Source organism: Nycticebus coucang, chromosome 14 (genome assembly GCF_027406575.1).
Source record: "Nycticebus coucang isolate mNycCou1 chromosome 14, mNycCou1.pri, whole genome shotgun sequence".
Lineage (NCBI taxonomy): Eukaryota > Metazoa > Chordata > Mammalia > Primates > Lorisidae > Nycticebus > Nycticebus coucang.
In genome coordinates, this window is record NC_069793.1 from 26,989,047 (window position 1) to 27,133,225 (window position 144,179).

The 144,179-nt window shown below is 35.2% G+C and overlaps 1 pseudogene; it reads right to left on the bottom strand.

The window, feature by feature from the left end:
- Nucleotides 1-5,149: 5,149 nt before the first annotated feature.
- LOC128564360 (coiled-coil domain-containing protein 122-like) lies at nt 5,150-116,824 on the bottom strand (annotated as a pseudogene).
- Nucleotides 116,825-144,179: the final 27,355 nt, after the last annotated feature.

A 144,179-nucleotide genomic window follows, 5' to 3' on the forward strand; every position in this document is an offset into this window, starting at 1 on the left:
CAAAAAACCAACCTTTCAATTTATTGATCTGTTGTATAATTCTTTTGTTTTCAATTTCATTTAATTCTGCTCTAATTTTGGTTATTTCTTTTCTTCTACTGGGTTTGGGGTTGGAATGTTCTTCCTTTTCCAGTTGCTTGAGATGTCCCATTAAGTTGTTAACATCCTCTCTTTCCATTCTCTTGAGGAATGGTGGCAGTGCTATAAATTTCCCTCTTAGGATTGCCTTTACAGTATCCCAGAGGTACTGATAATTCGTGTCTTCATTGTCGTTTTGTTCCAAAAATTTGGCAATTTTCTTCTTAATCTCAACTCTGACCCAGCTATCATTCAGCATAAGGTTATTTAACTTCCAAGTTTTTGTATGAGTATGCAGATTCCTGTTATTACTGAGTTGAACTTTTATTCCATGGTGGTCTGAGTAGATGGAAGAAATAATTTCTATTCTTTTAAATTTATTGAGGTTAGACTTGTGACCTTAGATATGATCGATTTTGGAGTATATTCCATGGACTGATGAGAAGTATGTTTATTCAGTTTTTTGGGGGATGAAATGTTCTGTAGATGTCTGATAAATTCAAATGTTGGATGGTTAGGTTTAAATCTAAAATTTCTTTGGTCATCTTCTTATTGGAGGATCGATCCAACACTGCCAAAGGAGTGTTAAAATCTCCAACTATTATGGAGCTGGAGGAAATCAAGTTGCTCATGTCTGTTAGAGTTTCTCTTATAAATTGAGGTGCATTCTGGTTGGGTGTATAGATATTAATAATCAAAATCTCATCATATTGAGTATTACCCTTAACAAATATGAAGTGACTATTCTTATCCTTCCTTACTTTTGTTGGTTTAAAGCCTATCGTATCTGCAAATAGAATTGCAACACCTGCTTTTTTCTGATTACCATTTGCCTGAAATATGGATGACCATCCTTTCACCTTGAGTCTATATTTATCTTTTAAGTTAAGATGTGACTCTTGTATGCAGCAAATATCTGGCCTGAGTTTTTGTATCCAGTAGGCTAAGCTGTGCCTCTTTAGAGGACAGGTTAAGTGGTTCACATTAATGGAGAATATTGATAAGTCTGGTAAAATTTTGGGTATCGAGTTTTTCGAAAGTCCAGTGGACATTTTTAATCCTTTTGCCACTGTGGAAGTTGGAGTTTGATCAAAAGTTTCTGAGTGAGTTTATTTTTGTGGTAGAGGATTGGGGTGTTCATTATGGAGGATAGGTCTGAGAATATCCTGAAGAACTGGCTTGGTTATGGCAAATTTCTTCAACATATGAATGTCATTAAAGTATTTAATTTCTCCATCATAAATGAAACTCAGTTTAGCTGGATACAGGATTTGGGGTTGAAAGTTAATTTGCTTTAGGAGGTTAAAAGTGGATGAGCATCCTCTTCTGGCTTGAAAAGATTCAGCAGAGAGATCTGCAGTCATTCTAATATTCTTCCCTTTGTAGGTAATAGATTTCTTACATCTGGATGCTTTTAGAATTTTCTCTTTCATATTAACTTTAGTGAAGTTAATTATGACATGCCTGGGGACTGTCTTATTCTGACTGAGTCTTGCTGGGGTTCTGAAACTGTCTGTTATCTGAATTTCAGAATCTCTTGGCATGTCTGGAAAATTCTCTTTCATAATTTTATGGAGAAGGACCTCTGTGCCTTGTGAGACCACTTCATCACTTTCAGGGATTCCAATGAGGCAGATATTAACCTTCTTCATATTAACTCAGACCTCTCTGAGAGAATGATCCATTTTTGCTCTCCATTTCTCTCCCTCTTTGAGAATTCAAAAGCTTTGTCTTCAATGTCAGAAATCCTTTCTTCTGTTTGCTCCACTCTGTTACTGAAGGATTCTATTGTATTTTTCAGATCTTTGAGTGCTGCAAATTCTTGCTTCAGTGCATCAAAATCTTTGGTGGTTTTGTCTTTAAATTCATTAAATTCTTGAGACCACTTTTGAATTTCTCCTCGAATTTCTAATTCCAACTTTTGAATTGCTCCTTGAATTTCCAATTCCAAATTTTCCTCCATTCTATTAATCTTGTTTGCAATCCCAATTCTGAATTTGATTTCTGACATCTCTGCCAGTTGTTTATGAGTGGGATCTTCATTTACATCTGCCATATCCTTCCTTGGCGCGGGGCGGGGGGTTGACCTATTCTGGTTTTTCATGTTACCAGTGTTTTTCTGCTGATTCTGCCCCATGATTATTTTACTCCATTTGATTTTTCCCCTGGAGCTTTGTCGAGGACTGGTACTGTGCTTTGGCCTGAAAAATTGGGGACCTGTTTTGTGTGGTGGGTCTAAGTGGTACTGTCTTGTTTTCAGCTGGTCTCTGTCCGTCCCTAGTGAAACAGTTACTCTGAGTTGAAGTCTCAGCTGTGGAGAAATACCAGCAATTAAGTCGCCCCGCCTCCCACAGGCAACAATTGGAAAAGGAAAATCAAACCTTCCTACAGCCACACACCCAGGGCATCACTTGAATAGTCCTTGGGCGATTGGCTCAGTTCAAAAGGTCCAAATCAATTGTCTCAATCACCACCTGTCTCAGGTGGGAGATTTTAAAAGGTCTCTGGCAATTGGATCGCAGGTGTCTGGTGACATCTCAGGTATGACTTGCTCTGGTGCTCCGTGAAGTCAGGAGGACCCACCCAGCAAATAGATTATTCTGGGAAGGTTGATGCCTCCTTCCCCACCTTGCACATCTGTCACACCCAGTCACTGATAGTCCCGCAAGGCTGTGCCCCAGTTGCCTCTATTGAACAGGTATTCCAGGTGTTTGCACCTGCCTGAATCACAAGGAAATTTATATCTGCTCAGTCAGGCAGCTGCGCTCTGCCTCTATCCAGCAGGGAGAGGTGAGGACTGAACACCTCGGGCACTTGATGGAGGCTGGGGGATGTTCATTCAGTTCTAGCCCCGCCCCTGATTGATGTTACTGACAGAACAGAACAGAACAACTTTGTGGGAATTTGTTTCTGTCCCTGCTAAATTCCCCTGCAGAATAGAAGCTGTTTTGAGTTCCCAGAGACTGTGCCTCAGGTCCTGTCTTTGCTCCTACTGGTTTGTATTCGGTTAGCTGTCAGTTCTAGCCTCCTGCCTTCCTTTGTCTATAGGTTGACAATCACCTGAGGGCCGCGTGCATCTTAGGCTCAGTAAAGTGGTCCTCTGGTCAACCCCACCCTGGGAATTTCCCAGCTCTGCTCATGGGTTTTCTAGTCCCTGCACTCCACCCAGGCCGGTACTGCCTCCAGCCAACCCTTTACTCATGGGGCCTGTATTTCCATCCCAGATCCATTCTGCGGTGGTTGCCATATGAGAAGATGCCTGGCCTCCTCTCGTTGCCCAGGGAGACAGGGGATGTGGCTTCCATATATCTAGGAGTGAGTCCTATTGTTGCCTGAACCGGCTGCTGCTCTGCACGTCGGGGCACCACCACTGCTGTGTGGTTCTCTCTCAGCTGACCATCCTCTCCTCACTCCCATGCCCCAGAATCAGCACTGACCAGCTGCAGTCTAGGCCCTGTCCACATCCTCGAGAAATCACCCAAGAATCTGGACTCCTGGGGGACAGGCTTCCAGACCTCAGAGTGAGAGTGGAGGGGAGTGCTGGGAGCTCAGAATTGCAGGTAGAGAATATACACAGTTTTATACAGTTTTATGCCTGGCAGGAGAACGCTGTGGCACCCTATTAGGGGAGGTAGGTCCAGTTTTTAGAGGGTCTCTCCCATGGAGTGTAGTGGGAGGACCTTTGAACTCTGTTTGTTTGTTTGTGGGGCACTCTGATCCATTCTCATGGGGGAAGGGACTCCTGTCCGCTTGGTGATGGATTTTTTTACCTTTTGTTTATATCCTTGGTGTCGCAGCTCGCCTCAGCGGGTTTGATGTGCATTCTTCAACCTTCTGTCTTAGTGCAGCTCTAATCCACCAGGTTACTTGCTAAATGTCTGTCTTTTAACTCTCCTTCTGGATGGGAGCTTCTGTCGAAAGCTGGCTTCAGTCAGCCATCTTATCTCTGCCCCCCTCATTGTCAACTTTTATCTCACATTTTTGAATGTAAGAACTTTTGATATGCTTGATGATGGGCAGATTGGGCAGGAAGGGCATCATGGATATAAGAATTTGGATATCTTACCATCTACTTGTATTTTTTTTTCTTTTTTTACTTATCTGTGGCCCCAGGAAGTGACATATCATTACAATTGAATTCTGGAATATTGTTGGTTATAAATTCAGTGGTTTACTTTTATTTATTTATTAGTGCTTTACTTTTTATTTTATTTTTTTCTTCATGTTCTTTTGAGAGACATTAAGCCAGCTTGTATCTATGCCACCATTTAAGGACCCTAAGACCCTGGTGCTCTGATGTTTCCTACGATACCAACAATTTTGCCACATTTACTTTTGAAATATCAGTGTAAACACAATGAAAAAAAGGCAATTAATCTTTTGTTTTTTCATTTCCATGGACATAGAATTTACTTTCCAATGAGAAAAAAAAAATGTCAGTCTATAATAATTAAAACTCTTCAGAGTTTACCTTATATAATATGACTTTAATCACAACAGGCAAAAAGAATTTATAGACAGAAAAGTGAATGAAAAGTTTTATGCATTGCAACACTTTAAAATATGTCATTTAAAAACAAAGAAAAATGATTTTTTGCTTTCTGAGTAGAATATCTGAAGCATTGAACATATAAAAACATTATTGGAAATATGAGTATTTATGGGCTACTGTAAAGGCAGCTATTAAAAAAACAAATTAAAATAAAAAGTTTGAAATAGATACCATTTTAAAATTATCTTAATTTTAATCATTGAAAATTCAAGTATTTCTTTTCTTCTAAAGTTTTACTTCATAGGGTTGTGAATGCAAAGTTATAAACATGCTTTCATGAGCATAGAAAATCTTAACGTTCTCAAAATATTCATAGACTCTTCCACTAGCCACCAGTAAGCCTTCCTTTCTCTATCTAGAGCTATCAAGTATAGGGTTGGAAGGCACTTTACCAAATGGATGACAGGCCTTTGATATGTGTAGCGGAAGTCTGTTATTAAGAACTCAAAAGATTTTCTCAGCCTTCTGTGCCATAATTTCTATTGGCATGGTCTATGTTTCACACTACCCTATGACATGTTATTCCTGCATTCCAATACATTTTCTTAGTTCAGCTGCAGTTTTTTCCAGTTGGTGAATGTTCCATTGCCATTGTCTTCTGTTTGACTAAAGCTTGTTCAGTTGACAATGCAAACGCTTAAGAATTGCATCATATCTCTCATGTCGAACCTCTATTTCTTTCTGAGTATTTCATGTGTCTTTTTTTTCTTCCTCAAGAAAACAAGTTTTATCATTGATAATTTCTTTTACAGCTGTAATTTTATCATTTAACTTTGTAATGTCTTCCTGTACTTGTGTTATTCGGTTTCCTCCTGGATTTTGGAGATCTTGCATGAGTTCTTTCATTGTTTTTAGTTTTTTAACTAGATCTTGTTTTTCATGGAGTTCAGTCATAAATGGCCATTTACTCTCTACCTCCTTTATATGATCTTTATGTGCTTTTATTTTTACATAATATGCATTATATTTTATCACGTGTCCCTCAAAATCCTCTTGGGCCATTTCTATGTCAAATTTAAGGTTTACATTTTCTGAATGTAAGGATTTGATTTGCGTTTCCAGGTTATAGCACTGAAGTTTGATATTCTCTATGGTAGCATCTTGCTGATCAATTTGTCTTTCTGTTTCTTGGGTTTCTGCAGAGACAACTGCTATTTGTTTTTCAAGCTCATGGAGTTCATTCTTCTTTGGGAAGTCCTTGACTCCTCCTTTCTTTGTTTTCTGAAATTCTCCACACCTGTAATCTCCTCTTTGCTTCTTTTTCGTTTACCTTCTTTACTTCGATATAATAATCTATATTGATAATCTTTCACTTTTGTTTTTTCCTGTCATATACTGATGATCCAGTGTCTTAGAATCCTCTAAAACTGGGGATTTCTCCCTTCTTTGGACAGGCAATGAGAATGAAGTTCTAGGACACCGCCTGGCTGTGGTCAGACTGTCCTTGAGTGACTGTGGTTCCGGTTCCTCATCCCTCGGCCTCACCCAGATCTGGAACTGCTCAGGCAGCGGCGGGCGAGCTGCGCTTGGCTCATCCTGGGCTTCCAATTAATGTTTTAGGACTGTTAGGAAAATATTTCTACTTTTCAGATCATCTGAAAGCATATTAATTACACTTAAGCTTCCTGGACCACATTTGAGAACCACAGTACTAAAGTGTAGTGCATATATAACTTGCCAGGAGTGTGCAGTATGCTATGAGTATCAGTCAGTTCCTTTTCATAAGGGAGACCTCTTATTTTCCTAACTAGGTGAATACTTAGAATTTAGTTAAGAAAGCCTCTGCCATTTGAATGAGCCCCATACAAAACCGTATCAATTTCTTGTTATTTCTGAGGTCCTTATTAATTTCTCAAGCATTTGCATAATATTTTAAAGACTGTGTATTTTTAGCCATAGTTTATAGATAAATAAATTGAGAGTACTATCTTATGAGGCCAATATTAGTCTTTTGTGCATAGGACTGGGATTTTTGTTCAAAAGTGTCTTAAATTCACATGGGAATCTGAATTCAGGAAATACATTATCTCATGTTTAGTTTCACTGAGAAATATAATATTTTAAATTTTAAACTCATTATTCCACACTAATCAACATTAAGGACAGAAAATATCTATGAGACCTGAGTTTAAATAAATAACTGTATTTAACGTAACAAGGTCATTGTTAACCCTACTCAATGAAGTAACTAATAGATAATCCCTTTTTTAAGGTACTTGCTCAAATTCAGTCTTTAAGTAGCATTTTTCTCTGACGATCTATAAAGATCAAAGAAGCCTTTTTAAAGATAGTTTTTTGTCTTTTTAAACTTAAAGAAACCAATTCTGTTATTCAAAGTTTCTCTAATGTTGTTTGCTCCAATACAATACATTACTTCATTAATCTCATTGTTCAATATTCTAAACCAATATTCTATTATTAGGTTTGTTTGTTTGCTGTGGTGCCTGCTCTAGGTAGAAAATTACTTTTTGAACAAATTCAATATATCTGGAAAAAAATTAAATGTCCTGACTTACCATTGTGCTGTTCTTACAGAAATTTATTTTAAGAAAACTTTTTAAGTGGCCAATGTCTTCAACTTACAAAGGTGAATCACAGCCTCTTCTTCATCTGGAAAATGACAGTTCATAGAAATGTGAGCATTCCAATTAGTTAGAATTTTGACCTTTTGTTCTGTTGTGTTACATTGTGTGATACAATATGCAGCTAAACATTTGCTTCTTCAAGAGAACTTCTGCATTATCTTCAGGATGCTGAAATCATAGATCCAGAGAATCAAATAGGGTTTTCAGTAGCCAGTCTGTTTATTTCAACTTCTCAATTCATAACTGTGGTTCTGGCAGTGCACAGCAGTAGCCCACACACTTTAAACATGGACTCAAAAGTGATGGGAACCCTAGTGTTTCAGTGAACATTAAGTTATTCTAAAATCAAAAAGCTTTCCATAACTTTGGAGGCGATAAATTGTTCTTTATTGCATGGAAAATATTTTATGTTCCATTGTATAAATGATGCTACATGGTTTAAAAATGTTTTCAGTTCATCGTCTTGTCTCATTTCTAACATCCATCAAGGTCTACGTAAGCTTTTTCATTGTCTTTTACATAACAATCTTTTTTTTTTTTTAAGAGAAGAAAGGTTTCCTTACTTTGCTCTATTTCCTTTGTTTACACAATAGAATTGCCTCCTTCACTGAGGTCTTGAAAGCCACAACCTACAGGCAGTAGGAATGAAGTTTTAAGATCTCACTATGGATCAAATGTAAAATCCTGTCCTATGAACTGAGAGCAGCAAAGTCACAAAATAGTAACTGCAAATTTCACCAGATAAGTGGGAATTGCCTTGATCATATATTATGTGCTTTGGTAATGTGCAGCAGCCATTTAAGACACACCAACCAGGCCCAAAGTAAAATATTACAATCAACAGTAGGTTAACTGCTGTCTCTCTCTGTGCTGTCCATCTACAACATCATCCTCATCAAAATGTGGTGGCATTTCACGAAGAAATTATGTTAACAATGAGGTGAATTGTTCAATAACTCAATTTTTTACCAGGCCATCATTTCTTTACATTCTTTTTAGATTCACACTGCTATTATTTTTGAGGTTAATTTGGTTTTGGTTCATTTTAAAAATCCATTTGCTCATTTATTTCTTACTTTCAAAATGTCTCGAACACTAAAATCTATGCTATGAAAACTAGGAGAATCAGGCAGCTGCCTCAAAGAGTTTTAATCTTCTTAGATAAGTCACATACACTGTAAGTGCTAAATGAAGATGCAGCTGTGAAAAAATAGTATCTTACTGATGATTTTTGTCAGATGTGACCCTTCATACATCATCTTTATAAATTTACCTAATTAGCGTGTGTGAGATGAAGAAAAGAAATAGTTCTTTCTAAAGAATAATTGTCAATATAGTCATAATTGTGAAAATAGCTTCCCAGTAGCGTCTTAGATGTTAGCAAACTTTCTGAAATGTGACCTTTTATTAAGTCATTCTATAGCCCCCAGTCCTATACACCACCTGAAAAAATACAAGGAGGACATTGTTGAACAATATCCTTGACAGTTTTGTGTGTTCCTGATGAATGGATGTTTCCAAGCCCTCATTGTTTGCCATCTTCACAGACAGGATTCAGTTAATGAAATGGCTAATTAGATTTCTGTAATCCTGTACTTATTGTTTTTGAGGTGACATTTTGTCAGCATGTCTCTTGTGACTTCTTTGGTGTTACAGGAAACATTTTCCCTTGGCAAACTTGGCTTTGTTATTTTGCTGGAAAGGCAGTTTCCTCTGTTGGGAGAATGAAATCATTGCCCTCCCAAATACAGCTCTATCACTCAGCATTTAAATAGAGAAGAATAGGAAAAGGATCATCTGATTAGACAAACAGGCTTGTGTTCAAAATCAAATAACAGAATTGGATTGAGTTCAGAGTGGAAGAATGACTTAGGTATGATTACATACTCTAGTACATAATCCTTGGCCAGCAGAATGAGGAAGGACTTAAAAGTTTTATATTATTAGTCTTATGCTTAATAAAAATGACATTCTTAAATAAAAATGGAGACGGTCACATGTCAGGCAGCATTGTTAGACCCTGACAGTTATAATCAAGAAGTGAAAAATCAGGACCAAAGTTAAAATTCAATTATACATAAATCACTTAAAACATGAGGGTGATAAGTGGCATTATAATTTAGAATTTGATAATTATTAAGTACAAAATAATAGTAATATTTGAATATGAAGGAACTTGATTCTATTGCTATAAATTCTAATTTACATTTTAAGTCACTGTTCTAGCAAAATGAAAGAAATTTGCATTAGTCATTTTGAGATGAATTCCCACACTTTTCTATGAGATTATGTCTAGGTTTATGATACTTTTTAAGTTCAGGGATGGAGGTTGGATATATTTTTCAAAGACAATGATTTGCACTTCCAGTGATGTGTTTGTTTCCCTTAGGACCTCAGTCCTAAGTGCACATAAGCCATGTTCCCTCAGTTTGAAGAATGTTCCCTGCTCTTTCTGTGCTATTCACCTGCATCAAATCCATTTCTTTCTTTTTTGATGGGGTATAAGAAATATCTTTGATTTTAAGACATTGTAACCAGCAACATTCACCATATAGTGATTTCCCATCCCAGATGTCTCAATTCATCTGTATGACATTATCTTAAATTAGGGATGGAACTTCCTTTTCTTGTTGAATCTCATGGACTTCTGTGGGGTTAGGCCAGATCTCCAGTTCTCTATGAAGCACCCTTTTGCACTGTTATCACTTTGTTTGTACACTCATTATTTCCTTTTACCCTAATCCCATCCCTAGCCTATCTTCAACAAAATAGTCATCTTGCAATCAAAAGATAAAAATAAAGAGTAATAAAACCTTGTGATTGCTTATGACATTGTCTCCAACATCATTTATGACTGCTCTAATCCTTTTGGTTCTCCATGGGTTTAGGCTTTTGAGAAACAACAGCTACAACAAAAATCCAGAAAGAAAGCACTTCGCTCTCATATTCTACTAGACCACATTCATTCCCTGATGTAGTAAGTAAAGAGTGCCAATAGTTATGAGAGATGAAGGAAGGGAGGGGATTAGAAAAAGAAAGGAGTGGAAAAGATCAGGTAAAATTATAAAAGTTCCTAGAAACGTATGAACAGATTGACTTTTACTGTGGACATAGCAAAGCAAACTTGTGTAACAACTTTATCTTATCATTTGGGGCAAATTAAATTTTGTTCTGCAGAATTCCCTTCCTCCAATGTTTCTGGACAGTGTAGACTACAAACTATATTGTCTTAACACAAGTTCAAAGAAGGAAGGGAAAACATAGCCATTTTGTAACATACATACAACCTTTTTGCCCTTATCCTATCAGGCACTAATCTAGATGTTGCTGTGAAGAGTTATTGCATATTTTATAAAAATCCATACTAAATGAGTGTTAATTAAGCAATATTATCGAGGTGGGCGTTACTTACTCCATTGTAAAGCCTTACAAGAGGTCACAGACTTTCCCTGGGGAGAAAGGGAGAGACTCCCACCTAGAACAATAGCGTGGCCCATGCTTGTGGGTGTCCTGCTTACTCTTGATTCTGCTTTTCTGACAGCCTCTCCTATAAAACTTTGTGTCTGCATATATATCTGTATGAATTCTGCTTTTGTCTTTGAGCCCTGACACAGAAAACCTATTCGGTGGAAATAAACACATTTGCATTCAACCAAATTGTTTCAGCGCCTTGTTTCTGAAAGTCAGCCAGTCAATGAACGATCTCTAAGAAGCATGCCTTGGAATGCTAACCAGTCAATAACAGTCTCATTCCAGTATCTACATTTCTACAAATGATGGAAGCCTACTTTTACCTCTGGAAGGAAAATATTCCAGTCCCTGAACTCCATTTATTCTTGAATCACTATATAAGTCTTTTTTCTGATCAAAAAGTTCTCTATTATATATCATAGTAAACAATAAAATCAAATACAATAAAATATTTTAGATATTGGGAGGTAGTCTCAATATTCTTAAAATCCTACTACATACATAATATAAAAATATTATTCAAAATCCAGCTAGGTCTCATCATCTGCATTACTAATCCCAGCTACTACCATGTCATCTAGATTATATCCCATTTAAAGTTCATTATTTAAACACAGAGTTTCCTTTTCAACCTTATTACATTTTTGACTTTATTTTAATATTGTTTAAAGATATACTTGAATAAAATGTAGTATACATTGAATTATGTTGATTCTCATTAATATTTGATCATTATTGTTTCTTTATTTTTATTTTTATTTTTTGGCCGGGGCCAGGTTTGAACCCACCACCCACGGTAGGCCAGCACCCTACTCCTTGAGCCACAGGCACCACCCTGTTATTTCTTTATATAGTAGCTATTTACATGGGTGTATTCTTGGAAGGATGACTTAGAAAATTGTAGAACCAACCATGTAAAGGGGCTTAAGAAAATTCCTAAAACCAAATAATCACCAATAAATTATTTTTACTGTGATGATCATTACACTTAATTAGGATGGTTTTAATAAAGATAACTGACTTAATTTTGATACATAAAATTTATTGAGAAATTTTCCCCTTTACATTGACAGAATGAAATGAGAAGGAAAGGAATAAGCATTTTACCTTTAATGAATGGCTATATATTTTAAGCAGTCCATTAAAATTGTTTTAAATTCCAAATGGAATTTTTATTACTGAGAATGAGGGAAAAGTATCCATTTATTTCAGGAGAAGTGAATATAATGTGGGAGACACTTGAGAAATCACTTCAAAATTCTAGTACATTATTTTACAATCACTTTTCAATCTATAATCATACTTATGGAGACTAAAATTTGAATAAAGTACCTCAATCAATATTCATTAATAGTCTATTCAAGTTCAGTAGTCAACAATCATTTTTATGTTGATGTATTTAGTCCTTGATTCACTTCTCTTCCTTCTGAGTATGCTGAAAAAGGCTAGCAAATAACACAGAAGAATAAAGCTATTTTTGGCATCTACTGGGAAAGGAAAATTTTAAAATGCCCAATTAAGTAGTTATTAAATGGTTTAATTTCTCTGCAATCATTATAGTCTCCAGTTTACCATGAGTAATAAAATCAGCTTACTATTTTGACATTATTTTTTAAGTCATGAACACCCTTTTTTTTCCTATTGATTGAAGAAAATACTATTTGCAAATAAATAGCATGTTCTTTAAACCTCTACTGCATGCAATTTACGATAAGGAAATAAAGAACTTTATCTCAAAATATATTAATGGGTCTCTACTAGATCTTATTTCAGATAAGTTCACATTACTTGCAAAGTTTTCAGATTTCTCTTAGGCTTCTTTTTAAAGACGCGATTATCTTCTTTCTAGTGACAGATTCATCTGTCAGGCGGTTTCCCCAATGATGGTATGGATACTGAATACCTTTAAAAATAGATCAGAAGTAAAAGCATATGTGATGCCTTCCCCCTCCCCCCCCAACTGGATTCCATTTAAGTAACATCTCTTCCTCCCCTGGCACTGTGAATTATGAAGAGCTTTATAAAAACAAATAATTGGTCTTGTGATTTTTGAATGTTCTTATGAGCATTAGCATCTTCTTATCCAGTATTATACACAGCAACAGTGTGGAAAAGTCTGCCAGTATGCAAATTTGTCGTGTTATTCATAGTACGTTTGCCCCAAATATGGAGCAATTTCAGAAGTGACTGTATTTGTGATTTAAAGATTCAGAATAGCCATTAATATTCTTAACCTTCATTCATCCAGACACAGATGAAAATTGAAAAAAAATAAAGGAAGGCCGCTGCCTTTTGGATCAAGTAGTGTTGAACTCATTTATGTGTGTTTGCATGGATGAGCCCCCTGCCCCTCAATTCCTCTGGTTTAGTAGAATAAGCAAATGCTTTGAAGAATGCAGCACTGCATTTGAACATAGTGTGATCAGATACCGGATAAAGTAATTATCTTCCCCAAATCTAAGTTTTCTCATCCACAAAATGAATGTAATATTATCTTCTATATTTGGCATTGCATGAAATAAACATAAAAATCCCTGTGAAAAGATCGTGGAACAGAATAGGAAGCCCTGAAATAGACTCACATAGTCAACTGTTCTTTGATAAAGCATCTTTGGTAATACAATAGGGAAAGATAATTTTTTCAACAGGTGGTATTACAATGATTGGACATCCATACGCAAAATGAACAATAAGTGGCAGGCCCATTACCGTGCGTGGAAACTTATCTAAGAATGTGGGAATCTACACATTACTAGTGTGAGAATAACTACCAGGCAAGGAAATAGGACAGGACAGAGAAGAGAGTTCCCACAACCTAACCAGCTTTGTACCGAGTTGAGCCTAATGTCAAAAACTTGTTATGGAAACATCGATAAGAAACTACTTCTTAAAGAGCAGCCCTGGACATGGATGGGAATTCCAATTTCAGAACTTACTACTTATGTCTTCATTTACTAATTTGTTCAAAATAAACATGTTTGATGCTCTATGTACTAGATTATATGGCTTAGATCTAATCATCTTTCTAATTCTCACTTTCTTCATAGATAAGATGTTAATAATGATCCCCTGCCCAACTCAGTATAATTTTTAAAAATCTCCTGAGTACTATGTTGGAAACACTATATATGAAACACATACACAATACTATGGACACAATAGTTAGGAAGAGTTATCTAATGATAACACTATCTAGTCTTTCTTTGGGAGTGACTCAAACACAATTCACATTTAATCTTTGCCTTTTCTACCTTGGGCAGCACACATAGAAGCCACATTTTTCTTTCCATGGTCTTGGAAACCCATACTCCTACAACTACTTGGAAGTGAAGAATTTTACTTCCATTTTGAAACTCAAAGTTTAGCAAAAGTTCTTTTAATTTGGCATAGGGGTGAGATGTAGTTGGATGTTTGTTTTACTTGTACTAAACATTACCATATTCTGTCTTACCTATGCCAGGGTTGGAAAGTGAAGTCCCAAATCTAGGCTAATGGGAAACCCAAAAGGAAGTGAAATCAGGGATGAAGGTTTCCCTCTTCCTAAGCTGCAGAGCATTTATGGTACTAGAGATGAATGATTCAATTTCATTCCAATGCAGAATGCTGTGAGAATGAAACTGGTAGGAGAGCAAATGGAAACAGCTGTGTTTTACTGCAACACAGACAGTCGGCACATTTTGCTACTGATTTGTAATGAAAACGGAAATTGTAAGTGACAGGCTGAGGGTAGTTTATAAAGCAAACATTTGGAAGCCACTGGAGGTGCTTTTGCTTTATGAAAGGCAACCATCTGACCCACCTCTGTTGTGCATGGTTGCTGAAGACAACATTTTCACATCAAAAGGAAAGTGCCCTGGGAAAGCAAATTCTCTAGAAACCAGAGCATAGGTGATGATTATCCAAATTCTAATCTAAAACCAATTATTAACTGAGCACCCTTAGAATTGAGGCCTGGGGCACTGGACCCCTGGACAACATAGTCTCTTCCATCTACATGGCGAGGGGTCCAAAAGTAGGCAGAGTAAGGTGGGTGTTCGAGTTCCGTGATCTGGATCGTAATCCAGGGTCCTTTGATTTTGTCTTCCACCTGTGTGGATTTTATCCCTATGCTTCCCTTTTTGCTGCTGTGCCACAAAGGACTGCACCTGTATCAAGATGACTAGAAATAAAGAGATGACTTTGGGATGAATCTGGCATCAAACAGGAGCCAAGTTACTATTAGTAGAAGTAACAGTCTTTTCTCTATTTCCAGAGCCATTATCTAGATGACTAAGTAACATCAGCATATCAATATGTTTTGTCCTCATTTCAGTCTGGTAATAAAGTATTTACCATTTTCCATTGGTCCTTTTATTCTTAAGTACAAAGGAAGTTTGGATCAAAAGTTGGTCAAATACAACCCTGCACTGTAATTGCCAATCACTTTTTCTAATAATCAACTCGCAGCTGGAAGATGGATGTATTCTTTCATATTTCTATCACTCTATATGATTTATTTTATAGAGATCTGTTTATCCTATCCTGCAATGTTAAGACAGATAAAAGGCTTTTCCAAGCCTGCTCACCTGCTCACACACGCAAGCTTTAATTTGGAGCAGTGATATCTATTTCTATGATAATATAATCATAACCAAACTTAGGACACCATAAGAAAGATTATTTTCTGAAAAATTTAGAGGTCTTTTTTTTGGGGGGGATGCATGTTTAAAGGATGTATTCCCTTGGTTTTATATTAAGTTCAGCCTGGATTATTGCAAGGATCTACAATGGGCCTCCCTTTAATACTAAAATAATGAGCCCAGGTGGGAGGGACAGTTGATGAGAGAGAGAGAGAAAGAGAAAACAAATGAAAAACTCTATGCCATGATAGACATTGCAAGAAAAAATATATCTAAATTCCTTAAGCAGGCTCCAAGGAGTCTTCAAAGGTCCCAATGCCCTGAGAGTATTTCTAGGGAAGTTCTGTCATATCTTGGCCTTCTGAAGAAGATCCTCTGAGCTGAGATTTTCTAGACAGATTATTTATTGAACACCCCTGTGTGCCAGACCCTGTGTTGACTACTTTGAGAAATGTCCCTATTTCAGTCTCATTTGTGCTCATGACAGCTTTGAGCAGGCAGACAAAATGTGTGACATACACACATTGGATATCACAATAATTGTGACACTGGGTGACATTAGTTTACATCAGCATCATGGACAGGCTGATGAAAAAGAAGGCTGAGAAGATGTAACAAATATGCCCAGGAGAGCACAGGGATACTTGATGGTAGAGAAGGCGCCCAAACTGAATCTTGCAAGATAAATACGATAGAATCTAACCAATTACAAGGAAGATGTAGGGGTAGTTCTGAAATACAGGGCAGCAGGAAAGGACATGGGGTTTTGAAAGATAGAAAAGTCTGTGTGACTGCAGCAAAAAGTTTTGGAAAACAGTGACTAGGAGGAGTAAGGGAAGGAAATTTAAAACATGCAAAAATAAATCAGGACAAAAAAAGTGAGGGGGGTGCCTGATGATAATGTAATTTTCATGCCATACTTAAGCATTTTAATATCATACCTCTCCCTCAGACAAATGGAAAAACTTGTATGCATTTATCAGTTATAAGATGGATTACAATGGCTTGATGGTCTAGAATTGTGTATATGTTCCCAAAAAGTAAAAAGTATGCCTCTGGTTCAAACCCATGGAAATAGAAGTAAGGGGATATTTTTCCTTAGGAAAAAGCAAGTAAATCAAAATAATGATAATAAAAAAAAAGATAGTAATAGAAAAAATGGAGAGTAAATGTTTTGATGGGGAAATGTTTTGAAGTTTCTTTTTATTTTCTTGGTGATGATGAAAAATAATCCACATTCAGAAGATTTTTAAAACTTTTTAAAATATGAGAATATTACAGGGATACACAGGGTTTGGGTATATAATTTTCCCTTTGTACATTGCAGGTCATAGGTCAAAGTTATAAGTGTGCCCAGCATCCAGAATGTGTGCATTGGACCCACTGGGTATGAATTATCTCAACCCCTCCCCCCCACCAACTTGATTCCCGTTGATTTTTTCTTTCATATGTGTGCATAAGTGTTGATCAACTAGTTCCAATTTAGTACTGAATACATGTGGTGCTTGTTTTGCCACTCTTGTAATACTTCACTTAGAAAAAGGTCTCCAGGGCAACCCCTATGGCTTAAAGGGGTAGGGCACTTGTCCCATATGCCCAAAGGTGGTGGGTTCAAACCCAGCCCCGGCCAAAAACTGCAATTAAAAAAAAGAAAGATAGAAAAAGAAAAAGAAAAAAGAAAAAGGTCTCCAGTTCCATCCATGTTGTTATGATACCAGCTCACACTTTTTTTATGTCTGGGTAGTAATCTATGGTGTACATAGGCCATATTTTATTATTCACTCAGGTACTGATGGATGCTTGGGGTGTTTCCACCTTTTGAGATTGTAAATTGTGTATCTCTAAACATTCGTGTGCAAGTATCTTTATATAAAATGTCTTTGTAGTCTTTGGGAAAATACCTAGTAGTGTGATTGCTGGAGCAAATGATAGGTCTACTTTTAATTCTTTTTTTTTTTTTTCTGTTTTTATGTTCTGTTTATTTGAATTAAAAGAAAGAACATAATAGTTTCTGTAACTTGGTATTACATTATGGAGGTATTATTATTACAATATTACACTATACTATTATTACCACCTATGAGCTATTATAGTATTGTTACTAGGTATGTGCTGTTCATCAAGAATCCGAGTTACATACAAATCTGACCTAAAGACATTCTCAGGAACATATCTCACCTGTAACCTAGGGACCCCCCTGTATTTATTGTAAGGTAAGCTAAGTAGTGATTTGATTAATTTTCTTCTTCTATTACTTTTCCCCTTCCACTGAAATAATTGTCCATTATTTTTTAACTGATCACCAATTCTTCTCAAACATCTGTAAAATGTCTCTCAACATAATTTCAATATAATTTTCTATAGGGCCCCAAACTATCAAGTAATTTTCTGTTTAAATTATTTTGTGTGTGTGTGTGTGTTAAACCACTGTATTACCTATTCTTCTCAGTCTTACTAAATTAGCAGCAACCTGATCCCATCTACTTTTAATTCTTTTAGATAATAAGATTTTAATTGGCTAGGTAACATAATTGAACTTGGATTTTGAATGCCATCTTCTAAAGCTATGTGGAAGATGGCCTGGAATGGGTCTGGTGTTTGCCTGTTGGAATACTATTAATTTATTTTACATAGTAGCCTACCCTAGAAATGATTTTTTCACAGTAGCCTACCCTAGCTATGTCTAGCTCCTGGGCCTATAGTTTTGGAAAAGTTATGGACTCTTGCTTTTAAATGTGCCTGGTTTAAAATCGTTCTTCAGAAGCCTGGTAATCTAATCTAGGCTAATTATATTAACTGTGTATTAGTTATCTATTCCCCCACAACAAATGCAATAACCCATCCCTGAAAAAAAAAAAAAGAGAGAGAGAGAGAGAGAGATTACTGGGTATAAAATATTTATTATTCTCCTGGTTCTATTTGTCATAAATGTTAGAATGGCTTAGCTGGGAGATAGTGACCTAGATACTTATGAAGGTGCAATCAAAATCCAATCCAGATGACAAGAGGTCTAAGTTACCATTGGCCAGGGGTCTCAGTTCCTTGTGGCTTCCACTCCATAAGGTTGCTTGAGTATACTTCCAATATGGCTACGGGCTTCCCCCCTGGTAAGAAGTCTTAGGACAGCAAGGAAGAAGCCACAATTTTGATTATATAATGACCTACTGTTGGGAGTGATACACCATCCCTTCCATCATATTTTGTTTATTAGAAGAGAGTAATTAAGTTCACCTCAAATTCAAGAGACGGAAAATTAAATATCACCTTTGAGAGAAAGGAGTATGCAAAGGATTTTTGGGATATTTTAAAACCACTACATTCTCAAGGTTTGAACGCCCTCATTTGTAAAATGGAAATAGAAATATGTTGCATAAAAAGGATGATGTAATTGTTCTCAATCCTTTGAGATTGAGCTTGAAAAAAGCCTCGTTTCCCCTTCCCTCCTGTCTTCCCCCCCATCTTCATCTTCCACTTCCTTCTTTTTATTCTCTTCATTATTATCTTGTCATGATCACCATAATCACTATTATATCCTGGTCTTTATTAGAAGAAATGACTTAATGTGGAAATGGTAAGCAGAATTTTCTCAGATTTCAGGTTGACCAGAGCTAATTTACTGAATAGTTCTCTGGGGAAAACACTGTTCATGTACCATAAATAAATAAATATTTTCATCTACCATACTCAAAGTATATGAGTAGGCAATATCATTGATTTTTTAAAATATAAAGTAACATAATGGCACAATTTCACGGAATGGCCTCAAATGGACATCCAGGAAGTAGTAAAGTCAGAATTAAAACTCAAGCAATGTGATGTCAATGTCAAGGTCTTAACTGTCTATGCTGACAGCTTCCTCAATGCACATGCATTTTGGGAAAATGCACAAACCAAATCAGAGAAATATGATAAAGAAGTTATAAAACCTCAGAACATTTTATGGTCATCTTTTAGATTCTCTTTAATTGACAAGAAAAAAGCAATTGGGTTAAAACAAACAAGTTGAAGATGAGAAACCAAAACAAATAGGGATTTGTGCCATCTTCACAGATTTGGAGATATTGATACTGCTCTGAAAAGGAAACATTTATAAAACTTTCATCCTCATGCAATTTAAACAAAGACCCATGTAGTTAGTAATCTAATTCTAGAGGACTAGTTTCTCAGAGGGAATTTTTTGAAAATTCTAGTTTTCAACTCAGGTATCCTCAATATCTTCTGTACATTAAATGAAACCGACTATTTATGTTACAATATCTCCCCATCTTCAGTATATAATTATTTCACCAATATTTCTTTGTGAAATAGTGTAAACACCCTCACATTTAAGAATTGTGTTAATTACAAGACATTGTTTTTTTCTAGCAAATTAAATTTTAGTCTCCACAATATTTCAGTAAATTATGAGGATTCACAATGAAAGTGTAAGGCTATCTTCTAGAGGAGAAGATGTCAAACAAACCCACTCTGTCTCATAAATCTAGAGAGATAATGTTATATCATAAATTAAATAGTGTTACTTAGGGAGCTAGGGAAGCTAAGTTTCAGTAAAAGCACTGTTCCCAACTAGCTGTGAGACTTCGGAAGACTCATTTAAACGCCATGGACCATCAACTACTCCACTTTAGAGCAAATGGACTGTAACTTTACAATATCATTTTTCACTGTGAAAATACTTGCTGTGAATTCTTGGATTTTACAATGTAACTAATTAGTCATTTTAGCACATGGGTATTACTAACAAGTTAAAAAGACAATATCAGCACTGTCCGCCATTTGGCATCTTATGGATTGCAGCTCTACTCTGGTGTGTGTGTGTGTTTTAGCTTTGTACTGAAGTCTCCCCTCCAACAAAAGAAAAGATATTCAGCATACTCATTGAGTATAGCACCAAGCTTTCTAAAACTTTTATATTAAACATAATGCTAGCAGCATAAAGATGAAATGATTCACAAGGCAGACAATTGATTATAAATTTACTGAGTCTTTTTTTCACTATACATATATATAGTCTTATGACATGAGGCCAAACCTATCATCTTTGATCAAATATTTTTTGTTTGTCTATTTTTTGCATAACAATTAAGGAATTAATATCCCCATTATTCTTGGGTAGACCTAACCCACTAAACACACCCATAGTCAATGGATTAGGCTGATGAGAGCAGCTGTAAGAAATCACTGTATTTCTTTCTCATTTTAAATTTCCTGACTCAGCCAACTGCACTGTATGATTTAGACAAGAAGAAATACCCTGTGATGGGTCTAAGAGTACTTAACAAACATCATTGCAATTCTGAAAATGCTTTTACTGCCTGTTTCATGCCAGCCTCTGTCAAGAATACCCATGGAGCAACTTTTATATGTTGTGGTATACTCTTAAACCTTGACACAATGGGACAGACACTGTGGCTTAATATTGAATGAAGCAATATTGGATTCTTGTGTCTATTACTATATACTTTTCTACTGATGTATGTCTCATAAATTTTATTTCATATTGTTAGCCTTTAACAAAAAGGGAAAGAAAGGCTTTTGATCCTCTACCTTCTTCAGGTGCAGCTGTATTTTCATCTCTTCTAGCAAGTGATTCAAAATATTCTTTCAAAAGAATTAACCTTTCAGGGGAAGAAATGGGAAATATATATTAAAAAAAAAGAGTAATGATAACTGAGTTTAAGCACATCTTCAATTAAACAATAACACTCAGTTGTGTGCTTTATTTACAATCCCTGCTCATCAACATATTTAGTTGATACATTTTTTATCTAAAAAAAAGTGACATTTAGAAGATTGACTGTTTCTGCAAATTACGATATTAAATGGTAATGTTATAATGATACAAATATGAAAGTGATACAAATTAAGTTATCATTGCATCTACGTAAATTCCCTTGTAGAATATCTTTTTGTTTATTCATACATTTATTTATTTGTTACTTATGTGTGCTAGATACTATACAAGACCCTGAGTTTACACATTAAGCAAAAAAAGGAAACATTGTTTTCTGCAGTTGTATTCTCTATAGTTATATTCTTTTGTAAGTTACACAAAATTAGTCTAGTAAGTACAAATCGTAAACTATTTTATGAAGAAAAGTAATCAGTTTCATGGGAGCTTATCTAAAAATAGCCTCCTATGACAAGAGAAAATTTAACAAAACAAGATAAAGGGTAATGACAATGAGATACGGTTGCACTACTATTAAATCATGGCAGAAATTGAAAGCACTGATAACATTTATCCACGGTTCTGGTAGGAATGCTGAATGGTACAGCCACTATGCAAGAGAGTTTGGTAGTTTCCTACAAAATTATACATACTCTTAGCAAGTGATCCAGGGACAATACTCCTTGATATTTATCCAAACATGCAAATGAGGTGAAAAAGCTCATCTACACAAAGGAGAAGCTTTACACTGATAGAAGCTTCTATGCTGATAGAAGCTTTATAATCAATTGTCCAGAATTGCAAACAACCAAGATGCCCTTCAGTGGGTCATTTAAAAAGGAAAATTGCCATTTATTCCCCCCTTAAAGTGTAACGGGAACTAAATCTCTTTGATTTTGAAAGAGATCGGCAAATGTCTAAAATCTCACCTGTGTACTCAATTAATACGCAAATAGCATGCCAGATGAAAAACATCAACATCACACTTGAAATTAAATTGGTTAAAGAGACTATCACTTTCTTTAAAATATATAAAATGTATATATATTTTCTCAGATAAGAGTAAAGATGTTTTTATTGTGTAAATGTGTTATGTAATGTCCTACTATTTATGTCATTTTCCTGAGGACATTATAATACCTACTTCTTAAAGTCGTTTAATGAGTAAAAGGGAAACAATGCATAAAGAATTTACATGATAAGTCTTGTTTTCTGTCACTGTTCCAATTTACATTCACACACACACACACACACACACACACACATTCCCAAATGCACATTTATATTTTGTACAGCTTCAAAGTCTGCCTAGGTAAAAGCACAGCCTTTACCTGATGTGAAGATGAGCTAAATATGGATTGGTTGGTAGCCAGATGGCACACCCTCGGTCCTTAGACAATTAACTGTGGATGGAGGTGGCACCAGACACTCTGCAAATGTAGAAATCTCACAGTTCCAGACTGTGTGCAAACATCCTGACATGCTTTTATTCATGAAGGCATCAGAGAATTGCAGGTGTGAGGGCTAAGGAGGCTGCAGGAGAGAGGCTGAGATCTACACAGGGAGTGGTCAAATGCTTTCATTTCCTGGGAACGTTATAAAAGATTTTGCAATCGAGATAAGCCTCTTTTCAAAGATTGAATCCTCTCCAAAGGGCACATGACTGTTGATAGCCATCAACTCCTTGAGCCAGTTTATTTTTTAAATCCCAATGCTTTGTGTGTCTGATATCCACTTTCATTTTCTCCTCTTAGAGGAAATAATGTTGACATTGTTCTGCTGTCAGTGAAAATGTGCGAATGGAACGCTATGAGGAAATTTGTTCTGACACCACAAACAGTAAATAATGTTAGTCTGTTTATACTGATGAGGAAACTGATGTGTCTTCTTTGTAATTCCCTTCTCTCTGATGTTATTACTGGCATTTAAATTTGAAAGCACAGTCTATGAAAAATGATAGCAGTTGCCAGTGTGTTTTTAGCCAAGATGGTTTCTTGTTTTAACTATTGCATGGCCACAGGTCTTGTGGACAGCATGATGGTCTTCTAAGTTACCAACTATCCCTTTGCCTTCTGGAACATTAAGCAGCAGCCCTTGGGGTGACACATAAAATTGTTTATTTTATTTTGCAAACTATCTTGTATGGGCCCCTCTTCTCATTGTCCCTGAATTCCAAACAGTCAGACAAAAACATCACAAGTAATTCACTTCAGAATGAATCCTTTATAACATTTACTAGATTTATTTTATTTCTTTTATTCCATAATCGAAAGATGTTTATTGTGCACCTTACGACCAGCCAGGCAATTGGTTTAGCCTCGGCGTTACAACAACAAATATGATAGGTATAATCTAATGGTTTGGAGTTTACATTCTAGAGACAAAAACAGATGATAAATGACTGAATCATTAATATGATGATTATACGTTTTATGAGTGTTATCCAGGAGGATGCAAAGTGCTGGAGTAGAATATAAATAACAGGAGATGACAAAGATTTACTTTAGGACAGGGTTCAATAAAGCTCTGTTAAAAGTAAGGTTTAAGGTGAAATATGACAAGAGTAATCATTAGAGTGAAAAAACAATCTACAGAATGGGAGAAAATATTTGTTTGCTATGCAGTGACAAGTAGTTGATAACCAAAATCTTTGATGAACTCTAATAAATCAGGAAGAAGAAAATCAAACAACTCCATTAAAAAGCAGAGAAATGATGTGACTAGAAGCCTTTCAAAAGAAGATAGGACCATTGGCCAAGAAGTGTCTGAAAAAAATGCTCAACATTTCTAATCATCAGGGAAGTGCAAATCAAAACCACCTTGAGAAATCACCCAACTCTAGTGAGAATGGTGTTTATTTGTTTATGGGTCATAACCAGAAGATGAACTCTACCTAACTAAATCAAGTATTTTGACCCGGTTTCTTATACTCCCACACTAACCTGAAATAAATTTACTTAAAAACAATCCCCAGACAACAGATACTGGCATGGATGTGTAGAGGTAGGACTACTTACACCCTACTGGTGAGACTGCAGACTAACGTAACTTCTACATAAAGTCATATTGAGGTAGATCAAAGTACTAAAAGTAGACCAACAACTTAATGCAAAAATCCCCTTACTGGGGCAGCGCCTGTGGCTCAACGGAGTAGGGCGCTGGCCCCATATGCCGGAGGTGGCGGGTTCAAACCCAGCCCTGGCCAAAAACTGCAAAAAAAAAAAAAAAAAAAATCCCCTTACTGGGTATTTATCCAAGGGAAAAAAATTCTTTTATAAAAAGACATATGCACTTAAATGTTTATTTCAGCACAATTTACAATTGCAAAAATGTCGAATTAATCCAAGTGCCCATCGGTATATGAGTGGATTAATAAATGTGGCTTATGTATACCAAAGAGTACTACTCAGCCATAAAAAATGATGAACTAATACGTTTTGTTACAACTTGATAAACATTAGCCTGTTCTTCTATGCAACATTGGAGTGAAGAAAGAAGCATCACATATACTCACTATTTAATTGGAACTAATCAACACACTTGTGCACAACACGCTTGTGGTCCAGGGAAAACAAGCAGGTGGCAGGGGAAAAGAAAAGGGGTAAATTCACACCTAACAGGTACAATTCGTGCCATCTTGGTAATGGGCACACATATAACTTTATTGCAAACTGCAAAAGAGCAATCCATATAACCAAAATGTTTCCACCCCTGTAATATTTTGAAATTGAAACAAAAAAGAAATGGACAAAGAGGGGGAATTTCCAAACAGAAGTAATACACGTACCAGCTAAGCAACGTCAGCTAAACAAATGTCAACTAAACAAATTCAGAGTCTGAGCTGAGCCAGGAAAGAGACTAGTATACTCAGAAAAATGCTAATGCTCTTAAGGCTAGTATAGTCCATGACTGAAGGTGACAATTATGTGACTTGAGATTGAACAAATTGCAGATCATTTCACCAAGAGCTGGGATAGTCGAAGTTTTAGGAATGATGTTTTATGCTTATTTTATGCCTTGGCCAAACATTGACATATCTGAACAGAAAACAATAGATTTACCTTTGTATTTTAAAGAAATTAATTCCTACTTCTGAATTGTAAATGGATTAGAGTGGAATTTGTGTAGGAGCAGTGCGAGTATGAGAAAAAGCTGGCTGACATCATGATGAGACGGGGGAGTACAGAGAACAGTGCCCAATCAAGACCTATTGGGAAATTGGATAAGATTTGATGGTGAGCTGGATGGAGCTGTGTGAAAAAGTCCATAATTGACATTGACATCTAGGTTTCTGGTTTATTTGGGCCATGGTGGTACCTTTTCCTAAAATAGGAATGTGTAAAGCAGAGACAATGGGAAGCATGTCGTTTCATAGTCACTTAATGTGAGATCTCTCAGAATCTTCAATTAAAACATCCAAGTGAAGATGCGTTTCTTGGTCTGTTGTTCAGATGTGAGTGGCGCAGTGTAAGATAAAGAGATAATTGACCTCAGGAATGAATGAGATCCCCTGCAGAGAAAGAGAGAAGCACATACATGATGATTCTATGAGCAACTCAATGTTGAGTGTTTGACAGCTTAAATCTTACGCTTTCTGGGTCCACCAAGGTACGTATGACAGACTATGTTGTTTTTCTGTATATATATCTACATATGTATGTATGTACACATATATACATATCTATCATACATATCGCGTTTCCCCGAAAATAAAACATCCTCTGAAAATAAGACCTACTTACAAGTTTCCTTCCGGGTGAAATATAAGGCATCCCCCCGAAAATAAGCCCCCCCCCAGGCTCTGCCTCGGAATGAAAATTAATTTATTGTAAACTGGTTGCTAGGGCCGCCCTGACTGGCGTCTAGCAACCAGTGACATACGCGGAGTCCTGACGTCACTGCTGAGTGGAGGCGGAGCAGAGGTTGGAGTCAGCGGTGAGCGTGGGATGGGAGAGAGGAGGAGACTTTCGCAGATGCGTGTAGAACAACAGGAGGATCAGAGCAGACGGGAAGCTGCGAAGGTGGTGAGTTGCTGGTCTGTCTCTGGTGACACTGCCTGATGCTTGGGGCCACCCTCATGATGACTGAAGTTAGGATTCACAGTTTGTCTGGTTTGTGTTGACAACTACCATACTACCGTACAGTATACAGGTAATAAATTTCCTTTATTTTCATTTAGCAATAAATGTGTACCGTATTCTTCTTCATGGAAAAATAAGACATCCCCTTAGATAAGACCTAGCTCATCTTTGGGAGCAAAAATTAATATAAGACACTGTCTTATTTTCGGGGAAACAGGGTATGTATATTATAAAACATCCTTTAATTTAGCTACTTGTCTGTGATTGCTGTTGAAATGCTGTCTGTAGCATCCTAAGTTTAAAGCCACATTTCTTTAAGAAAAATAATAAAAAACCTCATATTTTACAAAATCTTGGAACTGTCCAGATTTTTCTACTCAGCAGTTGCATTTTCACTGAATAATTGCACAGCATTTAGTTTCCTTTGGCCAGTGAAGGCAAAAATTGAAAATTTAAAAGCTAGGACACAGAGGAAGAGAGGTGTTCTGTCTCCAGCAAATATGCATAAACCTAATTTTGATTTGCAATTTCTATTTGCCTCTGCCAAAGGCACACTTCTCAGGAATAATACTGTGTATAAATCCTTTTGTATGATGGTACTTGAAGTAAGGATGTTCCAGCCAGATAAGTAGCAAGTGCCAACCTTGTTAGGATATCAATGTGTTATAACAGATTTTGACTGAATATATGGTAGTTGTGTTTTGGGGAAAAAATAGTATCAGAGTGTTTTTAGAGATAAAAACAAGTCTACAGTCAATCCGTTCTCAATTTTACAGAAGAAAAAACTGGAGTTTACAGAGGTTAAGTTGAATTCTCAAGGTCACACAGCTTATTAGTGGCAGATGTGCAACTTGAATTCCAGTCTCCAGACTGGGGCCACTATATCATACAATCTGTTGACCTAAAATGCTTATGTGTCTGACAGACCAGCTATTCTGTCAATGAGTTCCTATGGAATCTGTTCTACTTTTGGCAAAGTAGTTGTTTAATTGGAGTCATTATCCTTTCTATAAGGCAAAATATAACTCGAAGAGTATTGGAAGCCTCTTCAGTGTTTAATAATATGAGATCGTTTGGGGGGAAGGGGACGATCCAAATACACTTTCACTTTCATCTCCTGTAGTAGATAGATGTCATTCCCTGTAGGTTTTGAACAACTACCTTTTTGACACTGTAACTCCAAGGTAGAGAATATCAGCATTTAGAGAAGAATAAAAATAAATTATCTCCACCTCAAATATTGTCATCGGATTTTATAAATTGCAGATATTAGGAGCAACTTTGGACAAAATCATAGTACATAAATTCCTATGTACAAAAAATACATTTTTTCCATTATCAATTGCAATTTTTATTAAGAGCCAATTCTGGCAGCTAAAACCCAGTCTTGGTTAACTGAATGTTTTTACCAGTTCCCTGAATCACATACGGGTTACGGTGGCTTACTCCATAATTCTGGGTAGGGCCAGGGTAGAACTGTGAAGGTGAAAGCATGGATGGGCTGGAGGAAGGAAAGAACTAAAATTAGCCAAGACATTCTTATTGTCTCTGTCTTCACTAATTGGCCCATGCAAGACCTCTCCTGGATCCTGCTCCCTTAACTGCCACCAATTACTTAAATGCTATTGAAGATCCCCTGACCTGAGCCACAATACGGAGTCCCTCACTGATGAATGTAATTTATAGAAACACTCCCAACACTTCTTAAACTGCTCATCAGACAGTCATTTCTACCCCAGGGTCACATGGTTTTTCCAAGCTTTGCCGTGTGTTCTTGTTGGCCCAGATCCGCTCTGCTCTCAAATTCCCAATCCTACTCCTGGTTTCTTCTCCCCACCATCTCTAAGGCTTCCTACGAGGTAAAGCCTGGTGAACCACCAGCCTCTGAGCTGTCCTTAGTTCTCTCCCTAACACTTCTTTACCCCTGAGATTGTAACTGAGCCGGAGCCTCTCATAATCTGGCTCCTCATACTGAATTTTTCCAAATCTGTTTTTGAAACTCACATTACATTAGGATATAAGGTTTTCTTTTTTTTTTTCTTTCTTTTTTTTTATTAAATCATGGCTGTGTACATCAATATGATCATGGGGCACCATACACTTGGTTCATAGAATATTTGACATATTTTCATCTCATTAGTTGACATAGCCCTCCTGGCATTTTCTTAGTTACTTTGCCAAGACATTTACATTCCACATTTGCCAAGGCTCACATGTACCCTTGTAGGATATAAGGTTTTAAAATTCCAAAATCACTTCTTTTGTTTCCTACCGAAGCAACCATTTGAGAAATAATGGTAAAGGCTACATAAGAACTGAGATTGTGTGTTTGTCCGTGTGATTTTTTCTTATTTTGTTTTTCCAGATGTACTCAGTTTTTTTATTTGCCATGAATATTCGATGGACTACTTCTGATTTGTAGTGTAAGAAGCATTTTAATTTGCCTGAAGACGATTCTTTTCCCACAAGCGTCAGTTGGTTGGCCCTGCTGTGCTACTGATCATTTCTTAATAAACTTTTTATTTTATAAAAAATAAAATTAAATAAAAATGTGCACACTTCATAGTATTCACACACAGCCCATGCCTGGTTTCTTCTTTTGTGAACGTCTTATATTACTATGGTACATCTCTCACAACAGGAGAACAAGTACTGGCGTGTTATTATTAACTAACCTCCATGTGTTATTCAGTTTTCCTTAGTTTATCCTGTTTTTTTCTTTCTTTCTTTCTTTCTTTTTTGTATGTGACATTTCTTTTTAGTCACTGTGCCTCCTTAGGTTATTCTTGACTATGATAATTTATCAGATTTACCTTGCTTTAGATGACTTTGATAGTTGTGGATGAAACTAGTCAGGTGTTTCCGTTTTGTTTGTTTTACAATACCCATCAACTGAGATTTGTTTGGTGCTCTTCTCATCACTAGACTGGGTTATGAGTTTTGGGAAGGATGACCATGGAGGTCAAGTGCTACAGCACAACATAGAATCCTTTCATTAACTTGATGTAACACCGATGATGTTGACTTTGATCACCTGGCAAAGACAATGATCAGTTTTGTCTGCTGCAATTCACTTTCCCCCTTTTTGCACTACACATTTTGGCAGGAAGTCAGTATGTATATATTAGCTCACACTGAAGGGGTTAGAAGTTATGCTCTACCTCCTTGAGAACGGACTATCTATGTGAATCATTTAGAATTTTTCTATATGGAAGGTTTATGTCACCTCCCATTTATTTTTTTACTGTGTTAAGACATTTATACTTTACACGTAGTAGATTTGACATGTACCCTTGTAAAATGCATCTATTCACTTATGTCAATGACAAAGTCATTGACAGTGCTTATTCTGTACTGCAGGTTATAATTTAATATTGCATTATTCATTTTATTATTCACAAAGTTCTAAATTTGACAATGGGGATTTTTCTCTATGCCTGCATCACAGCCTCACTGATTTTTGCTTGTTGGACACTTCCTTATTTTCTAGAACTATAAGATGTTCCAAGTTCTTGGATATTCCCTTACCAAGTCCTAGAACCAGACATTTTTCTAAGAAGCTCTGGTTTCTAAGAAGCTCCTGGGACTAGCTAAAAATATTAGAAGTCAAGATCTGAATCCAAAGTGTGTCAATGCTAAATGAACGTGATCTCAGTAGGCAGAGCTAGGAAATACATTTATGCACAAATAATTATCCCTGTATGTTTTTCTATATATTTCTGTCAATGTCTATTAATATAAACATAAGTTGATACTGGCATCTCTAATTCTAAACCAGTACTATGCGGTCCATTTAATAAAAGCTTGGTGTTAGTATTTGAAGGGCCACTCTGCAAAGTAAGTATGGGAAAACACTTGTTAATTTATACAATGTTAAAATTCCTTAACATTATGTATGTGTGGAGATAGTATCACACTATTTGTATGAGTCAGCATCACCTTGTGGTTAAAAGAAGAGTCTCTGAAGTTGCTGCTGTGCCTGTGTTTGGATGCTAGGTTGGCCAACTTTGCAAATTGCTTAATCTCTTTGTACTTCAGTTTTCTCACTTGTTCAAGGAGAATGATAATATTTATTTTTCAGAGATAAGGGTGAGGGTTATATCACTCTACCATGGTGAAAGTGCTTAACATATGGCCTTCTGATCTACTCCTCCTAATTCTTAATATATTAAAACTTTATTAGGTTAAAACATGATATTACATAATCATTGCATCAAAACACATTCGAAATGCATATACATGAAAGTTAGCTACATATTTTATGAGATGAAAGCCACTATTCAATTTGCATGGGCTTAGCCTCATTTTAGTAATCAGTGACAGCTAATGGAAAAGAAGGAAATTTTGATTAATGAATGCATTTATATTTTATAAAAATTTGGAAAAAGTTTTTAAGGACAATTACTTTAATTCTCTAACCTGGTATACTTTTTCTGAAGAAAAGACCTCAAAAATAATCATCTAAGAGGATTGTCAAAAGCATTCCCGAGACTACCTCGTAAAACTAGGGGAATAGGACTTTCACTTAATATGATCTTTATTCTAATGTATGCGGTCTGTTCCTGAGACTGGGGTGATACAGTCACAGGGTTTCTCTACAGGGCTTTTATTCTGATAAATGTCTGGACATTCCTATTTGCTCCTTGTTTCCTCTTTGTTTATTTCTCCATTTCCTGTGAAGTCTGTTGGGCAGGATGAGCTCCCCACACAACCTGTTTGAGGCCAATGATGAGTAAGATCTACATCTAAGTTGTACATTTCACTATATGCAAATTCTTTTGATATCATCAATTGTTAGACAAAGTCTATGCCTGAATTCTTAACCACACATGATGTTCTTACCCTCTGATCCAGGATTTGTAATCTCTTGGTCAGACGCTGACAAGCTCCTTTTAAGCGGGGTGGTACTAGTTTGTAAGGCTGGAGTCCAGTGTGGGCTTTGGCTTGCCCAGTTGTGAAAGCTCTAAACTAATGTGAGGGAAATTCTAGAATAGACTTAATTTTCTCTTAGCTTAGGCCAAAGCCTTCATTGAATACATCTTTTAACTACTGCTCTTGTCTGTTAGGATATATCTAGAAGATTCTCTGCTACAAAGAACTTTACAGAGTCGTATTTTGTTTCTTAGTTCACCCCAAATATATAGATTTCTTAATTTCTTGAGCATTTCATTCAATCATTCACTAATGTTTTAGGTTCCTTCAATAAATATTGTTAAGCACTAATATCGTGGTAAACATGAGACTGAAGAGAGTTTAATAATATAGAAAGAAACAAGCAGACTCCCCCACCCCCGAGTCTTTTAATATATAAGAGGAAGGAGAAACAGACAGTTAAGAATATAGGTGTAAGTTCATAATTACAAATTGTAATACATGTTATTTTAGATGATTTGTGTGTTATGAAGAAGAATAGCATGGAATATTATATTTAGTTTTTAGGTTAGGGCCAGTCTATATAAAACAGCACTATGAAAATAAAACAGAAGGAAGACAGCTAAATTGAAGACTGGGCAAGTCATAGTTTTATAGATGGAGGAACACAGATACTCAAGTGAGATGGAAAAGTTTGGTATTTTTCATGATTAAAAGAAACCCAGTGTGGTGAGTATCAAATGATCATACAACACAAAATTTGGAATATATTTTTCTGCTTGGGCTGTCATAATGAAATATCACTGAAATTTATTTTCCCACAATCTTAGTGAATTGAAGTCCAAGAATAAGGTCTGGCATATTTGGTTTCTGGTGAGGAGTCTCTTCCTGGCTTGCAGAAAGACCCATTCTAGACATGTCTTCATGTAACCTTCCATTGTGCACAGAGAGAGAGGATAAAAGGGTATATATAGAGAGAAGGGTAGAAGTGTGTATATATATATATATATATATATATATATATATATACATACACACACACTCTCTCTGTATATATATATATATATATATAGAGAGAGAGAGAGAGAGAGAGAGAGAGAGAGAGAAGGGGGCGGTGGGGACACAGAGACATCTATCTCATCTCTCTTTCTTCTTAAAAGAACATCAGTAATACAGGATTAGAGCCCAATCTTTATGACTTCATTTAACTTTAACTCCTTAAGGGTCCTATCCCAAATACAGTTACCTTGGAAGTTAAGATTTGAACATATAATTTGAGGGAGGCACAATTCCACTCATAACAGGGAAATAGGATCATCCACAATTCATGAACCATAAAAACAATTTCTTATTTAAGCCATCAGATATATTAATGAATGGTCAATTCTACAGGTGTAACACTGTTGCAAGTATTTACATGTTCATATAATTCCAGTTGTCAAAACTTCAGTGATATTTTTAGAAAGGTTGTTTTGTTTGTTTGTTTGATTTTTTTTTAATCCGCATATTCTATGCTTTTTGAATCATGAATAATGACTTTCCTAAATACTCAGACTGGTACAGTAGAGAGAAATAGGCACTAATCACAATTCTAACTATAATTATTTGTGTCAACTTTGTCAAGATATTTAACCTCTTTCAGCCTAAGTGTTCTCATATTTATTATGCAAAAATTTTCATCTATTTTATAAGTTCAGGAAATAATTGTTTGCTTTCAAATAAAGTAGCAAGAATTTACATTTAGTGTAAACTATTAAACATGTTCCTGCTTTCTTAGAGTACATTGAACTTAATGAATCTCCTTATCGATTTTTCCAGTTTTGGGGAAGATCTTTTTCTTTCATAACAGGCTGAATATTTCCATGTTCACTGTGTCAGATTCCTTGTACCTATGTTTTGATTTTCCCTTTCCGATCACTACATGTTATTACTTCCTGCTTTACTGATGCACTTAACTATTTTAGTCTTTCATTTTCAATTGTTTCCTTTAATCTGCCTTGTACAAACAAATCAGATTATCAATCTTAAAATATTGTCTGTCGTATGCTATACAGATACTGAGTTTAATTATTCATATATGTGCCAAGAGGATGCGGTGTTTTGAGGCATCTAATTTGGCAATTAAAATGACTTTGATAATGTTTTATCTATTATTCACAGTTGTTGCAGAAATACCACTTAGTTTGAAAGGTTAGTATAGTAGACATGAGAAATTTATTCTTATGTCAAAATGGTTGTAAAATGGATGTATTTACTTCACAGACTATCAAATATAATGATACTAGAAAATATCTGAAATATTATGTCACCCAACTTCTTCCTTTTAGGTATGTTAATTGTGCAAAGACATACAACTAGTTATAAGCATAAACAAAAACTCAATTAATAGGTTTTCATTTATTTTAGATAATTTTGTTGTTATCTTATGTATCATAACTTAATTGATCAAGAGACAGAACCTCTATGTGACCACAATTTTTCATTTCATATGATGGTCATTAAAACATATTTCTCAAATATGATAGCTATCAAAATAAATATGAAGGTTGATTTTTTTAATCTTATTTTATTATTTTTTATTGTATAGACAGGTCAGTCACTATTTTCTTACAATAAACTGGTCTTTTCCTTTCTAATTTTGAAGAAGATAAGGATGGCCTGATGCTTTCCTGTTCCTAAACCAACAAAACTGTGAGTTAGAAAGAAAAATCAGAAAAATGTCTATTGTATTTTGGACCCAGGGACTTAGTTCTTCAAGCCAAAGTTCACAGAACATTTAAAATATACTTAGTGGTGGTGGGAACGGAATTAACTTACTGAAATTTCAAGTTGCTCCATTGTGGTATCCTATTACTGTCAAATGCCAGGACAAAATCACTGATGAGTAATTGGAACCAACCAGAATTATGAAAACAAAATAATTCATGGAAAATCATGTCCTGCTAATTATTCTGAATAGTACCTAAGGTGTGGTACTTCATTGTATGAAATTTTTATGTGAGCTGTAGTTAGTAATGTGTGAGATTTAAAGTTTGCACTTATCAATACCCTGCTTTCATTTAAGTTTTGATAGGGTGAGGGGTATGAAATAGGCTTGAAAATCTCCATCAGAAAACCAAATTATTGATTACCGAATCCCATTTCCTATCAAGACAGTTGATTACTTCAGAGACAGAGGGAAGAATTGTTTGGAAGTTACAGTGAAGCACATCCTTATAAGTTCTTTATGGCAATTTTAGGTGGTTTAATATTTAATTAAAAAATACTCCATATTTGGGGTTACTATCTTAGAAAAGCTTTCCAGAGACCCAAGATAATAGTAATCGTTTGCAAATTACAAACAAGTGACCCAAATATATTAGCATAGCAAATCATTGTTATTGAAAGGAAGGAAAAAGGTAAGCAACATGTCATTAACAGTACCATATTACTCTGAAAGAAAATAGCTTTAAGAATTAGGTAACATAGAATTAATAGTTTTATTTGAATAAGGGACAATCTGGACATCACTTATATAGCAACATCAATGGACTTAATCAAAAGAGAGTGGATGTAAAGATAATGATTACCACTGAAAATTAACATTTGCATATTTTAAATTTTATAATTTTTGTAAGAAAAATAATTCATAGTAATTTTTACAAAAGAAAATCTCCATTCTTACTTTCAATCCACACAACAATGTCATGTTTTTAGTGACAGTTTGGCAGGCTCCTGTCACCATTTTCAGCTGAATGATCTTATATGTAGCTAGTCAGTGACAGAATTTGAAGCTGAACCTGGGTCCATTGAATTCAAAGCTCATACTATTGCATTCATTTCTCTATTTCAAGAGAGACTTCTCTTCAGCGAAATTGAACTCCTCATTGATTTGTAATATTTGTGTATCCATGTAAAACGGATATTGATTTTTTTGAACAAATTAAATTTTGAAATAAGAAAATATTTGAAAATCAAGCTTAAAAATATCACAGAACCCAAAATTCAACAAATGAAAGACCAGAGTTTCTTCATTCCTTCATGTAATGTTGTTCCTTAAAGGCAAACATTTTTAACCATTTTAGTTCACTTTATTATTCTCCACCCTCTTTGCAGGTGCTTTCAGGTTATCTTCACGGACATTTGACTTGATGAACTGCCTTGTATATTTCTTCTTTCCAGCTTTTCAGCTCACAGTCCACTAATATTCTAAGTTATTCTCTGACTTAGGGCACCAAGAGCCCAAATCCAAACTCTACCTATTAATGGCCTCAGTATTTCAAATTTCTTATTTTATTAAATAAAAATGTAGGAGTTTGCTTGGTATGATGGCTCATGCTTGTAATCCTAGCACTCTGGGAGGCTGAGGCTGGTGTATTGCATGAGCTCAGAAGTTTGAGACCAGCCTAAGCAAGAGCAAGACCCCATATCTACTAAAAATAGAAAAACTAGCCCACTGTTGTGGTGGACGCCTGCAGTCGCAGTTACTCAGGAGGCTGAGGCAAGAGGATTACATGAGACCAAGAGTTTGATGTTGCTGTGAAATATGATCTCAGGGCAATTTAACTAGGGCAACAGAGCCAGACTTTGTCTCCAAATAATGAATGAATGAATACATAAATAAATAGTTTAAATGTTTCCATCACTTTTAAATCTTTGACTACATACAGAAGATTGATAAAGCATGGGGGAGTTCTTTTCTACAAATTCTTTAAGGCGTGGTGGCACACATATCTCAGTGGGTAGGGCACCGGCCACATACGCCCAGGCTGGTAGGTTCGAACCTGGCCTGGGCCAGCTAAACAAGAAAAAGGATCACAACAAAAAATAATAGCCGGGCGTTTTGGTGGGCCCCTGTAGGCCCAGCTACTCAGGAGGTGGAGACAAGAGGATTGCTTAAACCCAAGAGTTTGAGGTTGCTATGAGCTGTGATGCCACAGCACTCTACCAAGGGTGATAGAATGAGACTCTGTCTCAAATAAATAAATTAATTAATTAAAAAAATTCTTTAAGCCTCACTTGAATTAATTTACCATTAAATACAATTCAATCTAGATTTCTTGTTTTAGTTTGGAAAAAAAAAGGGCCATGATTCTGAGATGGAGTAGAATTCAAATGCATATGAAGGTGAGTTTACACTGCCCTCTACCCATGTATTTTTTATTTTCTGTAGATTCAAGCTTTTGTTAGAAAATGTTGCATGCTAATAAGAATTAAGAAGATTAGAGCAGAAAAAGAAAGTTAGTCTTTTATTCAACCCTTTACTCTCTTTTCTTACTTTTCTAAAGCCGCTCCATAGAGACCCACAGATATTCAAGGGGAAAATTTTGTCATCTAGTATCTTCAGCACCCATTAAACCTAACAATTTATTACATATTTTTACCACAAAAATTATTTATTTCCCCTAGATCCCAAGAGGCTTTAAAATGAAGTTAAATTACTTTGTATCACATACATATTTTAGAAATAGATATTTCTTCCTTTTAAAAATAGGAAGGAAGCTTACTTCCTTCCTTTCTTCCTTCATGTGCCCTTTGACCACGAAACTACTCAAGATACAATCAAGACTAGTTGTTCACATTCTTCTATTTTGGTATCTCATAGAGGTTAGAATTCCTTTCTCATACTTTGAAAACTATAATTTGATGTTGTAAAGAGTTTATCAGCAAGCATCACAATCTAAAAACAGGCATGTTCAAATGAAGCACAATTTCATGAAAATGATCATCCGCCGAGATAGCAGGTGTCAACAAATAAAGATGTGGGCGCTACAACAAAGGATACACGGTTTCTTCTTGGGCATACATATAGTAATGTGTCGTGGAATTCTCTGGGATATTAATGAATCCTTTTGTGGTAATTTACTTCACATATTTTTCATTACTCCAGTGGAGTTCACCCCATAAAAGTAACAGTCAGTCTGAAAATGAAAGCACCATCTTTCAAATTCATAGTCTGGTAAAAACAGGAATATATGAGGTATGGTGTATTTTCATTAAAAAGAAAGGAAAAACTAACCCATATTCTTCTTGTTTCTTTTTAATCTCACTAAATTTCTTTTTTATCTCACTAAAAATTTCATCATATTGAGGGAGATTCAAAATCACCATCAGATAAACACCACAGTAATAATTTTTGCAGGGAGGATTAATCAATGAATATTCAAACTAATGGGGTATTAGTGAGTATTAGAGTTCTCTTGGAACTCTCAATATATACTAAATTACCTTTATTATCATCACTATACTCTTATTTATTAATATACAGGCTTATTTATTATAACATAATAAATATATTAACATATAGCCTTATTTATTAATATATATGATCTTTTAATTTTGGAAATAATTTTATATTTAACAGAATATGTTAAATATAAATATTTTTTATGAATGTTAAGTGTAGTAAAACTACACTTTCCTGCTCTTAGAGTATTTCCTGTAAAATACATATTAATTACAAAGAGAAAAACATCAACTTTACAGTAGAGAAGGCCAATAGTCACCATTTTTACCAATTGATCTTAGTTAACATCAGCATGAGAAAGGTATGTAGAGATTAGGCACCCCCTGATATTATGAACTAGGAAAGACATATAAATTCATGGCACTTAATGTAACTATGAATGAAAATCATATTTTATATAATCACTGAGAAGTAATATTCCTAAATGTGAAGGGAGTGAAAGACAATAAAGAGCTTGGAACCTTTCATAGATTATAGATGACAGAGGAGAAATGACAAACACAACGGAAGGTTCTGAGATAAATCCTTGAAACAAAAAAAAAGGCCATTTGTAGAAAAAATAGTGAAATATGAATATTAATAAATACTGTAGTTTAATAAAAACTACTGTACACATCCTGATGTTATTTTATGTTATTAATAATCATACAATGACTATGTACACATACATTAGGAGTGCTGGAAAAATGGTATGTAGAAACTCTCTGTATGATTTTGCAATTATTAATATCTATAAGATTCTCTTAAATGTAAAATTATTCACAAAAAAGTTCGTGTATATGAATAAATAAGGTAATATGTTAATATATTTATTATGTTAATAATAAATTAGGTGTATGTTAATGCATAAGGGCATAGTGATGATAATAAAGGTAATTTTAGTATGCTTTGCTATGGAGCTCCATCACTCATTCAAGGAATTATAGAAATTATAAATATAGATCTCAATAAATTACTGAAAAATGAACACAATCATTCAACTAACCCTCAGGTAGAAATATGGATGATTAGCCAAGAAGTATGCTTTAAATCTCTTCCCAATAACTATGAGGACTGACAATTAAGTCCACAAACTCATCCTAGAAAAAGTGCTACATACTTTCTGGCTGAATATCATTACAGTGAGCTTTGGAGTATACCCCTTAGGAAGCCATGAACTGACAAAGCACCTAGTCTACCCCTCAAAGCAATTTCGGAACTCTCTTGAATGACCATCAGAGCTGTCATTGTACAACATACAAAAACATGCAGCAATAATAATGAAAACCACTCAGCAAGACACCACCAAACGTTGACATGAACACAGCTGTGAGACACTGATATACTAATGTTATAAAGCCTTATTGAGTTGTTTGTACAGTGCTAAATGCACTGTTGAATAGAAGTGACAGTGGGCATCCTTGTCTGGTTCTGATTCTACAAGAGAATGCTTTCAATATTTTCCCATTCAGTATGATGTTGGCAGTGGGGCTTCCACATATGGCTTTTATTATTTGGAGATATATTCCTTCTATGGTTAGTTTGTTAGAGGTTTTTTACTGTGAAGGGTGAAAGATATTATATACTATTTCTCTGCATTCTTTAATATGATCATATTTTTATGTTTTTTAAATTTGTTTATGTGGCAAATCACATTTATTTATTTGTGTATGTTGAATCATTCTTGCATCCTTGGGATGAAACACACTTGATTATGGTAAATTATCTTCTGTGTTGTTAGATTCAGTTTGTTAGTATTTTGTGGAGGATTTTTGCATCTATGTTCATGAGGGATATTTGTCTGTAGTTTTTATTATTGTGTTCTTTCTAGCTTTGCTGTCAGTGTTTTCCCAGCTTCCCATAATGAGCTGAGAAACATCCACTCCTTCTCAGTGCTATGGAATAGTATCAAAGATAGCTGCCAGTTCTTCTTTCTATGTCTGGTAGAATTTGGCTGTGAATCCATCTGGTTCTGGGTTGTATAGGGAGAAGGGTTTTGATTACTCTTTCAGTCTCAATATTTGTTACAGGTATGTTTGGAATTTCTATTTTTTTTTCTGATTCATGCTTGAAAGGTTGTATTTTTCCAAAAATTTATGCATTTCCTATATATTTTCTTGTTTGTTTGAGTAGAAGTTTTCATAGTAATCTCAGATGGTATTCTATATCTCTTGTGGGTTTAGTTGTAAGGTTTCCTTTTTAATTTCTGGTTTAATCATTTCTCTCCTACTTCTATTTGGTCTAGCTAGTGATCTATTGGTTTTGTTTACCTTTTCAAAGAACCAACTCTTGTTTAGTGGACACTTTCTATCATTTTTTTTAAATTACCATTTAATTTAATCCTACCCTGATCTTTTTTTATTTTTTGTCTTTTACTATCTTTGGATTTGTTTGGTTCTTTATTGACTTCTGTGAAGTGTTACATGGGGATAATAATTTGTCATATTTCTATATTTTTGACATAGGCATTTAGTGCTATGAATTTCCCTCTTAGCACTGCTTTCACTATATCCACGAGGTTCTGGGAGGTTGTAGTTTGTAGTTTAGTTAAGGATTGTTGGGCTTTTTTTTCATATACTTATTAATTTTTTCATTGACCCAAAGATAATTCAGCAGCAGGTGTTTAATTTCCATGATTTTGTGTTGTTTTGAGAGTCATTCTTGTAATTGATCTCTAGTTTTATTCCACTGTGTTCTCAGGATATACATAGTATGATTTTAATTTCTCTAATTTTTCTGAGATTTTATTTGTGGCCTAATGTACGGTCTATATTGGAAAATGATTCATGTGATGATAAGAAGAATGTATATTCTGCAGTTTGGGGGTAGAATGTTCTGTAGATGTCTGTTAATTCCATTAGTTCTAGGTATCCATTTAAGTGTACTACTTCTTTGTTGGTATTCTGCATCATGATCTGTCTAAGTAGAGTGTTGAAATTCCTGGATATTATAATGTTTCTGTTTATTTCTTTAAAAAAATAACTAGTAGAATTTCTTTTATGAATCTGGGATTTCCTTCGTTAAGTGTCTATATATTAAGGATTATTACATCTTCTGGTTGAATTGATCCCTTTTATCATCATATTATGGCCATCATTGTCTTTTTTTAACTCACTGATTTAAAGTCTATTTGATATAATTATAGCTACTTTTACTCACTTTTGCTTTCCATTTCAGTGTAATCTCAGGGGAACTTTTGAAGAATGGCTCTCAGAATAATGTTCTGCTTAATTTTACATTTTACGTGGTGACAAGCTTAAAGGCTAATCATACATCTGAATTATGAAACTGTATATGTAACTGTGACATTATTATGCATTTCAGAGGTAATGGAAATTCCTTTCTTTAAAGTTTTATTGAGGTGTCATTGATATGCAAAAAATTGCACACATTAATGTGTACATCTTGATAAGTTAAAAATGTATTCATTGTTAAATTTTTGAAAAAATATAATTACCCTAAATCAGGATAAAATTTAAAATGTATTTTATTTTTCTTTTCTGGCCTCTGAGCCTTCATGGTGAAGAATTGCATTGGAATTTGTGTGAAGATGTTGCTGAGAATGAAGGAGGGAAGAGAGAAGGTAATGACTTCAGGATTTGCCTCATCTTTATTAACTCTGCTATGCCAACTGCAAGGAAAAATAAAGCACAACAGCATGTTTGTGCTGGTAAAGTCAGCAGATGTGACTTGAAGATAAATATGGAGCAGATGTGATGACTTAGATAGTTTGCTTTTACATAGACAAATGTGACTATAGCCATCATAATTGGGAAATGCTTTAACTGCAGAATCCACTCTGTCTCACAAGTGCCAAGCTTATATTTCTTATGCTCTTGAAAGTTCTAGCAGCACTTTCAAGAGAGCACCCTCAAACCCTCTCTAAAGTATCACCTGGAAATGTAGAATGTTAATTTAAATAAAACTAATAAAAGTGATATAAAAGGCAGATGTTGCTTTTTACACAGAATATAGCGAAATAACCTATTCTATAATTTCTATTGTTAAAAATAAGGAAAAGAAAGAAGAAAAATGAAATAAAAGGAAGATGTTTGGCAGATCTGGCATGGAAAATCATCAGGAATGCACCAGTTATAGTGACAGAATTGAGAGATAAAGACAATGTGGGGGAAAAAATCATTAGACTTGGCATGCCATTTCTGACAGTGATATTTATTTCCTTGGAGACATACAATATGCTCAGCTATTGGATTTCTGATTCTTCTTTCCAAAAACTGCAGGAAGCTGCAGATTGGCTGTCCCTCTGCTGCACTGGATGCCTGCTTGTATTCTTTTAAGGCAAAGAAAAGGGGGCAAACTATTCCCATTTTATTTGATGAAATATTTTACCTGAAATCCAAGAATCAAAGGGAAAAATGGCATAAATACTGAAAACCTAGTCTTTTATTAACTTTAACCTCAATATTTTATTTTTCTGAGTGATATAGCAGGCATATAATACAGCTAATATCAGAATTGAGTTATTTCTTACCTTTTCCTTCTTTTAAAAGCATATGCTAAATAAACCTAGACATAATTAAAACACTAAGGATTTCATTTTCATTTTTGAACTCTGCGTATTTTTTTTTTTTTATTCTGCATGTGATGAGAATCCTGCTGTTTGATGATCTGCTATCCTGGCATTCCACTTTCTTTTACATGCTTCATGATAATATAATCCCTACAGATCATTTACCTAACAACAGCTTCAATGTACAATGTCAAACTAAATGTAAGAACGTAGCATCCAGAACACTGTCCAGAAATCTGATCAGAGCTGACAGCACTATTTCATATTGGAAATTGTATTGTATGCAAGAAGAATGTCATAAACTATTCTCCTGATGCATGAATGCCTTCAATTTCCTGGACTGAAGACAAAATTAAATGAATCATGATATCTTTAGTCCATAAAAAGGGGACAAATGATACTTTATAATTGTCTTTAATTCTGTTTGTTTGTGTGTGTTTGTGTGTTTTAAGACAGAGTCTTGCTCTGTTGCCCTGTCTAGAGTACTGTGGCATCATAGCTCCAGAAACCTAAAACTCTTGGGATCAAGTGACCCTCTTACCTCAACCTCCCAAGTAGCTGGGACTATAGACACCTGCCACATCTACTAGTTTTTCTAATTTTAGTAGAGATGGGGTCTCACTCTTGCTCAGGCAGGTCTTGAACTCCTGGGTTCTGGAAGTTGGCCACTCCTTGGCTTTCCAGAGTGCTAAGATTACAGACATGAGACACCACGCCTCGCTGTCTTTAATTCTTATTCAACCTGTGGTCAGTTTTGTGGGCCTCCATTTCTCCAAATACAAATTGAAGATTATAATATCTAGCTTATAGGGAGTTAAAGAGAATGAAATTATGTCAGATTTTATGTAAACTATCTAGTACATAGGAGAACTAAGTATACAGAGATGAAGTCTGATGGCCTGATTCTCTCTTATTTACTATATGTTTGGAGTAAACTCCTTAACTTTGTAAGCTTCAGTGTCCTTACATGTGGAATAAAAACTACATAGTATATTGGCTGGGCATTAAACAAGACAAAAACTGACAAAGTGGTTTGAATGGTTCCTAATATATTAAGATGTAAAGGCTTGATATATTTTAGCTGTTCTGGTTGTCAATATAACATAATTCTCTACAACTTTAATTCAATCTCTTATTTTCTGTTAAACTCTTATAGAATTTGTAGTGTATAAAATAATATTAAATTGATCACTATAGTCTGAGATCTTTTTTGACATCTATGTGTAGATCCTCAATGCCTGAAAGGCTCCCCTGGGTGTCTACATTTGCAAAATTTGTTGTAAGTTTTTGTGGGTATGTTTCATACACACTTTTAATGCTCGGTGTCCCCTACAAGGCAGGCACATTCTTTGGGCTTACATCATGTCCTCATGCTATCATCCTATAACTTTGGACCTCTATGCGTTCCAGGAGAGATTATATTGTAATATTAAGTAGACCTTATTAATTAGTCAATACAATGGAAATGCATTCCTTTATAAAGTTTACTTTAAATTCATTCTTATATTTTATGGGGGAGGCATATGAAGAGCCAAAGCTAAGCTAATATTCTATATTTATGGTTGAAATAATTTAACCCAATGTATTTTTACCCAACACAATGCATATGAAACACAGATGAGTTCCTACCTCCTCTTGTAACTCTGCTTATCTTTAAGAAGGAGGATGCCTGTATGACTGTGATTAAACATGCGCCCTTGTGATGAAACCAGTTTAAATTGATGAAATCCAAGATGGCAGATGACATGATATCAGAGGACCCTCTAACCTCATTATAATCTAATTTCCATGTTATTCTGATTTCTCATCATTGCTATCATAGTTGACAATCACCATCATGATGACTAGAAGAGACCATAAAAAGACAAAGAGGAAATATTGTTCTAGTTCTGAGATATTTTCCACCCATTCTCAAAAAAGTCATGAATATTCCACTCTCTGCTTTTGATATACAACCCTTCATTAAAATAAATCCTATATTTTAACTTTCTCCTCTCACACAACTAGAAATTAATTTGCCTGTGGATCTGCCTCTCCGATCCTTGGCCAATTGAATAAAGTCTGACCTGCTTAACACTCACTTCTCATTTCCTCTATTGGGTTTACAACATGAAATAGGAAAGAATCCCATCTTTTAGGGAAACACCAACTCTATGGGTAACAGAAGCACTCTAAGTGTGTCTCAGGCCTTGTAGTTCACATGCATAATTAACTTAAGTATATAAAGAACTGTTCACAAGATAATAGTGACAAGTATAAGAAAATATTAAAATTCTAAGCTTCCTGGATATGATATATGCAATAGTAAAAGTTAGAAAATAAGGACTAAGATAAAGTGTAAATCAACAGGAAACTCAACTTTCTTTTTGGCAAATTAGGGATGACAATACATACAATACGTTCTATAACTTCTTCACAGTAGACTCCGTATTGAAGATTTAACCACCTATTCAATTTCTTTCTACACCAAGTCCTTCCCTCATCCTCAGTGACTCCATCCTCTGACACAGACATCTCACACTGCTTCTGACTTCTCAGTTCCACATCATAAGCAATCCTCTTCTTTGTCACCACAGATACATTTTATCCTAATCCTAACCCTTGTCGCCATCTAATTTTTTTTTAACTGCCATAATCACTAATTAAGTAATCCAACTTTCTGACCATAAACTGTTCCTCTGTTTATTCATCTACAGAATTCACAGTCGGTTGCTGTCTCTACTTCCTTATGTTCCAAGATCCTTTTATCACCTACTTTGTTTCCTTAATATTTTAGCTAACATCTTATAGCATATTATTTTTAAGACTTCTCCCAATTCTATAAATCATGGTGATGTTTTTTTCTCCTTCTTGTACCATCCAGTAAAATATAAAACCAACATTCAACTATTTTATGTATATACATCAGTAGCAAGGTGTACTAGAAATGTCACAAATCATGGTGTACTAGTGTAACTATAAATTCATAATTACCAATATCAAATATGCTCTAAAATTACCTGCAAACTGTATTGCATTATTTACAAATTCTAATCATAAATGAAAATAACTACTATTTGACAGTAATTACTTCCCTGTGGGTCTATGATGTAGGTAGACTGATACATACATATATACCCATATGAAATATACATTTTATGCATATATACATTGATATCCCAAAGTAATTTTTTATAGAAAATATTAAATTTGAATGTACATTAATTTAACCAAAGCTAAAGACAATCGTATGAAATTGAATGAGATCTAAGCCTCTTATAAATTTGCCTTAAGTTATGATTTTCATCATGGATTTTAAATTGTAGGTTTTAAGTTTAGATACTACCAATCTTTAAAAAATTAAAACATGCTTTTTCATACCCCAATCTTCCAAGCTATCCACTTTATGTCAATAACATTAATATGTTCTGTTCGCTTATGTAATCATAATTTCTAGCTATTTTATTTCACTTCTACATTTATATGGATAAAATACTCAACAGTTATCCTTTGCTCTTGATGATTTATCTCTGATATCTTTGTTGTTTATATATACTTTTGCCTGGATTTTGTTTTTGAGAGCTAATTTGTTTGGTATCTATTTTTAAAATGTGTGTGTAAGTGTGTATAAGTGCTATAATAACTGCACTCTTACATTCTCTAACATTTCTTTCAGTAATCGTCATACATCACTCATATTCATATCTTGGAACTTAGAATGACAGTTCCAAAAAGATAAGGAAATTTTGGTTCAATGCTCAGATTTTAGCGCCCATAACAAAACTTGTGCACATTAGAAGCCTCATAAGTATTTACTGAATGAATGAAAAAATAGTGTATATAACAAAACCAAAGTTAAGTCTTGGAATGATACCAGAGGAATTTCCCAAAATTTTCATAATAACTTAAGTCACGTAAGATAATTACTTATTGAATTTATATATTAAATAAGAAAAACTTTGGTAGTTTTGTATAAAATTTAAGTGGTCCATTGTTAAGAAAGAAGACATTTTAGACAGTTGCTGCATTAGAAATTTCCACCATTTAGAGAAAACAATTTCTAGTTCAATGCATAAGAATACTAAAAGTGCAAGAAACTAGCAAGCAAAGTCTTGGGGACATCTTAGACAGATGAGGTGACTGCAGAAGTCCCACATATAACAACATTTTATATTTTCTATAATTTTACAACAGCTAATTGAAGTAACTTCAGACAAACCACCGGTGGTATTTTTCTATGCAGTTAAGAGAAACTATAATAATAGCTTCCAAGGGTAGTGACTTATTCTAAAAGAAAAACCCACTTAGAGATAGATTTACCATAACCTCTATATGCCCATGGAATAAGAGAAGAAATACCTTGCACTTGCTCTATGGTAATAGAACTTACATTTTTGTGCCTTTTTTTTTTTTTATGAGTTAAGGGGATATTTATAGACATTGTCTTTTTTTTTTATTGTTGGAGATTCATTGAGGGTACAAGAAACCAGGTTACACTGATTGCATTTATTAGGTAAAGTCCCTCTTACAATTGTGCCTTGCCCCAAAAAGGTGTGTCACACACAGAGACCCCACTCCCCTCCCTCTTTCCCTCTCTCTGCTCTTCCTTTCCCCCACCTTGCTTTCCCCTTTCCCCCCCACCATGTCGTTAATTGTCATTTATTGTCCTCACATCAAAATTGAATACATGAGATTCATGCTTCTTCATTCTTGTGATGCTTTACTAAGAATAATGTGTTCCACTTCCATCCAGGTTAAAACAAAGGCTGTAAAGTCTCCATTTTGTTAATGACTGAATAGTATTCCATGGTATATATATACCACAGCTTGTTAATTCATTCCTGGGTTGAGGGGCATTTAGGCTGATTTTGGCGATTGTAAATTGAGCTGCAATAAACAGTCTAGTGCAAGTGTCCTTATGATAAAAGGATTTTGTGTGTGTGTAGAGACAGTCTTACTTTGTCAGAGTGCCGTGGAGTCATAGTGCATAGCAGCCTCAAACTCTTGGGCTCAATTGATTCTCTGGCCTCAGCTTCCAGAATGGCTGGAATTACTGGTACCTGCCACAACACACGGCTATTTTTTAGAGATGGGGTCTCCCTCTTGCTCATCCTGGTCTCAAACTCCTGAGCTCAAATGATCTACTCGCCTTGGCCTCCCAGAGTGCTAGGATTACAGTGTGAACCACTGTGCCCAGTCCAGAGACATCATCTTTATTATAAACATTCCTGGTAGAAGAGTTACTCACATTTCATAAGCAAAGTTATTGACAAGGAAACTTTATGTCCTTTTATCAAGAAAATATGCCAAATTCATATCATAAGTGGATTTTTTTTTTTTTTTTTTTTTACTGGTGAACCATCTAGTATTTATTTATTTTTTTTTTAATTTTTTTTATTAAATCATAACTGTATACAATGATATGATTGTGGGGCATCATACACTCACTTCATAAACCATAAGTGGATTTTTGCTCTTCTTCTGACTGTAGTGTCAGTTACACTATACTTCTTACACTGCTGAGAATTTTGTCTTCCCATTTCCAAATAATTCATGCCCCTAATATGCATTTATAATGGTACAGATTATGCAAATTAAGATTTTCCTGGAATACAAATTCCATAAATTTGTGGGAAACACTGAGGACACTTAAGCAGCCCTAAAACAAATGAAATTGTAGTATACATTAGACGACCAGTGGAATTTACTCATAGTCATTTCAAAATAATCTGGAAATAATTCATTGTAAATATGTGCTTTGAAATTATGTACTTATTGGTATTTTACCATACATTTGCATTAATATCAGTATTTATTTAATATATATTATATTATACATGTTGTTGGAAACCATCCAAATACAGGTATTCTAGAACATCTACACTACGAGACTTATTCACCCAGGGCACTTGGAGATCTATCTGCTGGATCTCTAATCGTAGGCACATCCAGATACAAAACCTGATAATCCAAAGGATATTCCAAGAATATTCTGGCCTAAAATGACTGTTCATACATGTGAAAACATCTTAAAGTAAATTATTTCTTAGTTGGACATGTTAGAAATGGGTCAAAGAAACAGGGTTAACTGCAAAACAAAATGTGGTACCTTTTGTGGTCCCCCAAGTACCTTTATTTAGAAAGTCCATTAAGTGCCTTGCCAGAGGAAAAGAGCAATGCACTTTTAATTAAGAAAATTAGCATCTTATGAGAGTCTAGAACTTTTTGAGATAATTAACATATCAAAGGGAACTAAAGTGACTGTTTTTATTCATTGTATTTCATGCTATCTCCACTCTCTTAAACATATTTTAATACCTGCAGGAAATATTAGCTTTTAGTTTAAGTGACTTTCCCACAATAAATAATAAACTCAGATTATAACCACCTGGTCTGAGACACCAGCTCTTTATTTTATTTTTCTTAGAGCAGTATTTTGTTAAGGGTATCAGTAAAGTCTAGAAATGAAGTTTTCTTTTTCCTAGAGGCAGCAGCATGTGGAATGATTCCAATAACGTAGAAAAAAAGGCATCCATGTCAATGACTTCATCAAGGCTTATTTTTTGTTTCTTTCACAGTCATGCCACTGAAACGGAGTCTGCTGTTTTGCCATTTCCTGGGGAAAGCTGCAGCAGACTGTGATTCAAAACAAGCAGTTTCATGGTCTCACGGACCGAAAAGTTAAAGAAAATTATCCTTCAAGTTGTTTATGCTTTTAAATAGCAAACACCAGTTTCAAATGCTGATAAAAGTAATCTATTAGTATATTGACAAATACATTCCTTATTAATATTTACTGGGAAAAAAGTAGTAAATATTGGGGTCAAACTTCGTCTCTAGCAATCTGGACTTTATCTTCCCTAAATATAGAAAATGGGGGTCCAATCTCTAGATTCGCTGGGCTAACATGCTAAGCCTCTATATGAATATTTTTCTTTTAAAAAATTTTTACTTAAATACCAAGTTATTCTTAATTCTAAACCAATATATTCCTATTTAGTAAATAAAGTGGATATCTTAGCCATATCAAAAAGTCTACTTTTAGGGCTGGGCACGATGGCTCATGTCTGTAATCAGAGCACTTTGAGAGGCCAAGGCAAGTAGATTCCTTGAGCTCAGGAGTTCAAAACCAGCCTGAGCTAGAGTGAGACCCTGGGTCTAAAAAAAATAGCTGGGCATTGTGGCAAGCACCTATAGTCCCAGTGACTCAGGAGGCTGAGGGAAGAGAATCTCTTGAGCCCAAAAATTTGAGGTTTCTGTGATGCCACAGCATTCTATCATGGGTGACAAAGTGAGACACTGTCTCAAAAAAAAAAAAAAAACAAAAAAAACCTTTCTTTTTAAATTATCATTAATTGTGATAAAGTACACAAAACATAACAGTTACCATCTGAACCATGCTGCAGTGTACAGTTCAGTAGTGTTAACTGTACTCACATTATCGTTCAACCACTGAGCAAAAACTCCCCTTTTTCTGCACTTTTCTCCCAGCCCCTGGAAACAATAATTCTACTTTTTGTTTCTATGAGTTTGACTACTTTAAATGTCACAATCATGTAGTTATTTGTCCTTTAGTGACTGGGTTCTTTTCCTTAGCCTTTGATATTCACCCTGTTATTTTATATCTATTAAACAGGATAAGATAATCTATTAATGAACTAAAGAAACAAAAGAAACATCCTGAACATAGTGGTATACAACAATAGCAGCTTGTCATTTTTTACCTTGAAATTTATGAAACTATTCATTGGGCACTAGGCATGAAGAATGGTGAGAGGAAAAGAATGAGACTCCCTGTGCAGAAGGAAAAGAATCAGAATGAAGAAGGAAAGGAATCAGGCAAACACTCAAAGGGGAGACTGTCAAAGGCATTGAAAACATGTCTTACAACCACCACAAACAGGGTCACAAATGATAGAATCTTGCTTTGTTATCTTCATTTATAACACCATCCCTCTTAATTGTGCTATTAGATTTGTATAATTTATAAACGTTTGTCTAACTTTCTGATAACAATCATTAGAGAATATCAAAATGGAAAAACATCACTTAAAATGTCCCTAGACAGCAAAAGCTCACCATGACAGCATAACAATAATAATCCCAACTACATACTTCTGACTTGGGATAAGAGGGCCCTTCATTGGCTAATCCTTTCATGATAACCACAAATTATCATGGCAGCAGAGGGTAGGATGATGCTATCTGGTAATGGTACAAAATCTCGAAAAGCTGGGTGGCCAGTACTATGACATCAAACAGGTACTTGAAGAGCATGGGGTTGCATTTTAATCTACATGTACCACGAAGGTTGATGGGTTTTGAAAAGGCCCCAGATATCTGTTAGTTCTTAGTATTAATTAACTCTTGCCATTCAGACATAACAAAAAATGCTCAAGTGTAGAACCCATACTGCAAATATAACACATTACTTATGATAGAAAGGAATTCTAAGCAGGTTAGGTATCTCCCTAATACTAACTTTGCAAACTGCTTATTTGAATAGTTTCTTCTACAATTTATGTTTTATAAAATACTTGCAGATAATTAAGAAGGCATATTTTCTTTGTAAATAAACAATTCCTTTTATTATTGAACAGATACAATTTAATTAAGAATCATTTATCCATGCATAATATGTAAGTAAAAATTAGTCCATTATTGTTGATTATTGATTCTCTTTATACGTTAAAAATTTTTATAAGTGTATATGTAATTATATTTGCATATATGTGTATGAATATATATATATATATTCACCATATGACTTAGAGGAACAAGATTTTTTTATTAATTATGAAGAAAATATTTTCATTTTTATAGATATTCATAAAAACATTCTAAGTTATAAAAGTGAATTAAAAATTAATATTCACCTAAACAACTTCACTTTTATAATATTAAACAAGCTTTAGATGGGTTTAAAATTGTGATTGCTGAGGTCCCTTTTTTCATATTTTGTACAGCATGAATTTGGTATTGTGAACTTGGAGACAACACTTTAATGAAATTTAAATCATAGATTAAAGTCATGATGATAGCATCCAATTAAAAGAAATCAGGGTATAAAAATAGGAAATCAGTCAAATAATGAGTAGAATGTGCTGATTATTTACCTTGTGCTAGGAACAAATACATATTACCTGTGCTTCCCAGTTGGGAAAACTAGATTTGGATCTTATAAAGGTTGTCATCATTCAAGATTCAAACACAATTGCCTAAAACTGATGCTTCATTAAGTCTTTCTACCCAAATTCTGTAGGACTTATTTTTTAAAGGAAATTTATGTAAGAGCCTCATTTCACTCTTTATTCTAAAGTTGGAGTCATATTCCTGTATCTGTTCTAAAACTTCTGATAACCATTGGTTTGATGCTCCGTATTTCTCTCCCTCAGCAGCAGCACTCACACCACCCTTACGATGTTGCTAACTGGACACTCCACTCCTCATCACAACTCCTCTCCCAGGCCCAGCCATTTTAGGTTGCTCCTGGTCACAGTGAGTCATTTTTAAGAAGGTGCAGTTGTTTAATAGGGAGGCAGAATGGGATGAAAGCTGTGATAAAGAGACAATAATGTGGAGTGTGCCTATCATTACATTATATTACTCAGTAAATGGTAATGTGTCACAGACCAGCCATGACACGCAGTGGGTTTACCTCCTTGTGGCTTGTGGTATGAGGACACCAAAGAAAATTATTAGTAGGAGTTATATAATATTAATAGAGAGAAATAATTGAGACAAACAGATAGTTTTAAGAGCAGCAGAGCTTGGGAGGAGGCACACACTTCTTGGTGAGGCTTCCAGTAGGCCGCTGGCTCTGTTCTTATTTCATTCGTCAGTGTTACGGTCATAAATCCCACGAAAGCAAGGCAAACAATCCTGCCAAGGTTCTTGCTGCGCTTGCATTCCTACAAACAACTAACTCTACAGCTGATTAAATTAATTGCATGAGTTTACTTATCACTTTTTACTGCTTCAGAGTATAATGGTCTTAATGTAAACAAAGTCTTGATAAAAAAGCCAATCAGAGGTTGACTCAAGGACCAAGTCCTAGCTGACTCACAGTCACCCACCACAGATATGATGTTTTCACACTTTGACATCCCTGTGTCTACACAGATAGACTCCTCTGGCCCCATCAAGGTGACAGAAGAAAGGAGATCCTTCTCCTTATCTGGTCCAGAGCAAGTCTTTCTGAATCAGACAAAGTTTAAAGAATTCAAATACTTAACTCCCCAAAACCATTCCCTCAGAGCACTCAGCCTTGCCCTGGCAGAAAGCAGCTTCAAGGTCTCCAGACAGTTGTTGCCCTGAAGCTGGAAAGGGAGGGGGGATATACAACCTGCCAGGATGCAGCAATATTAAAGTGATAGGATCTCGCACTTTGTGCTCCGAGCCCCGAAAATCTGTGCAGATCTAAATTCCCATAACTGTCTCCCTTGGTCTAAACTTTGTTTCCTGTTCCTAATAATGTTTCTAATCTACTAATAATTCACAATTGAGTATTAGTTTCAAACTTGTAAAATCATTATGACTAACAATGTAAGCACATCAAGATCTGACTCCTCCTTTAGGTCTCCCCACGTGCACCCTTCAGTAATGTATCTCCTCAATTGGTCTTTTCATCCTATTTAGAAATAACTGGAAGAAATAATACAGGAATTTGCAAAACTGATCAATCCTGTTCTCTTGCAAGTACTTGTCTGTTAATAAGAGCATTACCATGAGCTTTCGAAGAGTTCTGCCAATTCAGAGAGCCTTGATTAAAGGTGGTTTCAAAAAAAGATAAATCAAAAATAGCCAGGAATTCATTACTCAATATGAGATTAGTTCTTAACATGAGATTAGTTCTCATTGTAGTTGAGAAATTTTGAAGGTACTTGATTCTCCAGATGCCAATTTGCCCTGAAGCCTTAGTTTTCTGTGGGGTTCAAGAAAAGTCTTCAGTTTCTAGTTTTTTGTTTGTTTTTTGTTTTTCATCTTTTCGTGCATGGATAGAAATGATAACTTCCAAGTTCTATTCAAGTAGTAGCTGAAACGAGAAGTCTGTCCCTAAACTTTGGAAGTCCTAAATTTTTCTCAGTTGTTCTCAGTGGCCATTCGAAACCAATAAAATGATTTTTCAATATGCAATATTTTGACCAATTATTAAGTATGTTCGTGGAATTTTTGCTGTGATATTCTCACCAAATTTTCTATGTGATGTTGTATGCAAATGCAAAATTAGCTTCATATTAATTAGGAAGACATAAAATGTATTATGTGTATGAATATATGTATTCACCATGTGACTTAACATGAGATTAGTTCATGACACCAAAAATAATTTGTGAGAGGATTTGATATTTTAAAAATAAGCATTAATGGCATGGATGTGGAGAGAAGGGAACACTTCTGCACTGCTGGTGGGAATGCAAGCTAATACGTCCTTTTTGGAAAGAAGTTTGGAGAACACTCAAGGAACTAAAAGTAGACTTACAATTTGTTCCTACAATTCCTCTACTAGGTATATACCCAGAAGACCAAAAATCACTTTACAAACAAGACATTTGCACCAGAATGTTTATTGCAGCCCAATTCATAATTGCCAAGTCATGGAAGCAGCCCACCTGCCCATTGCCCATGTATGGATTAACAAATTGTGGCATATGTACACATCATGGAAGACGAGGCAGCCACAAAAAGATGGAGACTTTACATCTTTTATGTTTATCTAGATGGAGCTAGAACACATTCTCCTTAGTAAAGTATCTCAAGAATGGAAGAAAAAAAAGTATCCAGTGTACTCAATACTACTATGAAATCAATATATAATCACCTCCACATTCATATGAATGGTAAAACATAATTATAGTGCAGAAAATAGAAGGTAGAAGGAGAGAGAAGAGAGGGTACAGGGAGGGTATTTGGGGGGACCTCACCTAATGTGCATGATGCACTGGTATATTTCAAACCTATTAAGAGTAAAATTGTGATGGATGTGTTAATCAGTTCAATGTAAGCATTTCACAAGTATATCAAAACATTACCCTGAACCCTATAAATGCATCAATGTACACAGTTTTGATTTAATAAAAACAAAACAAAAAGCTATTGAAACCTATAATTGGTTTTTTTTATTAAATTATAAAGGCATTTTAAAATAATATAGTAATCTCTTTAATAAACGTGTATCTCAGGAAAAAAAATAAAAAGTAAGCATTAAAAAATTCAAACATTATTTCCCATGTAGACATTCTCCAGGAAGCAGTACAGAATGTTCTCCACCACCACCACCCCCAAAAAATAATAAGGCGAGTGGTCTTGTGTGACCAAGAACAGAAACATCTAATATAATAAGGAAGTACAGTATTTTCTAGAATACAGATAGCTTCAATAATGTGGCTGCAAGAAAGGCCGACAAACTATCGGAAAAATATAGGAAATGTAGCTCTGTCAGGGAAGGGAATTTAAATGTATAACATAGTATTATGACAGGCTTGACAGTGTGGAAAACAAATTGAGATGCATTTGACAGGACTCTCAAAGACTCACACAGGGAAGCTCAGTGCACACATTTCACTTCAAGAAAATGTCCCTCCCTCCCTCCATTCCTCTTTTTTTCTCTCTCTCTTTCTCACTCTTTTCCTTATTCTCTCTCTTTTTTAATATATTGTGGTGAACACTATAAAATAAAAATACTGTGAATTTGAAACTGAGGCAAATTAACCGAAGATATATGTACCTGCTTGATTACCAGAACAAATTTATACTGTAGCTGTACATTAATTTTGTAGACTACCGAAATATTATCTTTTGTGATTTACCACCATTTTACTTGTTTTAGTAAATTTTTCTATGTGGATATTTCAGTCTGATAATTTACATTTTCTCAAAGCATTTTACAATTTTCATGTTTTACGAGGCTTTGGCTATGTCAATAAATATAATATTACGTAAGATGCTTTATATTTTGTTTGATTGATCATATTTTATTATTACCAATGTAATTGAAAATTACTTATTATGGTATAAGTGGCATTCTACTCCAGTTTTATAGCCATGTTGTACTTACAGACTTAGACTCGTATTTCTCATTATGTGGATGTAACCCATCATATATAGATAAGCCTTATGGCATTCATCTTACTTCAGCATAGTTTTATCCTCATGCATTTTGTTGAAGTCTATTCTGCCCTTGGTTGTGCATGCAGATTCCTGCATTGGTCCACTGCCCAGTTTACTTTGCTTCTGTGTCTTGATCTTAGTGAATATTATTTTGATTCACTTGTGCCAGTGCAGCATCTTTTTATATTATCTTTCACTTCCTTTTGGTCATTATGGTTGATATTTTCTTCATGTCGAATCCAAGTCAGATCATTTTGAAGCAGGCACTTGTCATTGTGTGTCCAATTGTAATTGACTTCTTTTATTTCCTGCTACCTTGAATTCAATTATCCCTGTTGTTCCCTATTTACAACGTTTTCAATTTGATTTTCTAAGGCTCTGGTTCTGCTATTATTACTTTACCGTGTTGATTTCATGTACTTGGTTTTCATTTATGTGTGTTTAGTTTTCATTTATATAAATAAAATCTTCATTTCATTCCTTTGGCATTTATAGATCCCTGTTTGAATGAAGCCATATTTTTTTAAGGATTTGCTCTTATCTTCACTAGCTTTGTCACAATGATTTGCATGAGTTATTGTCATTAAATTTTTCTAACATTAGTCGTAAGTTAAATTGTCACTGGATTTGTATAAATATCCTTCCTATTCATTCACATGTTTGAGTTGATTTTACTCTATTCATGTTATCTTTTAAGCTAGAATATTTGGGTAAATATTACAACAGTTAATTTTTGGTAAAGGTACTATAATACTTTCAATTTAATAACAAATTTTCCATTTACATTATTAAAAAGAAGCCTAATAGTATTCTCAAATTCCAGTTTAAGTCTCTCAGTTTCAATCAGGTAAGTAAAATGATCGCCTTTTACTTTATTATCCAGAGTAGGAAATTTTAATCACACCTGACTTTCATAGCCCTTTACCTGATGTTAATCATTTTACCTCAGAAATCAAAAAGAAAGTATTAAATTTGTATGATTATTAAAATGGTAAGCATGATCTCTGAAATATTGATGAGAGAAAAATTAATTGAAAAGTTGAGGCATACAGAACCGTGTCTTTATTAATGTCATTTTCTGTGGGTTTCTTAAATCTCCCTGCAGAAAGTCCTAGAGATTCCTACAGTATTTAAAATACTTTGTACTTATTGATCTCTGGTACAAGGCATAAAAATAAATAAAATAAAATATTTTGTACTATGGCTAAAAAATATCATGTTTCTATTTATAAATGAAGTAGTTGATATTATTATGTGTATTTTGTATGTTTGTGATACATGTATATCTAATAAGACTCAGGGCTAATCTATAATGTTACTTAATTTTAAGTTATTTAAATACATGTATACACACATGCACACACACAGCTAATGGCTTCCATAGTTAACAGAATTATGCTAAGGAAATGCACATTATTCTATGACTTGAGATAATTATTATGTTTTAATATTTATCATTGTCAGGACAATCTATTCTAAGATGACCAAATTATATAAAACCACGTGATAAAAAAAACATGTGATATAGTCATATGAATTTACAAAAAATGGCAAGATTAAACAAAAGGTCTGCATGTATGCTTCACAGTTTTGAGATGGGCTGTATGCGTTTTATTATAATCAATAACTGGGAATGCTTATTTCACTGTCATTAATTAACCACAATGTAGAGCATTTTCCCTGAGATGATGGGATGGGATGAAACAAAGACAAGAACAAGTTGTAGTCCTGAGGGGAGTGACAAATTAAGTCAATGTTTTATTGCTGAACTGAATTGGCAATAGGGTAAGCAAAAATACGAAAGAGTCAGGGGAAGGGATCCTTTAGAAAACAACCATAGTATTTTCCAATTATCTTTCTTGATGAGGTGAATAATAAGAAGAGAGTATTCACAGTGAACTCCAACTGAATTGAAATTAATTAAGTGGACTGTATTTCTTTTTTAGCCAAAACTATCTTTATTTTATTTTATTTTATTTTATTTTATTTTTCTTATAGTTTGAGATTCCTTGAGGGTACTAAGAATTAGGTTACACTAATTGTGGTATGCCTTTGTTAGGTAAAGTCCCTCTTGTAAGTGTGTCCTTCCCCCAAGAGGTGTGCCATGCACCACAACCCCCAACCCCCTGCCTCCTGCCCTTTCCCAGCTCTCTCATTCTCCTACACCCCGCCCCACCTGTATTAGATCATCTACTGCTTCCTATTAGAAATGAGTACTTTGGATTCTTGCTTCTCCATTCTTGTGATGCTTTCCTAAGAAGAACATGTTCGAACTCAGTTCAGATTAGTATAAAAGATTAACTTAATTTGTATAGTTCCATGACATACGCGTGATTTAGAAAGGTCTATTTCTAAGCATAAACATAAATATGTATTTTACATATACATGCTCTACAAATATAAAATATAGTATACAGATATATACATACATACATATTTGGCATTTCAAATGGAAGCTAATACATTGTATGCCTTCCTAATTAATGTGAAGCTAATTTTAATTCAAAGTCTTGATTTGTCAATATGACCCTTGTAGATGCAAGATACACTCTAACACAGTAGGTACTTTATACATTTGAATACAACATTGCATAGAAAATTTGGTAAGAATATCAAAAACAAAAACACAACAAACATACTTAATAATTGGTCAAAATATTGCATATTGAAAAACCATTTGAATGGCTTCAAATGGCCACTGAGAATGTCTGAGAAAAATTTAGACTTCCAAAGTTTAGGACAGACTTCCAGTTTCAGCTACAATATGATTAGAACTTAGAAGTTATCATTTCCATCCATGCAAGAAAAAGATAAACAAACAAACAAACAAACAAAAAAAAACCTCCTAGAAACTGAAGTCTTTTTTTGAACCCAACAAAAACTAAGGCTGCAGGGTAAACTGGCATCTGGAAATCTGGAGATTCAGGTACATTAGACTTATTTAGTGGAGCAGAGGCTGAGGGTCATAAACTGGTAGGAACACCTATATGGCAATTAAATAAGTTGTTGCAGACTGAATGTGGAGTAGCTTGAGAATGAGAAACTTCTGGAGCCACAGTATTAGAAGGATCCCACCTTTCCATGAACTTTACTTCCAGGAATATTACCAGATTTTCAACATAAACATCAGAGAATGATTGATCCTTTCATGGCCATGCCAGTGGGAAGGGAAGATTAATCTTTGTGAAATATGCCCCCAACCTTCTCCAAAGCAAAAGCTTGCTTTCTGGGTAAAAATGTGTTGTTGGAGCCTTCTCCCAGCTGAGGAAAGAGCATTAGTCCCACGCCAGCCAGTTAAGAGTCTTTCTATGTCAACAAAGTAGAGGAAAGAAAAAAACGTATACCACTAAAGAAACAATTTTAAATTCACAAGCCAGAAACATAATCATCACATTATAGAATCTGGGTCTCTAATACCACACAAACAGGCTTTCAGTTGAATAGCAGTGGATTATAACCAAAAGAGCTGCCACATACAGACTGCCTTTGGAGAAGCATATAGGAAAAACTAAGTCAAGAGCAGAAATAAAAATTCAAAGCCTCTGCAACCTATTGTTTCAATAAACATTTGCCTAAAGCTCAACTGCTAGTCATATCAAAATAATCCTCACACACAGCTCCACTTAGGTCAATTGTGTTACCTAATACAAGGCGTTTCACTTTCAACAAAAAAATACAAAGATATGTGCCAAAGGGCAACACCTAATAATTTCATACTTGTGCCTTAGAGATAATTTTTCACACTTGTGCCGTGAAAAGTACAATGCATCCCTAGAAATCTAAATGTCAATCAGTAGTAGATTGTGGGATATGTTCATAACATGGGATTCCATGGACCAGCATGGATGAATCCTACAAATATAATATTATATAAAGTGAACAGGCATGATTTTGTAAGTATGAAGCTCAAAAACAGGCAATTGTCAATATTACAATTTTGGAAATACTGTTATTACAGAAGTTAGGATAGTGATTGCTTTGGAATAAGGACACACAGGGGCCTCGTTCCTTTGAAGGGGCAGGCAGTCAGTTTCTAAGTTACTGGCCATATTCTATCACAGACAAGATTAATTATTATCTACATGTGTACTATATAATGGTAACCTAAACTCAACTCACAGGTTTTACACACTTTTTGGTATTACGATATACAGGATTATTATCAAGATTAAATGTGATAATCAAAAATGCTTATGTTTTGTTATCTTCTCAAACATACATATTTTCAAGGCTTGCAGATGGCACCACTATTTCTTCCCCAGTTACTCAGGCCAGAAATTGGCTACTCAGACCTCAGACTTTTCCTCATTCTCTTCATTTTTCTTTTCTTTTTCTTTCTTTCTTTCTTTTTTATTTATTTATTTATTTTTTTGAGGCAGAGTCTTACTACGTTGCCTTCTTCTTACTACGTTACGTAGAGTGCCATGGTGCCACAGCTTACAACAACCTCTAACTCTTGGGCCTAAGCAATTCTCTTGCCTCAGCCTCCCAAGTAGCTGAAACTACAGGCACCCACCACAACACCTGGCTATTTTTTTGTTGTCGTTGCAGTTGTCATTGTTGATTTTTAGCTGGACGGGGCAGATTCGAACTCGCCAGCCTCTGTGTATGTGGCCGGCACCCTACCCAGGGAGCTACGAGCGCCACCCTCTCCTTCATTTTTCATTTCAACTCAGTCCCAAATTACAGCATAGTCTACTTTCCAAAGGTTACACAAACACCTTTTCTCTTTCCTTAACACCACTCCTTATGTTTATACTTGAGTAACGTCTAACCTAAAATTATTTCTATGGCTTCAGTGTTGGTGTTCTTGGTTCAGGTTTCATCTTCTTCAGTTCTTTCTTTCCGTATATATATGTTGTAATTCGTGTAGAAACCGAGTGACCATTCCCACAATGTGCATGTCTGTCCACATATTTGATCTCTTTACAGTTTTTCACTGACCGTTATCATGTAACTGATGGAAATTCAACTCTCATTCCATTGTTATGACTCCGTGTAGCATCCACTCATCCTCCTACTTACCTGTCCATGTGTCCACCATATAAAAAACATTGCTCACATGTTCTTAACATGCATATTTAGCACATGGCACTACTTAGTCTGTCCCAGACCAAGGAACGTTACTTTCATCAGCTTATAATACCATCCCTGAAATGGTATCAACATTCATTTCCTGTCCAGCACTCATTTCCTTCAGGGTATTAAAATATAAATATCTATTGGAACCTGCTTTGCGGCCACACGCCTCTGTTTTGCACCTTCTGTGACCATACTCTTTCCTCTCTGGAAAACATCTTTTCCAAAACGAGTTCTGTCTGATCTCATCTTCTGTAGAATGCTTTTTTTTGATAGCCTCAGATTCAGCTAGCCATACTCCTTCCTATATTTCTTTAGTGATTTCCATAAGTAAGTCCATTTTGTTATGTTTATGTTTGACTAGAATTTCAGAAGCTTTGGGGAACAGAAACTGGCAAACATATATCCACACTCCCTCAAACAATATAATGAGCTAGAATGTCTGAGGAATTCCATAGAACACCTGTAATAAATGCAGCAGCATAGGCAAAGACTTTCCCTAAAGGAATGAAATTAATTGTGCTAACTACACATGATAAAGATGTCTGAGGGACAGCTATGCCATTGGCCATCTCCATGATTATTATTACATTTTAATTTCTTTTCTTTTTTTTTTTTGTAGAGATAGAGTCTCACTTTATGGCCCTCGGTAGAGTGCCGTGGCATCACACAGCTCACAGCAACCTCCAACTCCTGGGCTTAAGCGATTCTCTTGCCTCAGTCTCCCGAGTAGCTGGGACTACAGGTGCCCGCCACAACACCCGGCTATTTTTTTTTTTTTTTTTTTTGGTTGCAATTCAGCCGGGGCCAGGTTTGAACCCACCACCCTCGGTATATGGGGCCGGCGCCTTACCGACTGAGCCACAGGCACCGCCCACATTTTAATTTCTTTTTGCCCCATTTGCTAGTCTAAAGTTTTTCCTTGAAAATGCTTATTTTAAAGCCATATACATTTTTCTACTTTTCCCTTTTGAGGATTATGAAACCCACTCTATTTCCTATAAAGTCAGGTACATTTTAGAAACTCAATAAATATTGGAATAATAACCATATATAGTGAGCCACAGTCCTGGTATTTTTCTTTTTCTCTCCCAGATAATTTTATAAGCAGGAACTTCAAGGGGAAATAATTTTATTATCAATGACAGTCGAGTTTACACTTTATAAAACTTTTCTATTTCCGCTGTCTCTGGAATTTATGAGATACCAAATGTGTTTAGGAAAGTAATTTGAAGTAACACTCAGGGCTTAATATGGGAAGTTCTAAACCTTCTAATTGTATTTCAAGTAGTAGATCAGCCTGACCATTCATAATAGGAAACTGCAGAACAGAAAATATTTGAGTTCTGTCAATGTTCAAATTTTATACATTCCCAATATTGTCTTTCTTTAAAATGTCTTTGTATTGCCACATCATAATAAGATAGAGCTTTAATTCAAACTCATGCCTTTATGTACTAAATGCAGCAACCAAGAAGCTCATGTTATCTGGACACAGTCTGTGCTACGGATTATCTTTACCAACGAGTAAAAAACTCCGAATAGAGACCATTTGTCACCAACAGATGAAATTTCAGGGTTGAACAGATCAGGGAAAATCACCATTTTTTTTCAGCCCATGACATTTTCTTATGAGTCCTTGTAAAAGCAACTGAGAGAACAGCAGATATAATAAAAATATTTTCTATTGGCATAGATCTCTTCCATACGAGACAATCATGTCTTTATCCACTCTGCAGCAAGTGGGTTTTTCTTTCATTCTTTAGTGGGTTTCATTAAAGTTTTATTTAGAAAATAGAAGTAACTTCGTATTGATATCCTATCCATGGAAGACTCACCCAGGGCTGCTTTATTTCAATAACATATTTGGACAGTAAAGACAGTTTATCTTCCCATTGTATGCATTTGAAGGTTACACTGGATTATGTAGACACACTGTGTTGAAAAATTGCAAAAAATGAGTAATGCAAGACACTTTGCATTTGCTATCCATCTAAAACATTTATTTTCCCTATGAATGACGAAAAGCCTCATTTCCTCATTTCGCCTTGATGATTATGAACTTTTTACACAGCCAGATTTTTTACTGATTATAATTTGAGGAAGAAAATGTCAGAAAAATTAAACCGAATCAAAGCATCCTTCCTTGGGAAGAATGTACATATCCATCAGTCCTGATGTCCCTCCCCTCATGCCCCATATCTACCAGCTCGCTAAGTGAAGGTTTCAGGTCTAGAATGTAATGTTACTGGAGCCACAGTTGATAGGTATAGAAAAGGTCATCTACTCCTTGTGTCTTTTCAAAGCCTTTGCAAAATCATTTGTCACTGTCAAATTTATGAAAATGCATGTGTTAGCTGGATGCGCTACCGGACTGCTCCTCACTGTGGTTATAAATCAGTGATTCCCTGGAATAGCATTTCTTGTTGCCACATGAAAGGTTAGCGGAAGAGAAAAGTCTTCTCCTTACCATTTCTTACTTCTGTTCCCTCAGGTGACATTTATGAAAGAAACTGCAGTTCTGTGAATGCTTGTGAGGAGTGTTAACTGCCAGCATATCTATAGTCAGTTGCTCCATCTGTTTCTCTTAATTCCATTTATCTTTACTGTCCTAATCTTCTGATAATCTCTTGCATCGTCTAAAATTTATTAGTTGAATCATGAGTTCTAGATCTGTTCTTTCTTCGAGGTCTCTTTATAAAGAGCTGAGGTAAAAGTCTAAATAACTTGCATGGCCTTTCCTTGATCTCCTCGGTGGATGGTGTGAGTCCATGAATTTTGCTGCTTTTCTGAATCCCAAAGCTGTATGTGACAAATGATTTAAAAGGCACATGACATTAAAAGTAATATTTTAAAAAGTTGCAGATTTTGGCTAAGTACATCATTTGAAGAAAATTATTATGTTTATCAATTTAAGAGTTGTAGTACTCACTTTGGAAGAGTGAAAATTAAGATCTTGGTATTTAAATTCTACATGAGAATAATAATAATACTTAACAATAAATAATAATATGAATAATTATACTTGAAGCCATATATTATGAAGACACATAGTTTTCCCCTATTTTATGTGTATTTGTGTATAGCAAACTGGATTATTCTATGTATGAAAACAAGAGTTAGCATATAAAATAGAAACTTTCAGCCCCATTCAGAGCATAGTCTTAGGAATGTTTATACATTATTGCCCTTAAACTTCATTCAAACAAGGATATCTTCTGATTCCATTCTGTAAGGAACGCTGCTTATACTCTATAGACACTATTTTGGAAAGCAATTTAGTAGCATTATGTCGGTCAAATTCCTATGCTTTAGATAATTTTCCTTATTAGTATTCAAATTTCTCTTTTTGATTTTCCCCTACTTCCTTTCCTCATAAAAGGATATTGAAGTTAGAATTAATTATAAATTTCTTTCTAAATCATCCTTTACATAAAAATACATATGGTATTTCTTCAGACTAATGATACCATAGAAACATTGGATTATTTCTTCATTATAAAGTAATATCTTCTATACATAACCTGCTGGGCTATTTTGTACTGTATTATAATTACTTTCATAATTAAAAAGTCTAGACATTTGTTAGAGTACTGGATTTACCCTTTCCATTGTATTGTGTTAATTACATGATTTCAAGAGCTCATCAGTGCAACAACTAAAATTAACAGCATACCTTCCTCAACAGAAACAACCATTTGCTATTTTACAGTACAATTGCTTTATGTCCATGCAGTTGGGAAACACCCCTTATCACACTTGCTCTGTGTATGTGTGTGTAGAGAGAGAGAGAAAGAAAGTTGTGAATTATACATTTGTATACTGTAAGAACCTTATTTATTGTGAAAAAATTCTGAAAATATTTTTCCACTAAGTCTCAAGAGAGCATTCTCTTATACACCAAGACATTTGTTTCCTAATTCTTTCAGAGCTCTACCATCTATTCCAAATTTATTCCTGTGTTTACTTTAAAATCATTTCTCTGACCCAAACATATAGTACTTCCTTTGCTATACGGAACACATCTTTCCAGCAGAAAGAATTTTTCTGATCAACTTTGGTTTACAATGAACTTTCTCTTCCTATGTAGTGGTAGGCATTCTTTCCCGATGAGAATATAGCTCATGAAACAATTATTTTTATACCTATTGTATAATTTTTGGTACTCCATAGAGTGTTAATAAACAAATACTAGTTGATTTCTTAAGAATAAAAGAAACTATAAAACTAACTCTCTTTTAATACTACCAATATTTCTCATGCATGCCATAGAAGAGTTTTATCAGCTCACCTGGAACTACCAAAGCAATTTTTTTCTCTTATCTTAACAGCCACTATCCTTGCTGAACACTAACCTTGAAATATAGCTTTCTATTTTTAATCAGACAGATAATTAAGTCCACTTCAAATATGACTTTGCACTGTAAGGCAAAGTGTAACATTCCAGAGAAGAATCCTTACTTGCACATGAAGCAATTTCTGTTTTTTGTTTTTTTTTTTTAACCGATTAGTGAAAACATACTTTCTGCTATTTGCTTAACATCTTTAATAAATCGTAAGCAATCAACTTTTACTTGAAGCAGAACACATGTGGAGGTGACTTACCACTTCTGCACTAATGAGGTAGCTGTTCTGGGTTGACTTGATGGCTGTAAAGCAAAGTACAGATGAAGGAGGGAATATTTCCTAATTAGCAAGAAAATTCTGCTCGACTAATATCTCTAGTTTGATCTGAGTCTTCTCTTCCAACTTCGTACCACCACACCCTCCCACTCATTTAAATTTCAGCTAAATGAGCAAAGGGCTTTCTTCTTTGGTTCACACTTTCTCCTACCTGTCACTGTCTTTCCGAACCTCAGTGAAGACCATCCAAAAGGCCAGGGAGCATTTGTATTTTTAAAGACCAATGAAATTCTCTATTATTAAAGATGATATGCATTGGTCTTAAAGCCGAAAGTAAAGGCTTTTCGGTTTCAAAATATTGAGACTCCTAACTGAATCAAAGGGTTATGTCCAGGTCTCTTTTCTTCATCTCAGTGTCTGTCTGTCTGTCTTTCTCTCTTTCCTTTTCTCCCTTCTTCCTTCTTTTCTTCCTCTTCTCTCTCTGTCACTCTCTTCCTCCTCTTTCTTTTTTTCAATGATAACTTTGTTCAAAAATACATCAAAATCATATTTAATGGTGGAAAAAGCAACTTATTGTCAAATGTGAAACAGAAAATCAAGTCATTTATGATAATAGCGACATTGAAAATATAAGTAACTAATTAGTTTAAGTAAAATAATTTAGTTTAATATTTTGTGTCCCCAAATTCAAAGGAGAGATAGACAGTGAAATGATAAACATTTTAATCTTGGCAAGGTAGAATAATAACACCGTTTGTGAAATATGTTCAATTTATTTGTTAGGATATGATTCCTTAAGTTATTTTTAATACTTTAATTTCTCTATTTTTTTAATGTTCAGCTTTTTAAAATGTGTTTTAGACAATGAATATGTGGCTGTCCTTCCCTTGAAGCTAGAACTAACAATAATTTTTCATAAGGGGTCATTCATCAGGGAGTAACATGTTTCTCTGTAAAGTACAGAAATAAACTTTATGAATAATTCACTTCCTTTGACTAGATATTGCTAATTCCACATTGTATTAACTTTTCAGGATATATTTTGTATTCCATATATAATGTACCAGCAAAAGAAATCTGACTGTTAGATGTGAAAGGAACAATAGTGATCCAATTTGATTTTTGAATTCTGTAGACCTGGAATCTGAATTCTGTAGACCTGGAATGGTTTTCTCTAAGGTCTTAATCAAAGGAACAGTTAAGCCAGGATGAACATAAGGGGAAAACCCGGACATCAGTGAAAAGAGCACTCCAAAACTCAGTCATATTTCAAAACTATTTTGATATCAGCTCTGGGCTGTATGTAACAACATCTATATGACAAATAAGGGTTTTTTAAGAAATATCTAAGAATAATGTGAATAAGATTTACATTGCATCACATAAGAAGGTGGAATGAGAAAATATGCAAATTAAGAGGTAAAATAAGACATATCAGTGTGAAAGAGTACAAAAAAATTATCCATTGGGAGCATTAAAGATGATTTATATAGGGAAGTAAGATTGATTATACAATACTGGGGTAGAGAGAACTGTTTGTGGAGGAGTAAAAGAAATGAATCATCTTTCAAAAACCAAAGAACAGATGCTTTATTTTGTAATTTTCTCTTGTTATTTATTTGATTATCTTCAAACTCAAATTCATTCATTGCTTCTATCAACTTAATCATGTTCTTGAATTTATTCTTAGAGACTTAAAGACTTAAAGTCTTACAAATTTGGTTTGCTTGTTTTCTTTTTTTCCTTTTTTTGTTTTATTATTCATTTCTGGAGAATGTATTTGACTTAATCATAGGAGCATTTTTAGGAATGGATATAAGATAGATACTACACATTTTTAAGATATTTGCCTTGTCTGCTGGTTCTATTATACACCCTAAATTTAGAAGTATATTCTTGCTTGTGAATATGGATAATATCGTCTCCTTAGCACTGTGGATGTAAGTAACATGTTTAAGTCTTCGTTTTCTTGCTTTGTTTTACCTTCTTCCAGTTTCCTTTTGGTTTTTCCCCTGTAGGATTACTTGGCTTTGTTATTTGGAGGCTTTTCCCAGTGATCAGGCTATTTTCTCACAGCATGGAAACCCCTCCTTTGGCTATGATTTGACTTTGATCTTTTCTTTGCCCATCAGGCTGTGGCACTAAGGGGAGAGTAGCAGTGAGGAAAGCAGAAGAAACTGAAGCTCATTCGTTCCTCTCCTGTCCTCTTGGCACTGTGTCCTCACGCCGGCAACTCCAGGGGCTCCAGTTTCCTTTCCAGTTGTAGTGTGGATTCTGTTGCTGGTTTTCTCCGCACCATTTTCATTCTTCCTTTTCAGAGTCAAGAAGCAGCCAGACAGTACTTCTTCCTCAAAGATCTGAGTCTCAAATCCATGCAGCCTCTTCCCTGAGCTGGACAGTAGCTTCTCTTTAGACACCTACAGACTTCCTCCAAAACTCTGGAATCTTAGAGTCTCATAACCCTAACGTCTTTCCTCTCTTTTTACTCCACCTCTCCATAGGGTAGCTGTTTTAGCAGCTGCCACCAGTCTTATCTCAGTGTTTTCTTTTTGCTATGTTAGTAATTCAAAAAGAATTACTGGAATCTATTTTTAGTTTTTTCACTTCCTAATATGAAATTGGCTTTTACTGGATCTTTCTCTGTGTTTCCTTTTACCTTTTTTTTTTTTTTTTTTTTTGAGCCAGAGTCTGATTTTGTCATCCTCAGTAGAGTGAAGTGGCCTTATAGCTCACAGGAACTTCCAACTCTTGGGCTCCAGTGATTCTCTTGTCTCATCCTCCCGAATAGCCGTGACTACAGGCACCGGACACAATGCCCTGCTGTTTTTACGGAGGTGATTTGGAATGTGTGAGCTCAGGGCAGTGCATCAGTCTCAGTCTCCCAGAGCGCTAGGATTACAGGTGTGAGCCACTGCGCCAGCCTACTATCCTTTTACATTTTTAAATAAAGAATTAAGTTATGTACTTAGAGCTGTGGTGACTGACAGGCTCCATCACTACATAAGAACCCCAGGTTGCTGGGGCTCCACAAAGTCTTTATGACAAGGTACTTTCTTTAGTCCAGCTGGATTTTCTAGAGATAGCCATTCTCATTCATTGCTCAGGGGATAACCACTGGTCGTCAGGAGTACAAAGCTGAAGAGGAGAAAGACAGAGCAACTTTTATGTATGTGAACTTCTAATTAACACCACATTCTTTGATCTTTATCTCTCTTTATCCTCATTAGTACCTTACCTTTTTAAGTCGTGTACCATGCTGGCAGTTAGGAGACAATTTGGCCTCCTTCTTAATCTATCCACTCTACAGTTTTGATCTACAGCTTTCTCCACTAAGGAAATAGCTTTTCCACAGATAATCTGCTCTCAAATGAAATTGTTGAATTCTCACAATTGTTGATGCCCTGTGTTATTTCCTCATATTCCTCATACATTTCAACAAATTTGCTATTATTTTAAAATGTTCTTTCTGCTTGAAGCATCCAAAATCTCACCTTTTTAAAAAAATGGTATGAAATTTTATTAAAATAAAAACATTCAATCCTGTAATAGTAGGAATAGGAGTAAAAATTGTGGGCAGCGCCTGTGGCTTAGTGAGTAGGGCGCCGGCCCCATATGCTGAGGGTGGCGGGTTCAAACCCAGCCCCGGCCAAACTGCAACAAAAAAATAGTCGGGCATTGTGGTGGGTGCCTGTGGTCCCCGCTGCTTGGGAGGCTGAGGCAAGAGAATTGCTTAAGCCCAGAAGTTGGAGGTTGCTGTGAGCCGTGTGACGCCACGGCACTCTACCCCAGGGCGGTACAGTGAGACTCTGTCTCTACAAAAAAAAAAAAATTGTACAATATTTTGGAGAGCAATTTAGCAATATAAAATTGAGCCTCTCCCTCCTCTTCCAAAAACTTTTAAGAGCAATTAATTTTCTTCTACTTTAGCATAAAAAAACTTTGAAAACCAAAAACAATTATATACAGGTATGTACAGTCATATGATCTTTATAATAATATAGTGTTTATGTTAAATAAAATTCTCTAATATTGGTGGTTAGATTATATTTAAACTCAAAAATTATAGAGGTAAAAATCATTATATATAATTATCAATTTAATAGCATCAAAATAATTAATTATGGATATGCATAGAAAATACACAAAAGTGAAGTGAAATATAAATTTAGTGCAAATGCATTGGATGTTAATTTTATTTTAAAATATTTATTTTCTTTGTTTTATATATGAAGACTATATTTATTAGTTTCATAATTATAATTTATTTTAAAAGTATCTTGAAAAACATATTCTATTTAATCATGCGAAATGTAACTTCTCATTATACATATTCAAGTTAGGATTATTCACCTGTGAAGAGAATAGGCTAAATATTAATTCTGTCTGTCCAATAGTCCCAATCTCATTTTCACCTTGCCTTCCGAATATACAATGTAATTTGATAATAATAATGTAAATAATTATCATCGTGGTTGGTGTGTGGGTGTGCTAATTATTAACATCTATTCAAGCACGTTGCATCCATTCATCCTTCCACTTCCATGAGAGGACTATGATTTCTGTTCCCAAGCAAGTTCAGAAAATTGAAGCCTTATAAGATGTTGCCTGATGTATCTCAGTAATACTACCTGTAAGGATCAGAAGTGGGATTGGAATTTAAGTAGCTTTCCTTGAGGACCTATGATCTCAGCACAGCAGCAGGTGATGAAATGGATTTTGGTATATCAGCGCATCTCATGAGAATGACCTCTCTCCTCCGTCTCATTACACAGAGTGTGCAATACACCAGGAGTCGGAACTGGGGAGTCTCCTTATCATCTTAACTGATATGAGACTTCCTTGGCAAGACCGGAGAAAAAAAGGCTTTGCAGGAGTTGATAACAAACTGAAAAATGTTTTTTTCTCAATGTTAGATAATAAAAACGTTTTTAAAACTTTAATACCAAAAAACCCCAAACAAACAAACAAAAAAACAACCACAGAAAAACCTTGAATACAAAGAATTAAATTTAAAGAGAGGAATTTACTGTGTATGAGACCTGCTCACTAAGAACAGTTATAAAGTTACCCTAACTTTAGTATTGACATTTAAATAAATTTTAATGTTACAGAACAATCATTAAAAACAATATTTCTAGGATTAGATTATAACATATTGTAGGCTTGTGACATAAAAGTAAATGGAACACAGTAATTTAAAAAATCTTTGCTTATAATTATGTTAAAGAAAATAATATAATTCAAATAGAAAGAAATCAAAATGTATAAGAAAAATGCCACACATTTAACAGTGTCCTTATTTGGACAATGACACAAAGAATATGCAATCGGTGTAACCTGGCTTATTGTACCTTCAATGAATCCCCAGCAAAAAAAAAAATCATGTTATATATAATAAACATATGTAATGTTATTGGTCAATTAAAAAAAAAGAATCACTTTTCTCCACACTTTTATGTCATTTCTAATATTTTTCCATAAATTTATATGTACACATATATAAAAATATAAAAGGAGAAATAAAGTATATGGTATTAAATACTTAGTAAAAATGACATACTACTTAGGATTACTTATATACTACATATAGTTGAAAAAAGATATATGTAGAAATACCTAAAACATTTTCAATGGCAAGAAAAAGATAAATCTCCAAGGCATTTAATATCCGTGTATATAATTAGTTTAAATTTATATACAATTCAACTGTCTTGAGCACACTTACTTGACTTCTTTATTATTGCTGCTTGGCGGAAGGTTACTCTGAAACAGATCCAGGAATTTAAAGAGAAAGTACATAAGACACTCATGTCAACTAGGTAATGATTATGATTTGATTATATAATTTAACAAATCTCACTGAAAAGAAATTTTAAAAGGACATAGGAATATTATTATTTACAAATAGAAGATTCATTCAAAAATGATTATAAAGTTACTTGCATCATATAAATGAAAATAACATTTTAATGTTATTTGATATCTCATGAGAATGATTCCTGACCAATTATCTATATCAAATGTATTGTACATAAAAATCCATATTTAAAAAGTATATCTGCTTATTTTGTTCCACAACACCTAACTCTCATCACACAGTCATTTGCGAAAACATTACTCCAGGACTTAATAGTTTCATTGCTTCTTATTTTATCTTTCATTGCCTGCATTCATGTGTAAATCATGCATATATTTCCAGATTCACTTTCAATCATCTGGGCAGTTATAAACATTAGAATCTGTAGTAAGTCATAGTACTTTCTTCTGGTTATAATATGTGCATACCCCCATGGATTTCTACAGTAAGTTTCCAAAATAGTTATTGAAAATTTGAGTTTTATCAGTTCTTAAATTGCAAATAATCCCTTAAATTTATAAAGAATAATAAATTTTAAGAATTAATTTTAAAAATCCACAAGAATTGTTATTGTGCCTTGGTATCATTGTGTGTGGGCGTGCTAATTATCAATGGGCATTGGTTTCAGGAACTCCCAAGGGCAGCCAATTATGCAGCTGCTCAAACTTCTAATATAAAATGATGTAGTATTTACATAAACCCGTGTATAGTGTCCTTTTTTTTTTTTTTTTTTATTGTAGAGACAGAGTCTCACTTTATGGCCCTTGGTAGAGTGCCATGGCCTCACACAGCTCACAGCAACCTCCAACTCCTGGGCTTAAGCGATTCTCTTGCCTCAGCCTCCTGAGTAGCTGGGACTACAGGCGCCCGCCACAACGCCCGGCTATTTTTTGGTTGCAATTTGGCCAGGGCCGGGTTTGAACCCTCCACCCTCGGTATATGGGGCCGGCGCCTTACCGACTGAGCCACAGGTGCCGCCTAAACCCGTGTATAGTGTCCTTTTTATATAATATTTTAAATCATCTCTAGATTACATATAAGACCTAATGCATTATAAATGCTGTGACAATAGTTGTCATATTGTATTTTTAGGGAATACGTACAATAAAAATAATTTGTTCCTGTTCAGTAGAAATGGCTGTTTTCAAACGTTTTCAGTCTTTGGTTGGTAAAATATAGTGATGTGCGACACCCCTATAAAGAAATCTAACAATACTGGGATTTGGGTTAAATTAGATGAGTCTCATTATTGATTGAAGTTTTCCAAGAAAGTGTTTTCTGTCTAATATTTTTCTCTAATATTGGGAAGTAGAGAAAGTCCTATAGTTTAGAGCAGTTTAATAAAAATTTATGTATACATTTAGAGATGCTTATTGGAAGAAATATTAGTATTCTGTATCAAATTGAATTAACAAATCCATACTAGTCATAAAGTTATTTCATCCCTGTTGTTGCCTCTTATATTTATTGAAAATATACAATTCTTCCATAAGTTTTATCATAACTAAGTCAAAAACATTTCTTGTATTCCCACTTTTTAATTTTTGAGACATCCTCATTCCTCACTTGGATTACCCTATTGTCTTCCAACTAATATCTGATTCTACCCTTCTTTTCCAAATTCCAATTCATTTATATTACAGCTTCTAAGTTAATTACTGTAAAACAAAAGTAGATTTCACTATACACCTGTTTGACACCATGACATAGTTGTTATTTCAATCCCCTAAAGCTGAGGAAAGCTTCATGGAGTGGATGAAGTCTCATTTTGAGAACCTCACTTGCACCACTGCTGCAGGACTTGGAAAGTGACCTGCCCTGGGTTTTATATCTTGGAGTAATGTGACATGTTGGGCCAACGTCTTAAAAGGCAATCTGCTTTTCAGGCAATCCTAAAATGGACCTGTTTTAGTCAGTCTCCCCTTATCTCAGAATGTTGCATTTCAGAACATTTTACAGTTATTCTAGGGAACTACAGTCAAGAAATAGGAGATACTGGATTGGTCTAAAAGCAACAAAAGAACTTTCCTTGTGAAGGGGCTGGTATTGAATAGAGAAGTTAAGGTAGATGATGTGTCCAGCGATGAGAACCAAGCTGACTCCTGCAACATGGTTCAAGGATGATGAGGGAAATTCTGTGAGAAGCAGCGGTCTGGCACTCCAGGAAAAAAAATTAATAAAGGGGACAACATTTCAACTGGGACTCAAACAAGTAAAAACCATTCTGGTACATAGATTTGGAGAAAGATATTCCTGGCAGAAGGAAAAGTAGGTCCAAACATTCTATTTCTTGTATTTTGGAGTAAAATGATGGTAGGACAGGACATTCTGCTGAGTTCGTAGTTTATGAAAAACTAATGGGACTGTGGATACTGAGCACCTAAATGTAGGGGATTTATATAAAAGCGAAGAGAATGAATAAGGAGCTAAAATACCAAAAACAATGAGCTATTTACTATGAATCTTGAAATCTGAAAGTTTGCTTTATGACTTTAGCATATATATATATATATATATATATTTTTTTTTTTTTTTGCAGTTTTTTGCTGGGGCTGGGCTTGAACCCACCACCTCCAGTATATGGGGCCGGTGCCCTACTCCTTTGAGCCACAGGTGCCACCCCATTATATATTCTTAATTGTTACATCAAAAACATTTGAGAAGTGCACAATGCTACCCAGATTATCAGGCAAATAAAGTGACCACAGAAATAAAACTACAGTTGTAAGAATAACAAAACTTTCTCAAATGTTGCTCATATTATACCGTCTATAGCAGAAACACAGCAAGAGAAAACGAGTCTATAAAGAGATAAAGCAGCAGATAAATGTGGATCAAGCTTCAATTCATATATGCTAAGAAATTTAGGATTTTAATCTTTTCTTTCAAACAGGAAAAATGCTGAATTTAAGAAACAGTACTTTTCTTTTAAAAAAGTTAATTAACACCAGTTTAAAATTGTAGTAATTATTCTTCAAATGAATGTCATCAATATCAAAATAAGGCTTTTCAAGGACAGTGGGGGGGGAATGCTAAGGCAATTAATTTGAATTTCTTCTCATTAACTTCTCCTAATTACATTTTCAGAATTAAATGCACTTACGTGAAAGTTGTGCATTTTACTTTGGATAGTGAACGTGACTTTGGTCTTTGAAAATTTGGACTTTTTATATTAAACATTCAGAAATCCAAAGTAAAGTTCATCTTGAAAAATTAAGAAAATCATTGCCTCCAAAACTGTATTTTAATGATTAATGAATATCTTATATTTTCTATAATAATAGATTTCATTTACTTTTGTAAAACAAATAGAAATAAGTAAGTCTTCTAACTTTTTATCTGTTAGGCAATCTAGGTACGGGGAGGATGGTTAATAGATATGAAGCTTTTCAGTCATGTGATTAATCTAAAGAAATTTTTGGACTCTGTGCATGTGTGTGAGAGAGAGAGAGAAAGTTAAATTAACTCAACTATTTAAGTATATATAGTTTTATATGGTTCTGCTTAGATTTTATTGGAAAGTATTATTTGGGGGAATTTTAAAGAGGCAAAAAGGTAATTTTTTTCTACACTTCAGTTTTGGAACAAGTAAGATATAAATGATATAAAACCTAGATAAATAATTCAAAAGGGAAATGAAAATGGTGCCTTCATTTCTATTGAAACTGTCTTTGAGAATTTCATTCATAGCTTAGGAAAATGTGCTGTCTAACAAAGAAGACCCCTTTGCTTATGGCCTATACTTGACATTCAGAACAACAGATGAAGCAAGACATGGGCCTGGAGTAATATGTGGTGAATGTCCTGCAAACGAGAAGAAATAGCAGGTATGGGGAAGGGCTCACCCACTACTGACATGGTGCCATCCACTTTAGATCCTTTTAAGAAAGATCATTCAAAGCATTACTTCAAATTAAAGAAAATAAAGCATAACCTTGGTCTGTGTGTTAAAATAATTTGTAAACTCGGGAAGTCCATGAAAGATTATTGGAATTGCTCTATAACAAGAACATTAAAACAATATTTTTAGTAGTTTTCCTGCATCTACAATTCTCTTTGGATAGCAGTTAGAGTTATATTTCTAACGTACTTTCCACTTAATTTAAATGGTTCTTCTTCATCCTCAAAATAAAATCCAAATTCTCCAGTGTAAAACATGTCACTGTAATTTGGTTCTTGTTACATTTTCAGGCACCCCTTCTTCCATTTCCTTTTGTTCACTTTCAGGTCTAGCCATATTGAACTTCTTTCATTTTAAAAAATGCACTCTGCCTGAAGTAATTTTTAAGCTTTAGGGTACGATCTGCCTTGGGGCTAGAATGATGTTCTTTGGTTTTCTTATTTGTCTCCACACCATTTGTCCTTCTTTCTAAGTTTAGACATAAATTTTGTTTTGAAATAAGTAAAATACAAACAAAAGGAGTGAATAAATACAATTTCTATTCCTTTCTCCTTTGTTTTTTCTTTCCTGGCCCTTTGTATTCCTACTAGCTTACACATTATCCCATACTGCAATGCAGATTTATTAGTATCCTCTACAAAAGTTTTAAAGCAGAAAGGTAGATATTTGTTTTTGCTTTTTTGCCATTTACTTACAGCAGTTAGCAAAGCATCTGAAATATAACAAGGTCTAAATAAAAAATCTGGAACATGTGAAAGAATGAGGAATTGCTTATATAAATAAGTGCAGGGGAGAAAACAGGAATGACTGCAGCAGAAAAGTAATTTTAAAATTTAACCAAAATTATACTTCCCCAAAGTACTTGACTTTTTACATGTTACATTTCAAGACATGAGCATCTATGTATGAATTAAATATATGGAGGTCTAATGGACTAAATTAGAAAAAATTAGAACCTGAAATGGCAATACAATAATGGGGGAATGTAGGCATATTTTCCTTTGGGTTTTCCAAAGAATATTCACCTAGCAGTGAAAATTTCCAAGGTTGTCTTGGCGTCAGTAGCTCAGTGGTCAGGGTGCTAACCACATGTACCAGGGCTGGTGGGTTCAAACCCATCCTGGGGCTGAGAAAACAAAAATGACAACAACGACAACAAAAATAGTTGGGCGTTGTGATGGCACCTGTAGCCCAAGCTACTTGGGAGGCTGAGGCAAGAGAATTGCTTAAGCCCAAGAGTTTGAGGTTGCTGTGAGCTGTGATGCCACGGCATTCTACCGAGGGTGTCATAATGAGACTGTCTCAAAAAAATTTTTTTCCTAGGTATTTACAGTATTTTGCCATGTATATTGCATGTATGTTTGCTCAAATTTTTGAGGAAAAAATAAGGATGCCCATTATATATGTGTGTGTATGTATAAATATAATATAATATGCCTATATTATACATATAATTATATATGTGTGTATGTATGTAAAATGCACACATACACACACTATATATATAGTTTTAATCCTATTATTTATGCGCGCACACACACACACACACACACTCACACTCTCACACAAAATAATGATTTCTGAGGGACAAACAACTAAATGGTGCTTTAACTTTATGAACAGAGAAGGTTTGATCATGAGGACATACAGTTGCCTCCAAATTTCCAGCAGCCTATGACATCAAGCTTTGAAATTTCATTCTTATGGTTACCAACCTTAGAAAGACGTAAAACTTTGAGCCGTCCTAAATCACCAATACAGATAAGGTCCCACTCACATTTAATGTGCCTTCCAACGGAACGGTAGATGTTAAAAGAATAAAAGCTGTGACTGCCAATCCAATTTTTCTGCCACCTGTATACTCCCCAGCTCTTATTTATTTTGGGCAGGAAAGAGATTGGTGGATTATTTGTAATGATCCTACAGTTTTAAAAAATAAAAACATAAATATGAACTCAACTGATGATTTTACTATCTGTTTTAGGTTATATAAAACAATTAAAGTACTTTTGTTTATTTTTCATTTATTTTTTATTTTTTTTTATTAAACTATAGCTGTGTACATTAGTATGATCGTGGGGCACCATACACTTGGTTCATAGATCGTTTGACACATTTTCATCACACTAGTTAACATAGCTTTTGTAGCATTTTCTTAGTTATTTTGCTAAGAACTTTACATTCCACATTTACTAGGATTCACATATACCCTCCTAAGATGCACCTTCACATGAAAGCTATAACCCAGTTATAACCTAAGAATAGGGAGAAAGGGGAAAGGGAGGGGAGGGGGGAGGGAGGTGGAAGGAGGGGGATTAATGGGATTACACCTGCGGTGCATCTTTTGTTTATTTTTGAGTGTCATTTTCTTGAACAATCTCAAGATTGGATGAAGTCTAGGCTTCCATTGTTTCTCTCCTTCCTCATTTCTCATGTCTTTGGCTGAAAGCCATGCCATCCTCCATTGTTATTTTTCATTTTGAATTATGAAATGTATCTTCCTATGTAGCCTTTCCTCATCATCAGAAGATATTGATCTTCTATTTCCTATTTCTGTTACTTAGGTTGTTCACAAGCTGAGCGATATCATTTCTCCAAAAGAAAGGTCTGCCTGCATTTTTTTCCACTCCCCTTGTCTATTGAGTAAAGGATGTAGCTGTTCACAACTCAAACATCCATCAGCCATAAGAATATTTTTTCCATCACTTGTAGGACATTTATATAAACCTGTAACATCCACAGTACTGATCATCTCTGTCCACTCTTCCCATAAACTTTGTATGTTCTAAAACAGCTGTCATTTTTTTCAAATTGAGTCAGTTCTTTCTTGCTACAACTAGTGATCAACTGTGTTTGAGGGCCAAAGCCTGTACTCAGCATTGCCACTAATCTCTTGTCATGGAATGAGAGGCACATCATTTTCATATCACTTTGATAAGCAAATAATTCATTTTCCTAAAGTATCTTCTTTTTCAGATCACTTGGAAAATCCTTTCTAGAAAGCATAACGGTTCCTGTTACAGGATGTATTTTCATTTCATGCAATTCTCAAACAAGTTGAGGGCTTGTGGAAGAAGCAACAACAACAATAAAGCATGGTGGACATCTTCCGACATTAGCAGAATAGGAAAATAGGTCTGATTATGTCAGACCAGATCTGATGTAGAAATGAAAAGGGTAACTAGTGGATGTGAGAAAACACATCTCGCTACTGTTTAGCCTGTTGTGTGGATGGAACAAAGCTCCCATCTGTGATCATCTTTAAATGAAAATTTTTCCAATAGAAAAGATTCCAAGTAGAGTGGTCTGCATGCATGTAAAAGGATGTATGGAACTATAACTTGAACTTGACCTTAGAAATGAAAACAATGTAACCAAAACATTTGTACCCTCATATCAATGTGAAATAGAAAGGAAGGAAGGAAGGAAGGAAGGAAGGAAGGAAGGAAGGAAGGAAGGAAGGAAGGAAGGAAGGAAGGAAGGAAGGAAGGAAAGAAGGAAGGAAAGAAAAGAAAGAAAGAGAGAGAGAGAGAGAGAGAGAGAGAGAGAAAGAAAGAAAGAAAGAAAGAAAGAAAGAAAGAAAGAAAGAAAGAAAGAAAGAAAGAAAGAAAGAAAGAAAGAAAGAAAGAAAGAGAAAGAAAGAAAAGAAGCAACAACAACAAAAGATAAAGGATGTATGAATAAAGAAGACATGAAAATCTGGCTTAACAAAGTCTGGTCATGAAGTCCTAGAGGATTACTTTTAAAAAATGGCTTTGCTTGTTTTTGATCACTTCAAAGCCCATGTTATACAAAGTGCAAAAGCAATCTCAAAAGATTTGAAAACCCAACTTTTTATAAAACCTGGTTAGCTAACCAGCCAGCTGCAACCTCTTGATGTGTCAGGGGTGTAAATAAGCTTTTAAAGACCTCAATGAAATAAGAATAGATGTTGTATATTGAGTCATCTGGTAATGATTTTATACCTACAAGCAGAATGAAGAAAGCATCCACTCCCCAGGCTTATGATTAGATTCCAAGATAGTGGAACAGTGTCAAGAAAGAAGTGATTGTGGAAAGGGGGGTGGGGGGTCTCTGTGTATGGCACACCTCTTGGGGCAGGGCACAATTGTAAGGGGATCTTTACCTAATAAATGAAATCAGTGTAACCTATTGTTTGTACCCTCAGTAAACCTGAAACTATGATCTCTCTTTTGCTAAAGGACAGTTGGTAATACCACAGACATTCTTGTTTGTCATGCTGAGGTAGTGATGCTATAGATACCCAGTAGATATGTGTGAGAGATGCCATTACATGTCCTGTGATGCACAGGACAGTGATACCATGACATAAAATGTCCAGCCCTAAATGACCATACTTCTTAGGCTAAGAGACTCTGTTATAAGTGATGAAAAGTGAATATCTAGCAATGAATTTCCTAGGGTGCCAACCCTATCCCCATGGAATAAATGGCCTTATCATGAAAATAATTTGAATAAGAAGAAGACAGAGCACTTAAGAGCAGTGGTTAATGGTAATGCTTATAAAGCTTTCAAGCAATTAAATTATGGAGTGTAGCATAAAAATCACTACATTAAAAGCCTTTTGGAAAAGATAATTTAAGTCAGTTTTCCCCGTCATGTCACTCAGCATTTGATTTTTTATCCAAAAAAGTAGCTGATGATTTTACTAGACAAAGAGTTTTGTCATATTATGGCAGTATTAAAGCATAGCGGTAATAAAGCAATAAAATATAGAAGAAAAGCGTAAATAAGTATAATAAAAAAGAGGATTACATTCATCTGTGTGGATCAAAAATCATCTGCCTGGTGCTGATGTTTGCATTCTGCCAGCTGGAATTTTCAGACAAATTGCTGCATCTTTTGCAGATTAAACTAATGCTCCTGACTGAATAAATGTAGTTTAATGCCAGGGCATGTGATATAGAAATACTTAGACTACGGAAATTAGACAGATGGCTTGGTAAATTAATCCATAAGCAGCATGCCGTAAGGTTAGTCGATGCAAGTGATGAAAGAGTGTGGTTGATAGGAATGATGATAGGAAATGCGAAGATGAAAAAGATCATGAAGGGAGAATAGAGAAGTTAGGACTTAATATTTATTATAAATTCACTTAATATATCATCATTATAAATGCATTTGTTAAAGTAGCTGAAGGAGAAGAATTTTTCTATTTATAAACAAACAGGTGACAACTGAAGTTGTTGAACCTGCCTTATCACTGTTACCAGAGTTAAAAACAAAACATTATTAAATAAACTGTAAAGAATTATCCCCAGTGCAATTATTGGAATCAGTTTATGTGGGACTTTGTAATTTTAAATTTTCACTTATAGCCAATGACCATATTTTTTATTAAAATTGCAATAGTTTTATTGCTTTTAGGATTAACAAATATTAGGCTCGGTGCCTGAAGCTCCAGCAGCTAAGACACCAGCCACATAAACCAGAGCTGGTGGGTTCAAATCCAGCCTAGGTCTGCCAAACAACAATGACAACTATAAACAAAATAGCCAGGCTTTGTGCAGGCACCTGTAGTCCAAGACGCTTGGTAGGCTGAGGCAAGAGAATTACTTAAGCCCAGGATTTGGAGGTTGCTGTGAGCTCTGACGCCATGGCACTCTACCCAGAGTGACAGCTTGAGGCTCTGTCTCAAAAAAAAAAAAAAAAATCACAAATTAATTTAGGAATTGTAACATAAGACATGGATAAGACATAATGCATGAAGACGAGCTCTGTTTGTTTGTTTTTTTTTTATACACACTCACTTTTATAGTTTTATAACATTACAAAATCATATTGTACATGCTCTTCCTTAACCTGTTTTTTAGGCTTCTATTTTCTCCTTCAGTACATTTTATCTCATCTAAAACTGAAACTATATTCAGCATTTCCCATTTGACTCAAGAATATCACACACAGCCAATTCGTTCATTGAAATATTAAACGTAGGATCTAAACTTGCACCTCATTTTATGTATCTTAAATTTCTTATAATTAATTATACTCTCTTTCTTATGTTATTAACTTTAAAAAATATTTATTATTAAATCATAGCTGCGTACATTAATGCAATCATGGGGCACCATACACTGATTTTATAGACCATTTGACATATTTTCATCACACTGGTTAACATAGCCTTCCTGGCATTATCTTAGTTATTGTGTTAAGACATTTATATTCTACATTTACTAAGTTTCACATGTATCCTTGTAAGATGTACCATGGGTCTGGTCTCACCAATTACTCTCCCTCCGTCCATCCTCTCCCCTCCTCTTCCCTTCCTTTCTCCATATTCTTAGGTTATAATTGGGTTATAGCTTTCATATGAAAGCTATAAATTAGTTTCATAGTAGGGCTGAATACATTGGATACTTTTTCTTCCATTCTTGAGATACATTACTAAGAAGAATATGTTCCAGCTCCATCCATGAAAGAGGTAAATCCCAAGTGCCTATCAATCCACAAATGGATCAATAAATTGTGGTATATGTACACCATGGAATATTATGCGGCCTTAAAGAAAGACGAAGATGAGCACTGTTAACTCATGCTGTGTATGCTGCCTGCTGTCCTCATCCCCCAGTATATGTAAAAGATGAGAAGTCCAAAAGCATCTGTAATTAAGTATTCTAAAACAAATTCTCATGAGATGTTTTCTATTTTGTAAGTTAAGTTGAAATGAGTCAGTGTTCTTGGACTAAAAAGAGAAGTATAAAGTTTGGGAGGATGAGAAGGTTAAAAGAATATAATCTAAAATGGCAATTATGGATAAAGTGAGATGGAGGGTAAGTTATTATGAGACAAGTACTATTGGGAACTCATATGAACATTGTAGTCATGAGTTGGTTATCGAGGCTGTCAACCGAAGAATGATAAAGTCCATAACATTGGAAAACAGATCAATTTTTCTTTCTAGGGTTTCAGCCTGTGCTTATTGACAGACATGCACATTTGCCATTGAGCTTCATGCTTCTTCATAGAACCCATGTTCAAAAAATGGAGGCATTGTCATAATCCCAGGGTGGTTTTCAGCTCTTGATGTCAACAGGTCCAATAGACAACATAACGATCTTCTGTAAACAGTCTCCATGGACTGGTCAAAACCACTCCATGGTCAGTGGTCTCTTATCAGGAAGGAATGCTGGTCAGTTGGCCTGTCAAAATCATGAAAAAAGAGGAGCAATACTATGTCATTTGTTGAATTTAGTCTTTCCAAAGGGCTGATTTTTATTTGTAAGAAAGCTGAATGGTAGTTAGGAAGAGAGGGTTAGAAGTAGGCATTTAATCTCACATTTTGTTATTTTGGGGAACTAAGTTTTAGATTTCTCTGGGATCTCCTTGGGATTTAGAATTTTATTTTTATTTCTCTACACTAGGGGTAGGATTTTATTTTTTATTTCTCAAGTCGAAGAGTAGTATTGACATGTTCAGTTGTATGATTGATTTCAGATTTGCTTGATAGTAAAACACCAATCAGGGTCAATAAACAGGCATCCTCCTTGGAACTAGAGTTTGATATTGGTAGGCATGATAAAAAGCCATTAGAAATTTAATAGATAATATTGTCAATGTAAAATTTGATGTGATAGATTTTCAAATCTGGGAAAGGTAGTAGAGAAAAGGGATACATGAAAAATGGAGAAATCAATGAATAAGTAGAACCTATTAAAGTGTAGTACCAGAGTGGTGGCAAAATTAATAACTAACCACAATAAAAAAAAAGAAAAGTTACGCACAGAGAGAGATTTCTAATTTGGGCTGTAGATAAGAAGCTATTTTACTGAGGGTACAATAAGCCAGGTTACACTGATTGCAATTGTACCTGGCTTATTGTACCCTCAATGAATCCCCAACAATAAAAAAAAAAAAATGATTATGAATGAAAAAAAAAAAAGAAAGATTCAACATAATAAAGATGTCAGCTCTTTCCAAAGTAAAAAAAAAAAAAAAAAAAGAAGCTATTTTACAACTCAAGAAAAACTAGAGTGTAGTCATGGTTGTCAGTGGCAGTAGTTGAATGAAAATTAAAATATATGTAAATAAAAAGGCCTTGGAACTAGCAGGTCAGGTCAGAATATGTATGTGGTGCCTTCATGGATTCTTTGGAGGGTCAAATTTTGCCATGTACCCAAATATTCAGTTAGTAATTGATCACTGTAGCCAAAAAACCAACAGGAGTGATGGATCACACAGGAAAAATCTCCAAAGGAAGGTGGATGATTATTGCAATTATTTAGAAATGAAGAGAAAAACCTACCCTGCACCCCAAATTTAGGGTGTGAAGAATGTGGAAATAAGAGTGCCATCCCTAGACAGGATTGCACAATGATATAGGGAGCCAGCCCCCACATGATCCATGAGTGTCCCCAATGCTCACTGGTGACAAGGAAACTGCAGGCAGAATAGTGACTGAAGACCCCACTTTTGGCAAGGGAAAACACCCCCCAAAAAAAGGAAAACAGAGAATTAAGTGATTAAGGTGGAATAAAAGCAGGTTAGCTAGTTTACTTTTAAATCAGCTGCTAAATTCCTTATCTGGAATAATTTCCTACTTTTCCTAGAAGCCTGGCCTATAGGGGATACAGCTTGCAAACACCCCTACTGGGTCTGTGAACACGCTGCAGAGGAAACTGTGTGCAAGCCTGGCAAGAACATTAACCAGGCCGTTGCCTGCCCAGTTAACAGTCAAAGCAAATACCCATTGTGCAAATTTGTATTTGGCCAGTGCAGAGATCAAGGGAACAGCTTGAGCCCTGAAATGTGGATAGGAGAGCTTATATCCCTTATCACAGAGGAAGACACCTCTGTGGTGGAGATCAGAAGAAAAGAAATAGCTAACCTTTTTGTTCCCTTTCTCAGTTTACCCTCTGTGCTAATGAAGAAAATAAAATCTGAGTGGAAAAACACTCAGAGCCACTGCTGTGAAGCCCACAAGCTAGCAGTGGTCCCCTATGTTTCCCACCTTTGAAAATTCCACCCTGTGTGTCCTGTCTCTTTATCTCTCACAGCTGCTAACTTTATTTTTCCTCAATCTATCACCACCAGCTCCGCAGGTCTTAAGGTTAGCTATTTCTCTGAGTAAGCATATCAGGTCCTATTGTTTCTATAATCATTGACGTTAAGGGTCTGAGCAGCCTTGAGAAATATGAAACCTGAAACCTCCTGTCTGAAGTCACACACACAGATTCCTTGGGGAGTTAATGGGTTAATTCCACTAGTTCACTATGGAGTAAAACTCCCCTGGCGTCAATCTCCTCTGAAGGATAGGTAGAACAGAAGAATTTTCTAAGTTACTTGTTTGTTATGCAATAACTAAAATCTTGCATGGTCAACTTGGATCTTCCTGGTTAATCATGCTTGACATGTACATATATATGGAGGAAATTGGATATAACTTGGATATTGAAGTAAAAGAGAAGAAATACAAGAAAGAGAACTAAGAGAATATAAAGGTAAAGTATAGAGGAGAATGAAGCATAAGAATAAACAAATAAAAATAAGAAGGTTGGGAGGGGGAGGCAGAAGCCAAGCATTTCAGGATGGGTATCGCATGGTGGTTATGCTCATCTACCAGCAGAAGCAGGATGGAAGGAAGATACAGGATTCCTGGAAATGCTTCTCAAATTGTAACATTTAGTCTAAATATGTAAGAAAACTGGCAAGGAGTATCTAGAAACAATTTGTTTTCTTTTTTTCAATTACAAAAATGTATGCTTAATTATTGACAGTTTTACTGAATTCCTCATAGAACAAAAGAAGTCAAAATCAATTTTCTAATTACCTGAAGGAAACACCATGCTGCTAGTGTATTCACCTGGTGTTTTTTTTTTTTTTTTAATGTACCTTGTCAAACAATTTTTGATTGATTATACTCATATTAATGCATTTAACAATTACCTTTATCTTGAGTATTAAATTTTTAAGTACCTAATATGTATAATATTTTTAAATTTATAATTGAGGGCCATGTGTGGTGGCTCAACCTGTAGTCTTAGCCCTCTGGGAAGCAGAGGCTGATGGATTGCCTGAGCTCACAGGTTAGAGATCAGCCTGAGCAAAAGCTCGACTCCATCTCTAAAAAAATAGCCAGGCATTATGATGGGTACCTAAAGTCCCAGCTACTCATGGTGCTGAGGCAAGAGAATTGCTTGAGCCCAAGAGTTTGAGGTTGCTATAAGCTATGATGCCATGGCACTCTAGAGAAGGTAACAAAGTGAGACTCTGTCTCAAAAAAAATTATAATTGAGAAACTATTAAATCTTTATTTTAGTTCACAAGGATATAGAAGATTCAAGAAAAAACCTATTTTAAATTTTGTTAATATTTTTAATTGGTAGATAATACTGTATGTAATTAACAGTCACAATATGATGCTTTGTTGAAGTGTTATGTGTTTAGTGGAATGGTCAAATCTAGCTAATTAACAAATTCATTACCTCACATAATTATCATTTTCATGGTAAGAGAATTTACATTTGCATTTTTCAAGAATGCAATGTATCATAATTAACGATAGTCCCCTTGCCATGCAATAGATCTCATGCTTTTTTCCTTCTCTTGAATTTTAGTTACATATCCTTTGGCCAACATCTCTTGGTCAACATCCAGACTAGAATAGAATCACTATTCTTCTAAAATAATGAACCCCTTTATTTTTATGGGGTTCATTTTTTTGATTCCACATATGAGTGATAACACGTTGAGTTTGTTTTTCTGTGGATTATTTCACTTAACATAATACCTTCCAGGTTCATCAAAAATCCTCATGTCCAATCATTAGGGAAATGCAAATAAAAACCACAATGAGTTGTTAACCTCACTCCAGTTAGAATGGCTTTTATTAAAAAGACAAATGATAGCAAGTGTTGATGAGAAACTGGAGAAAAGAAAACCCTTGCACAATGTCAGGGAGGATGTAAGTTAGAGCAGCCGTTATGTAAAACACGACAGAAGTTGCTAAAAGATTAAAACAGAACTAACATGATCCAACCATTTGCAGCTATATCCAAAGGAAACTAAATTTATGTCTGAGAAATGTCTATACTCCTATGTTTTTCACAGACTATGGAAAATAGATGTGGTGTAGAATCTACCTAAATTTCCATCAATGGATAAAGAAAGCATTGGATAATATACGTATAAACAATGGACTAGTATTCGGTCATTAATAAAGAAACAAGCAAGGTTGTCACATGTAGAGGAAAATGGCTTATTTCCCAGAAATAGTCTCAAATAAGGTAAACCTTAACATTTACGCACTATTTTTCATAAGCTATCCACACATTGCATAGCATCTAGAAAATGATAGGCACCCCACTAGTAAGAACATTGTATTAGCTCGTGGTGCAAACCAGGCCATCCCAAAATTTAGTGACTTAAAACAACAAATATTTATTATTTCTCACTAGTCTATTGATTGACTAGGGTGATCTTTTCTTATCTAGGACTGCTGGACTGGGGCTGGATGTTCCAAACTAGCCTTACACATGTCTGGTGATTTGGCACAGTGTCAGCTAAGTGAAGGGATGACTTGCCTACATGTGTCCTGCCATCCTTCCATTTAGTCTGGGTTGTTACTATGGAGTTCTCAAAAGCAGCAAGAGAACAAGCCCCATCCAAGGTGCAAGCACTTTGTACATCTCTGCTTGGGTCATGGTTGCTAAAGACCTATGGACAATTCAGACTCAAAAGTCAAAATATGTCCCTCTAAAACAAATTATGTAAAAATGAACAATTTATCCTGAATTGTGTCTAAGCTTCATTATCAGTGAAGAGTCCACCAGTATATACACTCCCACTGCCTTAAGTGAATACATACATAAAGAAAAACAAGTCAAATATAAAATCTGGACATAAAATATTGAAATGTTGACTAATTACAGACACCTTTTTTTTTTTTTTTTCGAGATGGAGTCCCACTATGTCACCCTGGGGAGAGTGCTATGGCATCATAGCTCACAGCAACCTCAAACTTTTGGGCTTAAGTGATTCTCTTGCCTCAGCGTCCCAAGTAGTTGGGATGACAGGTGTCCACCACAATGCCCGGATATTTTTTTGTTGCAGGTGTCATTGTTGTTTAGCTAACCCAGGCTGGGCTCCAACCTGAGATGTTCGGTGCATGTGTCTGGCACCATAACCACTGTGCTACAGGCACCAAGCCATATAGAGACATGTTTTTGAAATTTATTTCTAATCAACATTATTTTAAATATCTGCCCTTATCAATTATTTATAGGGAAACTGATGACCAAAAATTGCCAAATTCCAGATTTCATTTATGTGGTAATGAATTGCTAAGGAACCCTTCTAAAAGATCAGAATTTGTGAAATTTTTAACTTACTTAACTTTTTTTCATGAAAGAATTACGTGTGAAACTTATGTAGAAAGATGTACCATATATGATCTCTTTTGATATTTCACATCTTGGCAAATCCATACATGGATGTCAATTGATCTTTTTATGGAGGATCTGGAAATGTTCTTGCATAAATCCAATTCTTTAATTCATAAAAAAAATGAAAACAACAATGTTTTTAGTCCTTGAAATAGTTTTTGTGCAAATTCATCTCATACCCATGAAATATTTAGAATGTCTATACATAACGATTCTCTACTTGAGAAGTCATTATGTCATACCTGAAATACAGCTCGGACTAACAAAACATTACTGATGAATTAAGTAACAGAACACTTCAAGATATGATTGGAAAAAATTGGCAGATTTAAAACCTAAAAACTAAACTGTGTGAATTATGAACACCAAGTGCAAATTCAAAATGCAGGGACAGGGCAAGAGGAACTCAATGATAAAAATACATAAAAATATTGAAAACTAAGTATCTCAAGAATGGAGAAACAAATACTACTTGTATTCTCTAATAATTTAGAATTGACAGGCACACATGGAAACAAAAAAGAGTAAAATTCATTGGAAATCAACAAAGGAGGAAAGAAGGTGGGGGGAGTAAAATCCTACCTAACAGGTATAATGAACACCATTCAAGGGATGGACACACTTACAGCCTTGACTAAAGCATTGTAAAGATATTCATGTAACAGAATATTTTTATCCCCTTAATATTTTGAGGTTTAAAATATTAAAAACTTTTAACATTTGCAGTATAAAGAAAGATCACGTACATTGATATGAATAGGCATGAGAAAATGCATAATTGACCCATAAGAAACAAACCTATTAAGAGAATCCAACAAATCTGGACAAGTAGCATAAGCTGTCATTTCAATGAAACTGAAATTCAAAAGACAATAGAAGTAAAAAAGGAAAATTTTAAAAAGAAAAAAATAGATGTTCAATTTTATCATGGGACATAAAAAGACAAGTGAAAACAATTTTTAAGAGAATTTCCCATTCTTTGGCAAATAGTCAAAAACTACTTTAAGAATATCTAATACTAACTACATTTATAGAAAATAGGCACTTTTATGTAATCCTGGTGAGCTGTGAATATAAAATCTAGTTGTGGGTAATAATAATGGTGAAAGTACTAATCAAAAGTCAATAACAAATCTGAGTGTAGCTATTTTTTTTTTTTTTTTGCAGTTTTTGGCCATGGTCAGGTTTGAACCCACCACCTCCAGCATGTGGGGCCAGTGGTCTACTCCTTTGAGTCACAGGCACCACCCTGAGTGTGGCTTTTTGTTGGAAGAACTTCCAGTAGGCAAATACTCTCTTCCAAAAAGTAATCTTGAAAAGCTATATAAAAATAACTGAACAAAAATAAATAAAATCAATGGGCTGGACAGACCAAGATTCCATAAAGAAATAACCACTGGGAGATAAGCTAACATTCTGGAGCTGTATTTTTGTCTAGAGGCATTTTCTGTTTCTGGGCAACACATAAAAGTCTGAGAATCTGCAGAAGATGCTTGCTTCTGGGGCAGAGAAGAAAACAGCTGAAATAAGGATAGTCTAATCAGGCTAAAGAGACAAAATTTGGAACATCTGTAGTCAATGTCTAAGAGAAAAGGGAAGAGTGGATAACTGAGCCTAACCCACAGCCAATACTCCACTAAAAGCATCATCTGATATCTGCAGCTGCCCAGAAAAGAAGATAAATTCTAAGCAAAAACAATATGAAAAAGAGCAGAGATTTCTGCAGTCAAGTCCAGCTAGAAAGACAAAAGATTAATGTTCTGACAACCGGAAAGAGGGCTACCGGAAAGAGGGCTAGATTCTTGGTTGGAATCCCTAGAGGGCTCTAAGAACAGGGAAATAAAAAGATTATAAAAATAATAAAACAGAATTAAACTGTCCCTTACCATAATATTTTCTACCTATCCTCAATTAGTCCAGCCCTTTTTGATCATATCAGTCATTTTAAATCAAAGTGATGTGCAAAGTAAGCTCTTGTCGGAATGTGGCAACACTGTCTGAAACCTGTAAAATATTTTATTCAAGAAGTATTAGGCATTTAAAGAGAAAGAATTTGTGACAAAAACTAGGGGGAAGATAAATAATCCAGATATAGGCAGGGAAATAATACTGAAAGGATTACAATCAGTATTTTTTCAGTACTCCTTCTCCTATAAGTTTAGGGGAAGAGTTAACCAACAAGAAAAGCTCACATGAAATTTGAAAGGTAGTTGAGAAGTAGAGGTTCCTTCTCTGGATGCCAGTTGGAGTGGCTGTTATATTTAGTATTTCTACAGACACAGCACCCGCTAACATGATGGCTTCTACTATGGGACAACTTCCCCAACCCAACATCAACCATAGATGTCGAATAATAATCGAATGCATTGAATGCAGTTGAGATGCCAAAATTTCTTTAGTATTATATGAAAAAAGAAAGAAAGAAAGAAAGACTTTGGTAAATAGAAGTGCTGGGGTAGATTTAGTATGGATTCTTTGCAAACCTACCTTCGCATTATGTACCACACAAGGACTCACTTTGCAAAGCCATCTAGAAATGCATTGATGTTTGTACCTATATTCCCTAGGCCAGGAATTACCATGGGAAATGCTGCCCTCAAAATAGGGTTCCGGACATCAATCAGAAAGCTGAGAGCCCTAGAATATCAGGGGCAAATTACTGGTATCTTAACTACCAGAAAAGATGTCCATAGTTAACACAATGAATCATACGGTAATATATGCATCCTAGCAGTAAGAATTGTTTGAAAAATCTTTGGTTATGAACAATAGATCACCTCTAAATATGAAAGAAATGGGAAGCCTACTAAATCTTCATTGACTTCTAAAAGAAAAAATAAATGTGGGTCTTATGAACTAAATTACTACAACAGAGGGTCATGGTCCCACATTGTATTTTCATATTAACAGTTCAAAGATCCAGGGCACCATGAGAGGAACAGAGACTGGGTTTTTCTGAGGAAGACCACTTGTTCCCTCCAAATCTAGCAAAATTAAAAAAAAAGAAGTCTCATCAAAGAAATAGGGAACAAAATAACAAAGCTAAAACTTGATTTTCCAGAAAGATAAAAAATTGATATTCCTTTATCTGGACTATGATTTAAAAAAGAGAGAAGATGCCAATGAATAAAATCATAAATGAAAGAGTTGATATTACCACTGATACCACAGAAATACAGAGAACCTCAGAGAATATGATAAACATTTATAGACCAAATATTGAATAATCTAATGAAAAATTAATACTTTTCTAAAAACATACAACCTTCTAAGACCTAATAATTAAGAATTAGAAAATCTGAAAGTATAAATAATAAAAAAGGAGAATTAATCAATAATCAAAAAACTTTCAACAAAGAAATATATAGAAACTGATGACTTTCCTCATGAATGCTACTGAGCATTTAAAATAAGCGTGAACCTCAATGTATATGGAACCCTTCCTAAAACTTGGGGTAGAAAATGCTTCCAAACTAATTTTATGAGTTCCCATTACCCTCTTATCAATGCCAGTCAAGGATATTACAAAAAAAGAGATAATTAAAGACCACTATCCCTGATGAAAAAAGATGTGAAAATTCTCAACAAATTGAATTCAACAGTAGATTAAAAGAATTATATGCTATAATTAAGCAAGTAATCAGTCACTGGGATATAAGGATGTTTCAACACACACAAATCTAAAACTATGATTTACCACATTAAAATAATGAAGCATGAACATAAAATAGTCTTCTCAATAGATGTAGAAAAAGCAGTTGACAACATTCAATGCCTTTTCATGATAAATTTTTCAACAGATTTTGTATAAATAATGTATGTCAACATAATAAAGACCATGTGCATCAAGCTCAGAGGTAACATCATACTAAAGGATGAGAAGCTCAAAATGTTTGTTCTTTGTGAGCATAAATAAGAGGATATCCACTCTCACTATGTCCATTCACAGACTACTGGAGTTTCTAGTCAGAAAAGTAGGCAAGAAAAGGAAATAAAATGTGCCCCAATTAAAAAGGAGATGAATTGCCTTTGGTTATAGATGACATGATCTTATATATAGAAAATACTGAAGAGGTCACCAAAAAGCTATTAGGACTACCAAAGAAATTCAGTAAAGTTGCAATATTTAAAAAGTCAACATGCAAAATTAGTAATGTTTCTACACACTGACAAAAAATTGTTCAAAAACATCAAGAAAGTAATCTCATTTGAAATAGCATCAAATTAAAGAAAAACGCTTAGCAATAATAAACTTGACCAAAGAATCAAAAATCTGTACTGTGAAACTGTAAAAGTTTAATGAAATAAAATGAAAGCACAAATAAATAGAATGGTATTCCATGTTCAATAATAGGAATAATTAACTTTGTTAAAATGTTTATACTATCCAAAGTCAGCTACAGATTCAATACAGTTCTTATCAAAATTCCAATTTCATTTCTTTCACAAAGTAGAAAAAAATAATCCTAAAATACATATGCAAACAACAAAAGATTCCACATGTGTAAAATAATCTTGATCAAAATGAACAATGTGAGTGGCTTCATATTACACAGGTATACAAAATATACTATAATACATGTAGATATAATATAGCTAGAGGTAAAAACAATTGGAAAGAATAGAAAGAACAAAAATTAATCTGTGAAGTTAAAGTTAATCAATCTTTTACAAAGTTGTTAAGGACACACAACGTCAAAAATACAGTTTATTTTCAATTAATGGTGCTGGGGAAATTGTCTATTCACATGCAGAAGAATCAAATTGTACACCTATCTTACACTGTACCCAAAATTTAATTTAAAATGAACAAAAAGTTCAATCTAAGGGCCTGAAACTTTGAAACTATCTGAAGAAAACATAGAAAATATACTTCTTTATATTGGTTCAGGCAATGATACTTTGCATGTGACCTCAAATCCAAACACATTTGGGTAACCTCTAGTTCCCATATGTAATCCTTATTTCTGTTATACTTAAAGTGGCTCTTATTTTCTGGCTCAACCCAAACAGATATAATAATCATCTAACTGACTAGCCAAAAGTCAGCCAGATGTTAACTAAAAAATCAAGTATGCTATGAACCAATGATTATGATTGACTTAGATCTGAACCTGCTGAGATTCAGAAAAGAGAAACAAAATTAAATCAGACTGTGATCATCAGACCTTCAAGTGATGTTCTTAACTGGATAAATAGTATGCACACAAGGCTACAAGTAATAAAAATATTAAAGAAATACATTACAAACAGTTAAAACCAAGAGCAAGACAGGAATAATCATTTTTATCCACCATTTACCTGTGCACTATGACAGTACCAAAAAATAAGAAAAAAATTAATATAGGCAAATTATGTTAAGACTTAGGCAAAGTAAAGGTAGGAGACAGTCTACAAATAGTTTTTCAAAAGGCTAAGCACCAAATATGGACTGATTTAGGATGGAGTAACGATATCTCTATCTTTGAGTAAAGAGAAGGCAGGGGAAAGTTCTTTAGGAGAATGAAAAAATGAGTAACCTAGCAAACTCAGACAGTACTGAGACATCACTTGGGTTATGTGCTCTTGAATAAATAAATTATAATCATTGGGTTTCTCATGTGTTATCCAGCTATATTCAATTGCCTGGAGATAAATGTGAAGATACACATGGATTTAATAGGCTTCTGGTTAGACTGTCCCAGTGTAGGGTGGAGCAACCAAGTTGAAGAAGTGCGTGGAGTGATGGACGCTGTAGTCTAACTTAGGTAACCACTCCCCATTTTCTCAGTGCAATATGTCCTCTCCTCTTACACTCACATTGCCTGAGAAAGTAGGGAGTGGAGTCAAAAATCTCAGTAGATCTGTATATTAAGAACATAAGTTTGAAAGATGGGCAGTAGTGAAAGAATCCGATCATAAAAAACAGAAAGCGTGGAAATGACATAGTTGTCAGCAATGGCAAATTTTTGACTACTACTATTGCAGGAGTAGTTATTAGAAAAAAAAAATTAGACAACTAGCAGTAAAAACATTAGAGAACAAAGATGATTAGAGGTGACAGTTGGGAGGAAATAGAAAACATAATAATGAACGTAATAATGGTGAAATAGTGAACATAATAATGGCAAAAGTAGTGATTGAAGTAAAAACATTAAAGCCAGTATTAAAATCTTCAGTGAAGGAAGGGGGGTGACAGAGAAGTCAATTAACTGTATAATTCAATGCCAGAGGATTCAAGCAAATCATGATTTATTTGAGGAGTGAGAGGGTGGGTGGTTACATTTTGAAAATAATGAAGAACCTCAAGCAGGATATATGCTTTAGACATATCCCACAGACACATCTAGAGTACTTGGGAAGTGAAAAGAAAAACAGCTTACTAGAAAGAAATATATAATATGTACAATTATTATAAAGTCTGTAATACATACAGAACATTTCACATTCTAGATGAAATTCTTATTAGAGTTAGATTTTATTTGAAAAGTGAAAATTGTATATTTGTAATTCCTTATCCAAAACATATTTAAAAAATCATATAGTATGTCAATGGCCAGGGCTAACCTACCATTTTAATGCTCAAATTTCAGTGTCTCTATCATCTGTCAGATTTGAATCAGACTTCTGAAACTGAAAACATCTTTGTCTTAATTATATTATGGAAAGGGACAATTTATATTATCACAAAGAAGCTTTGATAATATATAGTTATTTTATATGAGAGAACTCTTTTCAAATATTTTTTTCTTGAAAAAATTTCATACGATTTTTCATTCCTACCTCTTACTATCACTTATGAAAAACCACATAAATACAACTTTGTTAAGGAAGTGTTCTAGAAGAGAATTAGAGGCTTTGAGTAATTCCCTGGGGGTTTCTAAAGAACAAGTAAAACTTGAAGCTGATCATTTTAAAAAATCCAGAAAGATAGATATAGCAAATACTTGAATCTTTTTTTTTCTATTTTCAGCTCGTTGCCTTCAACATGACAGAAATATGGAAAGCACATGTAATCTTTTTTTAAATATATAAATTACTATGCAGCTGATACAATCCAGTTAACTGCCTTTTCGCAGAATTATTCTGAAATCTAGCTAGGATCAGGCTGTATGAGAGGGAGGACAGAACCAAGAAATATGAACAATAAAATCTATGGTCACTAATGAGAGTCAGAACTTTGTTATAAATATCAGCTTAAAAATTGGTTTTATTATCTAACCAGAAAAATTACCAATTTTTAACATCAAATACCTAAACATTTTCCTTGTACTGTGACTGAGGAAAAGCTGGTGGAGGACTTTATCTTTGGTTACACTCTCTTTTTAGAGTTCTCTAACTTCTGTTGGAAAGGTGTACCAAGGGCAATGCCTGTGGCTCAAGGAGTAAGGTACTGGCCCCTTATGCTGGGGGTGGCGGGTTCCAGCCCGTCCCCAGCCAAAACTGCAAAAAAACAAACAAACAAAAAAAAAACACTTGTACCAAAAACTATTAAAAAAAAAAAAAGCTAATGAGGACATCATGAATAAATCAGACCACTGGGTTGTAAGAAATTAGGTGTTGTTTACATCATTGCTTAAAAAAGCACTTATAAGCCTATTTCTTTTAAATGTTATTTTGATAGCAATGTTTACCTCATAAAACAAATGTTTCGTGTCTACTAATAAATTACTCCCTCATAAACATATATATTTTGTCAACATAATTGTTACAGAGCTATCGACCTCCCTGGTAAAATGGTAATATGAATGAAAATTCAAGACTTAATGAATGTCACATTCCCTAATGTTAACTAAATTAGCTTCATCATTGACTTTTGAAAGTCTGTGCAAATTTATAAAAGGAGACTTGTGTAGGAAAAAAGATGGCAATCCTTATCTGCCTTTCATCGTACTTCAAGATACTTAACATCCTAAAAAATGGTCTTCAGAGACTTATGTAAGTGGAAGCAAAAACACACAAGGTACCCTTATAATTAATTTCCTGTCTCACAAACTGTCTTCCAAAATCTAATGGTAAAGCTCTTAAGGTTTTGGAAAATATGCTGAGTATATATTCCAGGATTCAAAAGATTTTGGATTTGGTTATTATTTTCTTAATCCTTTATATAAAAATGTATGTAACATAAGCAAATACATCATATAGTATAAAAATGATAATATAGGTTGTGGCGCAGTCGCTTGTAATCCCAGAGGCTGAGGTGGGTGGAGGGCCTGAGCTTACAAATTCGAGCCCAGCTTGAGTTAGAGCAAGACCCCATCTCAAGACAGCAGGATGTTGTGGCGGGTGCCTGTAGTTCCGGTTATTGGAGGCTGAGGTAAGAGAATTGCTTGAGCCCAAGAGTTTGAGGTTGCTATGAGCTATGATGCAGCACTGTACTGGAGGTGAAAAAGTAAGATTCTATCTCAAAAAATAAAAAATGAAAAATAAATATATAAAAATGATAATATAAGCTGGGGATGCAAAGCCAAGTCAGGACATGATCTTCTTATTTTGCAAGTAACAGTATACAGAAAAGAAAGAAGCATGCTGAATATATGCAAACTTATTTATGGTTTTTGCTTCTTGTTCTTTTTCCATTTCTGTGCTAGGTCTTAGAGAATGGCAGGGCAAGGCAGGAACAAGGAAAGAGAACTTTGAGTTGGGCTAGTGTGTGGATTACTTCAATAAGGTGGAATATCTTTCAAAGAGGATAAATGATATCCCTGTTTCTCAATCATCACCATTTTTCACACGTAGTCACAAAAAAGAGCATACCCGTAAATACATAGTCATACATGCAGACCTTCACGTGTACATAAATAGAAACATACACATAAATACATACTCATGCACACAGGACTCCACATGTATGTATATAGAAACATACACATGAAAACACTTTCATTTTTGCTCAGACTGTTGATCTTTCTCCCATTGGAAAACCTTTTAAGTTCTATTCAATGAGTGAAGGAACAGAAATGCAACAAAAAGTCTTCGAGTATGATGCCCTGAGTCGACAAAAGCTCAGAGAAAACCACAGAGTGTATAAAATATTTCCCAGAAATATGAACAAACAGATTATAAAGTAGGAAGTCCTAGACTGTGCTGGAGATCAGTAAAAGGAAATTGAGTAAATGCCAAAGGACTCTTGAAAAGGGCATCTGTTCCCTAAATTACACCCCTTCTCAGAAGAATGGAGACCACTCAGTATTTTAATATCCAAGGACAAAAGGGGATCTTTGCTCCTTCTCCCAATGAAACCCCAGGAAGGATGCAAGGCCCCATGAGAAGAACAGCTGCTGGTGACTGTCGTGGTGCCATTGTGTTTCCCCAGGACTGTCCCCATGTGTAGAGGGAGTAGAATAATTTTTAAGCATTACTAATCATCATAAAAATGGGCAAAGGCTTCTCATAATCCCAGATGACAAGGTACAGAAGGATAAGGAAAAAACTGCGTTGGAATTGTAATACACAGCATGTTACTAATAACAAAATATTCATACAAGTCACATTGAGCATCTCTTATAATAACAGAAGTCAAACACGACTTGAGTTTACAAATTTAATTAAATTTTGCCTTTTTTAAAATGTGTATACATGCTATGGAACCCTCTCTACCTCTTTATAGGGTACATGTGATGTTTTTTTTGTTTTTTTTTTTAATTTTTTTATTAAATCATAAGTGTGTACAATGATATGATTATGGGGCATCATACACTCACTTCATAAACCATTTGACACATTTTTATCCCAGTGGTTAACATAGCCTTTCCGGCGTTATCTCAGTTACTGTGCCAAAACATTTATATTCTACATTTACCAAGTTTATGTTTTGACATGGGTATATCATGTCTATTAATCAAAGGTAACTGAGGTATCCATAACCTCAGGCACTTATCATCTTTGTATTACTTTGTGTTAAGAATAATCCAATTCCACTCTTTTATTGTTCATTATAATCACTTTGTTGTACTAGCAAGTATTGTTCATTCTACCTAACTCTATTTTGCATCCATTAACCATTTAATTTTTGCTGTGATGCAATAGCCTAGTTCTTATTTGAATTCCTACCAGGTAGATGCTCTTTGGCTATATTAGGAGGTATGCACTTTCTCTGATCCAGAGCAAGGATTTGTGTCAAGAATTTATGGCCACATTTTGGCACTTAGACTCTATAAAAATTTCCATTTTATGATAAAGTTGATAACGCATATCTCCAATTAGGTTCCATTAGCCATACAGAACGTTTCTGAAAAGCTTTCTATACAATAACTGGGTTTAACTTTATTTCTGCCAGTCAATTCAGTCAGGGTTCTATGTCTGTGGTTTTTCTAAAGGAAAAATTATGTATGTTCTTAAAATGACAGGAGACAGGTAACACAGGATAATTTATAACAAAGCCAGAAGGCAATTGCCTTCATGCAATGAAAAGAGCTCATATTTTTATCTGAGGGAGGCAAGCTGTTTTTTCTCCAATAAAGCATCCATAATCACATCATAAACACAATACCAATTGACTAATGATTTAAGTGTATTTGAAAAAAATGTTAGATTCTCTAAACTATCTTTATCATATTCTTAATTTTAGTATTTTAAAGATATGACTGTGAATAGTTGATACTTAAAAATTATTATCGTTTAAGATTTCATTATAGGTTTATTTTTAATATGATCTTGGTCTTTTTTCTACTCCGTTCTATAGTGAATTTAATCATCAAAATATCGTTATTCCTATCCCACAAATGGTGAAACAGACTTTAGAGCTTTCTGAAGAAACATAAATTTTACTCATTCACAATCTGTTGCCCCACTTAAGAAGTAACTTTATTTCAAAATGAGGATTGTAAATTGATACTATTATTTTAAAAACAAGTCCTATTTTGATTATGTTAATTTCACATACACAAAGAAAATTCTAATCAACTGAAATGGAAATTTCATCCTTAAAATGGATTGCCATAATCCTAGAAAGGGTTTTTGGCTTTACAATTTGTTTCTTCTATTCTTCACAATGTGGCACCATTCTAGGACAAGCAGAAGCTTTGGTCCCTCCATCATCTGCTATGCAATTTATCACCTATGCTTATGACCAAGGAGAAAACACAGAAACAAGTCGCCTCTTGTTAAAGAGAAAGCAGAAGAGTCATGCAAGCAGCACTATAAGAAAACTTGGACGTGAAGGGACAAAGCGTGAAATGTAATAGTGACAAAGATGAAGAGTTTTGATATAAATGACTGCCTGTTTCTCGCTTACCTCTGGTCCTTGAGGCTTCAAATCAAAGGAAAGACATTGTAGCGTGGAAAATCAGCAGGAGCTACAGTCCAGCATGGCTATCTTCCCACAGGAGTGATGGAGCACAGCAAAATAAATCAAAGACTAAGGGATTAATCTTTAATACCATTTGATTAAAGACAGAGTAATACTATATGCACTAAGCTTCCTATTCTATTAAACACCATACAAGTAATTTTTTAATTTAAGTTATACTTTAATTCATGCTGTATGCATGTAATGACATTCTCCAATTTGACCTTCTAAAGAATACATATTTAATAAAAGCAGTGACCAGGTCTGTGTACATATGGAGAAGACATTTTCTATTAAGAAGATTACATGTAAAAATACATGATTGGAATCTGATCAAACTAGAAAGCTTCTGCATAGCCAAAAACACCGTAAGTAAAGCAAGCAGACAGCCCTCAGAATGGGAGAGGATATTTGCAGGTTATGCTTCTGACAAAGGTTTGATAACCAGAATCCATGGAGAATTCAAACTTATTAATAAGAAAAGAACAAGTTATCCCATTTCATTGTGGGCAAGGAACTTGAACAGAAGCTTCTCTGAAGAAGATAGGTGCATGGCCTACAGACACATGAAAAAATGCTCATCATCCTTAATCATTGGAGAAATGCAGATCAAACCACTCTGAGATATCATCTAACTCCAGTAAGAGTGGCTCACATAACAAAATCCCAAAACTACAGATGTTGGCATGGATGTAGACAAAAGGGAACACTTCTGCAGTGCTGGTGGGAGTGCAAGTTAATATGTCCCTTTTGGAAAGAAGTATGGAGAATACACAGGGATCTAAAGGTAGACCTTCCCTTTGGTGCTGCAATTCCTCTACTAGGTGGATATCAAAAAAAACAAAAATCACTTTATAACAAAGATATTTGCACCATATTGTTCATTGCAGCTCAGTTCATAATAGCCAAGTCATGAAAGAAGCCCAAGTGCCCAACAATCCATGAATGGATTAATAAATTGTGGTATATGTATACCAGGGAATATTATGCAGCCTTAAAAAAGATGGAGACTTTACCTCTTTTATGTTTACATGGATGAAGCTGGAATATATCCCACTTAGTAAAGTATCTCAAGAATGGAAGAAAAAAATATCCAATGTACTCAGTACTGTTATGAAAGTAATTTACAATCACTCACACTTTCATATGAAGCATAGATCACAACTATGGCCCAGGATGAAGGAGGTAGGAGGGAGGGATGAGAGGGGAGGGGGGAAGTCAGATTGAGAGATGGTGAATGGTGGGATCACACCTATGGTGCATAATGCAAGGGTACATGTCAGATCTATTAGTATAGAGTATAAATGTCTTAACACAATAATTAAGTAAACAAGATGAGGTATACATTAACTAATGTGATGTAAATATTCCTAATTCTGTATGAAATCAGCACATTGTACCCCATAAATGCATTAATTTATACATGATCTATGTGTTTATCATTTAATAAAGAAAAATGAAGATTACATGTAATCAAGAGGGTTGTAACTTTGGCATCAACAACGTGATTCCATGTTAGTCTTCTTTGTGACTATAGGCTCCTGACTTCCGTTTTCTTAGAGCATTTACTTTTGAAAAGTCATAATTCTAAATTCTTTCTCGGTCCCTCTGATATATATTCAAAACTTTTTAAATATCCTCACCAGTTTCATGGACTGGGAATGCCTTTCTCAAGAACCTTGGAGCCATCTCTTTGATGTAATCTTCTAATGAGATAAGGTCTCCCAGTCTTTGTTAAATTTGCAGCCTAATTTCAATGAGTTCAATCACAAATACACAAAAAACTAATCACAGAGAAAACCATTTGCAAACTCAGGAATAACTTACAGTGCTGGACATATCCCTTGATCAGTCTCTCTGTAAGTTTTCCAATAGCTCAATACAGTGCTTCAAAATGAGAGAGAAACAGAGAAAGGAGGGAGAAAAAGAGGGACAGAGAGAGGAAAAGTGGGGAGGGAGAGAGGGAGGGAGGGAGGAAGAAAGGAAAGAATGCTCTCTTGCCTTTTGTTTTAGCAGAATTGATCTTAGACTGAACGCTGGTCCCTCTTCCATACTGTAATATCCTTGAATAAAATCTCCCTTGACTATTTAACTTTTTCCAATTCTATGCTTTTTTGGACACATTTATTCTTAATTTGTACCATCAAAAGAACATACAGTCATCATTCACTCATTATTCCTTGATTCAAAACAATAATCCACTCATTAATCCCTTAAACATGTTTTCAATATCTTATAGTGCCAGAGTCTTTGGTATGTGTTGACAGAGAATAAAGAAATATTCTTATTTTTCATATTCTAGTGACCAGAAATCTTTAGATTCCATATTGTAAAGTATCAGTGAGAAATTAAGATTCTTTTGGGAGACAATTAGTTTACCCGAGCTGGGGACTCATAATTTACCCAAAAGATTTTTGTTTGCTTAGTTTTGTTTCTTTTGTCTTGTTTTTTCCCTCTTGACCAAGCTGCAAGCACATTTGAGAAAGTTGAATTTTGTACATTGATTTTGGACAAGAAGAGAAGAGCTTTTGTTCTTTTCCTGTTGTAGTCATTTAATGATAAGCTTCACTTACAGTCTTTTCAGATATAGTTATGCAAATATGCAAAGATGAATAGGCTAGGCGCTTAGCCTTTCTGTTCCTCACTTCTTGGAGAGGGAGATGGGCGGAGGGAGGGTGATGGGTTGGTTTACACTTATGGTGCAAATTACAAGGGTACATAGTACCCTTGTGAAACTTAGTAAATGTAGAATATAAATGTCTTAACACAATAACTAAGAAAATGCCAGGAAGGCTATGTCAACCAGTGTGATGAAAATGTGTCAAATGGTCTATAAAACCAGTGTATGGTGCCCCATGATCGCATTAATGTACACAGCTATGATTTAATAATAAAATAAAATAAAATAAAAAATGTGATTTATATTATTAACGTAATTATATAATGTGTATATGTACATGTAAAGAAATATTAAAAACTGAAGGAAAAAACATTGGTTATGATGTCAACATTATGTATTTTTTTCTTATATGTCTCCTTTACCTTTAAAATACCCTACACACAAAAAAAACTGCTTCTATAATTAAAAAAAAATCTAAAATAAAGATTAAAGTTTTACCCTACTTGCAAACTAAAAAGTTGGCCTGCCACAGCACCACAGCATGAAGCTGGCAGAAGGCACATGGTTCTACGTCAGAGGTACTTTAAACTGATCAGATAGAAAGAAACATCAGTTTCATGTTTCCACTGGTTCCTCTTGCCCCAAAGTCCCACAGGAGTAAAGTAGAGAAGTCTGTGTGTACACAGTTCATTTGTGTTACAATCCAGGAACCCCGAGTTTAAGAAGTGTGGATGTTACAGAGCTTCTAGCTAACCTGCCCAAGCTTTGATACAAAGGGAGAGATTGTATTTATCAAACCCATCAGGAAAACAAATCTGACCTCTGCCTCGGATGGAGACACTAGTTTATGGCAAGTTACTAACCTATTGCTCAGATACTGGGTAGAAATTTGACCAATCCATCGAAAGTATTGTCTCCTGACACAAAATAATAAATCCCCAAACTCAGTATCTGTTATAATATTGCTTTTTACTCTGAACTTGCTGAAAAGGAAACAGCGCCTTTCAGATCGTGTTTTTACCATTATTCACACTGGCTTCCCACCCCTGATTCCACAGTGGAGTTTTTCACAGGACAGCCCCGGAATTTGCTCAAAAAACCTAGGAGTCTGCAGTCTTGATTCCACCTGTGCCACCTGCATTTCACTGGGAGGCAAACATTGGCTTGTCCTTTGGTTATTGCCTGCATTTCTTTTTCTCCAAAGGAATCACTGTATCAAGGAACAGATTTGACTTCTCACAGAGCACATACTTAGAGTGCAAATTTTTCTACCAACAATGTAATGTGAGATAAAGAGCTTTGGGTAACCAGCTCAGTTTAGGGGGTCTGAATCTGAAGATACATAACACATTTCTAAAATTACTAAGGAATACTCTCACATACATAAAATAAATAAAAATGGGCTGTTAGGCAAAATGATATTATGATTTAGGTTCATATATTAAAACATTTCTTCCACAAGTGATACTCCTCTGTTAATAGTCAGAAAGATCCGTGTGATACCTAAATTCACTGCTAAATCACAATTCTGATATTCAGAAAGTTGAATTCTTGAGTTCTTGGATTTGTGCGTCTCTATTTCTCCATTATTGTAGATAGAGATCAAAATCAAGGCACCAGGTATCACACAGGCAAATGTCATCCTATCCACTACAACTGCAGCTTACACTTTCTGGGGGCAAGACATGATTGCAAGAGGGACTTTACCTAACAAATGCAATCAGTGTAACCTGGCTTATTGTATCCTCAATGAATCCCCAACAATAAAAAAAAAAAAAAAAGAAAGAAAGAAAAGCCTGCTTGACACAGTGATTTTTTTTTCTAACGAAAGTTAGAACTAGTAGTAATAGCAGTGTTCTATTTGAAAAGAAATTATATCTACAAAGGTATTTTGGCTTCCTAGAAAAATCCATAGATGAAATCAAAATATTAAAATTGCATAGCTATTCTAAATTAGTGATTGAACCTAGAGATTTAATAGAAAAACAATAATTTACTATTATGGTAATTTTTTAAGTATGCAAACCACCAATTCATGAGAAGAATAAAGAGCACTAGTATAATGTATGGCTTAGGAATTAGCTCTTTTCATGTTTCTGTTTCTGTTAAACAAATTGTTTATTCTAAATTCAATTAATGATTTTATCGAAACACAATTTTCCCCCCTTATCCATTCTGTTGACCTGTCAACAATTATGTAAGTAAAAAAAAAAAAAAAAAAATACACCTCCAGGCCAAGGAAAATGCCTTGAACATAGGGAAGTTTAAAAAAGTTACTGGGGGCATCCAAGCTCAGCGGTTAGGGCGCCCAGCACATGTTCTGGGGCTCCTGGGTTCGACCCAGCCAGAGCCTGCTAAACAACAACAACAACAAAAACAAAACAGTCAGGTTTTGTGGCGGGTGTCTGTAGTCCCAGCTACCAAGGAGGCTGAGGCAAGAGAATCACTTAAGCCCAAGAGTTTGAGGTTGCTATGAGCTGTGACTCAAAGGCATTCTGCTCAGGGTGACAAGGTGAGACTCTGTCCCAATTAAAATAAAAAATCTATTGGTGATTGACATACATGAAAAATCAATATGAAGCATTAAAGGGCATAGGGCATAGGTAGACTATAGTCTTATTCCTTTAGTTAAAACTAACACACATTTTAACTAAAACACATTTAATTTAAAATACATTAATTTAAAATGTGTTTTTCACTCTGCGAAAGAGAATTTATCCCTCCCTTTTAAAGAAGGGTTTGATTAAATATTTTATTAATAAAGTATAATCTAATATAATACAATAGCATTTTCATAGCAACAAGAAAATATGTAACTTCTGTTACTCTGACTCTTAATTCCTTTATTTACTCAATCTACAAATATTAACTGAATGAATGCCTACTTAATAGGTCTCAAGTTAAATACTTATTATAACCAGATCTATTTTAGGCAAGCCAGTATAATTTTTATGCATTAGACTCCTCTTTTGTAAAAATGTGGTTAAAATAGTACCGACTTCATATGGTGATATTAGAATAAGTTAATTCAGCATATCCATTAACTAACCATTTGATTTTTTTTTTCCTATCCTCCATTCCCTTTTCTTGCTCCTCTTCACCCTCTGTTTTTATCAAAGTAATTTTTCTGAAGCAAAACTTGTATCTTTCCTGCTCAAAATGCTTCAGGGGTTCATAGCCAAAGTCCAGCCTCTACAATTTAAACCCAGTCTAGTGTCTCCATGTTTGTTTCATAAAACTATCCTTTTATTTCCTTGTCTTGCCTAATTGTATTGGCTAGAACTTCCAGCAATAAAAAAAAAAAAAAAGAAAAAAAAAAAACTATCCTTATCTATTTTGCAAAAGATAAAAATAAAACTAGTTCTGAGCTTTCTATTTCCCCTTGCTCTGTGAGAATTTTACTTGGCATACGCCCTTTCCCCAATAGTTCGCTGAAATCTTCCATCTTTCAAGTTTTATTCTAAATGACACTTCTCCATGAACGTATTCTTGATTCTTACAACTAAATATAGACTCCCAACTAAATATACATGCATACAACCTATCCCTCTTTGAGCTTCCCACAAGATTTTGTTAGTATTGCTCTTATGTTACTTACCTAATGTACATTGTCTTATAACCATGGTTCTATGTACTATGTGTAGCTATTGGTATACGTAATCACTGATATATATACAGAGAGAGTAGTTCATTATATAGACGATAGATGATAATCATTGATATAGCCATCATTGGCATATGTGCTATCAATATTGCATTTGCATATACAAATATACATATTTTTCACCTGCCAAATTTGCCTAGAGCTTTTGCTAACCTACCAACTGCCACATGAGCAATTCTCAAAATAATGAAAGTACAATGGGATAATTTGATTAAGTAAAATACATTTTCAGGGAGTGATTTCTCTCTAGCATAAAGTCCATCCCAACTACTTGTACTAGGCTGTGATTTGGTTTTGTTTTGAATATTTCTGCTCCTTCCTAAAAATGTGGTATTCATACATTGCCCCTAAAACATATTTACCTATGCCATCAGCTCTTCTTTGTAGAAACCACAGTAATCTTCTGAAGCAATCCTCTGGTCTATAGGGCTTAGAAGCAGTTCTAAAGGAGGCAGATGGATAACCACAGGAGCCAAGTTCACCTTGGAAATGGACTCTGAAGTGCTATAACTCTCCATCACAAAGAGAATAACCCCAGGGCATCATCGCTGACTGCCCCCAAATCGTGTGATACACATATAAGATGCATTTCTACATGGTGAGAATGGAAAGTCTCAGAAGTGTGAGCACTGATGATCAAAGCTTTCTGATGGCACTGGGGGAAGGATATACTTTCAAAGTAGGTAAAAGCAACCTGTGCAAATTATACCTTAGAGGATCTAGAGTTCAAACAAGGTTTTAACCTAAACTCCAAGTCAAGAAGACAGTCATTTTGGAAGCTGTTTTTTATGTATGAATTTATTATCTTCAAATTGATGTTGAAATCATAAAATAAATCTATTTTGGAAAAAAAAAAAAGTTTTCTATCATTTCTAAAGTCCAGAAATTATAAACGCAACATTCTTTTCTTTAGAAGACACATTTTTAGGGCTCAACCATGCTTGAGAATACATATTAGAACACAGTTGAATGATTCTTCTTCTAAACAAGTCTTTGTTTTTGGAAGTGAGTAAGGAACTTGCCAAGGGACAAATGATGCCATTAGAGTGGATTTAATAATAATTTTCATACTTAGCCTTTCAATCCCGCATTGTAACCTGAGCACACCTCATAACTATCATTCAAGGTCGAGCATCCCCGTTGGTTCCCCAGGGGAAGTAGAAAGTTTAACTGAGGCAGAGGTAGAGTGAAAGTGTGTACAATCCGAAAGTAAAACTGGAGCAGCACAGGTGGCCTGAACAGAAAGCGTAAGTGACTCCACCTGGGTGTTAGTAGAACAGAGAAAAGTTTTATTTAACAACAAAGAGAAAGTTTAGAGCACTTCCAGCCTTGGAAGTGGGTCCCTCTCAAGTGGGAGAAGAGAGAGGGACACGCAAGGCATTTTAGAGGAATAGATATGCTGTTTCTCTACTTGGAATTTGTTTATTCCTTTCATTGTTCTCTCTGTGCCTCCTGACTCCTTTGCCCTTTTCTATTAGTTATCAGTAACCTAGGTTATCTCATACCCACATTTTCACCCTCTTTGTTGGTGAGAATTGCTGAGCGCCTACCTAATTATAGAATGCTTCCATAGCCCCTCCAGTGTTCCCCATTTAGCAGGCCAGATTTTTCTGCGATGCCCTTTGAAGCCCTCTCTTAGTGTGTCTCCTAGCTATTTTTACACCCAGTACCAAGTCCATCATTGACATTGGCATAGGAAATCTAAGACAGGGTTCCACCATGTTATTTTCCTTGTCAGGGATAGGTAGTAAATATTTTAGGCTTTGCAGGACACATTGTCTCTATTGCTCCTACTCAAGTCTGCCATTGTCATCTGGAACCCGCCTTGAGAAATATGAAGGTGAATAGCTGTGTTCCAAAAAATTTTACTTACCAAAACAAGCAATGGGTTAGATTTGACAAGTTCACACTTTATCAATCCTGAGTGTACAACATCCTTTTAATATTCTAGTTACAAAGCGTTACAATTAAAGAACTCTTGTTTAGCTCGGCACCTGTGGTTCAAGCAGCTAAGGCGCCAGCCACATACACCTGAGCTGGCGGGTTCGAATCCAGTCCAGGCCCTCCAAAGATTGACGGCTGCAACCAAAAAATAGCCAGGCGTTGTGGCGGGCACCTGTAGTCCCAGCTACTTGGGAGGCGGAGGCAGGAGAATAGCTCGAGCCCAGGAGTTGGAGGTTGCTGTGAGTTGTGATGCCTCAGTACTGTATCCAGGGTGACAACTTGAGGCTCTGCCTCAAAAAAAACAAACAAACAAACAAAAAAGCTCTTGTTTATCTATCTGTTTTGCATTTCCCTTCTTGCATTCAATCTAATCAACTTATCCCCTAATGATAAAGATACACTTGCTGCTGTCCTTGCACTGCTTGCACTTTTTTTTTTTTTTAATTTGAAACATTGATCCTGCCAGGAATTCCTGTCTTCTCATAGTCCTGCCTCAAAATTTCATTTATACTCCAAAGAACACCACAAAACTTGCTTTTGTCCACCTCACCTGTGTCATTCTTCCTTTTAATTCTTGAAGCAATGTATCTGCTAATTCCTTACAACATTCTCAGTTTATTATCTGCATTATAATTGTTTATCAAAATTCATTTAGATAAGTGAATTAAGTTCGGATTTTTTTTTCTTCTCAAACTGACCAGCATGGTGTTTTGTACAAAATGTTCATAAGTGGTTATTCTCTAAACCAGCACTTGTGTTTGAAAGCAGAAAGAAAATTATTTAAGGTAAAAGTCATGGTATTAATTTTCCTAGAAAACTCCAAGTAATGAGTTATTTCATTTTTATTTCTATATTCACTGTACAACAGGGATTAGCATTATTGCAACCTTTTATAATTGGTTGGGGATCCTGGAAAATTCATATTATATTTTTGAATAATTGTTATAATTTATCCAAATTGAGCCATAAATTTTATGAAATAATTTAATTTTTCTTATGAAATCAAAGTGAAATATTGCACAAATATGTGAACATCTTTTAAAACATATAAGCGTAGTTCCTTTCTAATGACATCTAAGTTTCCAAATTTGTATGTTATAAACACATTAATGTTGTCAAAGATGATTTTATTCTTTGAGAAAGTCACCAGACCATAGAGAGAATTTCAAATTATTAAATAAACATTATTTTCACTCTCTCATGTCATATGTATGTATGTATAAATATGTGTATCTGGTTTTTCTCCTTAAATTTTTACTCAGTAAGACTAAATTCAAAAAATTAAAGTTAAAAAATTGTGAAAGAAAAAAAGTGTAATCCCTTAATAGAGGCTAATGTTCACCTCTTCCTTTATTTCAAGAATTCTCTCATTTTTCTTCCCTTCACAATTTTTTTCCTAAACATTATCCTAGTTCTCATAGCACTTTATAATTATAAAAACTTTACTGAATTTATATGAAGCTTCCTTTTTACCACTGAGCTGGAAATGAGATCTCTTTCCCAGTCCTGCAGTATTTGAGGCTCTAAACGGTTATAGGAGAGGGAGTCACTGAGAGCTGCAGCAGACAAGGCAATGTCAGCTGGAGGCTGCCAAAAACAAAAATTAGAAAAAGCTCTTTATCTCGGATCACAAATCAGGTCTTAAAATACTAGGGAAGAATACAGAATAACAACCAGAAGGCAGGATTTTAAACATAAGCTGAGATGTCTCAGGTTATTTATAAGAGTCTTGAATCAACAAAGTTGGTGTAAGCATAGTAGGAAATTGTTGTCTATATTAAGTGGGATTCTCTGATGCCAATAAGCAAATATTTTGATGAAGTGGAAGAAGCAAAAAAGGAATTTATTTTAAGCATACAGAGACTAACTTCCAGTGTCCATCAGTAGGATGGAAGGAACTGAAAAGGAAAGTTAAAAATAAATTAATGAGAAAATAAAGGACTTAAATAATACAATAAACCAACCAGATTTGACAGACATATACAGACCAGTCTCCCAAACACATTATTCTTAGTGCTTGAATGTGAGACCCTAACAAACTGATTTTTAATCTTACTATCTTAACTCTAGATTACTCAGATGAAAATATTATCTGCCGAGCTTAAGTGAAGTGTCAGTACCAGGGTTAGTCAACGGTACATTAACCTTGATAAGAAACCAGTCAGGGTCAGAAAATAGGTAAAGTAGATCATTCGAAGCTGGAATGAAACTCACAAAATAGTTTGAAGTCTGAGAGTTTAGTTACATAAATACTTCAACGTGGGGGATGTTATCAAACAAGATGGAGTATAAACTTCTAGTGAAAAAATTAGAAATAAGTGTTATAAGAACACATCATTAATCCTTTGATCAAGAAAATACAATTCTGGCTCAGCGCCTCTGGCTCAAGCAACTAAGGTGCCAGCCACATACACCTGAGTTGGCGGGTTCGAATCCAACCCGGGCCCCCAAACAACAATGACGGCTGCAACCAAAAAACAGCAGGAGCTGTGGCAGGCACCTATAGTCCCAGCTACTTGGGAGACGGACGCAGAAGAATTGCTTGAACCCAGGAGTTGGAGGTTGCTGTGCCACGGCACTCTACTCAGGGTCACAGCTTGAGGCTGTGTCTCAAAAAAAAAAAAAAAAAAAGTAAAGAAAAGAAAATACAATTCTGGAGCAACACAGTCAAATAGAAACCACCAGGGATTATCCCTCCGCATGAACTGCAAATTCAGCCATGCTCCATGCAAGGAAGAACCTTCAGGAGAACCAAAAATCAGGTGAGTAATCACAATACTTGGTTTTAGCATTATATCAAGAAAAGAGGCATGCAAGAAAGCAGAAAAGATATTTTTGCATTGCCTGCACCACTCTTCCTCCAGCCCTTTTTAAAAGGGCACTGAATGGAAACATAATCTGTGCGCTTTTGTGGTGGTGGGTAGGAAGGGAGCAAAGTGATTATTGTATTTTTAATTGGAACTCAGGCCTACTTCTCTCACAGGGAAACACAACCCGGGGAAGAACTCTGCCCACATCCCTCGAGGGAGTATGTAGACCTGATTAAGCTGGAGAAGGAAATCTTTCACCCTGAAATTCAAGTAATGACTATCTCCACCACCAGCTGACAGAAAGTAGACTGAGTCCTGTAACAAATTCATAGAGCAGTCAGGCCACAAAGGTCATAGTTTTTGGCAAACCCTGTGGCTGTACTGGCTTGGAGCCAATTGTCTTGGAAAGCTCATGTTTCAGTGAGACACCAGCTTTGGAGGCCAAGCCAGGGCCTGTGTCACCCCTACTCAATTCCAGGCAGTGTAACTCATGGACAATCTTCTTCTGCTTGGGAAAATGAATGAGAAGAGTTCAACAAACTTTGTTTTGAAACTTGGGTACTGACTCAGCCCTAGGAAAATAAAATAACAAACAGACCCTTGAAGCTCCTGATTCTAGGCCATAGTTTCTAGATGGCATTACTAGACCCACCCTGGGTCAGGAGGAAACATTCACTGCTGCCCTGAAAGGAATGACCCAGTCCTGACAGGATTTACACACCACCTGCTCAGTAAAGAGCTCTTGGGCTTTCAATAAACATCAAAGGGGCCCAGGAAATAGCACAGCTTTTGGGTAAGAGTGCGCTGGCTTTAGGTGTGACTGAGCACAGTTCTAGCTGGCCACAAGGGACAGTGTAAATCACTCTTCCCACACCTCTAGCATCACAGCACAGAGACTGAGAGACTTTGCCTGGTAATACAGGGAAATCTCCCACATCTTACCCAAATCCACTAAGACAGTCCACCAGAAGTCTGCAAGAGTCACAGCATTCCTGGGCCTTGGCCCCCCACCCCAACCCCCCAGTTGCTGATGCAGTTGCAGTGACCAAAGACTTATATCACAATACCCCATTCCCTTTGAATACTTGGAAAGTTTTCTTAAGAAGGATGAGTTCAAACAAGCCAAGATTGTGAAGATTAAAATAAATTCCTAACTCCTCAGTATTCAGACTTCAAAGAACACACATATGCATCAATGACATCCTGGAAAACATGATCTCACTGAATGAACTAAGTAAATTTTTACTGTCAATCCCAGAATAAAGAGATATGTAACTTTTTAGAAAATACTTCAAAATACCTGTACTGAAGAAGCTCAGTGAACTTCAAGACAACACAAAAGAAATTCAGAAGCCAATCTGAGAAATTTACCAAAGAGATTGAGATAATACAAAAACACCCAGATATTCTTTGGCTGAATAATTCACTTGACAAATACAAGTTCTTTAGAATCTTTCATAACAGAAATGACCAACCAGAAGAGAATTAGACCTGTAGTAACCAAAATAGCATGGCATTGGCATAAAACAGACATATATAATGATGGCACGGAATAAAGAACCCAAATAAATCCTCATATTTATAGTGAACTATAAATGTGGTCAAACAGAAACCAACATGGTCAAACAGAAACCAACATGGTCAAACAGAAACCACCAGGGATTATCAACTGCAATTATTATCTTTAAAACAGGTGCCAACAATGTAAGGTGGAGAGAGGATATTCACATCAATTAATGGTTCTGGAAGCACTGGATAGACATATGTAAAAGAATGAAACTATACCCTTACCTCTTGCCACTAAGAAAATCAAATCCAAATGGATGAAAGATTTAAAACATGAAACTATGGAACTACTAAAAGAAAACATTGAGGAAATGCTTCCTGACATTGGTCTGAGCAACTATCTCTTGAGTAATATCTCCAAAACACAGGCAACCAAAGCAACACTGGACAATGGGATTTCATCAACCTAAAAAGCTTCTATGTAAAAAAGAAAAAGTCAATAAAGTGAAGAGACAACTCCTAGAAGGAGAAAATATTTGCAAGCTACCCATATAACAAGATTAATAGCTAGAATATGCACATATAAGAAACATCAACACCTCGAAAGAAAAAAAAATCAAATAATCCAATTAAAAATGGTCTAAGGATCTGAACCAACATTTTTCAAAAGAAGACACACAAATGACCAACAGATATATGAAAAAATGGTCACCATCTTTGGTGATCAAAGAAATGTAAATCAAAACTACAATATGAAAAAATGTTCAACATCTTTGGTGATCAGAACAATGTAAATCAAAACTACAATATGAAAAAATGGTCAACATCTTTGGTGATCAGAGAATATAAATCAAAACTATAATGAGAAATCATGTCTGTTTAGGTAAAATGGAATTTATCAAGAAGATTGGTGATAATGAATGCTGGTGGAGATGTGGAGAATGGGGAGCCACTATACGCTGTTGGTGGGGTTGTAAATTAGTGCAACCAGTATGGACAACAGCATGGAAGTTTCTCAAAAAACTGAAAGAGAACTACCATGTGACCCAGCAATCCCACAGTAGGTATGTACCCTAAAGGGATTGCCTTACTTTGCAAAGATAGCAGCACTCTCCTGTTTATTGCAACATTATTCACAATAGTCAAGATTTGGAATCAACCTAAGTGTCTATCAATGGATAAATTGATAAATAAATTGTAATATTACACATACACAGTAGCATATTATGTAGCCATCAAACAATATGAAATGGTACTATTTGCAATAACACATATACAACTACAGAACATTACGTTTAGTGAACTAAGACAAGGACAGAAAGAAATTTCACATGTTCTCACTCATATGTGGGAGCTACATCTTAAAAACAGCTGATGTTATGGAGACAGAAAGTAGAATGATGATTTTCAGGGGCTGAGAAGGATAAAAGAAAGGGGGAGATGAATTGAGGGTGGTTAATGAGTACAAAAATATAATTAGACAATAAACAATATTCGATAGCAAAACAAAGTGACTATAATCAGCAAGAAGTTAGGTCATACATTAAAAATTAAAAAAAAAAGGAATTGAAATATTTCTAAAACAAACAAATGACAAATGCCTAAAGTGATAGATTCTCCAATTATCTTGGTTTGATTAATTTGCATTTTATGCCCGCATCGAAATACTGCATGTACTCTAAAAACACATATAAACATGTTCTCATAATAATTAAAAACAAATATAATTTTTAAAAGAAAATACATTTTAAAAAATTCTAAAACAAGTTTATAAGATTGGGAAAAATTTCTGCTGCAAGGATATTAATTAACCTTGTTTCTGAGAGCAAACGCCAAGAAAACCTGACAATGGGGGCTTACCTAACAAATGCAATCAGTGTAACCTGGCTTATTGTACCGTCAATGAATCCCCAACAATAAAATAAAAGAAATAAAATAAAATTAGAATACATTTGACTCCATTTAAACAATAGAGTGCGATTGTTTCAAATGATAATGGGAGGCACATGTAACTCTTTTATGCAACAAAAGTAAAATAAGTTTGGAAAATATTCACATTCCATGACCTCATACTAATAAAGGTCTCATTTAAGTCTCTAAAGGTTCTGTCTCCTGCGTGTAATCAACAACTTTTAATGACCAAATTCTTATTTATTATCCTAGACATGCAAATATATACACCAGAGCATTTGAAAACCACAAAATGTATTGCTCATCTAGTTGCTGGTCTACCCTTGTTTTAGGAAAAGGTGTATATTGCTTCAGTGATGCATGGATTCTTTAGCTTTCTGTGGATTTATCTGTTGTCATATAAACTATGGTCTTTTTCAGTAGTCAGAGAGCTCCAAACTTGTTTGGCTCTGCATATCTTATTGCAAGTATGCACAAGTAATTTTTACTCCAGCAGTTTCAAATCCCAATTCAGTTTACTCAAACTCTCCACCCTGAGGAAGTGAAAACTAAGCTCAGCTGCTTTAACAATGCATGTTTACTGGGGAGGATGGGAATGTATTAAGGCAAAACCAGGAGCCTCAAAGTTCCAGTGATAAGAAGAAAAGTTGTGGGGGGTTTGGGTTACTATTTAATAATTGACACTTAACTCCAGGTATAAAATATCTATGAGTACATACTGATACAAATAAATAATTGAATAAATAAACAAATGAATAAGAGATTAATCTCCCGTGCAGAACGCAAATAATTTATAGAGATACTTTGGCTCGAAGGAGGTAAAGCGTAACTCTCAACTCCTTATGTCTTGTGCATAGTGATTTTCTTTTTTTTTTTTTTTTTTTTTTGGTTTTTGGCCGGGGCTGGGTTTGAACCCGCCACCTCTGGCATATGGGACCGGCGCCCTACCCCTTGAGCCACAGGCGCCGCCCTGCATAGTGATTTTCTAAAAACTACAATATGAAAAGGGAAGGGTGAAAAGAATAACTTTGCAGTGGAGAAACATGGCAAATACTTCTTCAAGTGAGGCAATTCTAGTCAACAGTAATAAGTCATACAGACAGTAGTACCTGCCCTTGATTTGACCTGCTGACGATGGTGCTTGGGAGATCTTTAAGGAAGGAAACTGCAGAAAAGGAGCAGGAAGCATAAACTGAGATAGATACATTTGTTCCTTTCTGGGCAAGGTCTCTGACATAAGAAGTGCAGTCTTTATCCTCCTCAGCAATTATTACAAATAATGAAGACAAGCATTACACATTGCAATCATTTCTGGGAAGGAAACAGCATCACCTTTATTCCTTCAACAGTACATTATAGTGACCCAATTGTTCTTCCTCTCTTAGTGCTTTAACCCACCTGCAAACCACCCCATTGTCTCTAATTTCTATAGTCACTTGTCAACATTGACCGCGTAGGATATTTTCTACGGGCCAGTGTTTGCAGACAGTACAGCAGTTTGAAGGTGTTGTGAAGAAGTTCATAACTGCTTTGGGTATGTGCACACATGTGTATTGTGGAGTGGGGTAGGGTTGGCAGTTAATATACTGCAGTCTTGTTTCAAACAGGGGAAACAATTACAAAAAAGAAATTGTGAAAAGTTTTAAAATAATCCAAACATGAATGTGAATGCCTTCCTACATAGAGAAAAAGATTTGAATTTTAAACTCATTGGTATTACTTTTTGACGAATGTTTAGACTGTATTATATTCTACACTATATATTTCAGAAGGACAGCCACACATATTCGAAAACTGTTTTAGTTTGTTGTTGTTTTTTGTAGTAGGAGAGTTTTTCTTGGTGTTCAAGTGGCTTTTAAGATTCTGATGGATCATGGATCAAGAAAGATAGAAGAAGGGGAAGCTATATAAAAGGTCAGAATGGGAAAGTCAACCATGGCTTCCAGTTCATTATTAGACATTACCAACACCAAAAGATGATGATGTCTGCTAAGATACTGGACTTTATTTATCTAGATTAAAATGTGATTTTGATTTCATTTATTTTAAACATAATTTTTGTTTGAAACTTGATTTCATATAATCAGTCACATAAAACAGTATTTCTTAAAGTAAGATTAATTTTGAAGAATTACTGGTTGAATTTTTACATTTTCTCCTTGGTTGTTCTCTCATTTGACATTGCATTACAGCTCTTTATTATCTTAAAAATCTTTTGTTTGATAAGCATTTTGAAGTGAATTAAAATAAAATAAATTTTACTATGTGAATTTGTGTTTGGATTTTAATTGATCTTATGTTTCACGTTTTTTTATTGTTGGTTCGATATGTGTTGCTTTGTTTTGAATGTTATGAAGTCAAAGGTAATGCCTAAGAGACGATTAGAAAGTGTTTCCTATGCCATTATAACTTGGACTTCACTGAGACCATACAGCTTTCCATGGCGACTGAACACTACCAAACATCTTTTGTGAGGAAATTCTAATGACTACAAAATCCTAGTTTTAAGTTCAGCGTTGGTCCAATGATTGTAATGAATAAGAAAAAAAAATAAAATTATTACTAGAAATATTTTAGAAAATATGGTTTTACTAGGTATTCAATCAACCTGTGAGAATAAATTAATGAATTAGAATGAGAATGAGAGAGGCTTGCGAATACAACTACTTCAAGATAGTTGTACAAAGAATAATACTCTTATTCATCCAATTTAATTACTGTAGCAGAAAATGAAAAGCCCCTTGAGTAGACATCTAGAGGCTGCCTTTACCAGCATTCACTTCTCTCTCTCTTCTGAGAACTTTCATATTCTTTACCTAGCTCATGAATTTACAGGCCACCCTGTTAGTAAAACCTGGAGTACAGTGGTTGGGTATAATTATCTGAATCTTACTGGAGCAATGAGGTTTTTTTTTTTTTTTTCATTTTCAAATTAGAAAATAGAAAAAAAAGTTCTCTGTGGTGTGTGATTCTAGTATGCAAAACAATAATCCAGAAATTAAGATTTTTCAGGAAGTAAAAAAGAGTCTGTCTTAGCAATACTAATTTAAGATGAGAAGGAGGGAACTGCAATGAAAAAGAAGGTAACACCTGCTCGCAACAGCTGAGTCCCTGCTCTGCGCAGTGGCCGGCCTGACTGCATCCCAGCCCTCCCGGCAGTTTTGTGGTTTAACCTCTCATGGTTGAGTGACACAGTAAATAATTGCATTTAAAATGGTCTGAGTGCTCTTCCTGCCAAACAACATGCTGTCCTCCTTTCTCTCTTCTTCTTTATCAGTATCTAATATATTTGAATTTCTTAGGTTAGCTTGTGCAGAAACAAAGAGGATTTTTGCATCTTTAAAAATTTAATTGGAGAGATAGAACAAATATCCAAAGAGACTCATTCAGGACCTCTTTGGAAAATGGATGAAAAAAACCACAAGTGTACTCAGAGAGAGAGCGTTAAAGCTCTTCACAGAACCAGGGCTCTTTTCTCGTGACTTAAAGATTACATTATGGTTTATGAGGCAATTGACTAGGTTAATGTTTTTAAAGTAAATATGGTATCACTTTCCTGCCTTCCTCACTCCCTTCCTTACTTTCTTCCTTCCTCTTTTTTTCTTTCCTCCCTCCTACTTTCCTTTCTGAAAACATTCATCTAAAATACTATTCTTAGAGGGTTTCATAGAAAGGCTGAGTAAGGTACATCTCTACATGGAGAAAGAAAGGCAGCACCTTTGGCAAAAGTTTGAAGCTTCAGTGGAATGAGGATGGTTTTTTTCAAGGGACCAATGGCAATTGTGTTGACTTGATATTGGACATCAAAGTCTGAATGTGGTAAGAAACCTGCCTCAAAAAAATGGTACCAATGTCAGTGACCCGGGGTGGGGGTGGGCAGAGCCCAAGCAGAGTTAGGGGGCATTTGTACAGCATGTCACAAGGTAACTGAGCCATAACAAGACAAAGAGTGGCAACGCAAGATTTAAATGTCACCAGCAAGAATGAGAAGCCTGAGTAAGATGAAGAAGATATTAGTTTGTGTGTGCAGGCTGGAGAGGAGGCAATGACAGTGATAGGAGACTGGGGAGGAAGTGTAGGATATATATATAATCACACACATGCGTACAAGAGCGTAGACCTTGCCTGGAAGATGGCAGAATAGAGGCATCCCTCCACCACCACTGCTGCCCCCCTGCGCTGGACACAGAAGGAGACTAAAAGTCCAGTACCTGCTCTTATGGCCTGGGCAATCCTACACAGCTGAACTTCTGGGGATGAAGCAGGTATCTGTAGCTGTTGGTGCCTACTCCCCACTACCAGGGCAGCCAGAATGCTGCCACCATTGCCAGTGCCTGAAAGGCTCCAAGCAAGATGAAAGCCAGCACAGATACAGCATTTGGATCTGGGCACTCTGCATGCCACAAACAGGCAATGTCCTTTATAGGCACCCTGGGTGCCAGGACGGCCCACACACCCCAACCCATGGGACTGGCCCTGCATAAGCTGCTACATCCACAGCACCTACTATGTTTCATTTACACTATGCATATGACTTACCCAGCCCACATGTCTGGCATCTTAGCTGTCTAGACTTCTATGCCTGCAACCATGTCCATCAGACCTCCTGTATCCACTAAACACATCCCATCCTGCTAGCAAGTTCCACCTTGCCTGCGCACTTGGCACCAGCAGGCAGCTCTGCCACAGAGACCAGTGACCAACGAAGGCAAACAGGGAACACACAGCAGAGCAGCCTCATTGAAGGAGGATGATGGTGCATGCAACCCTCCTGCTTGGTCAAGCACCTGGAGTAGAATCCAAGCATGCCATCCAATCTCTATCTTCACTGAGCAGCAGATATCTCAGCATGGGGGGAAAGGTGTACCATATCTACTCTCCGTTTTGAGGTGAGAGAAGTGGTCCCAGAAAAAAAAAAAAAAGGCACCAGCATAAAAAACGTCAGCATCTTGAAAAAGCAGGCTCTCTTGCCACTCACAAAGGATCACAATAGCTCTCCAATAATGGCCTCCATCAAAAAGGAAATTGTTGAAATGGCAGAAATGTTATTCATAGTATGGTTGGCAAGTAATATGAATGAAATTCAGGACATAATAAGAAACCATCACAAAGAAACCAAAAATACTATTCCAGGACATGAATAAAAAGTTCACTAAAGAGACAGATAACAATTTAAAAAAGAGAAAACGGAATTTAAAGAAATGAAAGAGTCATTTAGGGAATTGCAAAATGCATCAGAAAACTTTAAAAACAGTCTAGCCTAAGGAGAAGAATTCCAGAGCTTACAGGCAAGGATTTCTGTCAGCAATAAATGCAGGGAAAAAATAGTTAAACAAAAAAAATGAACAATCTCTAAGAGAAATGCGTGATAATGCAAAGTGAGATAATAAAATAACTGTAGGTATCCCTGAGGGAGAAGAGAAAATTCCATAAGCCTAATTGAGAAAATAACAGAGAAAAACTTCCCTCATATTATTACAGTATATCTAGATGTAAGACAGTAATTGAGCACCTGGCAGAATCATGAAAAATAGAACATCATGAAGATGGACAGCCATCAGTCAGACCAAAGTCAACATGAAGGGGAAAATACAAAAGCTGAGAAGCAAAAAATAAAGCCCATGAAACTAATAGCAGACCACTCATTAGAGACCCACCATGACAGAACGACTTGGGGAACCATTCTAGGTTTTTTCTTTATTTTTCTAAGGATGTTTTAAATTTCAGGATATTACAAGGTAATATTACAAGGGTACAAAATGTTTTGGCTGAGTCAAAACATCTGATCACCCAGATAGTGTCCCCTGTACCACTTAGGTATCATGTCACCCATTCCCTCACTAAAATTAATTCAAGACAGATTACAATCTTAAATCTAAGACATGAAATTATAAGAATCCCTAAAAGAAAATGATGAAAAAATTCTTCTAGATATTGGCCCAGGCAGAGACTTTATGAAGAAGTCCCCAGGGGATATCACAAACAACAGAAATAAATGGGACTTGATTAAATTAAAAAGCTTCTTCACACCCAAGAAGACAATCAGCAGAACCAATAGACAACCTACAGAACAGGAGGAAATATTCACATACTATGCATCTGCTACAGGGCTAACAATGAGAATCCACAAAAAATTCAAGTTTGTCAGCAAGAAAAAAAATCAAATAATCCCATTAAAAAGTGGGAAAATACATGAACAGAAGCTTCTCAAAGGGAGATAGAGTAATGACCAATCAACATATGAAAAAATTCTCACCATTACTATTCATTGAGGAAATGCAAACCCAAACCACAATGAGATATCCATCACCTAACTCCACCGAGAGTGGCTTTTATTACAAAGTCCCCAAACAATAGATACTAGCATGAATGCAGGCAGAAAGGAACAGTTTATACACTGATGATGGGATTGCAAACTAGTATAACCTGTGTAGAAAATAGTATGGAGATTCCTCAAAGAACTAAAACTAGACCAAGATTATATCCAGCAATCTACTACGGGGTATTGATCCAAAGAGAGGAGAGAGATCATTTTTTTTTTTTTTTTAATTTGTGTTATTTTCTTTTCTTTTTTTTTTTTTTGTAGAGACAGAGTCTCACTGTACCACCCTCAGGTAGAGTGCCGTGGCGTCACACGGCTCACAGCAACCTCTTAACTCTTGGGCTTACGCGATTCTCTTGCCTCAGCCTCCCGAGCAGCTGGGACTACAGGCGCCCACCACAACACCGGCTATTTTTTGGTTGCAGTTTGGCCGGGGCTGGGTTTGAACCCTCCACCCTCGGCATATGGGGCCGGCGCCCCACTCACTGAGCCACAGGCGCTGCCCGAGAGATATCATTTTATAAATAAAATTAAACACTTGCACTAGAACGTTTATTGCAGCCCTATTTTTAATCTTCTTAAACAGAATAGCTGCTAGTCATGATTTTTTTTTTATCTTGCAAAACAAAGTTTAAAAAATGAAAGAGAAATAAAGTATTTCCCAGAAAAGAAAACACTAAGGGATTTTTTTTCATAACATTGAGAAGGAAGGGAGAAGAAAATGAAAACTACAATGAAATATCACCTTACCCTCATTAGAATGGCTTCTATGAAATGGTGCAGAAGCACTGGATTCTGGCATGCTTGCAGAGAGAAAGGAACACTTCTACACTGTTGATGGGAATGCAAATTAGTACAACCCCTTTGGAAAATGGTGGGGAGATTTTTCAAAGAAATAAATACAGACTTAACATTTGATCCAGCAAAACCATTACTAGGAATCTACTCAAAGAAAAAGAAGTCAGTTTATGAAAACGACAACTGTTCTTGAATGTTACAACACAATATGTACTTACCCAGAGGCAGAATCAACCTAAGTGCATGGATGAAGAAAATGTGTGGGAGTGTGTGTATGTGTGTGTGTGTGTGTGCGTGTGTGTGTTCGTGCATGTGAGTATGTGTGTATGTATAAATCTATATTCATATATGAGAAGGTGCCAAAAAGGTATGCATATTTTAAGAAAAGAAAAAAATATTGTATTAAAATTGTAATACTCAAATCAGTTTTGACTTCTGCCATTGTAAGAGGTGTTCCAATGTGAGTTGTATTCATCTTTTGTTATTGATATATACTGAGTATGACCATCTCAATGCTGTTATTTTTCCTTTTTAAAAATGTATATAATTTTTGGTACCCCCTGTGTATGTGTGTGTGTTCACACACACTTACATACATACGTACACCACACAGTACTACTCAGCCGTAAATAAAATGAAGTAATGCTTTTTACAATAATCTTTATATAGCGATAAATAAGGGTCCAAGACATTTCTTTTGCATATGGAAATCCAAATATATGCTGAAATAGAGTGTCCTTTCACCACTGTGTTTTTGTTGATTTTGTCAAATATCTGTTAAGTGCAGATAATTGTCTTTATATTTGGAATTCTCAATTTTGTTCCATTCATAGGTAACTTGTTTCTTGTAAATGTTCTATAAGTTACTGTTACATTGGAACTTACCCTGGAACATTGTTTTTGCTTCTGTTTCATCTTATTTCTTTGTCTGTTTCTTATCTGTAGCTCTGTCGTAAAATCTATTATTTTATCCTGATCATTGCTCTTAACTTAATATTTATGCTTATACACAGATATTTTATACTTGTTAATATTTATATTGTACTATGATAGAGTTATTAGAACAGACTCTCATTTTCCCCATTAGAACCACACTGATATTGTCTAAATTTTGTTTTCTGTGTGGCCATAGATGAAATGTCTTACTTTAGAATGAGTCTTTTGGACAGCAATAAATGCTCATAAGCTATTTGGTTAAATTTCCCTCCAATATCTCTTTTAAAATCTCTTAACTTAAATTCTCTTTGTATTTCCTGCATTAATTAAAAAGTGAATAAAAGGCAAGAGAAATGTGGATATAAAAATAGAAAAAGTTTGTAAAGTTGTGAGTACTACAGAGGGTGTTAATATTTATAAAATAGTATGTGGTTTGTTAATATATAAACATATGCCAAGAGGAATTGCTGAAGGGCTTTTTCTAATTTAGACTACAATTAATTTACATCTTTACCAGAGTGTGAAAAGATACCTAGACAAATAAATATGGCGGTATTTTTCTTAAGAATGTGAGAAAACTGTACCCTACCCCATGAGAACAGCTCAGAGTGCCCCATAAACAAACAAGCAGAGTTCAAAGGTCCTCCCACTACAATCCATGGGAGACACCCTCTAAAAACTGGACCTACCTCCTCTACTAGGGTGCCATGGCGTTCTTCTGTCAGGCATAAAACTGTATATATTCTCTACCTACAACTCTGAGATCCTAGCACTCCCCTCCACTCTCACTCTGAGATCTGGAGGCCTGTCCCCCAGGAGTCCAGATTCTTGGGTGATTTCTTGAGGCGTATGGACAGGGCCAAAACTGCAACTGGTCAGTGCTGACTCCGCAGCGCGGGAGTGAGGTGAGGACAGTTGGCTGAGAGGGAACCACACCTGAGCGGCATTGCCCGGAGGTGCAGAGCAGCAGCCATCTTTTGGCAACAATAGGGCTCACTCCAGGATATTCTAAAGCCGTAACCCCTGTCTCCCTGGGCAACCAGAGGAGGCCAGGCATCTACTCAGGTGGCAACCACCATGGAACAGATCTGGGATGGAAACGCAGGCCCCGTGAAGAAAGGGTTTGCCTGAGGCGGTACCAGCATGGGTGGAGTGCAAGGACTAGAAACGCACGTCAAAGAGCTGGAAGTTCCCAGGGCGGGGCTAACCCAGAGGACTGATTTACTAAGCCTAAGACATACCCAGCCCTCAGGGGATCGTCAGCCTATAGACAAAGGAAGAAAGGAGGCTAGAACTGACAGGTAACCAAATACAAACCTGCAAGAACAAAGACAGGGCCTGAGGCGCAGGCTCTGGGAATTCAAAACAGCTTCTCTTCTGCAGGGGAATTTAGCAGAGACAGAAACAAATTCCCGCAAAGTTGTTCTGTTCTGTCAGTAACATCAATCAGGGACGGGGCTGGAATTGAGGGAACACCCCCCCAGCCTCCATCAAGCTCCCGAGGTTGTCAGGCCTCACCTCCCCAAGCTATATAGAGGCAGAGTGCAGCGGTCTGGCTTAGCAGAAATAGATTTCCTTGTGATTCAGGCAGGTACAAACCCCTGGAGTATCTGTTCACTACAGGCAACTGGATAAAGCCCTGTGGCACTATCAGTGACTGGTGTGACAGAGGTGGAAGATGGAGAAGGAGGCATCAAACTTCCCAGACTGATCTATTTGCTGGGTGGGTCCTCCTGACTCCACGGAGCACTGGAGCAAGCCATATCAGAGTAGTCACCAGACCCCTGCGATCCAGTTGCCAAAGACCTTTTAAACTCTACCACCTGACACAGGTGCTGACTGAGACAATTCATTTGGACCTTTTGAACTGAGCCAATTGCTTGAGGACAATTCAGATGGTGCCCTGGATGTTTGGTTGTAGGAAAGTTTGAGTTTCCTTTTCCAATGGTTGCCTGTGGGGAACAAGGTGACTTAATTGCTGGTATTTCTCCACAGCTGAGACTTCAACCCAAAGTAACTGTTTCACTAGAGTCGAACAGAGACCAGCTGAAAACAAGACAGAATCACTTAGCCCACCACACCAAACAGGTCCCCAGTTTCTCAGGCCATACTACTGTATGGGTCCTCGACAAACCTCGAGGAAAAAAAATCAAATGGGGTGGAATCACCGGAAAAACTCTGGTAACATGAATAACAAGAATAGATCAACCCCATCAAGGAAAGATATGGCAGCTGTAACTGAAGATCCCATTAATAAACAACTGGCCGAGATGTCAGAAATCGAATTCAGAATTTGGATTGCAAACAAGATTAATAGAATGGAGGAAAATTTGGAATTAGAAATTCAAGGAGCAATTCAAAAGTCGGAATTAGAAATTCAAGGAGAAATTCAAAAGTTGTCTCAAGAATTTAACGAATTTAAAGACAAAACCACCAAAGATTTTGACGCACTGAAGCAAGAATTTGCAACCTTCAAAGATCTGGAAAATACAGTAGAATCCCTCAGTAACAGAGTGCAGCAAGCAGAAGAAAAGATTTCGCACATTGAAGAAAAAGCCTTTGAACGCTCCCAACCTCTCAAACAAGAAGAGAAATGGAGAGCAAAAACTGATCATTCTCTCAGAGAGCTCTGGGATAATTCAAAAAATGCTAATATCCGCCTCATTGGAATCCCTGAAAGTAATGAAATGGCCTCGCAAGGCACAGAGGTCCTTCTCCATGAAATTATGAAAGAGAATTTTCCAGACATGCCAAGAGATTCTGAAATTCAGATAGCAGACAGTTTCAGAACCCCAGCAAGACTCAATCCGAATGAGACAACCCGCAGGCATATCATAATTAACTTCACTAAAGTTAACATGAAGGAGAAAATTCTGAAGCAGTAAGACATAAGAAATCCATTACCCACAAAGGGAAGAATATTAGAATGAGTGCAGATCTCTCTGCTGAAACTTTTCAAGCCAAAAGAGAGTGGTCATCGACTTTTAATCTACTAAAGCAAAATACCTTTCAACCCCGGATCCTGTATCCAGCTAAACTGAGTTTCATTTATGATGGAGAAATTAAATACTTTAATGACATTCATATGTTGAAGAAATTCGCCATAACCATACCAGCTCTTCAGGATATTCTAAGACCTATCCTCCATAATGAACACCCCAATCCTCTACCACAAAAGTAAACTTGCTCAGAAACTGTTGATCAAACTCCAACTTCCACAGTGGCAAAAGGATTAAAAATGTCCACTGGACTTTAAAAAAACTTATCAATATTCTCCATTAATGTGAACGGCTTAAACTGTCTTCTAAAGAGGCACAGATTAGCCGACTGGATAAAAAAACTCAGGCCAGATATTTGCTCCATACAAGAGTCACATCTTACCTTAAGGGATAAATATAGACTCAAAATGAAAGGATGGTCATCCATATTTCAGGCAAATGGTAATCAGAAAAAGAGCAGGTGTTGCAATTCTATTTGCAAATACAATAGGCTTTAAACCAACAAAAGTAAGAAGGATAAGAATGGTCACTTCATATTTGTTAAGAGTAATACACATTATGCTGAGATCTCAATTATTAATATCTATGCACCCAACCAGAATGCACCTCAATTTATAAGAGAAACTCTAACAGACATGAGCAACTTGATTTCCTCCAGCTCCATAATAGTTGGAGATTTCAACACTCCTTTGGCAGTGTTGGATCGATCCTCCAACAAGAAGCTGAGCAAAGAAATCTTAGATTTAAACCTAACCATCCAACATTTGGATTTAGCAAACATCTACAGAACATTTCATCCCAACAAAACTGAATACACATACTTCACATCAGCCCATAGAACATACTCCAAAACTGATCACATCTTTGGTCACAAATCTAACCTCAGTAAATTTAACGGAATAGAAATTATTCCTTGCAACTTCTTGGACCACCATGGAATAAAAGTTGAACTCAGTAATAACAGGAATCCGCATACTCATACAAAAACATGGAAGTTAAATAACCTTACGCTGAATGATAGCTGGCTCAGAGATGAGATTAAGAAGGAAATTGCCAAATTTTTGGAACAAAATGACAATGAAGACACGAATTATTAGGACCTCTAGATTATCGCCAAGTCAGTCCTAAGAGGGAAATTTATAGCACTGCAAGCCTTCCTCAAGAGAACGGAAAGAGAGGAAGTTAACAACTTAATGGGACATCTCAAGCAACTGGAAAAGGAAGAACATTCCAACCCCCAAACCAGTAGAAGAAAAGAAATAACCAAAATTAGAGCAGAATTAAATGAAATTGAAAACAAAAGAATTATACAACAGATCAATAAATCAAAAGGTTGGTTTTTTGAAAAGGTCAATAAAATAGATAAACCTTTGGCTAACCTAACCAGGAAAAGAAGAGTAAAATCTCTAATCTCATCAATCAGAAACGACAAAGACAAAATAACAACAGACTCCTCAGAAATTGAAAAAATCCTTAATGAATATTACAAGAAACTTTATTCTCAGAAATATAAAAATCTGAAGGAAATTGACCAATACTTGGAAGCATGTCACCTTCTAAGACTTAGCCAGAATCAAGTGGAAATGTTGAACAGGCCCATATCAAGTTCTGAAATAGCATCAACCATACAAAATCTCCCTAAAAAGAAAAGCCAGGGACCAGATGGCTTCACGTCAGAATTCTAACAAACCTTTAAAGAGGGATTAGTACCTATATTACTCAACCTGTTCCAAAATGTAGAAAAGGAAGGAAGACTACCCCATACATTCTATGAATCAATCATCACCCTGATCCCCAAACCAGGAAAAGACCCAACAAGACAAGAAAATTATAGACCAATATCACTAATGAATATAGATGCAAAAATATTCAACAAGATTCTAACAAACAGAATCCAGCAACACATCAAACAAATTATACATCATGACCAAGTTGGTTTTATCCCAGGGTCTGAAGGCTGCTTCAATATCCATAAATCTATAAGTATAATTCAGCACATAAACCAGTTAAAAAACAAAGACCATATGATTCTCTCAATTGATGCAGAAAGAGTTTTTGATAATATCTGGCAACCCTTCATGTTCAGAACACTTAAGAAAATTGGTATAGAAGTGACATTTCTTAAACTGATAGAGGCCATCTACAGCAAACCTACAGCCAATATCGTGTTGAATGGAGTTAAATTGAAATCATTTCCACTCAGATCAGGAACCAGACAAGGCTGCCCATTTTCTCCACTGCTCTTTAACATTGCAATGGAAGTGTTTCAGCCATCGCAATTAGGGAAGAAAAGGCGATGAAGTGTATCCATATAGTGTCAGAAAAGATCAAACTTTCACTCTTTGCAGATGATATAATTGTATATCTGAAAACACCAGAGATTCTACTACAAAACTCGTAGAAGTGATCAACTAATACAGCAGCATCTCAGGTTACAAAATCAACATTCATAAATCAGTAGCCTTTATATATACCAACAATAGTGAAGCTGCAAAAACAGTTAAGGACTCTATTCCATTCACAGTGGTGCCAAAGAATATGAAATATTTGGAAGTTTATCTAACAAAGGATGTGAAAGATCTCTGTAAAGAGAACTATGAAACTCTAAGAAAATAAATCACTGAAAATGTTAACAAATGGAAAAACATACCATGCTCATGGCTGGAAAGAATCAACATTGTTAAAATGTCCATACTACCGGAAGCAATATGCAATTTTAATGCAATCTCTATTAAAGCTCCACTGTCATACTTTAAAGATTTTGAAAAAATAATACTTTGTTTTATATGGAATCAGAAAAAACCTCGAATAGCCAAGACATTACTCAGAAATAAAAACAAAGCAGGAGGAATCACGCTACCAGACCTGAGACTGTACTATAAATTGATATTGATCAAAATATCATGGAACTGGCACAAAAATAGAGAAGTAGATGTCTGGAACAGAATAGAGAACCAAGAGATGAATCCAGCTACTTACTGTTCTATGATCTTTGACAAGCCAATTAAAACATTCAATGTGGAAAACATTCCCTATAGAAGACTTAAACTGGACTCACATCTTTCACCATTAACTAAGATAGACTCTCACTTGATTAAAGATTTAAACTTAAGACATGAAAGTATAAAAATACTAGAAGAGAGTGCAGGGAAAACCCTGGAAGAAATCGGTCTGTGTGAGTATTTTATAAGGAGCACCTCCAGGCAATTGAAGCAGCTTCAAAAATACACTACTGGGACCTGATCAATCTAAAAAGTTTCTTCACAGCCAAGAACACAGTAAGTAAAGCAAGCAAACTGCCCTCAGAATGGGAGAAGATATTTGCAGGTTATGTCTCTGCCAAAGGTTTAATAACCAGAATCCACAGAGAACTCAAATGCATAAGCAAGAAAAGAACAAGTGATCCCATCGCAGGCTGGGCAAGGGACTTGAAGAGAAACTTCTCTGAAGAAGACAGGGGCACGGCCTTTGGACATATGGAAAAATGCTCATCATCCTTAATCATCAGAGAAATGCAAATCAAAACTACTTTGAGGTATCATATAACTCCAGTAAGATTAGCCCATATCACAAAATCCCAAGACCAGAGATGTTGGCGTGGATGTGGAGAAAAGGGAACACTTCTACACTGCTGGTGGGAATGGAAATTAATACATTCCTTTTGGAAAGATGTTTGGAGAACACTTAGAGATCTAAAAATAGATCTGCCATTCAATCCTATAATTCCTCTACTAGGCATATACCCAGAAGACCAAAAATCACATCATGACAAAGATATTTGTACCAGAATGTTTATTGCAGCCCAATTCATAATTGCTAAGTCATGGAAAAAGCCCAAGTGCCCATCAATCCACAAATGGATAAATTGTGGTATATGTACACCATATAATATTATGCAGCCTTAAAGAAAGTTGGAGACTTTACTAATATAATGCAGCCTTAAAGAAAGTTGGAGACTTTACCTCTTTCCTGTTTACATGGATGGAGCTGGAACATATTCTTTTTAGTAAAGTATCTCAAGAATGGAAGAAAAAGTATCCAATGTACTCAGCCCTACTATGAAACTAATTTATGGCTTTCACATAAAAGCTATAATCCAGTTATAACCTAAGAATAGGGGAAGGGGTAAAGGGAGGGGGGGAAGTGGGTGGAGGGAGGGTGATTGGTGGGATTACACCTGTGGTGTATCTTACAAGGGTATATGTGAAAGTTAATAAATGTAAAATGTAAATGTCTTAACACAATAACTTGAAAATGCCAGAAAGGCTATGTTAACCAGTGTGATGAAAATGTGTGAAACGATCTATAAAACCAGTGTATGAAACCCATGATCACATTAATGTACACAGCTATGATTTGATAATAATGATAAAAAAAACTGCAAAAAAAAGAAAAAGTGGAAAAAAAAGAATGTGAGAAAACTTCTTACAATTCTAGTTAATTTTGCATTCGACAGGAATATAAAGTTTAGAATGAATCTTATTATTTGTGAACTTCTCTGTCTTTCTGTTCTTTTCTTCATTCTTCTTCCCACTGTGTTCCTTACTTCCTTCTGCTCATTTCAATAGGATAGTGGGTAATATTCATGTAAATTTACCAAATATCTTAAATTACGTTTAGTAATTTGGACATTTGTTAATGTCGAATCAGGTCTCTTCACCATTATTTTTAATTGTTTCAAATTTAATTATATTCCTTAAAGCAATATTACCAGTGCATAAAATATGTGCTCTCATAAATAAATTTGTTTTTCCATAGAAATTTGCTACCTAAAAAGAAATAACAGTCTTCTGAATCTTTAGACCTCTTATTTTCCTATTCATGATGGTAATGAAAGTTCAAAAGAAAATGAAGAGACAAAAATGGAATAATAGTTTTAAATAATTTTTCCTTGCTTTTCAAAGGCTTTATTTTTATTACATTAAATTTTTTTATTGTCTCAGTTCATTTGGGTACAAAGAATTAGGTTACATTGTTTGCATTTGTTAGGTAAAGTCCCTCTTACAGTTGTGTCCCACCCAAGAGGTGTGTCATGCACTGTAACCCCCATCAGCCTCCCTCCTACTCTCTCCCTGCTTCTTTGTTCCCACGCCCTGCACCTTGAATTGATTTGAGTTTTTCTCTTATGAGGGTATGTATTAGATCATCTACTGGCTTCATAACAGAGTCAAGTACATTGGATTCTAAAAATTATTTCCATTCTAAACATCTTATTCCTAAGTCAACACCCTATATGTATAACTCATTGCCCAAGGAAGCACTGCTATACCCTACAAAAGCAACTTTTCTTTCTGCCTTTTCTAATCCCCTAATTGCTGCCCCTTTTGCAAGGTGAATTTTCAGATATTTCATTTCTTAATTATTTTTCCATTTTGCTGAATGTTACTACCCTTGGTAATTTGCCAGATCCTTTGAATTCAGACACATGTGGTTGCATGCTAAAGGGACTGAAACATATCAGGAATCTAATTTTCGTTGACAACTACATTATGTCACCTCTAACACTGCTGTATTTTACATTTGCTTGTTTGCTTCGGATTTGATTGACACACAGCTCACTGAATTGCTTTAGCTCTTGAATGTGTTTTCTTGATTATTGCCTCAAGAACTCCACCCCTTGACAAGTGAGTATGCTCTGATTTTAAGAAGCAAATATTCTTGTAACTAAAAGAACCCTCTGTGGTCCTTACTTAGCAGTGTCAAGGAATGGTTTCTTATTTAGGATTTGAGCTTTAAATTTTATTGGTTTATAAATACTATCATTCAGTTTGATCAACAATATTTCCGTATTCTATAGCACTTTTTTAGCTTTAGGCAAAATTCCATCATATATAGTAAATGTTTATGCAAAATTCCATCATATTTAGTAAATGTCTATCTGACTGTAAGTCTTATTTTAAAGTCTATTTGAAAGAAACTTAATTAATATACTGAATTCACCTAGCAACATGCCATGTTTACACCATAAATCACTTCTCTGAAGATAGCAATGTGAAAAGGAGACTTCATTAAAAACAAGTTTGACAGTTTCTTTACAGATCTAAAAATGTGACTCTGTCTTTCATCTTGAAACAGAAAAGGTGTCTAAACTGGGACGTGTAACCAAGTAAAAATTTATACTGGTTTCTTCCCTCGTTTCCTAGGACTGCCATAACAGATTATCATAAAATAATAGAAATGTATTCTTTCACAGTTCTGGGGTCTGGAAGTCCAAAATCAGATTGTATTCAGGGTCATGCTCCCTCTGAAAGCTCTAGGGAAGGGTTATTCTTTGCTTCATCCCAGCTGCCGAGGGATCCTAGGGACCCTTCATTCCATGTTTTGTGGCTGTATCATGTCAATCTTTATTTTTATCTTCATATGACCGTCTATCAATCTCTGAGATCATCTTTCTATTGTAAAGACAAGATCATCTTCTTTTCTTATAAAGACACATGCATTTAGATTTAAGATTCACCCTAATCCAATCTGACCACTTCTTAAATAAGTACATTTGCAAAAAATGCTATGTTCAAATAAAGTCACATTCTGACGTTCTGGATGGGCATGAATTTTAGAAGAATACGTCTCAAATCGTTATAGTTTTAATTTATCGAACATAAAAAAGATAAGAAAATATTCCAAGCAAGGGAAGAATATAGTAAAATTATGTAAACATCTATTATCAGCTTGGTCATTCATCCATCATGAATTGCTAGTAAGTCTAGTATTTACAACAACTGAACATGCCCACACTATCACAATACACAAGGGACACACCAGCACCCCTTCTCTTACGTTGGCACTGTAAGACTAATCACTGCAGAATAGTCACTTCCAGGACTTATTATAAAAATAAAGCCCTAATTAGAATCCATTCCGAAATTATCCCTGAGAGAATATGAGCACAAATCCCATTTGGATTTTATTCCTATTTACCTCCCTCACTTAAAAGTAGGGTGAGTTTTAATTTGTCTACCACATCAGGACACTTCAACACTTCAGAAAGTGCAAAGAATCCTATTAAAACTTATACTGAATTAATAGGCAAAAAAGAAGGAAAGCATATATTTGCTCTACCAAGACATCTTCCTCCTTAACTACATCTCTGTGTTCAAGTATTCATTTAGCTACTGAACCTTGGATGTGGGGGTTCCACTCTTCTTGTTTCTCCAACGCTTGTACTGTGCCCTCTACAACTCACATGAGCTATCACCTGTCAAATGTATAATTTCCCCAGCCCCTCCCTGAGCATTCCTTTAATCATTGTGCTCTATCAGAAACCTGGTTGCAATCTCTTCCAGTAAGGCTTACTTCATCCTTTCTTCTATTAACAGTCCTAAAGTTGAGTTAGGTGTCGTTCTTTTTCATTGACACTTGAAAACCTCTCTTGACTTTAAACAAAGGTTTTGTACCTTTATGAAAAATCCAACATTACACAATATTACTGATACATCTTATGCTTTTGTGGTTATCTAATAGCCTCTAAGTCATTCATTCATCCTCCTGTCTTAAAAATTTTATTCTCCATTTTACTACTTTTGTTGTGATTTTAGTGAGTAATGATTTCAATTGGGATTACCCATGTACAGGTTTGTATCCAATTCACCGCAGCTCACTGTATCTCCCTTCACCTCTGTCAGCCCCTCATTCCCTCATGAGACATCACTGTTCACCATAAAAATCCCAATTTTAAACACTCAATCTCAAATCACCACCACCCTGTCCCCCATTTATTATTCCCCTTTTCACTTTTCTTACGTATCATCAGGGCATCCACCATGCTAGACTATTGTCATGGCCTAGATATTCACCCCGAGCTCCTGTTTCTTTATCCAGTTCATGTTATGACACAACTTATCAAAAGTGTTGTTTGCAATTTCTGCCCGATTGCCCTCTATAATCAACCACATTATACTTTCATTCCAATAATTCCGTGGTTGAGGGTGAGAGGGGAGTCTGTTGTCATTGTATCTAGCATTTTCTTCTTGGATATCTCAGAGCTGTTGGCACATAATCATTTCTTCTCTCCGGAAATGCATGTCTGCTTCATTTGGCATCCCGGACACTTCTCTTTCCTGCCTGTTTTCTGCTGTACTATCAACCCCTCCTCTGTATCCTTTGATGACTGAGCAAAATTGACTTGTAACAAGACTAATTACCATTCTCTCTGTATTCCCTCTCTGAGTCATCTCTTCCACGCCCCTGGTTTAATGTTTCTTAGTCAGCACAACCTCCATAGTCAACCACTTTTTAACATGGCCCACCTCCTTAAGTTGACCTAATTTTTCATAGATCAGACTTGCACTAAATGTATCGGTATCATAGGCCTACTTATGCTGACCACTTCTGTATGTTGACCAGTTTTTTACAGTCCCTTGGGTGGTCAACTTGCAAGAGGTTCTAGTGTATTTATATCTCTGTCACAATATCTTCTTTATATATATATATATATATGAACACATACATATTATACACACACACATATATACAAATGGCCATGTTTTGTATGTAAATATGTATATTTGTATACATACATTCAATAAAGTATTTATATAGATGTGCAATATGATCTATAAAAGCAAAAATAAATAAGATATATTGTGGCCTCATAGTACTGAGGGCCAGTGGAGAGAGATAAATATATTTAAAAAGTATTAGCGTATGCACAAATGAGCTTTAATGGAGATTTAGATAGGAGGCTGTGAAGTGCAGGAATACAAGTCCTCTAGATATTCACAGAAGGATATTTAGTGTCTAGGTAGCAAGGAAGGGACACAAATGCAATTTTTAAAAAAGACAACACAGGATCAAAACATCACATATGCTCTATAAATTTTTACAACTATTAAATACCTACACTACTATAATTAAAAATTAAAAGGATTTTTTAAATAAAAATAAAATAATTATGTCAAATAAGAAAATAGCACTTGTGAGGGCGTGGGGATGAGACATGCAGAGAAAATCATATTCCGATCGTTATGGCTGCTTCCTTATGGATGAACATTTAAGATTTAAATATATCCTGTGTGTTGCTTTCTTTTTTCCACATGTCTGCAGAGAGATCTTTCTTTTTTATTTTTCACAATAGTTGCAGGAAGAAAACACTTATTTTTCAAGGACACACAGAAGAAACATGCTACTTCCTTAAAGCAATAAAGGAACAAGAGCAATATAATCCAACAGCTGCAGGATTCTCTCCTCCTCTCGTTACCCCATGGACCATTTTGCCTTTTTGTGAGAAAGACATTTCACTTTCAAATTGGGATTCTAAACAGCTCTCAGAAAATGGAGGTTCTTCATGCTTGAATTTTTATATATTATTTAGTTAGTTATTAATCATAGTCACAGTTGTCACTCTTTACTGTGTCTTGGGAGTGGGCTATTTTCTCCTCTTACCCTATGTTTAAAAGAAATTACAACAGGGGAATAAAATAAAATCATGATTTACTGGCTTCAGCTGTATTTAGAGAAGCATTTTGTCATTTTCCTTCTCAACACCTTAAAAAAACATTTGCATCTTCAATGATATCCAAGGTCATGTGCATCTCGGCAGGCTATTTTTGATGAGATTTTTTTTTTTCACTAAGTCTGACAGTAGAGAATGTAGCATTGAAGCTCACACCCCAGCAATGTAATTTGGTGTGTTAATTGGAAGGAACCTTGCTGCCCCTGTGATTTCTGCTCTCTAAGAACTGGTGACAAGAGGTCCCATCCTTCCTTCTGAAGTCAAGTGGACAGAAAAGGTGAGGATCATAGAGAATTTGGGGAGGAAAGCAAGAGAGAATATTGGAGCCAGGAGAAGGGAAATAGAACCAATTTTTGTTTTATTGCTTAGTGAAAATAAATGAAAACAAACGTATCACTTATGAAAGCTTGAGCAAATTATCAAAGAATAATTCTAACAACTGACTTCTAGTCAGAACGTCTTTAAGATAAATCAAGTAGGAAACTCAAGGAGTTTTGTAACAAAAGTCAATGGAAACAAAAAGAAAGGTGCTTATAATTTCTCAATAGGAAGTCTATGGGAATAAAAGAAGCGTCTAATTTCTCAGCACATACTACTGCTCTGCATTCTAAAAATAATAGTTAACAGGTATTAAATGAATACAAATGTCAGTTACTGTTTGTGCACTCTGCCTTTCAATTTATACCTCTCAAAACCCAAGGAGGCCAGTAACAAGTATTATCCCCATTTTTCTGAAAAAGAAAAAAAATCATAGGGCTCGGTGTGGTAGCTCACACCTGTCATTGCAGCACTCTCGGAGGCTGAGGCCAGGTCGAGGTGGGAAAATCACCTGAGCTCACGAGTTCCAGACCAGCCTAAGCTAGTGTGAGACCCTGCCTCTAAAAATAACTGGGCCTTCTGGTGGACTCCTATAGTCCCAGCTACTCAAGCAGCTGAGGCAAGAGAATCACTTGAGCCCAGGAGTCTGAACTTGTTGTGAGCTATGCCACCACTGCACTCTACCAGGGCAGTGAGACTGTGTCTCAAAAAAAAAAAAAAAATCATATACACAGAAAGTAGGATATTTATTTTACAGAATCACAGCCAGTGAACAATGTGGTTTTCAGGGGCTGCCTGCTATTGACTAACAGGAAGAATCCCTACTACTTATACGCTTTCTAAAATAAGAATGGAAAGAGTATAAAAAATAAACACATATTTTTTAAATGATGTCTTCCTTTAGCAAAACTGGCATGGCCTTGAAATTGGGTAGTAGAAAATTGTCAGTAATTGTTTTTAACTTCTGTTCTTTTTTTAAATTTCAGATCAATATAATGGTACAAACAATTAAGTGATTAGGTTACATTTTTTCCATTTGTCAGGCAAAGTCCAAGTTGTAGTTGAACAGCTCAGCCAGGGGGTGTGCTGTATTCCCTTGCTTTGTGCCCATTAGATGAGAGTTTACCGATCCCCTCTCTCCTCCCCTCTTCCTCCACTTGGATTTAATTGTGTTTTCTTTAAAATTGTCAGTAGTTTGAATAGTGACTAGGCTTTTGATAATGTCAGATATAGTTAAGGGCCACAGATCCTGATGGAATAAGAGATGATTAGGAGTTGAGTTCAGTAGACTGAAATTGCCCTTGATGCCTCAGTGATGGATTTTAGATTGTTAACTTCAATAAAAGTATCTTCAAAAACCACCATAGTTAATGATTTTTCCACAATCATAAACTTCTAGGGTCTGTATATTTGATGTTTGATTCCTGGCAAAAATTATTGCCAAATTACTACCTACATGTGGCAGGACATCTGTGATTCTGATCCACTATCTTCCCAAGCAACACTCAACATCTTTGCAGAAGTTTGTTTCAAATTTTTACATAAATTCAATTGAACTCAGTACCCCTGCAGGACTTAAATTGGACCCATTTTATGTCTGTTGAAAAATTCTTCAAGTTGGATTAACCCATTCACTTTGCCATTGCATTAAAATATTGGATATTTTGATATTATAAAATTTCTCTTTAATTAGTGGTTGATATTTTTTGCAAAACATACCACTTGTATAGTAGAAAATGTTGATTTATTACAGTACTCACATTCACTCCTTTCTAATTGGCTGTAGCTTTTGAAGTATACTCATTTTATATTTTATCTTATATATAAAGGAAAAGAGTGTTTTCAAGGAGAAACACCAGAAAATTTTCTAACTAGGGTTGCTTTATTTCCTGGGGTGATATCTTTCAAATAGCTCCCTTCGGGAGTCCTCTTTTTCCTTATCCTGTAAAGTAAGATACATGGTATCACGCAGAGCAGAAAAGCAGGAAGAGTACAGTTTCAAAATTCCATAAAATGTAATATGAGGGGTAGAAGAAGTAAACAGAAACTTCTGGGGCCTAGAGAAGGGCTTTCCCCCGAGCAAACCAAGAGGGCATGAAGGCACTGGGGTATTGGATACGAAGTGAGGTGAGCAGGGAGGCAGAAGACATAAATAAGGGAGAAAAGGAACCCCAGGAAAGAGCCACATGCATTCACACTCACTCCTAAAAAGGACCTGCTTTAGGAGAGAGCTTTACTCTGTATAAAAGGCAAAAGACATGAAAGCAGAAATATTCTTATTTAGATCATATTTATGCAAAAAATGAAGTAAGAAATTGACAACGTTTTCCTCATATGAGTCCTATCACTGCTGACTACTAAATAGATTGAGAAAATTATTCCTGCTCCTGGTCTTAAATTTTTATAGATGTTCCTAAAGTGTTCATTTAGCTCACCTCTGGTAACAGATTGTGCAGAATGATTTATAAATGGAGCTGATTTCCATATCACTGATGGATGCTTTATTCACTTAATGATCACTGGCAAGTGGCAGCTACCATAAAACTTCAAGTGCCACTAATATGCACGTAGGATTATTTAGCTCTGACACTATAAAATATGTGAACTTTTTTTTTTTAAAGAGCCTGAAAAGCAAAAGTAAACAAAAAAGAAATAGTCTCTACTTTTTCCAGATGTAAAGTGTTTCAAACCTAAAGTGATTTGTCCAAATACTTGACTACTGTGTTTTCAGGCAATATGACTAGGAGCCAAGAAAGATAAATTAAGGATGGATAATAAACTAAGTTACATATAATTAGAACAAAAACTCTGTAAAAAATAAAAATGGAGCAAGCGTATTTTGCCAAATTTTCATCATAAATATTATATCCAGGGAATTAAACCTGCTTCTGAATTATCATTAGATTAAAATCACATTGACTGTATGACAAACACTGTAGGTTATTTTTATGCATTTCATTTATTTTCAAATGTATTTAATTTTAGAAAATTAGAAATTCTCCCCTAACTCATTCCATGAGTCCAGTATTACCCTGAAATATCACAAAATAGTCTCTTGATATAGTTTGCTATTTTTGTCCCAAAGATATTAAAATCTGCGTGACTACAAAGATCCAAGAGGCCGACAAGATATCCTTTTTTAATTCAGTAAGTAAGGGAGCTGATTTTGCCGAAAATTCTCCAACATCCGTGAACTAAGGTGGGTATGGTGAAAGGAGTGGGTGCTTAACATCGCCCTTCAATCTGATAGAGGACATCATGGCACCAAATTTTGTTGTGTGTCTCTCTGGGCTTCATTATTCTAGTAGGAGTTCTAAGGGGAGGGAACCAGCAGATTTCAAAGGACTCTGACATCTCATATATTATCCAATTTTATAAATTTATATTCTATAAAACCATAACTTAACATGAGATATGCCACCACTTTATAATAGATAGGCATAGCTGTCTTATTAGTATTGAGTACATTGGCACACAACAGGCACGATGTAAGGGTATACAGCAGACCACCTGGTTGAAAAGCTCAACTACAAGTTGGACTTTACCTAACAAATGCAAACAATGTAACCTAATCATTTGTGCCCCCATATTAATCTGAAATTAAAAAAGAAAAAACAGATACGTGTACAATGAACTGATATCACCATCAAAAAACTGATTATGTTATTTTAATACTATAAACATTAGAGTATATATAGGATAGTGTGAAACTTGTGAACTGCAGGCCCCAAACATAAGGACAAGGCTGCTTTTACTTCAGCATAGATATTATTAACTATGTCACAGAATAGTGAAATACCAAAGAATTATGACCATTTAAAGATTTCTTACTATCAAAAAAAGGTCAAATTCTCTATGTAGCACTCACTTCCAAGAAAGAAAACAACCTCCAATCCTTTTTATTTGGTCTATTGTGTTTCCTTATGCAGAAATCCTGTTATTTGAGAAGAATTTTCTTAGTTATCATATTTATTGTTTAATATTTACCTCTTGCAAAGGAATATAAGCTCTTTGAAAGAAAACATGCTTTTTTTTTCCCTTTTGTTCACTTGTTTACCCTTAATGCTTTGAATGGTGAATGGCTCAAGATTCAAATAAGCTCATTCAGTTATAAAAAAGGAGACATTTCAACTGATACTACAGAAATAAGAAAAGATTATCTGAAACAATTGTGAACATCTCTATGCAGGCAAAGTAGAATATCTAGAGAACATAGATAAGTTTTTGCAAACAAAACGAACTTCTAAGCATGAATTTGAAAGAAATAGAAAACCTGAAAAGACCAACATTAGGTAGAAAGATTGAATAAGTAAGAAACAAAATATCTCCAAAAAGGAAAGCCGAGGACCAGACGTATTCCTAGCAAAATCTTACCAGATACACAAAGAAGTAACACCTATCTACTGAAATGATTCCACATCAAGAAGGAGGAAATTCTCCCTAACTCATTCCATGAGTCCAGTATTACCCTGATGCTGAAACCAGGAAAGGACACAGTTGACAAAGAAAACTATAGAACAATAACTTCCATGAACATAAGTGATATCTTTTTTCAATAAGACTTTTCAATAAAATATTGGCAATTAAATTAAAAAAATCACATAAAAAAGATTATACACCAAGATCAAATGGGAGCATACATCAGAATAATTAAAGTCATGTATGACAAACCCACAGCCAACATCATATCATTTGAGTAAAAGTCGAAAGCTTTTGCTATGAGAACTGGCATAATACACAATGCACATTTTTCACCACAAATTTTATTCAACATAGTACTGGAAGTCCTATCCAGATCAATCAGGAAAGAGAAAGAAATAAAGGGCATCCAAACTGGAAAAAAGAGATAAAATGATCCCTGTGAGATAAGATTCTACACTGAGAAAACTCTAAAGACTCCTGCAAAAGACTCTCAGATTTGGTAAATGAATTCAGTGAAGTCTCAGGTTACACAATTGGTAGAATTTCTACATGCTAATACCAGTCAAGTTGAGAATCAAATCAAGAACTCAATGCCACTTACAATGGATGTTTAAAAAAAAAAAAGTTAAAACACCTAGAAATACACTTATCAAAGGATTTGAAAGGTCTGTACAAGGAGAACTACAAAACAATGATGAAAGACATTGTTGATGACACAAACAAATGGAAAAATATCCCATGCTAATGGATTGGGAGAATCAACATTGTTAAGATGTCTGTTTCCCAATATGATCTACTAAACTAATGCATTTCTTATCAAAATACCAATATCGTTTTTCACACCTTTTGAAAAAACAATCCTAAATAACATAGGAAATTAAAGGACCCTGAACAGCCAAAACAATTTAGGCAAAAAGAACAAATCAAGAGGGATGACATTTCCTGATATCAAAATATGCCACAGGCTATTATAATACAAATATCATGATATTGGTATAAAAGCAGATACCCAGATCAATGGAGAAGTATAGAGAACACAGAAGTAAAACCAGGTACCTACGATCAACTGATCTTTAACAACAGATAAGAACATATGCTGGGGACAGGATGCCTTGTTCCATAAATGGTACTGGGAAAACTGGACAGGCAAATGCAGAAGAATAAAATATGACCCCTGTCTTCCATCAGACACCAAAATTAACTCAAGATGCATTAATGACTTAAATACAAAACTTGAAACCATAAAAATCGTAAAAACAAATCTAGAAAAAAACTCCTCTGGACATTAACTTAAGCGAAGAATTTATGACTAAGACCCTAAAAGCAAATGCAACAAAAACAAAAATAAATAAATGACATTTAATTGAACTATAATTAACAAAACCTCCACAGCAAAATAAACAATCAACATGGTACATAGACAATCTACAGAGTAGGAGAAAACATTTACAAACTGTACATCTGATAGAGAATTAATAGAGTCCATAGGAAACTGAAACGGATTGGCAATAAAAATAATCCCATTAGAAAGTGGGCAAAAGATACAAACATATATTTTCAAAAGAAGATAGATTAATGCTCAATAAATATTTTTTAAAAATTCAACATCACTAATCATCAGGAAAATGGAAATTAAAACCACAATGAGATACCATCATATAGATGATACAGATATAGGCAGAATGGTCATTATTTTTTTAAAAATTGATGTTGGCATAGATACAGTTAAAAAGGAAATCTATACACTATTGGTGAGAATGTAAATTAATATGTCTCTAATTCCCTTTCTCACCCTTCCATGGAGTCTAGTTGAATTCTTACTGCTTTTCTCCATATGTCCAATGTGCAAAAAATAGGATTTCAACTCTTGCCATAAATTTACCATATACTATGACATTTCTTGTACAAGTAGATTTCATGGTCGTAAGATACTCAAACTAACTTTAAATAATTTAGCATAAAATGCATTTATTAGAATGACTTTGAGTATAATATTTCATCGCTTAAATATGTAGAATCAGAAACAGGCTATAGTGACTGGTCAGAGGTATGAGCCAATTAGGATGATGACAGAGGTCCCCCGCCACAAAGCTTTGCCACTTTGTGGCTGCTTGTTGCCACCAACACTCACATCTTTGTTTCTTTTCTCTTGGAGAATTGCTGTACATAATCTCTAGTTAATTCTTGTCTTTCACTTCTTTATGGTTTAAATTTTGTGGGCAGAAAGTATTACTGGATTTTCTTGGACCATGTGCCACCATCTTAGTTGCACAAGTATTGAGTCTGCCTTCCAACCCCTCCACACCTACACAAGTGACTTCACTGGTTGAAGGAATATTTTGCTTTCCATTGAAATAATAAGGAAGTGATGACATAAAAAACACATATAATACATTATATCCTACACTGTGGCTTTCCTAACACATGTCTATCTTGCTATATTTACCTAAGAATGTCATCTCTTAATGCAATCTGACTAATTTTTGTACACCCAAACCCCAATTCAAATCCTTCCCCAAGGAAATGAATCTAATGTTCAAGAATTATTAAATTCCTTTGCAATCCCAGGTTCTCCTGAGAAGGGCACTTTTCATTTGCATCTTCCTCATATGGCCTTGGTTTCCTTCCATATTTCTCCATGAGTTCAGGGGTACAGTTAAACATATTTCCCTCTAGTTATCAATATAATTAACCAAACAACATTATAATACCATTTTTGTCCTCTTTGGTGAAATAAGGAAAGAAGAAAGCTTATGAACAGGTTAAGCTATCAATTCAATGTAGTTTGCTACCCATTTTGGAAGCATTTCTGAAAGCCATTTAAGCATGGGGATTACAGTTACAAGGACATAAAATATATATATTTCACACAATAAATCTGCTGTCAGAAAATCCCCCTTCACTTCCTCCTATTAAGTTTTGGAATCATGCATTAAGAATATGATTCAGCCTCTCTTCCAAAGATTCCACATGCTAATCCTAGGAACCTGGTTACACTCTTTTTAATGGCAAATGGGGCATTACAGATGTAATTAAGATTAAGGATATTGAGAAGGGAAGATTGTACTAGATTTTATACATGGGCCCAATGTAATCAAATAAATTCTTAAATATGGACAACCTTTCTAGGCCACAGAGAACCAGAGATATGGAAGACTCAGGAGGATTCATCTTACCTCTCCTGTCCAATACTTGTTCTGAAGATGGAGAAAGGAGGATGTAAGCCAAGAAATGGGGGTGATGTCCAGCAGGTGGAAACAAGGAGACAGATTTTCCTCTTGAACTTCCAGAAAGAAATGCGGATCTACTGACACTTTGATTTTATCTCAGTGAGATATTGATTGAGTTTCTGATCAACAGTAGTAAAAGATACTACAAATATTGCTTTAATTCACTAATTTTGTGGTAACGTGATAAAGCAAAAGTAGAAATCTAAAACACAGTCGGTAGGAAACACTGCATATTCTACAAATATTGGTTAAGAGTATAAGATAAATGGGTCTCAGACTTGAGTGCACATTAAAAATTATTCTGAGAACTTTTAATATTTGCACGTTCCAGGCCAAATTCTGTCCAATTAATTCAGGATCATAGGCTGGAATCTGGACAATAAGACTTTTGAAGCTCTCCAGATAATTCCAATGTGTAGCCAAGTTTTAAGACCTACTCAGATATTGCATTTTGCAAAAGAATATTTTAGTTGCTGCAACTGAAAGAGAATATTAACAAATCACTCTGCCAACCTAAATGCTCGTCACTTCTGCATGAAGAAGTATATCACAAAACAAGTGAATCCATCCTCTCAACAGCTCATTGTCTTATTTCAAAATCCTGGTACATGTCTCACAAGCAGTGTTTGTTTACAGAGAATTTGATAGCATAGTGTTCTTTCAGAAATTTTCATTTTGGAAGGAGTACTGTAGTACTTGAGCATAGGTTGCCAATTATGACATGGGATTCAAACAACTTGATTCAGGAAAGATTCTAAGGAAAAAGGAAAGGGAAAAGCATTTGAACAAGTGGCCTCAGAATGGCAAAATACTTAGTGCCTTGTAAAAATTAGAATGGCTTATCGAAAATGAAGATACCCTTTGGGAAGAAAATACACCAGGTTTATTCTTGATACAAATAAATAAGTTTATTTAAATAATTAATGGAAGACAATTATATTATAAAAATATTAGTATTTTTTCAGAAAAAGAATTTTTTTTTTTACTTTTTTAAATAAGTAACAAATAATAATTATAGTCATTGGGTGCCCAAAAATACACACACATTTTTAGAAAAAAATATTAAAATTATAATACTCAACATATAATAATAACAAAAGACAAATACAAGTCATATTTAACTTCTGTAATTACAAGAGGTGCTCAAAGTGGTTACTATCAGTGTCCAAACTCCTCTGATTTACTAGGAGTTACCGCTTGAGCAGCGTTGACCAGAGTGTTCGCTTGTATCTCTGCATATTCCATTTAAATTTCTTTCCAAAGAACTGCCAGTGTAGCCAGTTTTCTACAATTTTCCACATCCTTTAAGATTTCCCTTAGGTAGAAGGCAGGGGGTGTTAAGTCAGGAGAACATAGGGGAAAACCAACTGCACTTCTTCATCCTATCCATTGTCTTGAGAAATTCTCAAGATAAGCTCTCATGTCTCAGTACATGTTATCTTAGGATGATTTACTGCAGCTCAATTCACAATTGCCAGGTCCTGCAATTAACCCAAGTGCCCATCAACATATGAATGGTTTAATAAACTCTGGTATATGTTTACCATAGAACTTACTATTCAGCCATAAAAAAAGATGGAGACTTTACATCTTTTGGATTTGGCTGGATGAATTCCAAGAACATTCTTCTTAGCAAAGTCTCATAAGAATTGAAAAGCAAGTATTCAATGTACTCAACATGAATATGAAACCAATAGATAAATAACTAAATGCCCACACCACAGGATAGAACACAATTGAATTCAAATGGGGGTGAGGGATAAGTGAAAGGGGAAGAGGGTAGATGATTGGTAAGTGCTCACCTCAGAAGCACAAGGAAAAAGACAGAACACCCCCTAGGTGAAGGGCTCACCTACAACTTGACATTTACCTAAGAAACACAAACAATGTAATGTAATCATTTGTTCCTTCGTATTAATCTGAAATATAATAATAATAACAATAACCTTTGGATGAAAACTTACTTACATGGTACAATGGGATGTTAGAATATATGTATACATAGTGGAATATTTAAATTAATCTAATTCACACAGCCCTCACCTCACTTACTCATTTCTTTGTGGTAAAAACATTTGAAATTTATATTTAAAATAATTTTGACATGTGCATGACTATCAGCTATAGTTATCATGCTGTGTGCTTCAATTAACAATGACAATAATTAACAATGTCACTACCTATAGTGACAGTTTTGCTTTTTTTTACGTGGATAGAAAATGTGATTACAATAAATATAATTATATTTCATAAAATGTAAGGGCTAGTATGCGGGAAATGATGAATAATAACAGTTAAGTAAGTTAAAGAGAACAGTAAAATACACTGGGTTGGAAGTTAAATGAACTCCACAGTCATCTGGGATCTATGGGTGATTCATTATTTTGTGATTCTGGGACCAGAGTGACTCTGAGACAGGACATCTGTAAAGTAAATGACATAGGTTAGAATATATTCTTAGGCCAAGTTTAAATTTTTATGATTTGAGGACTGAACTGAACATTATGAACTAAATGAAATACGGTGTTGAAAGAAGAAAGCACTAACCTGGCATTCTATATCCATCAAAATTACCCTGCAAAGGTAAGACAGAGATGAGATTTCTCACATAAACACTACACTGAGAAAATTTGCTTCTAGAACACTGGCTATGCAGAAATGTTAAAATAAATTATTCAGGGAGAAGACAAATGCTACAGTCAGAGATTCAGATCTACATAAAGGTAAATAAAGTATTTTATGTTTCTTGCTATTAATTGACCTAATCGATAACTATTTGTTCAAAAAAATAACGGTAATGGTATGTTGGGCGATACAGTATATGTGTAAGGAAAATCAGTGACAGCAACATTAGAAGGGATGGAAGGAAGGGCGTGGGGCTAGTCTAAGTACTTATACAACCTGTGAAACAAATATTGTTATTTGCTGGTGAATTTAGAGTATCTGTAAATGCAAATGCATATTGCAAAGTTTCCATATAGCAACCACTATTTTATTAAAGTATAATAATATAACTGTTTGAGAGGAGAAAAAGTAGAAACATTTCAAAGTGCAATCAAAACCAGAGAGAGCAGAAAAGGAGAGAAGTGTGTGTGTGTGTGTGTGTACATATACACACATTTAGATACACTTCTCTGTGTATGTGTGTGTGTGTATACACTTAGTTATATACGTGTGTGTATAATTAAGGTAAAACAGGTACAAATATATTAATTACTAAACCAAATAAATTAGTAAGACAAACCAAACTTTAAAGATAGACAAACAAGAATAAAGATAGATAATCTGTAATGATAAAACAATCCTTAACATTTATGCCTCGAAAATCAAAATCTGCAAGGGAAAAGCTGATAGAATTGCA